The 144,179-nt window shown below is 33.4% G+C and overlaps 1 long non-coding RNA gene across 1 annotated transcript; it reads right to left on the reverse strand.

The window, feature by feature from the left end:
- Positions 1 to 23,061: 23,061 nt before the first annotated feature.
- Positions 23,062 to 104,445, reverse strand: LOC130835807 (uncharacterized). Its single transcript, XR_009049044.1, has 4 exons — positions 104,340 to 104,445; positions 51,069 to 51,100; positions 23,884 to 23,985; positions 23,062 to 23,199 (listed from the first exon to the last, which is right to left on the reverse strand). It is a non-coding gene; the product is annotated as an uncharacterized LOC130835807 (long non-coding RNA).
- Positions 104,446 to 144,179: the final 39,734 nt, after the last annotated feature.

Consider the following 144,179-nt stretch of genomic DNA (forward strand, 5'->3'; position numbering starts at 1 on the left):
TCCTACCAGTAGCTCTATCTGAAAGGTCCTTTCTGTTTATTACAAACTTATTCACCTTTTAGATTAATTTATATTAGATTTTCACTATAAATTTTTTTTTCCTGCAAAACTCCTGTTCTCCTGTCTTGGATAACAAGGAAAACATACGTGTGGTAGATCATTGAGAATTATCTTAAGATGAGCAGATGAAGTGAGAATTCTTTAAATTTTTGATCACTCTAATTGCCTCTGGTTATTTTGCTCAATGAATTAGCATTATTACAAAATATACTACTTGTATACAGGACTTTTCCTAATATAACCTACCAAAATACTGTGATTCTTTCTTCCAGATATATTGAACAGTTTTAAGATACATGTAAAGAATTTTATTTACTTCCAACATTGCAATCTTTGATACTTTTCATGGTTTATGCATTATTTATTCATACATGCTAAAACAATCAGAAATTAATAATAATTAATAACAATGAACATTTACTTATTGTTGAGGTGTGCCAAATATTGCATTAATTACTTTTAATTTATTTATCATTTTAACTTTCACAATTACCATATGGTGTAGGTACCATTATTATCCTCATTTCACAATTGAGTAAAGTGAAAAAATGATAGCTAAGTAACTTTCCAAAGTCAAAGAAATAGTAAGTTGTAGAGCTAAGATTCAAGTGTAGGAAATTTAGCTCTGAACATTCAGCTCCTAACAAATATCCATAATGCCTTTCTCATTGCAAATAGATTAATTTCAGGATAACCTAAGGTAATGAAATTTCATAGAGTATGTTATTGAATTACTAAATTCATAAATATTTTAACTTACAACTGAGGATATGGTAAGAGGTCAAATTATGTCTAAGAGAATAAATATAATTTTATTAAACTTTGGACAAGAGAATATCAGATAGTTTATGTTCACAGTATAATCCATAAAGATACCAATACTTTTAATGTAGTTGCTTCAAGCATTTATTGAATAAATACATCAATAAATTAATTAATAATTTATAAGGAAAGTTGGTTATAATCTAGAAGGCAGGTTCCAAATCACAGCATAAAATTTGTATTTTTTAACCTTTATTTTCAAGACCTCATCCAAGTTAGAGAACCCTTTTAGGATTGAAATATTTTACTAGTGATTCAATATTTGTTAATGGGAATCTTTCATATAGGAAAATATTTTAATTGACTTTTTAAAAAGACATGGTGCATGTTGAGTTTAGTTAGGTCCCATTTGTTTAATTTTGTTTTTATTTCCATTACTCTAGGAGATGTATCCAAAAAGATATCACTGTGATTTGTGTCAAAGAGTATTCTGTCTATGCTTTCTTCTAGGAATTTTATAGTATCGGTCTAATGTTTAGGTCTTTAATCCATTTTGAGTTTATTTTTTATATGGTGTTAGAGAATGTTCTAATTTCATTCTTTTACATGTAGCTGTCCAGTTTTCCTAGCACCAGTTATTGAACAGACTGTCTTTTCTCCATTGTATATCCTTGCCTCCTTTGTCATAGATTAATTGACCACAGGTGGGTGGGTTTATTTCTGGACTTTCTATCCTGTCCCATTGATCTATATGTCTGTTTCTTTGTCAGTACCATACTGTTTTGATTACTGTTGTTTGTAGTATAGTCTGAAGTCAGGCATCCTGATTCCTCCAGCTCTGTCTTTCTTTTTCAAGATGGCTATTCAGGGTCTTTTGTGTTTCCATACAAATTAAATTTTTTTTTCTTTAGTTCTGTGAAAAATGTTGTGGTAATTTTGTAGGGATTGCATTGAATCTGTAGATTGCCTTGGTCATTTTAGCAATATGGATTCTTCCAGTCCAAGAACACAGTACATCTTTCCATCCATTTGTATCATCTTCAGTTTCTTTCATCAGCATCTTATAATTTTCAGAGTGCAGGTCTTTTGCATCATTAGGTAGGTTTATTCCTAAGTATTTTATTCTTTTTTATGCAATGGTAAATGATATTGTTTCCTTAATTTCTCTTTCTGATATTTTGTTGTTAGTGTATAAAAATGCAACTGATTTCTGTGTATTATTTTTTTATCCTGCAACTAAATGCCAATAAAATGGACAATCTAGAGGAAATATATAAATTCTTAGAAAGGTACAATATCCTAAGACTGAACCAGGAAGAAATAGAATATGTGAACAGACCAATTACAAGTAATGAAATTGAAGCTATGATTTAAAAATTTCCAACAAGCAGATGGCTTCATGGGAGAATTATATCAAACATTTAGGGAAGTGTTAACACCTATCTTTCTGAAACTACTCCCAAAATTGCAGAGGAAGGAATACTTCTAAACTCATTCTATGAGACCACATTCACCCCGATACCAAAACCAGACAAAGATACCACAAAAAAAGAAAATTAGAGGCCAATGTCACTGATGAACATAGATGAAAAAATCTTCAGCAAAATACTATCAAACCAAATCCAGCAATATATTAAAAGGATCATACAACATGATCAAATGGGATTTCTCTCAGGGATGCAAGGATTTTTCAATATCTGCAAATGAATCAGTGTAATACACATTAACAAGTTGAAGAATAAAAACCATATAATCATCTCAATAGATGCAAAAAAAAAAAAGGTTTTGATAAAAGTCATTACCCAGGTGTGATAAGAACTCTCCAGAAAGTAGGCATAATGGGAGCATACCTCAACATAATAAAAGCCATACATGACAAACCCACAGCTAACATTATACTCAATGGTGAAAAGCTGAAAGCATTTCCTCTAAGAGCAGGAATGAGACAAGGATACTCACTCTTACCACTTTTTTTCAACATAATTTTGGAAGTCCTAGCCACAGCAATCAGAGAAGAAAAAGAAATAAAAGGAATCCAGATTGGAAAAGGAGAAGTAAAACTGTCACTCTCTGCAGATGACATGTACTATACATAGAAAACCCTAAAGGCACTACCAGAAAACTACTAGAGCTCATCGAGGTATATACTGAATTGAAAGGAAATTCATTTTTTCATAATATCTTAAAATATTTTTAAAAGATGTATATGATTATAACCTATTACAACCATATACTAGTAAACCTGAGAATACATACTAAGGAATATATTGAAAGGAAAATTGCTATAGAATTATCAGTTTAGCTCTTAGCAGCTAACAATGTTAAATGGAAAGTTTCTTATAGGTAATAAGTAAAACTAGCAATCAGAATGATATTTCTGAAAAACATAAGAATTTGGACCACCATTATGTTTTTTGGAAAAATGAATATATTAATATTTTATATGTTAGGAAATAATATTTAACTCATTTGAAAACTAAGCCAATAAATTCTATAAAGGAAGAAATATGCTTATATTTTCACCACATACTCTACTCAGAACAATGCAATTGGCACACAGCAGGTACTCAACAAATACTTATTGTAGGAATGAAAATTATAACAATATAGTGGGTAAGCATTTTTTTGCTCATGATGATCAAAAATAGAACTGAAATATCCACATTTTTCTAGAAAAAAATGCAAGAACATGAGAAATGGCTCAGTTTTATTGCTAAATGTGCTTATTTTGCAAGTTATTTAAAAGTGGTATGTAAATTATACCCCACAAGCCTTTTCAAAATAGGCAAATCTCTAGATACTACCATAAACACTATTGAGTTCTGAAAGACTACATCATATGTTTCTGTTGCTAAAAGGAGAAATCTAAGAATTTTTTTGTGTGTGTTCAGTAAAGCTCAGTCCCACCCCAATTCTTATTCCTGGCTGACTATTTAAAACAAACTATAAAGCTGTTCTAAATGAGATTTATGATAATGCACAGATTCTATCCTTCAGAATTGTTTTCTTTTAACAGCTACTAGTCTCATTATCTAAAGCCAAAGCAAATAGTTAAAGCAAAAGCACAACAAAACAAAACACACATTTATGTAAATGATTGTGGGTGGATCATAGAAATAAGGGAGTTAGAACATCAACTGAAAATTTGGAAAGACTAAGATCAAGAAAGCATTCAGAATTTCAGTTGTGGAAACAATACTGAAAAAAAATTTTTAAAGTGCTACGATAAATTTGATTTAGGAAAACTTATAAAAGACTAAATAAACAAAATAGAAAAGTATAAAATAATAATAACTAATAAAAATAATCTTTAGTAAATAATGTTCATTGGATGATGACAAAGCAGTAGCAAGGTGCCTGACTTCCAAACTCCACCACAGATTGTATGTGCTCCTTTCCTTTGCTCAGCATTTCAGCAGCACAGGATTCTTTGCCAAGTAAAATAATTTAAGCTTTCAATTCAAAGAGGACTATGTCTTTGATGTAAATTCTTGCATTGATATTTTGGTGGTCATCTTTCACTAACATATATATGAGGCATAAGTATGTAGGAAGTGTCCCAAGGAACTATTTAATTTCTATCCAAATAGCCTTTCTTTTGACACATCTGTCATCTTTCATTCAAGGATTCTTTTGAAATCTCTGATCATCTAGCCAGAAAATTATATGTGGGATACATTTGCTTAATGTAAAATAGATACATAAGTGCATGTTCTGCATGTAGAGAGACAGAGACATTATCTATTTATCATCTATCATCTATCTATCTATCTATCATCTATCTATCTATCTATCTATCTATCTATCTATCTATCTATCTATCTATCATCTATCTATCTATATTTACAGTTGGTCAAAGTTCTACCAACTGTGACATTTTTTCTTTTTCTTTTTCACCCCTGACCTCGAGTTCTACCAATAAGTGAGCTAATAAGCACCAGAGAGCCTTTGAGAGGTTGACTTTAAGTTGAAGTTATTATGTTACACAAAACCATCTATAAAACAGGGAAAATATTTCTTTAGTTTCCTGGTTTTCTTGGTTTTTAAAAGTTACAGGAAGCAGGTAGTAAATTCTACACAGTAACATAAGTGTGGGTTTAAGAGATCTAACTGGTAGCTATGATTGCAGTAGACAGAGTTTAGATGTGAGAACAATATATACATGTAATGTAATTTTCCTGTGGCTTTAGTGATCATTCAGCCCTCATACTGTGGACTAGAATTCTCTCAAGATGTATAAGTAACTATTTTAGGAATCATGAACTCTGGCAATGGAACAAGAAGTCTCTCTGAACTTGGCTACTGTTCATAAATTGAGTATTATCTGATGCAAGCACAGTAGCATTCCATCTTTAAATAGAAATGGTGTATACAAACTGGATCCAAACAGGCTTTAGAAGATGCAAATAAATTACATGAACAGGTGTTTCAGACTACCATAATACCTACCCCTGGTGTTCTGCTGCATCTCCCTCACAACACTGGTATGACCTCATGGCGAGTCCACTATAACTATTAACAGAAGAGAAAAAAAAAAATGTAGGTTGGTTTGCAGCTGAGTCTGCATCTTAAGCTGGTATCATCTCAAAGTTGATGGATGTTGAAAAACAGCCCTCTTCAGGGCTGGTTATGAAAAACAGAGTTAAAAAGAAAGTTCAGAACTTTGAGCAAAATATATGATTTCTACATTATTAGGAAGAAAAGGTGGCCAGAGACACAGATCTTAGGTAGTGACCCATGGGCAGTTGTAATGGGTTGACTGGCTAGTTAGGGTCTTAGGAACTCAAGATTAAAAGATTGATGACTAGGAGATCTGAAGAGGAGTCATTTGGATATACCTTTTAGAATAAATGCAAAATATGAATACCTTTTATTCCATAGAGATGCACATTAGAGGACATTCTCTGCAAAAATGTCTCTCAATAAACAAGTGAATAAGACACGCCTTTTTGTGAATGTCACTTTCATTTGGTTACCCAAGTTGTTCAACAGGCACAAACACAATGTGGTTACAGTGGCACAATTGGAAAGTGTGAATGAACTCAACAAAATGTAATAGCCATAGTCTTATTTGCAACCACAGCATAGCAGCAAACTCAAATTTATCTTGTTTATCAGAGTCATTCACCCCAGCTAGTAATAACTTCAATTTTAAATTTTTAATTCAATAGTTTAAGTAACCACTTTTTTTCCTGTGGCTGGGGAATTTGGTGAGAGCCATATCTGTAATTACTGGGGTAAGTATCACTTTCATGCATAATGACTTTCTTTGCAAAATTGTGATAATGAGAAGCAAAAATTCTCAAACTTCAAGGGTTTTTGCTAAGCAAGAAAAATCTCACTAGCTCTACTGTCGAGTCCAGCTTACCCACAGCAGAAGTTAATGTGGAACCCCCAGCCAGGTGGGGATAGGTTATATTGTATTCCTTTTTCATAGAAGAGGCTGCAATGTGTCCTCCAAGAGATATTTACATAACCTGGATAAACATGTGTCTGCTCAAAACATTTTTGCCAGCACCACAAACTTTAGAACTAGAGGTATCAATTGAATCAATATCTGCCCAATGATATGGTGCCTGATGATAATTTTTTATCTCCATGGTAATGGATAGATTTTCTTAAAGTAAAGAAAGTGAATGAATAGTTGCTGAACAGCAAGATTAGGGAATTGTTCTAATTCTTTTCTGTTAACCCTCTACATCAACCCTTTACTCTTTTTCCCCATGTATACTACATTAACTTGCCATTCTTGTTCTGTGGCTTCTTCTTGGGTTGGATCAAAGATAACAGAAAAGATCAAAATGGTAAGGAGAATGAAGCCATATGTTTGAATTTTTCTCCCGCTCTGCCCTTCTGCTACATTTCATGCTGTAATGGTGACCCTCTGACTAACCCTCACACTAGATACCCCCCAACTTGGCAGCCCAAGCTTATTATGTGGAAATGCCACATTCAGATATACCAGTTCTATGAACACCTGGCTTTATCAGTCATCCCAACCCAGGAACAAGGGGTGGAAATTTTCATATCAAACCCTCTATACCAGTATGGTCATTGCCTGAATATTACCAAGTGACTCAGTTGATATGAGGAACAAAATATTTGCCAACTAAGCTTTCCCCAAATTCATGACATATAAAATCAAATGTCAACAATAAATTGTAAACCATTAAGTTTGAGGTTAGTTTGTTATGTCACAATAAATAATTGGAATGGAATAGTGGTAGTGTAAAAACACTTAAAACATGTACCATTTTTTTGGCAGGAAGAGAGTGTGATGGAAATTGGAGGTCTCAATAAGGCTATTGAAGAGAGCTTGAAGAAGAATGAGGTGGATGCTTTTGCAGTTGGAGAAAACAGGAACATATTTATGCAGTAGTAGAAATTTGGCAATGCTGCTGCTGCTGTAGTAACATAAAAAGTAGAAAGAGGATCTCATGAACTCTTATCCCTAACATGCAAGATTTCAGGCTGAGTTTAGAAATTATCCACTGGCTTCTAGCTGCCAATGATAAAAATATGAGAAAGAATAACTGAATAGGTATTAGTTCAGTTTCTGAAAAAAAATTAGGGAAAATACAAAAGCAGGCGTTGCTGGTTTTAAAAATATAACTAGTTCAAATCTTCATTTCCTTGAAGAGAAGACTTTCAAACTAAGAAATGGCATCAAGGTGAAAATCAAGCCCGAGGTGCTGCCAGTAAACATAGCCTTACAGTGTCTTCAAACAAAGTCAGAAGTAGAAACAAATTCATGTGCTACCACAAGCCTCAGTCTCTCTTGAGCATGCAATCACACATTAAACTTGTAAACATTACCTGCATGTCTTACATCATGACCTCATTTTTGTTCTACATCATAAACCCTTTCAAGTGCATCCCCAGACTGTCTCCCAAGATCAAGATAACTAATTAATCTTCATTTTAATTATAATTTACTTCATTTTGATGTTCTTTATAATGTCATTAATGTAGGATAGATCACCATTGCCATGGAAACCAGGAAAGCTGTGGATGTGATGTAAGTCTTACTAATTAGGTGTTTGCTCTGGATTACTTCAATGTAATGAACAAGTAAATGTAAAATGTTCCATAATTCTGTCTGTTTTAAATCATTTTCTGGTGACCTCTCTAATTCTTCCAAATTAGAATTTCATAATTCCATCTCTACTTTTAAATCAGGGATATATACTTTTTTTTACCCTTCCAATAAAAGCTCTCTCTAAATTACCCCTCATATCAAAACATAGTTTATTTCATAGATTTTCTCCATGAATCAATGGATGAAATATATCTGAATTCAAGAAAAGTATTAATTCTTTACTCATACACAAAAAAATGTAACTTGTACATTAAAAATGTGCATCTTTTATTTCTAAAACAATGCTGGAGATAACTGCTCCTGATGAAATTTCTTGGAATATAAAAATTAAAAGTACACAATTCATGCAAAAGGAAATGGCCTCAAGGTGCAAGTTTAAAATTGTTTTTTTTATTTTATGATGGGATGACAGCTGAGCTTTGGAAAATAATTTATGCTTCAATTGATATGATGATACTTGCATCTTCTCATCCTTTACAATATGAAGTAGATCAGTGATAAGGAATAAAAATTGTCTTTGTGAAAAATATTGGTATATATATGTCATATTTTATAATAAAATATTAAAGTATTGAACTTTATTGTGATTATTTTACTTTAATAAATTAAAAGTAATTGGTTGTAAGATTTTTATCAAGTATAAAATAAAAATTACACACTTAAATATTACCAATTCTTATAATAAACTTTGTGATATCTTATTATTTATTTTAATCCAAATATATATTTAATTTATAGTTGCAATTAATATCTTGCAAAGTATTGAAATTTTTAAAAGGTCATAGTACAAGTCTAAGAAACTCTATGTTAGAAAATAATTCTGATTTTGATGATGTATGCAAAAATACAAGCAGATCACTGAGCAAAATTGATGAAGCTCTAAAATACATTCACATAGCTCTACATAAAATATTGAGGTTCTTCTATATGAAAATGAAATACAAGAACTGATTTTACAGTTTATTTTAAATGCTTGAGAAGAAAAAATTTTATAGCCCCATTCTTCTACAAGTATAAAACATTGGTTGAAAACTTATTGTGTACTATTACATGTACTTTATCAAATAAATCATAAAAGTACAAGACATCAAATGCACTGTGCTTCAGAGTGTTTTGAATGGTGGCGAGTAATGAAAATCGTCTCTGTGGAAGAAATTAATTTTGAACTAAACACTGACAGGTTAGGAAAGGGAGGATAATTAATTCAAACTGTTTCTGTATGTTGTGTTTGCTATGTTATATACGTGTGTGTGTGTGCATGTGAGTGCACATTCACATCATGATGTTCTAGAAACAGACTGCTTGGATTTGAACAACAGCCTCACCACTTTCTATCTGTGTGGTATACAGCAATTTACATCTCTTTTCCATTTTCTTCATCTGTAAACTCAGGATAGTAAAGGTATCTATTGTGTAGTTCATATTTCTCATTAAATGAGAAAACATACAACACAGAATAATGCAAGATGCTAGATAAGTATTATGTTAGTATTTAATTTTATAAATTAGACAGGATTAAAAATAAGGATTAATTTAAAAAGTAAAAATAAATTATTCATTACTGTGTTTAACTTGTGTTATTCAAAATCATTTTTCATTAACTCTTTCATCAGTCTAGTACTAACTTGACTCTGAATTTTAGTGCACATTTATCTCAGTCCTGTTTTGGAGTAAATGTTAACACTTGCCATATCTCTATTGCATATAGGTGAGTACAAATTGAAAATGAATGACAGGGCCCAAAATACCTATCAAATTGCATCCTGGTTGATGATAGTTTATTAGATTTCAGCACTCCTGAATCAGGTCCACTATTAAGTATTCAGAGACCTCTGAGCTCTAAATTAAAATTAATTAATCAAACTCACCATGAGAAACTGTGACATTCAGATGTGCACTCTGTTTGAGTCCAGGCTGGACAATCTGTTCACATCACATCGGTTTCTAAAATGTTATTTCTAAAACTCTGCCTCTCTGTATTTCAACCTTTCATCAATATTTACCACTTCTTTGAACTAGTTAAAACTATTAAGAAAAAAATGTCAGATTGTAGCTAAAATAAGCTACTGGACAGAGGAAACTGTTAGACAAAAAGGACAGTCTATACAATTTTCAATAATTTTTTCAATCTTTCAAATTAACTTTCCCCTAAAACAATATAGACATGCTAATCTTTAAAATATACATAGTATCACTAACAGTGCTAGAATTTGCTTGTTGGGTTAATATTTCAGATAACATTATATGCAGTTTGATTTATTCCCAAATTAAATCTGAAAGTCTCCTCTATTAGGGTCTAGTTCATAGTCATTATTTACAGGGTTTTTAATTTTATTTTGACTCTATATAAGTTTATGAAATTTTGACAGGCAACTGAGCTTCTATGGGGCTTGGGAGGGGGCAATGATATCCTAGTGATGAATCACTGCTCTAGAATTACATGGCAATTCAACATATTAGTGTTCTAAAGGTCAACCATGTAAATTCCAAAATAATTTCTATATTAATATGAATATAGGTTTTTGTTAGTGGCATTTCAATTTTATTAAATACATTTCTTGTTTGAAACTTAAAAATGTGTTTATGATATGTGATATTACCAAAAAAGTCTATGAAAAAATTTTGCTATTTAAATAGTTTTAAAGCTGTTCAAGAAACTATACAGAATATGGACTCAGATTTTATAGAAAATTTGAGTCAATTAAAAATAATATGTTTGCTGATTATGTATAAATCAAATGCAAATTCTTTTCTGAGAAACAACAGTTACAGATAGGGAGAACTAAGTGCAAAGAACATTGCATAAAAATGTTGTAAACATGAATTTCACATTCTCATTTGTCAATAACAACATTCTCTGAAACCATAAACAAGTATTTTAACGTTTTCATGGTTTAAATGAAGCCATTTCAAAATCCAAATTAACACCTGCAATATCCAATAATAAAATGTAAAATGGTGTAACTGTCTTTGTACATGCTATTTTGGAATAGCATGTACTTTAACTTAGAAAATAATGTAAATATTTATGCACCACTTATAACGTATATATGGACTTGCTAGTCAATAATCACTATTTAGGATGCTAGTTCTGTGGAAAACACATACTTGGATATCTTTTACATTATCATTTTCCTTCTCTTTTGAATAATTCCCATCAGTGTGTATGTATGCAAACACACAGACAGAAACTCTTCCTGACCTACATTCATCCCCAGCTACCATACCATTTCTATCTTATAGTCATTTGGCTTTATATCTATGTTAAATTACAGTCATATGGCTTTAATTATGTTATATAACAAAGTTTTTATCCATCAAACAACTTCTTCAGCTGATCTCCATACTCCTACCTAAAACTGTATTCTTGAAATCTTCTCTTAATTATCAAATGTGTCTCAAACTTATGTCCCAATCTATTTTATTTCTAATCCAAACCCACAAAGATTTGCTCCCTTAGGCTTTCTCTCTCATCACAGCATATTACTCAGTTCCTTTGTTCCAAAAGCTTGGCAGTCTTAACTCTTGTTTTCAATAAGCCACATGCAACCTATCTTCCTTTTGGCTCTAACTTTAAAATACAATCAGACCCTGTACATTTCCCATCATTTCCTCGGCTACCACTGTATTCCCAGCCACTATTATGTCTCACATGGACTAAAGTAACAGCTTACAAGTTGGTTACCATGCTCTGCTATTGACTTTCCCACTTTTTCCCTTGTCAGTGGCCACTGAGCAGTAGTTTTGCTGTTTTGTTCTGTTTTTTTTTTTGTTTTGTTTTGTTTTGTTCTCCCCATAATAGTGAGGGTATTGCTTTTAGCAGAGGCTGAATCGATTGTTAGCAAAGGACAAATTAAATCTCTGAAATTACCAGTCTCCAACATCATTGTTACCCATGTTCTGGACTTTGCCATCATTCCCCTAAACTATTATAATAATCTCTCATATTTTTCTTTGAATGTGTTATTTAAATGCAGCCTTGCTTTCCTACTAATTTTTCCATGCTTAAGTAGTAGTTCTGTTTCATAAGAATATTTTATGTCCTATACTCTATATTCTATTCTAATCCCGTGCTTAGTCTGAAAAGCTTGCAAGATAGATTTCAATATCGTCAATGTTACCTTCTAAGTCTATTGTGCTCTGGGCTTTGACTGTTTCTCCGAACTATACTCCTCACCACCTGATACCCATTTATCACTGCAAGTAATAGTGTAGCAATCTGAGATCCTTATGCTTCATCATACTAACCATGCTTTTCCATATTTCATCATCTTTGTACTTAAAATTTCCTTTTCCTTCCTCACAAATTGCTAACTTCACTCTGTAACCTTTGACCACTACCAATATATTTCAAAATTAAAGCTGTATGTGCCACTTTTAGAAGAACACCATGCTCCTTAAAGCTTTGCTGAGCTGGGGTAGCATTTGCAAAATTCTCTAATTCTAATGCATTAAGAATATCACATATAAAGTGGAAATATCTTAACAATATCTACATCCTGGGGTATATGTAATTCATGTGATGTGCTTCTACAATTGTCTGGCATATTTTTAATAGTGCTATATATGCTAATATTACTGTTTTATCATTAAAATTTGTGTTTAGGTATTAATGTATTATGTATTAATTTATAATAACTTGCAGCTGTATGAAAAAGCTTCTGTAGTGCTTGTAAGAGAAATTCTTAAAGGAAGGAATATTTATTTAGGAAAATACTTTGGTAAATCAATAGAAATAAAAGCATCATGGATATGAAGTAATACTCTGAGGAAATAGGCAATAGTGCATTAGAAGGAAAAAGGAATTTAGAAGTGACCATGAGAAGAAAAAAAAGCAGAGTAGTGGACTGGCTCAGAACCATGGCAAGCTGACTGTAGTACTTTTAAGAACTGAGATATCTAAAATCCAAAATTAAATAATTTGCTCTGTGGCTGTCTAAATCCCTTGTGTCTCACCCTAAATATAAACTTAAGGATATGTGACATATGCAGGGGATGGTAACTGATTTTGTCTTTGTTGGTGTCTTTATTTGGGGGAGATTTGTCTGTTACTTATGTAAAAGGGGCTGAGATACAAATTTTACTCTATGTCAGATCAGAAATAAAAAACAAATTTGTGGATTTGGAGGATATACATTCAGCTGGATGAGAAAGCAGGAGCCAGAGATGATCATGAGAACCTGAGAACTGGGGTATTTGGAGACACCTTCCACAGAGCATGAATAGGGTTAACTTAAATCACATCTAAATCTCCACTGTCATTGACCCCAGCTAAAATCTGTATAACATTTACACCTGCCACAGTGGACTATGAGAATAGGATGTGTGTCTGTCTCCTCTACTAAACCATCTGATTTTGAAGAAAGGATCTGAGCATCTTTTTGTATCTGTGCCATTAACAATTAAAGACTGACACAGGTGGTCATTCATAAACATGTATGGTGAATTTAATCCTACACATTGGCAATCTCAAGAAGAATGATGTGACCTCAGTCTCATAACTAGTTTTCATCCATTGCTATGATTCTCCTCATAAATCCACTGCCAGTTTTCTGACCCTGCTAAATCCTGTTTATCTAGAAATGATTGCTGATACATAGCAAGATTTGTTTTGGGTTTTATTCCCTATGCATTGATGGCATCATTTTTAAAACCTGAGATATAAAATAAAATCAGAACAAGGCACTTTATCTTTATATACAGAAAGATAGCCTACTAAGAAAGTATGCTGGGAATATGGTGCAGAAAAGCAAATTTCATAGAAACTGATATATGGATTTCTTTATAGTAAAATGGTGATATGAAATGGATTTTAAATTTTCTGCTACAGGCTTGTGAATATGTACCTTCACCTCCATATTAAAATATTTCAGAAAAAAATGATTATTTTAGGAATCCTCAACTGTGTGTGCTACAGAGTTAATCAAAATTATAACTATAAATAGAAAATAATCTAAATATGTGAAAGATTATATGGCTTAGGGTTCTATAATTTTTGTTATGCTTTTATAGTATTGTCACAGTACTAACTACTGTTTTGCATGAAGGTTGATGGCAATATATGAAAATAAATGTGGCTTATGTCATTTTTTTGGGAATGTTTCACTACAGAAAGTAGAATATAAATAATTCCTTCTCCCAATGCCCGATTCCATAACTCTTTACTTACAAAAAAGTGTTAATAGCATTAATTCATTAATACTGAAAATAGTGACATAATTCATTTTTGATCATAATGAGACTGTAAATTTTGATACTAATATTTTTTTATTTCCTAGTATTTAATTTTACAAAATTTAATTTGATGTTATTGGCAAATATGCAGTCACCAGGTCTTTGGATGTATCCATCTTTGAGTGATACTGTCTATTGCATGTAAATCTGTTACTTGGTGATTACCTTTTTCAATGCCTTCCTATCCTCTTCTTCAATCTGTCAAGGCTAATTTATGGGTTTGCTTCAAAAGTATCATTCTGGGACTTCCTTTCACTTCAATTCTTGGTTAGGATACATTTCTAAATAGTCTTTATTTTTCAGAAAAATTCTGTACCAATTTTTTTCCATTATGTGGCTCAAATGTATCCTAATATAAATTCATCCTAAGGGTAAATGGGGGTACAAAAACATAAGATAGGATGAATTATTGGTATATTCCTTTATAAGTTGAAAATAATGTCCTTTTAAAATTTTCTTCTAATTTCTAAGACAGTGTGATTGGTGGAAACTCTACTGTCAAGTTGGTGGCATCTGTGTGAGTCACATGTTTTACAAATAATTTTTTAAAATAAAATTTGTTCCTTATAATAGTTTCAGATTTACAAAAAATAAAAAGGTAGTACAGAGAGTTCCCAGATAGCACAGACTCAGTTTCCCATCTTATTAACATCTTACCTTATTATGGTACATTCATACAATTAATGGACCAATACTGAAACATGATTATTAGTTTTTTAGATGTACCTAGGGTCCTTTTTTCTATTCTAGGATCTAACACTGGATACCATATTACATTTTGTCATATTTCCTTAGGCTCTCTTGGCTGTGACAGTTTCTCAGACTTTCCTTGTTTTTGACAATGTTAACAGTTTCGAAGGATACTTGGCAGGTATTTGTAAAATGTCTCTCATTTGGGATTTGTCTGATAGCCTTCTTATGATTAGACTGGGGTTATGGTTTTTAGAGAAAGACCACAGAGATAAAATGCAATTCTTATCACACTATACAAAGGGTACATAATATCAACATGACATCACTACTGATTTTGAGCTTGATTACCTAAGGCTATGTTTGTGTCTGTCCACCGGAAAATTTTTCTTTGTTCCCCTTTTCTGTATTATACTACTTTTTAATTTTTCTATTTTCTACTTTGTTTTTAAAGCTCTTTATTGGAATATAATTGCTTTACACTATTTTGCCAGGTTTTTGGGTACATCAAAGTGAATTAGCTGTATTTATACATATATCCCAATATCCCCTCCCTCCCACCCTCCTTATCCTGGCCCTCTAAGTCATCACCTATCATCGAGTTTATCTCCCTATGTTATGCAGCTACTTCTATTTTCTACCTTAAGAATTTTTAGACAATTTTCTCTCTTCTCCTACACTTTTTATTACTAACTTACACTATTTTATACTCCCCTATTTTGATTTTAATATATTCTCAGGTTACAAAGAGAGTCTGCCATTTTGAAATGGAAGGTCTGAATTATTTGACAAATTATTAACTCAGGAAATTACAGTTCTTCCTTAAAGGAATTAACATCCATGCCATGAACTGAATGTAAGTAGTAAAATGTAAATAAATCAATCATAAAAGAACTTTCCCATTGTATTCAATGATAGATCCATGATGATTAAATTTATCAACAAATGAAATAATATAGAAAAATTGTAGGTGGAAAATATTCAATTAATTTTAATGCATATTTGTTGATAGTGCCATGCAAGTATGAACACATTAATGTGTTTTACTTTACTTATATATCATTATTTTTTCTGTCTGGAAAATATATAACAAATCTGCCCTGAAGTTAATTTATGCAATTATACACTTTAATATTTTCTTTTAAAAATCATAAAAGTTCTTATTGGTCATATCAAGAATATAAATGTTTTGAGAAATTATACTTTGTAAAATATGTTAGAATTTATTATGGTTTTAGTTGTTTTCATAGAATATTTTTACATAATTAAGCTTATTTATAAATAAATATCATCTTCAATAATTGAAATCATAAATTACTTGTAAAAAGTTATAATTACAATTTAGAAGGCAGTCCCTTACTAACACATCTGACAACATACTTCTGGGGTTAGATGTTTCTCCTGGTAATTCCATCACCATGAGCTTCTAGCCTGTGTTTAAAATGTCACAATTTAATGGACATAATAAATCATCTAAGTTAAAATATAACTGATTTTGTGAAGAAATATGCTTTCTAGATATAATAGTCAATCAAAATGGGAGAGAAGAGAGAGTTTCAACTTCCATGGATAATATATAAAAATATTAACATATGAAAGTGCTTCAAGTATCAGTGTAATTTTTTATTTGGCTTTAACAGAGTAGTAACTACAGAGGGATTGCTTATCAAAGAAAGCTTTAGGGAGCTTAATTACAGTTATATAAAATAACCTTTTCAGTTGTTAAATACAAATTGAATAAGAAAATCTATCATTACATTTTTAATAATGCACTCAAATTGAAATGTTTAGACATTTTCAGCATTTAGCAATTTTCTAACACTAAGTCCGCAGGTTAAAAATTAGCATATTTCTTCAATGTGAGCTAATTTAGTTATTAATTTACATAATTTACTTAACGCAAGCCACTTTCTAAAACATTCAATTTCTTAACCTTTAATGAAAATCTAATGTCTTACTAATAATATGGTACTCACTGAACATGACAATTTAGTGAAATTATCACATAATTTAGCTTTTACTTTCAGCAATCAATGAGTTTCTATCATTTTTATGAGTGTGTTTTGGGATAAAAAAAGCACCTCTAAAACTATGAAATGACTTCAGATTTTGTATTTGTTTATACAGCACTATTCCCTTCTCAGAGTGAATACATTTCAAAGAAAAAAAAGATCATGTAAATAGAAAAATGAATTATTTTTAAAACTATAACTCTATTCAGTGCTAGTTTATTTTTTAACTGGCCTATGAAATTTTTTGTACATTCTGATTATCTGTGGATATTCACTTTATATTTCTCCCATTGAATGTTTTAACTGTCTCATATCAGTTTTTTGTTAGAAAATGAATTCAGTAATTTACCTGGGGATTAAAATTAACCCTTAAACTTATAGCATCTCTTTATTTTGCTACCACAAATCATAGTTTTATATCTTACGTGCCCAATAACATTGTTATAGTCATGTTTTATTCATTTGTTTCTTAAATCATATAGGAAAAAAAGAGGAGTTAGAGCAAAATATAATCATATTGATAAAGGTAAGTATATAATATATAGGTAGACATAAAAGCCAATTTACCAAAGTAAATTGATAACTTGGAAGGTTAAAATATAATAATTATGTACATTTTGCCTAGTCTGAGTTCTGTGTGAATATGCATATTTTTCAAAAATCCAGCTTGACTGTGGGCAATCATAGAATTAGCATTTATTAATTTAGTATGTTAGACATCACAGTAGAAAGTATTTGGGCAATAGTTATTTGTTGTATAATGGAAAAAATTTTTTCTTTAATAATTCTGAAATTCCTACTCATTTTATGATTTTACAATGTCATAGTTCTAAAATCTCAGCATGCCTATTGCTACTTCTTGGACCAGACCTAGCCAACTCTGGCTTAGATATTTGAATTAATGCCTAAATTCCTTTTGTCAAATTAATCTTCCCAGAGTCCTTAATATCCACCTGTAAGGGAAGTTCTTACTGCCTGCTGGGCCAATAGATATGTTTGTTTGGCTGCAAACCTGTTATCTCCTTCAGGAAAAGAGAAAGATGACTTTGAGGCTGACTTGGAGGCCAGTAGGACTGCTACAGCCACAAAGGTCCCAGGAGATTGGACCCAGTAGGAGAGGTCAACACCTCCTTAGCTCCAGAGGTTGGAGTCACCTGCTTGGTTCTAAAAGGGCTCACTGTTGCTCCTGCAAGTCAAAGTTGGGGAGGGTGGGCTCATCACCATGGTAGTAATGGCATATGATAGACATATAAACCAATGGAATAAAATGGAGAGTCCAGAAATATACCAAAATATCTATGGTCAACTGCTTTTTGATAAGTGTGTAAAGACACTTTAATGCAGCAAAGAACAGTCCTTTCAACAACTGGTACTGGAACAACTGGGTATCCACAGGCAAAAGAATGAAGCTGGATCTCTCCCTAGTTCTTATGATACATAGATAGAAACAACTCAAAAGGGATTATCCACCTAAATATAAGGGCTAAAACATAAATTTCTTAGAAAAAACATAGGAACAAATCTTCATGAAATTGAATTTTTCAATGAGTTCTTAGATAATGACAATAAAACCATAAGCAACAGAAGAAAAAATAAATTAGACCTCATCAAAATTAAAAAAAACTTATGAGAATCAAAAGACGTTATCAAGAAAGTGCAAAATGACCTACAGAATAGGAGAAAATATTTGCAGTTTGTATATCTGATAAGGGTTTAATATCCAAAATCTATAGAGATCAATTACAATTCAGCAACAAAAAGACAAGTAATTCAGTTAAAAAATGAGCAAAGACTTAAATGATGTTTCTCCAAAGAAGATACACAAATACAAATAGAGAACAAGAGTATGAAAAAATGCTCAACATGATTAATCATTAGGGAAATGCAAATCACAACCACAGTGAGTTACAACTTCATACCCATTAGGATGGCATATTAAACAAAAACAACAACAAAATGAAAGATGTCAAGTGCTGGCAGAGACGTGGAGAAATCTGAAAACACATGTAATGTTTGGGAATGTTAAATGGCACAACTCTTGTGGAAAACAGTTTTGCACTTAAAAAATTAAACATAGAATGACCTATATTTCCACTCTTAGGTATACAGCAAAAACAAATGACATTAAGTACTCAAGTAAGTGCATGTGTACACCTGTTCATAGCAACAATATTCACAATAACCAGAAGGTGGAAATGGTGCAAATTTTCATCAGTGGATGAGTGAATAAACAAATTGTGGTGTATGTATACAATGGAATATTTTTTAGCCACAATAAGGAATAAAGTACAAGTACATGCTACATAGTGGAGGAATCATTATGTTAAGTGAAAAGATACAAACAAAAGATCTCAGGTTATGCAATTCCATTTTTATGATGTACCAAGAATAGATATCAATACATCCATCCGGATGAAAACAAATTGATAGCTGCAGGGGCTGGGTGGAGGGAGGAGTGGGCATGAGATCATCTTGTAAAGTGGTGAAAATGTTTAGGGCTTGATTTAGGTGATGGTTGTAGAACATCATATTGTACAAAGTGTCATAGAAAAGTACACTTTAAAATGGTTTATTTGTGTTCTGTGAATTTTACCTCAATAAAAAAAATTGTTTATTTGAAATTTAAATTTGACTGAATATCCTGCATTTTATCTGGCTACTCATACATTTCATACTATCTGCATCACTTATTAAGATGCTTTAAATATCAGGCATCTAATGAATTAATTTTTAAAATAGAAAATAGCTTATTTTCATCAGTCACTCTTTTGGTCATCTAAAAGGATAATTATTCCACTTGTATATAACAGCCATTTTCGTCTTTCAGAAGCATGTACACAGTTACATAAAATAGAGTTTAAAGATTTTTGGTTTTACATAGAAATGGTAAAAAAGAAATGTATAAAAGCCACTGCTGTCCTTTTGATTTTTATGTTATTTAGAAATCACTATTCTTATTCACCTTTCTGTACTTTCCTGGTTTATATCTTATTTTTATTACCAGTGCAGCATTAAATTAATAATATATATGAAATGATTTTTTGAACTTTGATTTTACTTCCACATTCCTAGTCACAGCACCCATGTTTCTTATATCCATTGCCTTTTGTTGTTTATAACACAATGCAAGAGACCACTCAAAGAGAAAGTGTAGAGGCAAGACAAATAGAAGATTGAAGTTTTTATTTTCTTCTGCTTTTAATTTAATAGAAGCAACCTTACTAACAGTTTCTTTTTCCAGTGGAATGAAAAAGAGAGTGGTGATTTCTGCAGTCTCTTTATAACAGAACAAAACAAAGCCCAGAAGAAATGCCTGTGCACATAAGCTAAGCTCGAAGTACTGAGATGTTTATTAGATGGAGGGCTGGGGTTACATGACAAGCATCTTAAAACATGTTTTGAAGTGAGGCTTAGTGCATTTTCTCTGTAAGATGATCCTACTAATAGGAGGGCAGCATGGATCAGGCGCTCTCTGCCCACTGTGGAAGCAGGGTAGCTGAAAGTAAGCACTGGCTTAGTAGAGACCATTCTATTCAAAGCGTGCCAATTGGGGACTTAAAATGAGAAAGAGGTGAGCTCAGCAAGCCAGAGGATTCAAATCTTTCTGGGTCCTTTAACTCAAGGAAGCTTTTTTTTTTTTGTTGTTAAAATATTTTGAAAATAATTCCTGAAAGCAATGGAGTCAAATTTAGAATTTTGTAGTCCCTTTAAAATAGACTTAATTTCAGTAAGATAACACATTTATTTTGTGTTTCCATTTCTCATAATCTCTGTGGGCTTGATTAAAATATTAGAAAAGTAGCCAAATGTCTGTCCTATATTTAAATACAGAAGACATGTGTCTTTAACACGTAAATCAGTGTTTTTCTTTATCTCATGTACAATATATTTTGCAGAAATCAGATGATTTTCCCCCCTCAAAAATGAGTTTAAATCAAGAATTGAATGTTAGATACAGTAATAATCAGAAGCAAAGTAATAAGATTAGCAATATTGGTCTATCCAAACCTTCTGAACTTTGTAATAAAATGCACCATATTTGGGAAATCAGGTTATGCTATGTCTTTTAATAATAGTAAAGGCTGCATGTATCTTAGTTAAATTCAAGCAGAGTGCATGCAATTCAAGGCATTGAGTTCTTAAACAGTATTGGTCATTAGCTGTTGTTCCCAGGAAGGGTGCATTGAAATATCATGGCAATGAAAACCAGGGAACATAATTCCAATATGTATTCTGATGAGAAAGTATCAACTTCTTTCAAAGGATGTCTAATGGTCCCCTCTCATTCCTGTAACAGCAGAAAGAATGCTTGATGCTACTTAGCAAACCCAGGCACCAAGGGAAAAAAAAAACATAAGCAAGTATTCTCACACTATAGAATCAGAAGGATACAGTGATGGCTCTTAGAGGTAAACCACACAAAAATCTCCATTTTGCACAATGCAAGGTAGATAATCAAAGTTTGAAAAGAACTCATTAGATTTGGCTCAGTAGTTAGAGTTAGCTGGTTTATTTACCATAAAACATACTGCTATCCAAAGCCTGCCTCTATGTTTAATGTTCAGGCCAAAATGATGAACTAGACAAGCTGATAAAGTTGCTCTTTAGAGATGTAAACTACATTAGACAGGTACAATAAAGAAAAATAACAACATGAAGAAGATAAGACTGTGGGCTTCAAAGGCCCTGGGATGGAGGTCTAGTCTATGTGAGACTGAATGGTTTAGGAATGAGAAAGACAGATTGACGAGTGCTTAAAGAGACAAGCTGATCTGTGTGGCTAAAGCATAGAGTGTATGGAAACAGAGGGGCAAGGGGAAGAGTGATGTTGAAAAGGAGAGACACCTTGACAGGTCTTATGCACTGTGTAAAATAAAATAAGAGAGTACCATGCAGTCATTGAAATTTGAATCAGGAAATTGACCCAAATGAACTTGTGCTACTGAATGAACTATTCTTCCTGTAATTTGGAGAAAATGGTAGAGTTGTGTATCAAAAACAACAACAACCAAACAATGACAAACCTGTGTAATGTCAGTGGAGATAGAAATAAGTGAAAATATTAGTATCATAGAATTTAGTGAATAATTGGATATTAGAGTAGGTAAATGGAGAGTCAAGAATGATGTCTAGGTGTCTGAATTGCTCAACCAACTGGATGGTGGTACAATTCACTGAAAAAGCACAAACAGGGGGGAAGTAGGGTTAGTTTGGAGCATGTTGAGTTTGTGATGCCTGCTGTTCATGCAAAATTGATTGACTCAAAAGCTCAGTGCTCTAAGTAAGGACTAAAATCTCAGTGGAGTAAAAAGACAAAGGTTTATAGCTCATTTGTATTACATACTCATTATGGATAAGCGTGTTCTCTAAGTTCCAGTTGCTTACTTATTCCAGTGGGATCCATTATGAATTCAAGTGTTTCATGAAAATAGAATCAGAGGCTCTAATTAGTTCTACATGAAGCGTGGTTTCAGGGACACCGTGATTATCATGTTGACTCATAGTGTTTCACAAAAACACTGGCCTGAGATCACCTGTAGAATTCTTCTAAGCTTCTTTTCTAGTCCCATTGTCTTATACTTTCCTGCATAATTTACATTCATTCTTAGGAGAGGGAGACTCTTCTCAAGTAATGTCAAGTCCAATCAAATATGCTTGCTGTTTAAAAAGGCAGCAGTAGACTCTATAATTTGCATTCACAATTTCAGCCATTCGTTTAAAAGTGAAAACTTCAAACTTTCATTGAATCATCTCATACTTTTGCAGAATTAGAGCTATACTTATTTGTTTATGCCCTAAAATTCACACTGAATTACCAGACAAGACTTCCTTATCCTTCAAGGTAAATTCTTCTTCTGAGTATTGTTCTATTTCAGTGTACCTGACTTGTGACAAGCTTGGTGCAGAGATGCTATTATTAATGTTGAACATCCAATGGAAGCATTGACATTTTATTTATCTTTGCTTCCAGGAGTCTTTAAGACCACTATACAGAACTACTTACCTCATCCTCAAAGGACAGCTGTGCATTCTGATGAATTGAGTACAATGCACCAGTCACTAACCTCAGGGAAACATAACACTGTGCACATTTACTAATCCCAAGGTGAACTCCAAATGCTTCTGTCCATTGCATCTTGGTATAGGAGTCACCAAGTTAAACACAACACTGTCAAGTACCAGATGGAACCATGCTCTGCTCACATAAAGAAGAGACATTGCAAGATCAGCTTCTATAGCAGGCATCAGTCTCCCATGGTCAGACGGTCTCTCCTGGCAGCTGGCACAGGGCCATTGCCTATTTGCCTGCATACATCCTTCCTGAGCCGCAGTAGAAGGAATCTGAAATATGAAAAGCCAGGGCATGCCTGAGGGCCATTAAACAGAACAAAGGAGCATACAGTAAGCTTGAAACAGAAAGATATCCCCACACAAAGCAATAAGCCTGACATAGGCTGTATGGGCTTCTTACTGCTTGATAAGGAAGCTCCAGACCCAAGGCTCATTTTTATGTTGAACAAGCTGGGCTCAAAAGACTGTCACATGAGACGGTATTCCCCAACACATTCCAAGCGAATACTAAGAAAGCTTTTGAAGACATATGGAAGACTGCAAGGAGGAAAAGATGGCCTGTGTGTGAATCAGGATCTGCCACTTCCTCAATGTCTGATCTGACAAGTTAACTAAATTGTATACCTCATTTTCTTCATTTCTAAAAAGAGGATAATATCAAACTCAAAGGATGCTGTGAAGACCAGATATTCTAATTCATGGTAAATGCTTAGAATTATGACTGGAACATAGTAAGTACTAAATAAAACTTATCACATAATAATAATAATTGTCATTATTATTATTATTAAAAGTGTAGTCACTTGTCTTTCATGTAAAACTAGAAAGGATTCTTCCTGGACTCAATAACATCTGCTAAAAGATGATTGATTATAAATACCAATGCGAGTCAGTAGCTGCCAGTTTTATATTATAGTATTATTAGTCATGAGTTTATTAGTATCCATTGCTTACTTCAAGTTTTAATTTATTTATTCACTACTACACCCCTGTGTTCATGGTAGAGCATCCATGCTGTTTGTCATCAGTCACAAATTCACTCCAAATCTTCATTCTCTAGAGCAAATAAAGACAGAAAAAAAATTTCAAATATCATCTCTAAAATTAGTTATTGGTAAATTGCTCTTCCTGTGAGATTTGTAAACACACTTTGGAAGTAAATTTGCTTATCCACATATTCTAAGTTTACTGTATGCTTCTGTCAAACCAAGAAAATAGTTTATAGGAAAAGCTGACGTTTAGTTATGATTTATACATTTACTTAGATTACTTAATTTTGAAATATTCAATGACAATACTTAAATGTGAGGAAAATCACAATAATTATGATGTATTATTGGATCTTCAAGAGTATAATTTAGTAAACATGCAATAATATTTCACTTAAAATTTGTACTCAGAAGACAAAAATATTGTTATATAAAAATGATGTTTAAAAAACAACTTAAAATGATTTTAAATAGCATTGTGAATTCAAAGTGCAAAATATTTTTAAAAATATATAAGTTCAAAAATAGTTGAGGCCAATAAAAATATAACATATTGTATTAGAGAGACAAAAATATGTATAAAGTGTGAAAACGTGTTTTTTCGTATGGGAAATATGGACATAATTATCAATAAAGTTAATGGATGAAAAAGATGAAAAGATGATTCAGAAAAAAAACAAAGTATGAACATATTTTATTGGAGAGTGAAACATGATTCTTTGAACAGTGAGTTGCAGTGCAGAAGACTGTAAAGATGAGGCAGCTCATCATCCTAGTGTGCACTGAAGCATTAATGAGTCCTCTAGTAATCTTCATGTACTTTTGGACAGATTAGTTCCCATCTGAGGCAACCCTGCACTGTCAGGAGAAATTCAGTGTAAGATTTTTTTTTTTCACCTTTCAAAAGCAGACACAGGTCTTTCAGGGTGGAGTGCTTATATGACCATCAAGTAGAGAGCAGGAGACTCCTCAAGGAATAATGGCTGGGAAACTAACTCCCTGATAATTTATAAAAGTTATCTAGAAGCGTGATGAAATTTAAACTCAAACAATAAATTACAGTTACAGAATGTTGAGCCATAAAAGAAGAAACGTTGGGTAGACATCATAAACTACCCAATCATTCACATTCCTAATGACATTGATGGTTGGCACCAAGGGAAGAAGCCAAGGTCATTTAACTTCAATCTGGGAAAAATCACTGGTCAATCAAAGCAGTACATAAATGTTCATCCATCATCCAAGGACAGTAAATCCAGCCATCAAGGGGGAAAATATTTCACATATAGTAACTATTTACTCAGAGATGAATATTTGTAGTGACAGGTAAAAGCTTTAATCTCAGGGACACTGAGATTTATTTTAACTAAAAAAACAAATTACCAGGTAATAATAGGTGTAAGTTTTGTTTCAACATGAGTGAAATATCTAGAAAAGTCAGATGTCTACTCTAATAAAGAATGGTTTGATAAATAATTAATGGTTCCTTAAAGTTTGGTTTTTTTTGCTTTATAAAACTATAGAAAATATGCAAAATCCTTTGTTCCAGGGAACTTAGCCTGCTTAAGGACTGTGAGAAGAAAAACAGTGTATGAAATTAGCATGAGGGTGTTGCAAAGTGAGATTTGAGAAAAGGTTTGCCATGAAAAGAGTTGAAATTTAATTTAAGATCGATGTCATATAACTATATAACATGACTTTCTCTCCCTAAAAGTTCAATCCATATGTGTGGAATGCTTGGAACAGAAGGAGAAAAATAGCGGGCTGGCTCAATGAGCAAGAAATTATGGTCTTAGAAAGGCAAAAATAGAGATGTAGAAAGGGAGCATAATTGACACCAGAAAAAAAATGCTTTCAACAAGTCAATACATCTCAGCTGAAAATGACAATTGAGGCTGCCTACTGTGTTAAACATGAAGTAATTCTTTAAAGAGAAAACCTAAACAATATTAAACACAATCCATGCATTTCTAATAGATAATCAAATACAACCTCCATTTAAATAGACTTCAGAAGATAAAATGAATCAATAAAGCAAACAATAAAACCTATGTGCAAACTAACAAGATGTGCATAAACATGTATTTATAATAAGAGGCCTTGGTGGTAAATAGAATGGGTGGGGTCCAGAAGCACCAATGAAAACTCTGAAAAAGCTAATCGTCACCTGTGCCCAGTTACTTCCTTATTAAAGAACCCTTGTGATTGCATTGGGTCTACCAAAATAATCTAGCGTGAGCACCTTGTTTTAAGGATTGGTCCTCTTAATGCCACCTGCACTCTTAATTCTCCCTTGTCATGTAACATAATATATTCACAAATTTGGGAAGTAGGACATGGACATCTTTTCAGGGTGGGCAGTAAGCGGTGGCATTATCCTGCCTATCACAATTATTTAGAACAGAAAAACAAGTATGTTTTTACTTGAGGAACAAAATGGTGGAAATGAAGAAACTGAATATTGAAAAAAATGAGCAGTTAGCTGAGTGAGATGAAACTAGGGACAGAAATGCTGGGTTTATTTTCACAAAGGATGGAATCTGTTCCTTAGAGATCTCATATATATTTAAACAACTAGCTCAATATCACCAATTATCACCAGATAAAATATTTAAATTTTCTACTCCAGTAATAAATAAGCATTAATTATTTATCACTTGGTTAAATAACTTTCAAAATGTATTTATTAATTCAACATCTGCTTCTTTAGTATTATGAGTAAAAAATAAGTGAGTCATAAAATGTTGCTTTAAGAAATCTGCAAGTTTATGGAAATATTATGACAGTTAAAATAAATGTCACATAAAAAAGGAATATTAATTCTACTGAAAATAAACAATAGCCACAATACTAAATTCCTACTCTCCCAGAGAAGGAAATATATAGCAGTTATATGCAATTTGGACTACTTCAGGGCACTCACTATGATTCCTTGCATACCGTATCTGAGGTAGAAAATAATGTATATATATTTTAGCAAAGACTTGTTGAGACTCATTGTCATACACTAAATGGTACAGACAAGGAAAGTGTGGTGGGCGCAATAGAGCTGTAGAGGGAAAGGTGGCCATGCCTTAATTCCTATGCCTGCGAATATCTACGTTACATGGAAAAAGGAGCTTTGCAGATTTAAAGTTTATAGACCTTTAAATACAGAGATAACCCTAATTATCCAGGTGGGCACAATATAATCATATGAGCTGGTAAAGGCAGAGAGCTTTCTCAGCCCAGAAGCTGGAGACATATGGCAGAAACAGTCTGAGAGATTCCACATGTGGAAAGGGTTTGATACATCATTGTTGAATCTGATATAAGGGCCTATGTGTAATGGAAGCCATATGCTAACAGCAAGGAAGCAGGAAGCTTATTTCTACAGCTTCAAAGAGTCAGATTCTGCTAACAACCTAAGTGATCTAGGAAGTGACTTTTCCCAGAGTCTCTCACCAAGAACCCAGCTAGCCAACACCTTGATTTTGCCTATGTCAATCTTTGACGAGAAAAACTAGTCAGGCCAAACTGAACTTCTGACCTATAGGGCTACAAAACAGTAAATTTGTATTGTTTAAAACCACTGAGATTTAAGGAATAATATCAGTCTTAAAATACAATCAAATAGAACAAGACACAGATGTAGAGAACATATGGACACCAAGTGGGGAAAGCGGAGAGGGTTGGGGGGAATGAATTGGGAAATTGGGATATCAAATTGTACACTCTAAATATATGCAGTTTATTGTATGTTAACTGTATCTCAATAAAAGTTCTTAAAAAAATCAAATAGAACAAAATAAAAACATAAATGCAAACATCCTTAGTGGAAGTATAACCACCAAATGAAATAATACTCAACAATGAAAAGGAACCATCTGCTGATGCAAATGACAAAAGAGATGAATCTCAACAATGTTATGCTGAGTGAAAAAAGACAGAAACAAGAATGCATACATATAGGTGATTCACTTCATTGTACAGCAGAGACTAACACAACATTGTAAAGCAATTATACTCTGGTAAAAAAAAGCCCACCCCCAGAAGAATGCATACTGTAAGATTCCATTTATAAGACATTCTAGAACATGCAGAATATATCTAGAGAGACAGCAGATCATAGATTGTGGGGGATGGGATGCAAGTGAGATTGATTGCAAAAGGGCACAAGAAAATACTTTGAGGTGAAAGCAATATTCCATGTCTTGACTGTGGATCTGGTTATATGGGTGGATGTGTATTTTCATCTCATCAAACTGTACCACTGAAACACGTAGCTATAGCTCATACATATTATACTTAGAAGGACCTTTATTTTTGTTATTCCACTCTCCAAACTCCTCTCTATGTGGCAAAAAAGCATTTTAAACAATAAATTAGACTCAATTTATGCTTTAAAATGTTCAGTGGTTTTTCTTACCACCTTCAAAAAAATATTATTTTTCATCTGTTCTCCCCATGCCTGCAACACTCAAGTAATAGACATGATTTCATTTATTTGAAATGGGTAACATCACCTCATCATTTAGGTCTCCTTTCTAGGAGGAAAATGCTTAATTTTTAAATAATCCCTTCTGTTTATTTTTGTCCCTTCAATGCATATGTCATGGATTTTATTTACATGTTTCTTTGATTAATCTTACACCTCAGTGTATTTCACAGTAAGCTAAGTAAATCAACACTGTTTCTGAATTTTTTTCCTATCAGTGCTTAACACATTACCTGCCATATACTTTTCAAAATACATTTGTTGCTTCAATCAATAAAAAGATGAAGTAAATATATCTAATTATCTCCAACTCTGCTTGGTTTTATTGGGGTTTTTCTGTTGCCGTTTTTGATGTTTTGCTATCAACTTATAATTTATCTGTGCAAAGTAATAAGCATCTTTAAGACAGAAGTTATGTCATAAGTCTTTTTCACTGTGTAACCAGGACCAGACACCCAGGAATTCAATGAATAGTAATCCATTGAATTAGTTAATGCAAATGAATGCAAACTCTAAGCTAAAATATAAATTTAAAAGTCATAATCATGTTTATTCTTCTTTAACTTCGCTTAATTTCTTTTTCAAATACCCGCTGTCCAATATGGAATTAATTAAAATACATGCAAAGCAAAATACATGGAAATCAATTGTACTCTTAAATAGCTTACATTTTAAGGTTAATAAAAATGGCTATAAAATATACACAATTTTTGTCATCAGTTGGTATCATATTCAAATTTTTATGCAGCATCAATTTAAAATAAAAAGTTAACAATCTGATGGTTTGTATTATGTGAAATCTTTTTGTTGTTCAATGAACCATCAATAGAAATTAATTATTAATCTCAAGTGATTTATAACTGAGAGAGTAACATGACTATCATTGTAATACCTTAAATACCAGGATAAGTAAAATGTTGTCTGCATTTCACAGGAATGTAACTTTTTATAAATATTTTCTAAATTTTTAGGAAGAAAACAAAAATATCACCCTAAATTTTTATCTGATAAGTTTTATTATGGTTATGAGGATTGCTTAATTAATTGTATTAAAGCAGTTTATAATTATATTTTCTATGTTACAATTATATCATGTGTTCATGACATCTTGTTTGTATAGACGCTGATTACATTAACATCCACCTTCAAGTTTAAGGTATCCATATGTTAGGTATCAGTGATATTCCCTGAAGAATCTGAGAGATTTGCAACAATGGTAATGGCTATAATGTTCTTTTGACAAGGAAATGTCATACCATAAATGTGTCATTTAGACTTCTACATTGAATAAGGTTATCACTGACAGAGAATTTTTGTTTCCCTTTTTAGAAAATGACCTCATAAATGTCTTCAAATGTCTATGTTCTGGTATAAATGGCACTTCTTACTAAAACATGAACTTTTAATAGGTCACTCATAAATAGTCTTCAAAGTAAGGGCTATGGACACCATGGTCACAAGATGCTAACAAATTCCCAGAAGAAAACAATCTTAATAGGGCAAAAATATTAATCAGGAAAGGCTTAAAGAGTGTGCATATATTATAGTACCAATTTATTGTTTTTTAAATATTTGTTGAGTCCTTATTATGATCCAGGCATGATTTTAAGTTCAGGAAAAAAATTCTAAAGTAAATAAATAAATAGTTTCTATTCGAATAAGTGACCCAAAGGAGAAGTGCAGTGTTCTCTGAGAGCTTATCTAGGGTAGCCTTAGGGGAAATGCAGCAGATTTGTAAGGAAAATACTCTATTGGAAAGTACTATGTAACCTGCCTTCTCCTTGATGAATATAACTTATGTAACTGGAGATGAGGGGTGGGATGGGTGCCATGTGTTTGAAAGTTGTGAAGCAGCACCTAAAAAAATTCACAGTATTGAAACTACCAGATCATCTAGATTTAAATTCAATAAATGAATTATTGCAGCCTTCCAACCTTAGGCATGTTCTATGTGCACTGTTATTAATGATCACGTAAGTCAATATGGCGCAAGTTTGAAATGGTGATACATGAACTCTGTTGTTCTGAGTTCCCAGTTCAAAAGCTTTAATACATACAATTATTAAACTCACATACTGTATGATTTTTAAAATATAACTCTGAAGGTATAATTTGCATATAATAAAATGTATCCATTTTAAGAGCAGTAATTTGTAATTTTTAACAAGTATACATGTTCAGGTAACCACTACCACATTCACAGCACACAAATATCCATCATCAGTGAGGCTTCCACCTATTCTGTGATTCCATTTAAGTAAGTCCATGGGTTACCCAACTGGACTCTGGTCACCTGACAACAGGTTGTGGTGAAAGAAAGGACAGTGTTTACTGCAAAGGAGAAAGACAGTGCCAAGCAAGGAGAATGGGGAGCTGGTGCTTGAAAGCCCAGAACTCTTCAGTGGCTTTCAGGAAATGGTTTTTAAAGGCAACATTAGTGGTGAGGGTTGTCAGGTGTGTGCTCAGCTCCTGGACATTCTTTTGACTGTTTGGTGGTGAGGTAACAGGGTGGTATTTTGAGATCTCAGTTATCAATTTTCTGGTTCCAACAGGTCTGGGGTCTACTGTACTGGTAGTCAGCATGCAGTCAACTTCCTCCTCCTCATGGGGGTTTTAGTATCTGCAAGACAACTCAAGGGTGTAGCACAGGATATTATTTACAGCCCTTGAGAAAGAACCAAAGGTCCTTGACTTTGTCTTATGGCTAGACTATTATTATTTTGGCTTACTTGACTACTTACTTTTGTCTCTGCATCTTCTCACTTCTCTGATTAAATTTGCTCATTGGAACACAGGGGAGGCCAAGTTGGCTAAAGCTTTTCTACAAACAAGAGGCAGAGGGACACAGGGGTGGCCTATTCTGGGAAAGGCCCTTCAGAGTCCTGCACAGTTTCACCTGGGAGAGAATTCTCATGGGGCACTTACATTTCTTCAAATCATGGAAGTGAGGCACTAACTCCCCTTTGCTCCAAATTATATTTTTAAAGATGTTTTTTACAGCAAATGGCCTTGAAAGAAAAAGAGAGTACAATACCTCCTTTCAGATTAAATGACAGGCATGTTTACTGTCCAATATAACAGGGGTGATGTGTCCCACCGGGGCAAGAACACACAAGTGCAGTGTCTGTTATAAAAGAGTCAAGTTCCCTAAGTTTAGGTTCCCTCTCTGTAATACAACCATCATCTGACCCACCTTTCATAGCCATGTGGGAATTTGGGCTCAGGAAATTTCAGGCTAAAATACTGATGCTCTGCCTAGTTATTTGACTGTGGTGACTAATAAACTGAACTTCATCTCTAGCCCTGGAGACCTCTCTCTCTTAGTGTCATTAACTTGCAAGTAGGTGAACTCTCTGACTCTTCACAGTCCTTGACAATTTTGGTGGCAATGATGGGGTGCTGAAAGAAACATGGCTTTCTGGAGAAGCAGGTTTGAGGACTTTACAGACTAATTACTGGGATTTGAAAGAAGGCCATAGAAATAGGCAGTGAACATTTTGATCAATTTGTATTGTTAAACCACACAATAAACTGTCCTTGAATTTACTGTCTTCTAATGAGGAAGAATTGGGGACATGGATGTGGCAAATTATGGGAAAGAAGGTTCAACACAGATGTTGCCAAAATGTAATTCTGAATGTGCTAACTCTCTTTGGGTTGGAGACTTTTATTGATAATCTTGTGATCAGTCTCAGGTCCACCACATTTTATTAAATAGGAAAAAGATTTATTATAGGTGGGAATAACTTCCTGACCCATTTTCAGTTCAAATTACTGACACACACCTACAGTGTATTCCAGAGGCAGAAAGTCCGTGACCGCTGTGGGCAGAAACTAGACCCATTATTAGAACTTTGGATGGTTTATTTGAGAAATGAGGGGACGCAGTATGTAATGTGTGTTAAAGAAAAATGCAACTGGCAAGTCTTACTACTTAATCTCCCTTACAGTCTGTCACATCTACATTATATCAACTGAAAGGCAAGAGTGAACATCTCCCAGGGGTTTGTTTTCTTTTTTCTCTTGGATGATTTTCTGTGTTTTTTTTTTTGTTGTTGTGTGTTTCTTTTCTTTCCCACTGGGACCTAGTTGCTACAAGGATACTGTTGTCTTCTCTGGGAGATTTCCCTGAGAGAAACCCCTGTGGGGAAATACAGATGAGACATTGAGTAGTATCTGTGTTCTTATTGCCCAAGATTGGGTTTACTATGCTGATTAAATTCACACACTGATTAATGAGAGACTGACAAAGAAATCTAGATAAAATCTTATAGTCAGTCCCCTACACCCTGAAACATATGCCAGTTATTATTTTGTCACCAGGCAAGGACTTAAGATACATTATTTTGGGAATAGGACTGCAAATGTCTTGGATTTAGCAGTTATTGAGATGGTTTCTGCAGTGTGAGCCAAATTAACAGAAATTACAATGCACAAATCTTGTCACTTCAGCCAGAAAGCAATGAAGCTATGGCTGCTGTTTCACAAGCTTCCCAAAGCTAAGATAGGTGGTGAAAGTCACGAGTATTTCATCATCTGATAAAGAGTAAAAACATTTGGAAGTTTGGTTATGTTATGGCCCCCCTCACACCACTTGAAAACAAAGTGTATTCAAAGCCTTGTTTAAGGGCATGGAGCTACTCTCTTCCTGTGCAGCTTCTGATTCCTCTTTCTCCCTCTATCCTGCTTGCAGCTACTTTAAGGATGAAGATAAGTAGAAGTGTGCCTGAGGTCTCTCTGCGTTCAAGGAAGACTGAAGATCATATAGACTTCTCTGAGTTTGTTGGGGAATTTCAAGAAGGGGCAGACTCAAATGCATGGCTCCTTTGGATATGAGCACAAAAATCAAGACAACTGAAAGAAGAGCTAACTGCATTAAGCTAATAGATATTTGTGCAGGGGTCACAAAGCGGAGGTAAAGTTAGGCAGAACTTAAGGGTGGGGCTCGTTAGGCCAATTTCATGTACTGATTTTGTTTCTTCTGCATCTTAATAAGTTGAAGTTGATGTATTATATGCATGAACTTCCCAGTCCCATAATTGCTAGAGGGGATTATTTTGATTGGGTAGAGCCCTATGCAGACAAATGATGGTGAAACACATGAATTGCTCCCTAACTTTCTTCCTGTCTCCTCCTAAGTGGTCAAACAAAATTAGTATAAAATCTTATAATGAGAGAAGAAAACCACATGCTTGACTAAAGACTTCAAATACACAGAGGTATAGAGATATCATATGTTAACATAACAGTCCCTTATGGCTAGTGAGAAAGGTTAATAAGAGCTGGAAGTTTACAGTGGATTATCCCTTAATGAATTCCTTTACTTCTATTATATTCATGGTGATTCCAGATGCTATGACTATAACTGAACCATTACAAACAATGAAGGTCCTTTTCTTTGAACATTGACAACATCTTCTTTGTCACATCATGGGCAACAGAAGATGAAGGTCGGTTTGCATTTGCTTGGCAAAATTTCCAACATAAAATACTGGATGGATGAGGATTTAGTGTAAGTGACTCTACACATCAATGTCCACATTTAACTGATAGGGTTCAGGGTTGGAGAAAAATGTTAATGTAACTTGTGGGTTGCTTCCTTTTGGCTAATTGAATGTAATTTTGTTGTTGCTTCTACACCTGATTGTGTTTCAGACACTTCACTGTTCATGACAACTCCCTTATTCATCTTTCTAAGTAGGAGGTAGATTAAAAAAGAGTCTGACTTGGGGGGTCAAATGTTTTTTTATTAACTTAATGCATTTATTACCACTCTATCCTTTTCAGCAAACCTTTAAATACTATCACAAAATAATGATTTTACCTCATTTCTCTCTATATATTAATAAGTAGGAAAACTTTGGAGGGGTATGAAATAAAGTCACACAAGTAGCTGGGGAGGGGTCATTGAGACTAATAACTTTGTGTTTTTCATATTTTGAGGTTTGTGGGTTTTAATCACATGCTGTGATAGGCAGAATGATGGCCTCCCAAAGATGCCCAATATGTTTATATGTTACATTACATGACAGAGGACAAGTAAGGTAGCAGATGGAATTAAAGTTGCTGTCAACTGAACTTAACATAGGTAGTATATCCTGGATTATTCTGGTGGGTCCAGTGAAATAAAAAGAGTCCTTAAATGTGGAAGAAAGTGGCAACGAATGAAAGATTTGACTGGCTGACCATTGCTGGCTTTAAAAATGGAGGGAAACATGAATGGGGACAGCCTGTAATAGCCAGGAAAGGCAAGAAAGTGGATTCACCCCTAGAGCCTTCAAATAGGAGTACCGTCCTGCCAACACTTTTATTAGAGCCCAGTAAGACCCATTTCAGATTTCTGACTTCCAGAACTGTATGATAATATATTTGTGCTGTTTTAAGACACCAAGTTTATGCTAATTTGTTGTAGAATCAACAGGGAATCAATATATTCTCCTCCATGCAGGTTATGACCATCAGGTCCAATGTATGGCTCAATATCTACAAAGTTATGGTCAAATGAAACTTGCATTTAAACATTTTGACTAAGGTGCTGTGTGGTGTGTGTGCACGTGCACGTGTGTGTGTGGTGTGTGTGTGGTGTGTGTGTATGGGGTGTGTGTGTGGTGTGTGTTTTCATGTGAATGCATTATGTAGATCATTTGGGTTAAATAAATAAGGTAGTTTATTTTGAGGCTATTTCAGCACCACAGCTAATGATTTTTGCTAGGGTGATAGCTGTGGAAATGAAGAGTTCATACAGTTGTTATATATTTAGAGACAGAGTTGGTCTATTTAAGTAAATTTTAGTTAATCTTTCCAAGTCCAGTTATCTAACAACAGTTGAAGGAAAAGTGTTGCAGGTGAGAGAAGTATCAAGGATAATTCCTGGGCAACTGGCTTGAACATTTGCATTGATGGAGACAGTATAGAGACAAAGGACTACCACTTTAAATGAAAATATGTTAAGAACTGGATAATCTGGACTAATAGTAATTCAACATCTTATTAAAAATTGGTATGTGTTAAATCCACAGAGGCTCATAAACCCATATTAAGTGATCTTTTGGTGGTACTCCACAATTCTTTGGCTTTCCTTGATGGAAAACAAAAACTTTACCTAAACTCACCTTAGGTGGAGATAACAAAGAATATGAAGTCTAGGAGGAATTTTAAAAGGAATTAGATTCCTGTTCAAATCATGAATATAATGAATCTCTCTCCTTATTAATTTGGGTAAATATATCTTAGGGAAAAATAGGCCAAAACATTCAAGGACAAACCTATTATGGCCTCAAATCTTTATAATCATCCTTGCATTCACACCTATTCATGAAAATATCCAAGGTGTAAGAAGGCAAGTTCTGGGCTAACTGGAAGTTTAGGAGTTATGCAGCTAAGTGAACATAAGAAGTGTTCTAAGTACTGATTTCCTAATCTGCAAATGCAAGTCTACTAGACTACCCGTAATGTCCTTTAAAGTCTGTCACACTTTTAAATAGTGGCTGTTTCATTTAGATCCATAAAAATAAACCATGTGCTGGAATTATGTGAATCACTTGTAAAATGTCTCATATTAATGCATATAAAAGGGAGAACTAATATGAAAGGACTTCTGAAAGTGATTTGCTATCATGTTGATTTTAATTAGTGAAAAGAGGTAAGTAAAACTTCACTTGCAAAATATATATTCCAGTTTTCACTTTTTTTCTGAAGTGTTTTTTAAAGTAGAAAATGACCATACAAATTAAGATTCATTTGCAAAGCATCCGTCTTCGCTTTGTATTGCCTTTCATCCAAGGATCTAAATGTATTTCACATCTTTTCATGATTTGCCAGAGGCTCACGGTGAGTCCAATCTCACTAGTTTCTGTGACATAGTCTGCCCTTTTGTGTGAACACCCGTAGCTTTACTACTGTGGGGCAAACTTCTTGACCTGTTGTTCTAAAAACAAAGCATTCATTTGCTCAGCAGTGACTACCCAACAGTTTTTACAGTCCCAGCTGGTTAGGAACATTTTGAAAGAAAAAAATTACCTTTGTAATGTGACTTCTAAAACCTATAATAATCAAATACACAATTAAATGGAACACTGTGATCATTTTTAATTATTTCTCTTAGAGATCTCATTCTTTCTGATAGTTGGTCCTTTTTCATAACCATTGTCACTTAAATTGACATTTTTGATACAATCTTGAAATATCCTTGAAGCTACTTTTACTGCTCTTTAGTCTGAGGTGTTTATTAAGACCATTGCATCCTTTCTACAAATAAAATTCATGCAATGGGACAGGAAAAAGAATGAGATTCGACTTTTCTCTCACTTCTCCAAACATACAGCTAAGAAAGCACAGAGATGTAGAATATAGTTGTTACCCTCTATCTGATTGCTCTATCTTCCTGTATTCATAATTAAACATGCTTTTTGGGCTTCCTAGGTGGCGCAGTGGTTAAGAATCCGCCTGCCAATGCAGGGGTCACAGGTTTGATCCCTGCTCCAGGAAGATCCCACATGCCACGGAGCAACTAAGCCCGTGTGCCAAAAAAAAAAAAATAAAAATAAACATGCTTTTTGATATCTAGATAGGAAACCATAGGAATTAGAATTACTGGCATACATTAAATACTTGGCTCAGAAATTGTTTATTGTTACTCATGATATACAGATAATATGTGATATGCTATGATACAATGTATTAGGAATATGTTTATGAAGAAGATATGCTCCCTATTCATAAGCAGTTGATACTATGAGGTAGGAAATGATGTGATCATGTTCTGACATGTAAAATCGTTGTCCCAGAAAATTGTTTGCATTTTACAAGAATGGGAAAGAATAGTAATAGTAATGGTAGTGAATATATAATCCAAGTTATTGTAAAAATAATTGCATGTGTTAGGAACCATGCCACTACTCATCATGAATTTGCTTATTAATTCTACCCATGATAAAGGAATTTAATTAGAAATTAGAATTGTAGATTCCTTTTATTCCTGTACTAAGAACTAGGGTAACCCAGTAAATCTGAGTCTTAATGTGGCCTAATTTGTAAAATGGATATCAATAATCCTTGCAAAATAAAAATTAAAAAGCACTAGTAGAGTTATTAACAATAATTTGTGGAACGCTCTGTTAGATGCAGATATGAACCAGGGAGCTACAAAAGGAGGGGGTAACTAAGAACAGATTATACGCTGAGGTTACATAATGGAAAATTCTCCACAAATGTTGACACGTGTCACTAGCCTTTGTTAAATTCTATGTGAAAGACATTATGAAAATGTTTCTGTCTGAAAAGTCAGGAAAGTCGTAGTGTAAAGTGTGTAGAAGAGAGAATGAGCTGAGAGAATCAGAAGCTGAAAGGAACAAGCTTTAGTGAGAAGTGAAGAGAAATCAAGGGCAGAGACTTAGTCATTTAAGTGGCTAGTTCCACATGTCCAACTGGGAGCTCCAGTCTCTGGGGATTGGGTAACAGATCTCAGGATGAGAGCTTGGAGCAAAGGTGGTTCAGTGGGAAGCAGTTTGGGGACAGCTTGTCCAGTCACTGTGTCCCAGACAATAGCCACAGACATAGTCGTCTACAAGTGTCTTAACAACTAGATCAATTCCATTTAAGGAGGTCTAGTAGACCATGTTATAAAGAACCATCTTTTAAAAAATAAAATAGCTAATATCTATAATAACTAATATAAATAGAGCATATATGTATGTGTAACCCTAGACATTTATTATGTCCCAGATAACATGTTTTATTCAGATTATCTCATTAAATACTAGGAACACACTAATAAGGTAATTGTTATTACTACTTTCACTTTAGAGATGGAGGGGTTAAACATTAAAATTTTGAGTGATATGGCCAAGTCCAGGAACTTAGTAAATGTTTAAAACCAGAATTTAAAACCAGGCAGCTTGATTCCAGAAACAGAGTTCTTGAAAAACATGACACCCACTTCTTTTAATAGAGTCCACATTTACTAACCTCTGAATACTGTTTATTTATATACTTACATTAGAACACTGGGCTGTTTATCCACTGCCTCACACAGTGAGATTACACACACACACACACACAGACACACACACACACACAGAGGCATGTGTTTACGTACAATGGCAATAAAATAAACCCCAAGTAGCTGCAACAACACTGTTTAATAGAGAGTGACAGGAATTATGTTATCTGAGTTAATAAGTTATATGGAGGGGACTAGAATTCAGGAGTCTTTTGCTTACATCTAATCAAAAGTTATCCTTTTCCACAAAATATTAGTATTGTAGAATTCTTGACACAATAGAAATCCTAGTGGCAAGTTGAATTAAACACAGATACATTTCTTTGATTTCAAACTTTCATTTAACCGTTAAGTAAACATAATGACAACAAAAAAGGCAATGACCCAAATTGTGAAACTTGAAAAATTTCTAATGAATTAACTCTGGATTCAGCGTAACTGGTATTTACACTTTGGTAAAATGAGAAACATTTCCCCATGGTACAAGGTGTGAATTGCAAGGGACATTTTGTTTACAGTGTCTGATGCAAGGAGAGTCAGATGTGAACTGTGCTAGGGCACACAACTTATCTTTAACAACATGTGAAATCTGTATCTCCAAATCTGTAAATTTGAGAATAAAATAAAAGAGTATATCTATTGTATAATGTGTAAATCTTTTTGTCTTTTATATATTCTTATCAACCCTCCATATTTCTATTGATTTTTTGAAATGATACTGTTTCCATTATTTCCCACCCCCACTCAGTTTTTCACTTTATCCTAGCACTCCCTGGCAGGACGTGGTCAAATGGGAACCCGGGATTTAAGTAAGCTGCCTTTCTTAAGTTCTTTACTCTATCTTTATCCCAATCTATTCCCAGAAAGAAAACTTAGAGCTACATATCTAAAAACATCTCATACTGTGGATTCATATTGTGGACAAATGCAATATTACAGTTGACATTAAAGCGCTTTTTATAAATGTGCTTATCCACGGCAGACATAAATAGGAGGTGGTTTACTAAACAAGCAAATTTCTCACTCAGCATGTAGAAAAGCAGAGAATTGTTAAAGGCATTGAATATACGTTTCATATAGAAGCACATAACTTCTTTTCCCCAAAGACAATAGGGCTGCATCTCTTAGAAACGAACTTTCCTCTCCTCCCACATTATGGTGTTGGCTTTACTAAATGTAACTGACCAAAAAGGGACCTGTCCTTCTGCAAAATATCATTCTTTATCATTCTTACTAAATAATGAGTGATTTAATTAAATTAAAATAAAGTCATAATGCTTTTTTTATATATGGTAAAAACTAATTATGAAGCATTTGAAACCCGGGGTGTGTACTTACACATTTTTACATATAACTATTTACATACAAATTTACAAATTTTAAATAGAACTTTAGAGCACTCATTTATGAAATGTATTACTAGAAAGAAGAGTTATTTCTATAACATTGAAAATGATTACAATTAAGATTGCTACCAAATGTTAAACTTCCTTTATTTAATTTGCCTCTAAAAATACTATAAATATTATGTATATATATATACATATTATTCACAGATATATATTATTTGCACATATTTATTACTCACACACACGTACTATTCATATGCACATATACCCATATATTACCTACGCATTATATATATATGTATAAAACAACTTAGACCTTCTCTCCCATTTACTAAACTCTCTTAGATTTGAGCACTGATTTATTTCTGATACGAGGATAATGAATGTTATCATCTTATTCTTTGACACACCATGAGAAAAACTAAATGCTTCCTAGGAATAAAAAAAAAAAAAGAAAATTTATTTTTATTTTAGTTCTATAATAGTAAATTTAGAAATATTTATCTAGTAGCTTTTCAGTTAGACCTAGATCTTGACCTGTCATTAAATTATCAAAAAATGTGTTAGCAATTAGATAAAGCCTGAGTCCTTGAGGAATGTTCTTTTAATTTCCCAGAAAAGGGCAAGGATTATGCCCGCAAAACAACTTCAAAAACAATGAGCTATTCCATAATTTCCTTTTATTTTTAAAATTGACTTGACCAGCTAATTACAAACTTGATTATGTAACCTAAAATAAAATTAGACTATTAAGTTAGAAAACTATCAATTTTATCTTCTCCAACATTGGGAGGTTCCCTGCCCCCCATTGTTCCCCTAGACTAAATGTCCATGGTCAGACATGCAATGGTACAAGAAAATATGACTTGGATGAGAAGAGAAGTCACAAATATTATCTTCAGTAAATTTATTAATTAATCATTTCTCAAAGAACACACAAGTCCTTAAAGAGACGAAAATGTTTTTTTGGACACACTTGCTTTATTCATTTTACACAGTTTATATGTAATTTATATAATTTACTATAAAGTCATTTAACTTGTTTAAGATGAATTTATTTGTATTTTGTTAAAGAAGATAAGACAGTAGTTAGAAAAAGAAGGACAATTATAAGCTTAAGATTTAAATTTTCTGCTCAAGGCCTGGCCAGAATAGCTGGCATCTTCAGTGCCTGCTGCAGGTGATCCTTTATCATGTAAAATCATTGTGTTTGCATAATCAATACTCTGATACTGCAAAGTCCAGTCTTAGTGAATTAGGCCAGTGTAGTCAAAACCTCACAAAATTGGTAAGTGGAATTTGGAACATTAATTGATGACGTTCAGAATCCCTAAAGTTGGAATGGAGACATTTATGAAAATTCAGGTGGTTTTGATTACCCAGTACACCTCTAACACTAATAATATTCACTTGGGAACTAATAGAATTCTTCCATTCACTCTTATGATGCTGTTTCTATCTTGTTTACAGAATCATTAGCTATCTCACCTGAGATGCTTAACTCCTTTACAATATCACCAACATCATTAGAAATAGATAGAAATTGAATTAGATCTCAGCCTAACACAGAGAACTAATCATCAAGCAAAGCTTCAAACTGAAAGCCTTATACTATAAAACTTCAATATTTTCATAATTTTCATTAACAAAACTTGATCAAGGAAATGAATTTAGATCATTCATAATTTACAAATGTGTACACTTATTCACACTCCATTTTCAAAAGCTGAATCAAAATTGCATCCAAATCTTTGCTACTGTGAAAGAAACACCAAATTCCTGGAGAAACTGTCAATATAAGCATCACTATTAAAAACATGAAAGATTCAGAAGTGGCAGTTCCTATCCTTTACCCAATTACTGTGCCCCACTTTGGCCTGTTTTGATATCAGATGGTCTTTAGATTCTGGCAATACATTATTATAATCTTAATCAAATGCTATATCCAATATAGCAGCTGCCATTCTAGTTATGTTCTTTTTGCTGGAGAAAATCAAAACAGTCCCCTGGACTCTGCTTTGCAGCTATGGAGTGAGTACCAAATGCTTTTTCAGCTAACAATAAAATAAGTTTAATTTTACCTAGCAGTGGAGGAATATACCTTAATTGTTTTGTCTCAGTGCCACAACAACTCTCCAAATATGTTTTGTAATTTATTCACAGGGACTAGGAGAAGTCATGCTGGTTCATTAAGTGATGAAATAATGTTTGTAGAACTGGCTAGGCAGGAAGTATAAGCTACACAGGATGTCTCTGTAAAACATCTTTGTACTAGAGGCTGATATATACACCCCATGAAATTTAGGATCTTACCAGCTCCATTACCCACCTCAATGGAGGGTCTAGCTGTCTAGAGTGTATGCCAAAAGGTAAGTCAACCAAATACACCTTGTGTCCCCAAGACTAAGAAAGTGCTTAATGGTCTCTGAGCTTTGTTGGCAACATAACAATGTTCAATTTTGTGACTTACTCTTCACTCTATGCCTTGTTGGTGAAGATGGTAATTTAGCTCATACAATACAGTTTAGATTGTGATTTTGAATAGATGAGATATAGGCATTGCCTAAAGATGGATTTGGTGACTGATACTACTTGAATTTTCATTCTTAAGGAGTTAATATACTTATTTCTTGAAGGAACAAAATGTTATACTATGTGGGAGCATATGGTTGATATGTCTGTAGTGGAAAACTATAAATAGGGAGCAGCATGACTATGAAGGTTTCAGAGGCAAATGTTTCATTTATTGCTGATTACTGAATATTGGCTCATTAGCATTCATTTCAACTAACTATATTCAATAAATGTCTTGTATCCTGAATTCACATGACCTAGGTTTTGCCAAGCAGAAATACAAGACAAAGATAAGAATGAGAGTAAGCAATATGAATTGGTGGCCACATGTGGGGTGGTAGTTTCTTGCAAAAGTAGTATTTGATGATCTTGGGTCACTTATGGTACATGAACTGCAATTCAGTCCTAGTATGACAGAAAGGAAAATCACTGTAGGGATGCCTTTCTACAACAGAGGACAATGGGCTAGTTAGGTGTTGTTGTTACCCAACAAATAATTCTGGAAAGAATTGGATATCCACAATGCAGACTACTAGCCACTGTCTGATCATGTCAAGCTACAAAGAACCTTGAATTGGGTATATCTAGAGAATAAGTGAATTTAAATGTGTCTCACACCTTATAAATAAAATAATTTCAAATGGATCACATGAATAAATGAAAACTTAAAACGTGCTTTTAATAGAAGAAAAATTTGGACCTAAAGTTAGGTAAAGTGCCCTTAGACTTGACATCAAAAGTTCCATTTATAAAAGGAAATTATGATAGGTCAGATTCTATAAAAAATAAAAATTTATGTTCTGTGAGAGAGCCTGTTATAAGAATGAAATGGAAAGCTACTGACTAGGGAAAATATTTACAAACCATATATCCAATAAAAGGCATCTATAATATATAAAATAGTCTTCACACTCATCAGTTAAAAAATAAACAAACAAACATAAGAGCAACTCCATCAGAAACTGGGGAAGTAATAAGCAGACATTTCACCAAAGAGGGCACTGAGCTGCCTGATGTCAGAGTGGTCCATTAAAGGAACAAGCCCTAAATAAAATTGTTAAGTTTTTCTCAACTCATACTGTGCTTGTATAGGCAAGAGGTTAAAACCAGAGAAGTCACTGACTCCCCTTGTTCCATTTTCCTTCATGGACCAGCAGACAGGTTGAGGGTTAGTTTGTCAGTGGACACACAGGTGTCTTCTCACTGTTGAGGGAGCCCAGTACCAAAGGCTCTAGCTTTTTCATGGACCCTGGGTTTACAAGGAGGGTGAGGTGGAGAGGGCTATGTGTGGGAAAGTACTGGGAATTGAATAGAGGTAGGGAAAGTTTCTTCCAAGCTTACCCCTCCTTTCCTTACAAGCAGATGTCAGTAGAGACTCCTGACAAGACTTCTGCCCAAGGTTTCAGATAAAGAGACCCAGGAAGGAAGGTGCCTGTGCTAGGAGGGCAAATACATGAAAGAGTGTGACTTGCCAGAGCATCCTGAGTCCTTGACCTTGGCTCCCTTCAAAGAGTTCAATGCATTGCTTGTGCACCGAGTCTGGTGTGGGGAGGCCAGCTTTGCCATGAAGGCTGTCAGGTAAAGCCTTTGTAAATTGCCAATAACCAAACCTTAATCATCATATACTTTTATTTTTACCCAGAAACTGAACTCCTCAAACCCAGTAATGAAAATGAAGGTTGTGTTGGAATAAGGCTGTTAAAGAGTTAGGGTGAGGTACTGAATTCCAGAGAGAGAAAATACACTGTGCAAGTTACTGAGTCAAAATAGAAATAATAATAATAATAATAATAATAATAATAATAGGAAGAGGAGAAGGAGGGGAAAAGGAGCATTAGAAGAAGGAGAAGGATAAGGAGAAAAGGGAGAAGGAAAACTAGAAGAAGAATTGAAATCAGATATAGAAGACAAGGAAAACAAAGATGGAGAGGAGGAGAATGAGGAGGAAGATGAAGAAGGAAGGAGACACAGAAAGGAAAAAATGATTTATTGAAGGAAATAGAAGAAGGCTAGTAATACTGGAGGCTACTGATCAAGTGGGAGGTAGGCAAGAGGAAATTGGAATGCCAGTAATCAGAGAGCAGATGCTGTTTACTTTAAGGATCAAAATGTTTGGGAAGTATTTGAAGGGCAATAGAAATCTATATGGCTTTTAAGCAGGAGAGTTAAGTTTGTCATTTTAAAAGTTACTCCACCTAAGAGATGGTGGAGTAGGAAGACATGCACTCACTCACTCTTGCAAGAGCACTGGAATTACAACTAACTGCTGAACAATCATCAACAGATAGACACTGGAACTCACCAAAAAAAGACACTCCACATCCATAGACAAAGGAGAAGCCCCAATGAGACGGTAGGAGGGGTGCAATCACCTTAAAATCAAATCCCATAAATGCTGGGTGGGTGACTCACAAACTGGAGAACAGTTATACTGCAGAAGTACACCCACTAAAGTGAGGGTTCTGAGCTCCATGTCAGGCTTCCCAACCTGGGAATCCAGCAACAGAAGGAAGATTCCCCAGAGAATTGGACTTTGAAAGCCAGTGGGATTTGATTGCAGGACCTCCACAGGACTGGGGGGAAACAGAGACTCCACTCTTGGAGGGCACACAAAAAAATGTGCTCACCAGGACCCAGGGGGAAGGAGCAGTGACCTCATAGGAGACTGAACCAGACCTACCTGCTGGTGTTGGACGGTTGCCTGCAGAGGTGGGGGGAAGCTGTGGCTCACTGAGGAGACAGGGGCACTGGCAGCAGGGGTTCTGGGAAGTGCTCATTGGTGTGAGCCCTCCCAGAGTCTGCCATGAGTCCCACCAAAGAGCCTGTGGTCTCCATTGCTAGGTAGCCTCAGGCCAAACAACCAACAAGGTGTGAACACAGCCCCACCCATTAGCAGACAAACAGATTAAAGTTTTACTGAGCTCCACCCATGCAGCCCTACCCACCATCAGTGCCTCCCATCAGGAAGCACACACTAGCCTCCTAGATAGCTTCCTCCACAAGAGGGCAGGCAGCAGTATCAAGCAGTATCAGCAGTATTTTGTCTTGTGGAACTGAAAACCAAAGCTACAGAAAGATAGAGGAAATGAAAAAGCAGAGGACTTTGTACCAGATGAAGGGACAAACTAAAACCCCAGAAAAACAACTAAATGAAGAGGAGAAAGGCACCCTTCCAGAAAAAGAATTCAGAATAATGATAGTGAAGACGATCCAGGACTTTGAAAATAAACTGGATACAAAGATTGAAAAGTTTACCAAAGACCTAGAAGAATTAAAGAGTAAACAAACAGAGATATGCAACACAATAAGTGAAATGAAAAATACACTAGAAGGAACCAATAACAGATTAACTGAGACAGAAGGGCGAATAAGTGAGCTGGAAGACAGAATGGTGATCATCACTGATGTGGAAAAGAATAAAGAAAAAAGAACTGAAGACAGCCTAAGAGACCTCTGGGACAATGTTAAATGCCCCAACATTCACATTATAGGGGTCCCAGCAGGAGATGAGAGAGAGAAAGGACCCAAGAAAATACTGGAAGAAATTAGAGTTGAAAATTTCCCTAACATGGGAAAGGAAATAGCTACCCAAATCCTGGAAGCACAGAGAGTCCCAGGCAGGATAAACACAAGGAGAAACATGACAAGACATATAGTAGTCAAACTGACAAAAATTAAAGACACAAAAAAGTTATTAAAAGCAACAAAGGAAACATGACAAATAACATACAAGGGAATTCCCATAAGGTTAACAGCTGATTTCTCAGCAGAAACTCTGCAAGCCAGAAGGGAGTGGCATGATATATTTCAAGTGATGAAAGGGAAGACCCTATAACCAAGAATACTCTACCCAGCAAGGATCTCATTCAGATTTGACAGAAAAATCAAAAGCTTTACAGACAAGCAACAGCTAAGAGAATTCAGCACCACCAAACCAGCCCTACAACAAATGCTAAAGGAACTTCTCTAAGCGGGAAACATAAGAGAAGAAAAGAACTTACAAAAACAACAACAAAACAATTAAGAACATGGTACTAGGAACATACATATCAATAATGACCTTAAATGGAAATGGACTAAATGCGCCAACCAAAAGACACAGACTGGCTGAATGGTTACAAAAACAAGACCCATATATATGCTGTCTCCAAGAGACCCACTTCAGACCTATGGACACATACAGACAGAAAGTGAGGGAATGGAAAAAGATATTCCATGCAAATGGAAATCAAAAGAAAGCTGGAGTAGCAATACTCATATCAGATAAAATAGACTTTAAAATAAAAAATGTTACAAGAGACAAGAAAGGACATTTCATAAAGATCAAGGGATCCCTACAAGAAGAGGAGATAACAATTATAAATATATATGCACCCAATATAGGCACACCTCAATACATAAGGCAAATGCTAACAACTATGAAAGAGGAAATGCAAGGCAGAAATAGACACAGGTGTAGAGAACAAATACATGGACAGCAAGTGGGTAAAGCAGGGAGGGTTGAGGGGGAATGAATTGGGAGATTGGGATACCAAATTGTACACTCTAAATATATGCTGTTTATTGTCTGTTAAAAAAAAAAAGTTACTCCACCTGCTTATGAAAATGCATTATAGTGACTGCAAGGCAGAACTGGAAGCAGGATGACCAGGAAAGTGTATTTTGCAGTATTTCAGGAGAGGTGTTAATTTTTTACATGTAGGTGGTGAAAGAAATGGGAAGGTGTTGGCTGAATCAAGAGATGTGTTTTGAGTTAGAATTGATATTCTTCATATGGTGGTTTTTGAGAGCCAAGGATAATACAAGAATGACTTCTGGTGTTATGGCTCTATCAAATGAGTATATGGAGTTTTTTTGTTTCATTTGGATTTTTACTGATCTTGGAACAATAGAGGAAAAACAAATGTGGAGGAAAATAAACACTTTATTTTGGACTTGTTAGAGGCTTGAGATAGAAATCAGAAAGGTAAGCAAAACAGGCAATAATGGAAAAATATCCCTTGTAGTAAACACTGAATTGCAAAGAAATGTTTAAACATACACAAAATATTTAATATTTTTGGCACATCTTCTTACACTTAGGACAAAAAAACTAACTAGTTTATTTTCATTTCTAAGTTAAGGAATTTTAGAGCATGGCTATAACAATGGATTGAAAATAAAAAGTGAGCACAGTGCTATCAACTATTAATTTCCTTATTCACTTGAGCTGGCCATTGAATATCTGTTAGATTTAAACCTCCTAGAATGAACATTTTGAGAGTTAGTGCCATACTGTAAATGCTTTTAGTTATGAGGCATGCACAAGGACAAAGTCAAGGTGTGATTTAGCAATTTTTATCCAAGTTTTCCTTGTAGCATAAGTCATGATACTTGGCCAAGAAAATATACTAAATCATTTATTGACTACCCTTTTTCATGTCTTATAAAAATATGTAGTTATAACAAGATGTTCATCTTTGAGATATGTGTCAAAACAGCTTTATGGGAAAAAGAAGTTTAGGTGAGAAATAAAGAAATTCAAGATTAGTTTCTTCTAAGCTTATGTGACTACTGATTTTCAATTTTATGGTTGCTGTTTTCACAGGTATTCCCTCTAATTGGGAAAGATTGAACAATAATTCAATGATGTGTATTTGAAAATTTAAAAATATATAATTGAATTTTCTTTACAGCCTTGAAAGTTATATGACAGTACATTTTAACTGATGAAGTTAAATCTTAAAGAATAGGCAACTTATTCAATATGACAGAAAAAACATTCATGACAGAAGAGGGATTCAGATCTAACTCTTAAACTTACTTAGAATTTTTCCACTATTCATTTATATTTCATATTTAAAATAATAATAGTAATGATAATAACTTAATTCCAAACTATTTTTGGGAAATGAGTAGAATTTTTAACTTTTTAATAGAAAATAGCCTATATTACTATTACTATTATCAGAATGTTATTACTAAATGTTTGGAAAAATAAAATATTTTAATGAATAGTGGTCTCCATGTATAACTTCTTCTGTTTTCTTGATCTCAACTTCTTTTCATATTAACATTTTCCTGCTTTTTTTTCATCAAATATTTTTGAAATGCCTTTTGTAATCCAGCCACTATGCCACATATTAGATTTTGGCAAGTTATTTTTATTAAATCACTTTGTTTAATGCATTTCAAAACTCACTTCTAATTAGTCACATATCAAGTAATGTTTATCTGATATATTGTAGTATTAGTAATTATGATACATCATATAACTTACCCATTTTTGAAGACATACACAAGCAGTAACAATATACAATTAAATAATTCCACAAGTTAACATGCTATTAATTATGATTAAAATATTTTGAGGATTAAAAAAACAATCCTGGAGAGCAGTTATCACTAAAATAATTCATTGGGGTTGTACTGAAATGCATGAAATTTCCACTTAAGTCAATAGAAAACTGGGTAACAGATTTTATTAAATTCCTTCCACTGGTTTATTAGAGTATTTCTTTTAATGCCAAACATTTCCAAAGCTGAAAATATACTATATTATAATACTTTCCTTGATACTGTAATTTATATTATTTTAATCTAACTACACAAGACTTCTATTAGGGATAGAAGAGGTGATATTGCCTCATAATAAGCATGAACAACAAAAAGATAATTTAGTTCTCCTAGTCCTTTTAATTAGTGATTTTAAAAATGCAACTAGATATAGGTCATCTTGAGTCAAACATATTTTGAGGAATTGATTATATTGATCAATACTACATAGATTCCAGGTGATTTGCATACAGAGCTCAGACCTTTGTGCTTTCCTATTATTTATTAGAGTTGGTAGTCAGGGATAGCTTCATAGGTGTGGGGTCAGGACTCTGTGCAGTGTCCCCATGGTGAGAATTTAATACCGTGGACACTGTTTGACAATTGTTAATAACTTATATCCTTGAATTTGGGTTTTGTAAGTAAAGTCTAATGGGATGATGTTAATATGGAGGGGTGGCCTTGCTAGCATACCAATCCGTTTCTAGCTCCTCTAGGTCTCTCTGGATGGGTTCAGGCTGCACTCCTCCCCCCAACTCCCTGAACCCCCGGGTCTTGCTGCCACAGGACCCTTGGAGTCTCTCCCATCCCTCCCTCCATCTGTCCCATCACCGCTCTTTTCTACACGCAAGTGAACCCTGAGTTGAAGGGGGAAGAGGCACAGGAGGAAGAAGGTAGTGGGTAGGCTCACTTCCTGCCATCCATGGGGCTTGTTTGTGGGCCCAGGAAGGGAAAGGGCCAGGGACACCTAGGGGTGGGGCGTACCAGCAGCCATCCTAACCTAGGCTGGCATTGCAAAAGGCTTTCAGCAGACAATTTGGTGGAGTAAGCCTCTCACCCACTTCAGATTCAGGTACTTACAGAGCGCAGTCCAGCGGGGAATTTGCAGTAAGGTCACCTGTCCACCAGTCATGAAAGTGACTAACGCGCCCCCTAGCGGGCACATGGGGAATTACAGGGTGAATCACCATGCACCTGTGAAAGGTCTACATTCACCCAATGAGTTTCTTCATACTCACAGGCATGTGGTTATTAAATAATAAGCTTTAAAAAATCAAAATTACAAGTTAAGAGAGAGACTGAGAAAGACAAAAATGTAACAGCACTTTTTCCTTCTTTTTAAATGAAGGTCCCCACGTTTTCATTTTGCACTGAGTCCTGAACATTATATAGCTGGTCCACTTTTCAAAAAAATATACCTATTAAACTATAAGAATCCTTGGGACTTCCCTGTGGCACTAATGGTTAAGAATCTGCCTGCCAATGTAGGGAACGTGGGTTCCATCCCTGCTCTGGGAAGATCCCACATGCCGCAGAGCAACTAAGCCCATGTGCCACAACTACTGAGCCTGCATTCTAGAGCCCACAAGCCACAACTACTGAGCCCTTGTGCCACAACTACTGAAGCCTGCACGCCCAGAGCCCATGCACTGCAACAAGTGAAACCACCACAATGAGAAGCCTATGCACTGCAAGAAAGAGTAGCCCCGCTCTTCGCAACTAGCAAAAGCCTGCAGCACAGCAACAACACCCAACACAGCCAATAAATAAATAAATAAATAAATAAATTTATTTAAAAAATGTAAGAATCCTTAACATTGTATGTGACCTTTTGTGGATTTTTCATATTTTTTATATTATCTAATTAACAGTTCATAATATTCCTGTAAGTTAGGTTGCTTAAATGTTACTGTTCTATGTACTGTAAACTTAGGGAGGCAGGGTGCATACCTATTTTGATTGACTGTATTTTTGTGAAAAAGTGGATATGTGTGTTGAAGGAGTGAATGAATGAATGAAAAAATATCTTCCTATATTAATTATCTAAAATAAATTAATATAAAATAAATACATTACCCAAAGTCTTTAGTGTTATAACACAAATAATTAAGACTAGGAATTATGATGACTGTAATACTCCTTTATAACTCTACACTTTGCTGCTTCATATTTAGCTTTTAAAAATTTGAAAAACAACAATGTTGCCTTTCTTCCCAACTCTAATCCCCCAATCTTTGAGGCTGACTGACATTCCAAAGATATGAATGATTTTAAATCCTGCATTGGAGATGCAGCATCCTTCCCATAAAAAGAGAAAATAACAGATTCATAGATGGAAATAAATCCAAAATGAAACCAAACCAGAGGGAGACAAAGACAGAGAGAATCTTCAATTTTTATAGCTATGTAGGTACAGTAAATCTTGTAAATCTTACCTTCAATTTGCCACTCATTTGTTCATTGTTCCCTGAAAATAAAAAACAAATACCTTAAAGCCATATGAATCCCTTATGCTATTTTCTAAAAGTTGGCTCATATACTGAGGGAGCATATCTGTATTCAAAATTAATAGATCGTGCTTATTCTTCCTTTACCCTATTTTCCTCCAACATGTACAAAACCCTACAAAAGCTTGTGTCAACTCTGATCTGCATTTGATTATTCTCCTCTTTATCTTTTCTCGAAGCAGGCACTGAGACGTCTTCCAAACTATTTACTTTATTGTGATTTATCCTTCTGATGTTCAAGGTTTTTACCCTGTGGTTTTTCTCTTTTCCAGGTTCTCCCTTCTCCTAAATTCTCTTTAAAGCTAACCCTACTCCTCTTTGAATTTATACTTTTTATTTTTTGTGGGTAAAATGGATGGTGGCATGAAATCATTACAAAATAAAAACATCAAGTTGTAGAGAATTATCCTATTAATGTTGGGGCATATTATCTACCTGGACCAGAGCTTCAAAAAATTAACTATTATGTATAGTATAGGTAGAATAAGATATTTTAGACAAAAAGAAATGCCAAATTGGAAGCACTCTCAGAAATGCTTTAATCAAAGCACACAAAGCTTAATGGGGCCTCATTCTTTATTTCATACTGCATAAAGACCAGAAAATCCATCTCACACTTAACTTTACTCTAAATCTAGAAAATATCTTTAAAGTGAATTTTGTGGGCTGCCAGTAAAAAAGATGAATGAGAATTAGCACTCACCTTTAAAGGGCTGAGTGACAAATAGATAATTAGCTCATTTCAACTTTCAGATTTATTTGTGTTATATAGAATAAGTAAGAAGTGATTCATGATTGAGTTTCTAATTTTGACACTAAAAGAATCAGTTTTCAATGGCTTTGCCATGTAGTACATTGGAAACACTTTAATTGAGGCCTGAGAGAAGAATAAAAATCACCTGATAAAATGGGAAATGATTGGTAAAATAGCTTCAACTTTGTAAGGATGGCCATGGTTGAACCAGTGGTTCATTATTATTATCCAGTATTCTACTAGGAGTGGAGAGCACTCATTAGGTTGGTACAGATTTCAACATTTGAATTCCAAGAATGTCATTTAAGTGATTCAGACAATGAGTAACATTGGAAGTCAAATGGCAGCATCTCAAGTTTAAATAATTGAGTTATAGCTATATTTTAGCCAATAATTGATGATAGTAGAAATATATGGGGTGGTTAATTATGTGTCTTTAGACAAAATTATTCATTCTTTCCTCATTTTGACACAACCACCTGATTTTCACTTGTTGGGTTACCTATTCCACATTGTGAACAGTCTTAGTGGAACTGTCATTAGAGCTGAAGTGCCTATTCTGTAGGATAACAGGGGCTGCATAATCTTTTCACAAATACTTCAAAACATATAGGTTTACAAGGAGAGGAAGAAAACCATTTATAACTTAGGCCAGCATCATAGGTAGGAGAAAGATAATACAGAAAAGATTATTTTGCTAGTAACTGGGAAAGTAAATACATGAAACCAGAAGAGCCAACTACTGAGCACATGCCTGGTCTGAGATCAGGCGGAGACTGTGCAGAAAAGCAGAAAAATAGCAAAGATTTAGACATTGCAATGAGAAGTCTACTGAATGGAGAAGTATTGGGAATAGATCTGAGGTCACTGGCTGCTAGAGGATTGAAAAGCACTGGTTTAAAAGAGGATGGGGGAAAAAAAGCAGGCAGAAGCTGGGGTGACTGACTTAAGGGGGAGAGGAACGTCGCTTGGAACAGAGATGCAGTCATTAGAGGTTTGATTATAAAGACAAAGAAGAAAGCACACATTCAAAATTAAGTTTTTCACAGGAATGGAAAGATATATCTAATGACATAGTAACTACACTCGAAAAATATGTTAATAACTATCCTGTCATATAAACATATTGAAATTAATAAGATTTTATTTTGTGTTGCTTGTGTGTAGATCATGTATTACTTTATGTTGGTAAACTGAAATTGTGGAGGCCTAAATACCCACTGGTTGACTAAAATGCTATTCTCTTTAAAGAGTCAATGTGGTGAAAACAAGTGATAGCTTTAATTTCTTGTCTTTGATTTGAGCTAAAAAAAAGTAAGAAAATTGAAAACAGAAATCCATGACACAGAAGAATTTGACTTACTGTCAAAAGTCCAGAAAAAGCAAAAATAAAGCCACCAGATTAGCAAAATGGTATTTAATAGGAATTTATTGTGCATATATGAACAGTTTGCAAACTTGGAGCTCTGAAATCAACAGTTGAATGAGGCTCAGCGGTATATTGTCATCAAACAGCTTATATAGTGAGAATGCAAAGACTGTTTATTCTTTACAGTGAGTGCTTACAGCATTAGAGTTTTGATAACGATAGGGGACTGGTTGAAAGCAGTTACCACATACTACTTTGGGGGAACAGATTGTTTCATTTATGATTTTCAGAAGCATTTGTAAGAAGCATCCCAAGTTAAACTTCCCTTATTTTGCAGAACAACTGAATTGTTTCACTTCCATGTCTTTAAATGATTTGTCTGGTCAGTGGATTTTCAAATTCGGTATCCCTTCTTTATTTTACTTTAAACACACAGAAAACTGAATCCCAATCAGTGTAATTAATTTATTACTGTATTCATTCAATTTTCTCTTTAGTAAATATCTCATCTCAAACTGAAGTCAGCACAAGAGGGTCAGTATGAAAGAGAAGGAAGATAACATGATTCTAATGAACTCTCACTATGCTAATTTGTCACCTTGCCCCCAGAATTAAAAATATATCGTCTTCAATAGCCATTTCTCCAAAGAAGAGATACAGATGGCCAAGAGGCACATGAAAAGATGCTCAACATCACTAATTATTAGAGAAATACAAATAAAAACTACAATGAGGTACCACCTCACTCCAGTCAGCATGGCCATCATTAAAAAGTCTACAAACAATAAATGCTAGAGACTCCTAATTTACAGTCTGTGATTAACATATACACACTACCGTACATAAAATAGATAAACAACAAGGGACCCACTGTATAGCACAGGGAACTATATTCAAAACTTGTCATAACCTATAGTGGAAAAGGACCTGAAAATAAATGCTAATTTTATAGACATAAAACTATACTTTCCAGCAGTAAAATACATCAGATAATTTCAGAAAAAAATAATATTTATATTATTTTAATAAAATATTTCTATATTTTAATTTTCTTACTGATGTTTCTGACATAATAGTGAAAAAAATTAATATCTACAGGTATGTTCTATTCCTGGGTGCATCTATTTTACTGAGAGCTCAACTTTCATGTAAAACCAAGAAATTAAAAGTGAAATTAAACTTTAATTTTTAAAAATGATCTCATATTGCTAAACAATTATTTGCCAAATTTGTATTATATCAATACATTATATATAATTAAAGTAACAGTTATCATTGATATTCAAGAATTTTCCCTCCATAAAGATAATCATAAATGAAATGATCATATTATTAGTAATATAGTTATTACTATTTAAGAGGAGTTCCACATGATAGACAATCATACTATAATAATCATACACATACACAACACACACACACAGGTCAAAATACAATTTATTATTTTGGAATAACGTTCTGAGCAGGACCCTGTTGTAAGTGATTAATGAATATGAATTATTCACTCTATATACCAACTATATCAGACATATATATGAAATATTCCTATTTTACAGATGAGAAACTTGAGGCACTGAGAGGCTAAATAACTTCTCCAAGCTAATAAAAGTAAGAAATTGGATTCTGGATTGAAATCCAGAAAACCAACCTCAAATAATTATCTTTTTACCAGTATCTAATGCCAATAATTGAAATTACATGTAAGCGTATCAATGTACAAAATGATACAGAGGCGTAGAAAGAGGGTTTAGTGTATTTTCTAGAATAAAAAGCAGTAAGTTCTGCACTGAAGCTTGACAGCAAATATTTTAAATTGCATTGTTTTAAAATAATCCTTGACAAATGAGATTACATTAATCTTATTTGTATTTTAGTGATCTTACAAAGCATATGAAATATTAATATTTGAAAGTGTAATAGCTTCAAAAACAAAAATACGTTTGTGTCACACCCATTATATTTAGGACATATGATATGTAAAATACTATGTTATATATTTATGTTTTGTGGCAAATTTTGATGCACCTATAAGTTAACCCTGCTTTACATAGTGCATAACTTTTCCCAAAGGCTTCAGGTATGTATTGAAATAAAGTAGTATCTCTTCTTGTTGAATTTCTTGTGTATGATATACCATCATTTTATTATGCACTGTTTTGCTTCATTGCGTTGATTATTGTGGTACATTCTCATGGTTTAAACTTTTTTTGATCCTTAGATACCACTAAGAAGCTATTATTCTTTAAAAAATACACGAACCCAATAATATATTTGTAGCACTTAATTACTTTCATAAATGATATTTTCACTATGTTACTCCTCTAGCAGCTTTACAACTAATAGAAGGAAATAAATATTGCATCTAATGATAATAGTAAAAAGCAACAACAATAACAAAGAGGATGCAAATTTTGTTTGCAATTGTTTTATAGGAACTCAAAAAAATCCAAGAAAGATGTATGATAAACATGTCAACATATGGATTTCAATATTTATACAGTACACCACATCATGCTTCAGGTCCCACGGGTTGACAAATGTTTTCTGTAAAGAGCCAGATAGTAAATATATCAGGCTTGTAGACCTAGAAGCAAAGTTGAGACTATCATACAAGTGCTTACACAGCCATTTAAAATGAGCCTTTTAAAAATGTTAAAATAAAACAAAACATTCCTAGATCACAAAACAAAGGGCATATTGATTTGGCCAACAGAGCATAGTTTGACTACTCCCAAACAGAAGATTAGGTCAAAAAGTTAATTAGCAGTCTCCTTCATTGACATACAGAAAGAAAAATCTCTCTTTGCATTGCCTCAAGGATAAATTCTTATTTTGGTTGGTACAATAATTTTAAAACTGCTCAAATTATTTTATACACTATAAAGACATAAATTTCTGTTTTCTTTTTGTATTTAAAAGTAAAACATTAAATCCTTGTTTCCAAAAACTGAAATCAATAATTTATGAAGAAAATATAATATGAAATTTTGTTGTACATAATTACATTCATTCTCTAACACCATGCACAAAAATGAACTCAAAATGGATTAAAGACCTAAATGTAAGATCAGATACTATAAAACTCCTGGAGGAAAACATACACAGAAAACTCTTTGACATAAATTTCAGCAATATCTTTTTGAATCTGTCTCCTAGAGTAATGGAAATAAAAACAAAAATAAACAAATGGAATCTAGTTAAACTTAAAAACTTCTGCACAACAAAGGAAATCATAAACAAAACAAAAAGACAACCTACAGAATAGGACAAAATATTTGCAAATGATGCAAATGACAAGGGATTAAACTTCAAAATATACAAACAGCTCATACAGCTCAATGTCAAAAAAACAACCCAACCAAAAAGTGGGCAGAAGATCTAAGAAGACGTTTCTCCAAAGAAGACATGCAGATAGCCAAAAGGCACATGAAAGAATGCTCAACATTACTAATCATTAGAGAAATGAAAATCAAAACCACAGTGAGGTATCACATCACACCAGCCAGAATGGCCATCATCAAAAAGTCTACAAATATTAAATGCTGGCGAGGGTGTGGAGAAACAGGAACCCTTTTACATTGTTGGTGGGAATGTCAATTAGTACAGCCACTGTGGAGTACAGTATGGAGGCTCCTTAAAAAACTAAAAATAGAGTTACCATGTGATCCAGCAATCCCACTTCTGGATATATTTTCAGAGACAAACATAATTTGAAAAGATACACGCACCCCAGTGTTCATTGCAGGGCTGTTTACAATAGCCAAGACAGAGAAGCAACCTAAGTGTCCACTGACAGATGAATGGATAAAGAAGTTGTGGCATATATACATGTGATTCAGTTATATATATATCAATAAAGTGATTCAGTTATGTATATATATATATACACACAATGGAATATTACTCAGTTATAAAGTTGAATGAAATAATGCCATTTGCAGCAACATGGATGGACCTAGAGATCATCATACTAAGTGAAGTAAGTCAGACAAAGCAAAATATCTTATGATATGGCTTATATGTGGAATCTGAAAAAAAAGGATACAGGTGAACTTATTTATGAATCAGAAATAGACTCAGAGACATAGAAAACAATCTTTTGATTACCAGAGGGGAGGAGGGGAGAGGGATAAATTGGGAGTTTGGAATTAAAACACACATACTACTATATATAAAATAGGTAACTAACAAGGATCTATTGTATAGCACAGGGAACTAGACTCAATATCTTGTAATATCCTGTAATGGAAGCGAATGAAAAAAAAGAATATATATATATATATATATATATATATATAACTGAATCACTTTATTGTGCACCTGAAATTAACACAATATTGTGAAACAACTATATTTCAATAAGTGTTTCAAAAAGTAAAAAAAGATATTCATAATATTATTAAAAATAATTCATTTTATGAATCTTCATATAGAAATTCATTTTTTTTACTTTGTAGGGAGAAATAATACACCAGGAACATTTTTTAACTAATTCATTCAAAGTACGGATATATCCTGTGGTGTCTGGAGGTAAATGTAACTTCTAAACTACATGCAACATTGTAGATTACTAATTTTCTTTTTTTAAAGTACTGCATATTATGTAAACCGATTATTATTCATAGCTTATTTTTAATAAAGAAGTTAATATTTTCCATAAAACATTAATAGGTGTGCTGTAAATATTTATTCTGTCTCTGATACTTAAAGAAAGCTTTTCAATAAATATATTCTTTTGCAAAGCTATCATACTCACTGAATTATTGATCAATTGCTAAAAATGCAATTGGAAAAACATAATCTATAGTAAATACCTACCATTCTGCCAAAAAGTTTCCACTTTTAAATGAGTCTGTCTTAGTAAAGATGAGAGACTTAAATCTGTACTGTGTTATGAGTGAGGTTGAGTTGTGTCTCAAAGTGATGACGTAATCATCACATTTTGTTTATTTCTTAAATGATGAATATGTATGTTATATGAATAGTTGATATTTTTTACTATCATATAAGATGATTTCACATTGTCAAATTGTGAAACAAATCAGTCTAATAATATGATTAAAATATTTTTAAAAATATTCAAATTTGTAGACAATTTCATAGAAAATTTATTCCATACAAATATGAAACTAAAAGGATAGTTTAGCTATAATTATTCAATAATGTAAAGTAGGCACTCAACACATAAAAAATTAAAGAAAATACTTAAATGCTCCTATTTCTAAGCCAGTTTAACAAATTTGAATAGCTAAATTTGATAAGACATACAATATTAATTGTGTAGACTGAAGTAAAGTAAAAAATTTGCTACAAATATTGAAAATAAAGAATGATCAAATGGATAAGTCCATTCAGCTTTCTATAGGGACAATAATAGTAAAAGCTGGAATTTATGTGTTTATGTTTATTACTTATTTTTATTCAGTAACTTTTCTCAAGCAGCTACCTGTACATTCATTTGGTTCTTAGAATAAAACTATCTTTTTATAAAGAAAAAAATCAGAATTTTGGAACTAAATGTTATTACCAAATAAAAATGTTTATAAAATCTATTTATTAACAGACTTTACTTATAAAAATGTTTCCAAAATTATTCTATAGAAATAAATTACTTAAAATAAGTCATATAATTGCAATTAAATAGCTCTTAAATGAATAAGCCAGGGAAAAGTATATTTCACAATGATTGAGTAATGTGCATTGATCTATTGAAGCTGGCATTTGCAAAACAACAATTAAAATACCATTTACCCCATCTCAGACTGTTCATTATTTTCCTGCACTTCCATAAGTCCCAGTCTGATTTCCCATGTCATATGTGCAATAGCTTTTCAGTCATCACATGAACTGTATATTTGATTGATTGGCAGAGGATGGGATTGAACCACTCAAATGATCTCCATTTAGGAAATAGAAAAAGGGATAATTTGAAAAACTGAAAAACTAAAATGCAAGACTTAAGCAAACCCAATATATAATATATTCAGCACTTCTTAGGAATTATTAAAAATGCAACTTAAGTATTCACCAATAATCTACTTTTTTTGCAATAACCTCATATATTTATAATGTGCTGATTATAAAATGACCTAATTATTCTCTTCCAGAATATATTTTATTTAAAAAGTGGAAGATCTATGTTAGGGGAGCAACTTTTTTCATCATGTTATCAACTTCAAGTTATGTCAATATATCAAGTATCCTCTGTGATTTTAATTCTGAGTTTATTGTCAATTGAATATTTATTTACTTGTAAAATCCCATGCAGTATAAAAGGAGGAAGAACAAAACTGTATATTTTGGATTAAGTATGCTTGCCATACATTTAGAGCCAGATTTTTTTACTTTATAAATGAAATTATAAATGTTTCATTTTATAGTGATCATATTCTACAACACTATAAAATGCCAGTCTCCATTTACCCAGGTTATCTTACAGAAAAGATGAAGCTTAAAGCATAAGAGGTCTCTTTTTGAATAATAAATGAGAACTTTCAGAAAGTCTCCCAAGTGTGAGACAGGATTCAGCTTTAGTAAATTCAGCAAAATATGTCAAAAGCAACAGAAAAGTGGACAATTGCAATAGTTGGTAAAACTTCATTACAAGGATGCAATTGAAAGATTTGGCATCTTCAACAAACACAACTATCTCTTAAAAAATGAAGGAAGTCATTAAAATAATGCAGAAATGTATGAAATTGAGAAATCATTGAATTTGGAAGATAGAACAGAAATGAAAATTGTCTTAATCAGCTCAGGCCTGCTATACAAAATACCATACACCAGATGGCTTAAACAACAAACATATTTCTCACAGTTCTGGTAGCTGGGAAGCCCAAGATCATGGAGAAAGCAGATTTGATTCCTGGTGAGAAGTGTTTTCTTGGCTTTCAGACAGCCACCTTCTCATTCTGCCCTCAAATGGCAGAGGGAGAAAGAGAGAGGGAAAAAAAGAGAGACAAAGGGAGAGAGAGAGCTCAAGTCTCTCTTTCTCTTCTTACAAGTACACTAATCCCATAGTAAAGTCTCCACTCTCATGACCTCACTATAATCCTACTTACTTCCAAAGGCCCTCCCTCCAAACACCATTACACTGGGAATTAGAGCTTCAACACATGAATCTGGGGGAGGCCAGAGCACAACCATTTAGTCCACGAAAAAACAGAACAATGTGTAACACACTTACCACAAATTTTTTGGGTGGATGTTCTGACAAGTAGAGTAAATCATTGTCCAGATTCAAAAACACACCTGGAGCATGAGAAAGACCCTACCCCTGTTGTGGGCTTTGAACCTGGAGAACAGAGGACATGAACCAAGAAATGCCCTGATCTGTAGAAGCTGAGCACAGTGCTCAGCCAACAGCCAGAAGGGAATGGGGATCTTGGTCCTATAACCACAAGGAAATAAAATCTGCCAACAACTTCAGTGAGTAAAGAAATGGATTCTTTCTTAAAAACTCTAGAAAGAAGATTGCAGGCACCTTGATTTTAGTGCAGGGAGACCCTGGTCTGAACATCTAGAAAAATTTAAAGAATGGTGGGATAATAAATTTGTGCTAATTTAAACCACTATGTGGTATTTTATATGATGGTCCTCAAAAAGAATACATATACTCATAGAGAAAATAAAATGTGGTAATCTATACAAAGTACTTAACAAAATACACTAGAATTCCTTAAGAAAGTTTTAGAAAATATTTCATTTGTAAAATAAATAGAAGCTTAAATGGAGAAAAACACATCAGGCAAGAAAAGTACTTAAATGAAAATTTTCATCAGTATTTTTTCATTTTATTCATCTTATCCTGAGATATTTTTAAGCATACTGTACATTAGCAAATAATACTGAAATGGTTATGAATCTACCATCCCACTTTGCTAAGGCTTGAATATTGTAATACAGTTGACCCTCAAACAACACGAGTTTGAACTGCATAGATCCACTTATGTGAGTATTTTTTTAGATAAATACGCACTGCAGTACTGCATAATTGGGAGATGGTTGAATCTGTAGATTCAGAACCTTGGGTCCAGAGGATCACTTGTCAGGTTATCACAGGATTTTCTACTACATGAAGGTCAGCACCCTAACCCCCAGGTTGTTCAAGGGTCAACTTTATTTCCTTATATTTTAAATAAGGTTTCCAGATATATTTAAAGTATTCAAATTAATTTCCCTCATTTCTTTTCCTACATGTATTGTATCCTGAGTATGATGTTTACTTTCCTCATGCATGTGTTAACATTTAACTAAATATATACTTATAAGTTGGAACTAATATCAATTTTCAGTAAAACTTTCTCTCTTCACCCATCACTATATAATTTGATAGCATACACATTAGTAGATATGCTTCCATTTATACTGCTTTGTGGTTAATAATATAGACATGCCTTTTTTTACCTCTAAATTTCAGACATTTAGAGGGTCTCAATTTTTTTTTTTTTTTTGATAATTGAAAACAATGCTGCAACAAACATTTGCTTAATGGGCTTTTCTCTCTGGACACATATGGAAGGTTGTCCTTCTATATCAACAAAGGAGTAGAATTGTAAATCAAGTGATATGTGTGCCTTCATATTTACTAGATGTTGGTTAATTGATTTTCCAAGAGTTTTTATTATTTATATCCCACCAACAAGTAGGACAATTCTTTTTCTTATATGTCATCATTTGATTTTGTCATTTACTTTAAAGTTTTGTGTGTTTGAAAATATATATTAGAGGGATTTTCATTTCTCTGAAATCAAGTGAGGTAGATTTTAATTTTTATTTTATTATTTTATTTGTCTACTTATACATTGTCAATTAATAACTTCTGTTCATTCTTTATACGGTGTTACCCCCACTTTATTGATAGATAGATGGTGATGAGAAAGAGAGAGATTCTGGATACCTATGCTTTGATGTTTATATGAGTTAAAATTATTATCTCTCAATACATTTTCTTGGGCTTTATCTGTGATGTAATTGTTGAATATATGTTTTTCATAAAGGCAGGTCGATGCATCTATTCCTTAAGTTTTGTTGTTGTTTGTTTTGTTTTGTGCAATTTATTTATGGAGGAGAAATGCAGGATGTTAAAATAAAAGTCAGACTAGAGAGGACAGTAGACTGTCTTGAGAAAGGCAGGTTCTTCTAGATCGCAACAGAACAAAGATATATGTTTCCTGTTGGCCATATGAGGAACTGAGTCAGAAAACTAGAGTTGATGCCTCTTAAAGAAGACTCATCCCATTTGTGAGTGTCATTGCCTACATCAAGGAAACTCTAAGTTAGAGGTCACACTGGTGGGGTTTTCTGAAGGACCTATAGAAAACACCCCACAAAAAGAAAGAAATTAGTATTTGAAATATGCCATAACTAGAAACTACCACAGTTCTGTCTATAATGTCCTGTACCTCACTCTGTCCTCTTTTCCCAAATGTGCTGAAGCCCAAAACAACTGCTAGAACAGAGGATGAGCTTAAGTAAGGAAAGGAGAAAAGACCAAACATATTTCTGCTCTCCTTGTAATTTTTCTGGCTCAGGATACACTTAAACTTCACTTAAGTTCAGAGTTTTCACATTTTCCTGGACTGTATTTTATGATTTGAAAAATAGACTATTGTCTTCTGTTGACTGGCAAAAACAGATATTTCATCTTGGGTGAGAAAAACAAGTTGAGAGAGTAAATGGCTGGATAATTTTACCAAAGAATAAAGCTGCTTAATGCTGGCCCCCTATGTAGTTCAATTCATTCAATAAACTGATCTATATTCATGGGCCAGGAAGGCCACATACAGTGCCATGGTCTTTCCGTTCCAAGCAGAAGGTTACCAGCATGTTTAATGAAGTTCTTTTAACTCTCTCAGATGGAACTCCCTTTAGGAATGAAGGGGTTATTTGAAGACACTGTTTCCTGCTACTTAAAACATTTGCTTTAAAAACAGACTTTAAAATCTTTCTATTCCTCAGAATGGAACTTAGCATGAAATACATGAGAATTGAGTTTTTCACCTGAGCCATACTATATTTGACATCTGGTTAGCTCTTATCTGGAAGTAATAAATAAAATAATTTGCTATTAATAGAATGTGTTCATATTGCTACTTTCCATTGAAAACATAGTAAGTGTACTAATTCCAGGCTCTGCAACACTGAATCATTTGAAAAGGGATCAATATGATAGGCAATGATTTCATCACCTTTTTTTCCTAAATATTCACAGTATCTTGGGTCCCTAAAAGAACTTAGGTGGTCCTCAAATGTCCTAATAATCACTTTCAGAACCTGCAAAATGTTTTCCTAAGGCAAACTGCAACATCCACTTATTTATGAAACCCTATTTGAGGCCCCATATGTCACCACATTAATTAGTGATTATTTCTGCCATTTCTGAAAAGAATTCACATATCTTTGAAGAAACCCCACATCTACAAGAGAAATGCTTGTTTTCCTAATATTATTATTATTTCAGATCTAGCTATTTTTAAGTTTCTTTGATATTCTATTCACTACTAACGTAACTCTAAATGTTTTCCCTCAGAAAGGTGATACAATGTCATTGATACATGGATAGTAGCAACATGTTGAGAATTTCATACTAATGAGTGCTGTGGTTATAGCCACTAAATAAAGAGCTGGCTGTGTTTTCCCCAGATAGCCTTTCTGTATGAGGTACAGTGTAGGTGTGAGACACAGGCCATCAGAATTAGATACAGAATCCACATCCTGCAAAACATTCCTTGAACTTTTCTACTGACTAATTTTTCAGGTCACAGAATTTCCCCAATGAATGAACATCAACATATCTCTTCTTTCTTTGTTTTCTCCTCTCTTCCCTTCTACTAGTTCCTTGGGTTCTATTATATATTAGACTTTGTCCTACCTCCATCCATGTGAGACATTAGAAAGCTTAGGACTAATGTTCAATTAGAAGAAATATGATATTACAAATATTCTACTGAGTTAAGTAAACACACACATGGACACACACCTCTGCTGATGTTCACTCTCCCACATCATAATTAATATGCATAAATGTCATGCCTTGACATATCTGTATCTTATGCTCTAAAGTCTCTACATTACACGAACAAAATCTCATAAAACCCAAACTTCAAGGAAACAATGATGTTAAAAAAATGTTATTGAAATGAAGATGGAAGAGATTTCTATGCTGTCATAGATGCATAGGAATGACTATATTAAATTAGTAATGCTGGTAGTAGAAGAAATTCTTTGGGAAGTATCATTCAATTGAATTATTTTAATTTTTACAATATCAAAATTGAAACCAAATTCTATACACAAACATATAATGCAATTAATTAAATATGATACAATGGAATTATTTCCAGCCCTTAAATTGTGTGTGTTAAATTTGCGTAGAGAAAAATGACCACAGTCATTTTTTTTAGAAAAAAGCAGGTTAATATAGTAGAATTTTTGTGGGGAATTTGCCTCTCTCTTGATTTTTTTCTGGTCTCTTATGAGAAAAATTGTAGCTGAGTCATCACTTTTCTCAAATATTTGGTAACTTACACTTTATCTTGTTCTATAGTTCCTCATTTTGATTAATCTAAAATAAAAATGTTTTTATTAAATAAAATAAATGAACAAGTAACTGAGTAGAGAAATGAAAGATAAGTTGACTCAACACTCTGAAAAACCAATTTTTCAAAGTGAATTATGTTTATCTTAGCAATTTTATGATTAATTACATATTCATATGCTTGCAATAGTGATCAAAAGTCCCCAAACTATTTTTAAAATATTGGAATATATCTAATTTGACCCAATTTAATATTGGTTTCTTCCAAGGAATAAATGCTACAAAGTATATTTAAAATTCTGGTGCAAATTCATATATATCTTATATATAATATATAATATAGTCCTCTATATAATATATATACATTTAATATATGAATTTTTAAAAGTCTGGTAAATAGTAACTTTAAAAAAAAGAATATTTATTGTTTCTTTAAAAAGAAATCTGGGACTTTTTTCTTTTGTTCTTTCTTTGGATGTTGACTGTATTTTTTTTCCATAACTTTATGGTCATAAGATGTTTTTCTATGCTTTAGGAGTCTCATTCATATTAAAGACAGGGAGAAGAAGGTGATTGCAGGAAGAGCATGTTTTCTGCTCTACTCTGTCACTTTCATTATGCAACAAAACCTTTTCAAATTCTTCCATGACATCATGAAGATCTAATGGCCTGTTTCAAAGCAAGATGCTGAAGGAAAGGGAAAGGAAAATGGATTGAGATAAAGGGAAGTGTGTGTGTGTGTGTGTGTGTGTGTGTGTGTGTGTGTGTCTGTATGTGCAATTAAGATAAAGAAAAAATGTATTTTGATTTCTGTGTCCATTTAAATAAGTCTACCTTAATGTTACATTAAAAAAGGAGGAATATTATAATTATTTTATATAAAATTATATGTATTTGAAATTTTATGTTTTATGAAATTTTATAAATTTTATAAATCACACTCTGATTTAGTTAATTTATAAAATGAAAGATGTGTTATAATCTTGCTCAGCATTCAAATTATGTTTTAAATTTCTACACTGTATTTCAATAGCTTTTTGTTATCACAAAGTAAGTAACATTAATTTAAAGATACCTTTATTCTTAATGTTATCATTTGTTCATTATTATAATGTAAGTTAAGGAAAGTAGGGTTGTTTCTGTTTAATGACCTGTTGAATCATCACCATTTACAATAGTACTTGTAACAAGTAAATACCTGTTGGGCAATTGAATGAATGAAGAAAAACATAGAAAATTATCTTATTGCCTGAACTTTTACTTTTGGAATTAATGCTGTTACCTGTTTCTTATGTAATAACAGTTCTATTGCAATAATTGTCTTTAATCTACAACTGTAAACCAAAGATATTTGGAGTATTTTTTTTGAGATGAAATCATAGGAAAATAAGAAAAAAACTAAAGAAAAAAGCCGTTACATAAAAAATTTTGATTAAATATCTGATTTTTCTAAATAAGTGTGTTTCAAATTTTTACTCTGAAGAAAGTACATTACTAAAAGGTCACAATGCTAAACATTATATGGAAGAGAAGACAGTTATTATATCTTGATAACTTACATAATCTTTCTATGATACACAGTGCATTGTAATAGCATTTTTTATTTCAGATCTTTATTGGAGTATATTTGTTTTACACTGTTGTGCCAGTTTGTGCTGTTCAACAAAGTGAATCAGCTGTATCTGTATAATAGCATTTTGAATTATTGGGTTGTTGCTAACAATCTTTGCAAACCTTTTGGAAGATAACAGTATATTGTTCTTATCATCAATGAAGGCTAATAAGAGATAATATTTCAAATATCTGTAAATGGGAACAGAGGGTAATAATTAAAAGGAGAGTTTAGAGCTATTTTTTTTAAAACTTTTGTGCTGAAAAAATTATAGTTTTCATTTTATCCATGTCCTAACCAGAGGCCTTTATAAAATAAAAAAAATATATATACACACACACACATATATATATATATACATGACAGCAAGGAAGAGCTAAATGTCTGCAAAGTATTATCCACTAGAACAGAATGCATCATTCTTTTTAAAATGTTGCTTTATTGTGCATTTATGCTATATATGATGAACATGTGTTATAGTGTATGTAGAGTGACAGATTAAAGAAAAATTCATAAACACTAGATTAGTAGAGATGTGGAAAAGAGATATGGGATATGTAATAGATGCATGTTATAATTTATATGGGAAAAAAGAAAACAGAAAATACAAGAAAACTTAGATAAAGGCCTAGGTTTTGCTTTTTGACATCGCCATACAGTGACCCAGGCAAAATTATTGAAAAAATACACAGCTCTAGAACCATTTGAATGGTATTTCTGAATTCCATGTGTAAGGAGGAATTCTTACAGGATGCATGTATAGTGGTACTTACAAAGACACACAAACATGTAGAATTATATCTTTAAGAAAAAAAAACCCTAAAATTGTCACAACATTTTTGTGTTTATTTCAAAATAATTACCAACATATAAAAATGTTGAAATGCTTGTACAAAAAAAACATTTTTTCTTGAGCAATTCTTTAAAAAGTCACTAAGTCCTAGCTGTTTATTGTGTAATTTTTACAAATAAGGGGTATTTTATGTAATTAAAATACATCAAGATGAGGAAAATAGATTTGATCATTCATTATACATTCTTATTTAGAGACCACATTCAAGTTTTTGTAATTGTGCAACTAATCTCAAGTTTTACATTTTGGAACTTTCTAGAATGTTTTTCCCAAATATTTTCAATTCATAGTTGATTGAATTCAAGGATGAAGAACCTGTGGATGCCTTGTGGGTGACAATGGCCTGTCAGCCAGGACCACTCCCATTTTCTGAAGCCCTTAATTCATCCCTCTACCATATGACACCCAGCAAACAGTGAAGTCTTCACTTTGGTTGAAAAACATCTGTCCCAAATTTGCAACTGCATCCTCTACCCTGGTATTTGAACTTTCAAGAGAGTTTTTCCAGTTTATATCTGAGGGTGTTCAATCAGGAACTGGTAAATGGGCTGATTTGGGGTGCCTGATACACAAACTCTTGTTTAGAGTGCTCCAGTGTCTGATTCCAGTTCTTCCTTTCAGTCCACTGGCATTCCTATAAGTTCAATGCTTCCTCCAGAAGCCCATTCATCACCAATGTCTCCCATCACTGACTGGCATCCCTATCCATTTGGACAAAGAAAACATCCTAAAATTATTCTTTGTGTTCCTTTTTTCTCACCACAACTCTATTCCTGTACAAAATTAAGTTTTAACCAAACCCCATTGACTTTATCTCCTCAACAGGTGATGAATTCATAAATCATCCTTTTTTCCATCATTCTCTATGCAATATCTAGTGTAGAGAGTATTAAAACTTAGATACTTAATACTCACAGAAAGTCTATAAGGGTAAATTCTGGAAAGAAAATGCAATAATGACTTTCAATTTTTCTTTTTAATTAGGTTAAATCAATTTCATTTTCTAAGATTTGAAAACAAAATCAGCCCAACAGAATACTAAAATCCTTTTATAAAAATCTTTATTAATACATATTTTTAAAATTTTGGCTGATAATGTCTTTGAAGTTAGAAATGTGTATTACTTTGCATATAGTGATAATCAGACTTTTCTAAGTAGAGTTGTTTGAGTTACTGATTGAATGTTTATGTGAATAAAGAGTAAACTGATCCACAGACATCCACAATACCTAAGAATAAAGTGGATGTAGGAATATGACAATCGACTTTCTTCATTTAATTTGTCATTCAAATCTTAATGGAAGATAAATGTTGAAGTAGTCTACTGAGTAATGTAATTTGAAGCCTAAGAAAATTTTGTTTTTAATAGTTTTGATGTCTTATTGATGTTTTTATGTTAGTACTCATAAAACTGTTTTGAAACTTAAACAACATAATCCATATTGAAATGTGCATAGGCATGATAAAGTGAATGAGCTTACTTGGTTTCTTGCTTTTAAAAAACTAAGAGTAATACATCTAAGTGGATTTTTCATCTAAAATGCTTAAGAATACCAGCCACATATTCAATCAACAAAACAAAGATACTCCTAAATGGCATCAAAGTATTGTATATATTTTTCAATATACGAGAAGAAATTCCTTGAATATGTTCTTAGTTTTCAATACAGCTAGTTAATTTTTAGATATGTAAAAGATTTAGTTGTATTAGAAAAAGTATTCTATAAGAAAGAATTTTTCACAAATGATACTAATTAAATGTGTATACAATCCCATCTATTAGGAATATGAATCAATGACTATAATTATTTACTAATTTGTAGTCTCCACCTTATTTTCTTTTAATTTTACAAGAAAATTATATGTACCACCTACAACCCATATATGACACATACACACACACACACACTCCCCCCCACTACCCATCTTTTCTTCTTAATTCAATGTCTACATAACTAGGCATGTTGACTGAGTTTGAGCCTAGGATTCCACCATGTAGGTAGAGTAACAACTAGACTTCCCTTTTTATAAGCCCTTGTGAATGATTTTGTGATATGTAGTCATACATACAGGATAGACCAATAGCCCCCAAAAGAAATAATTCACCAGGAGAATGAAAGAAAGGATGAGACTTTCACTCTAGGGAGATATTCAGAGAAGGAAAGGTGAAGAGCTTATTACTGTCACCTGGGGAGGATGAAGATGACTATTGAGGAAAGAAGTACTATTGTTTCAGGTGAATAGAATTTGTTTTTCTATGCTAGGAGACTAGAATAAAGTAACTGCTAGTAATTTTACATTGCCCACTATAATTGCCTATTTATATATTTAATATTTATTCCTATTAATGTACAGAAACATATCATTTTCTGACTAGAGAACATATTCTGCATTTTGGAACTTTTAACATTTTACAATAAAATTGTATTAATTAACTATTATGTGTAAAGACAGCCTATGTAATTAAAACAAGATAACTATTCACAAAAAAGAGACTTATAGTTTAATATGATAAATTATTTCCAAATTATTATTTGTAGTTGTAACTGAGTTTAATCCCTTAAGCAGAATTACTAGACAGTTAGAGCTGTCTTACTAAATATACTGCTTGGCAGTAGAAAGCACATATTTGGATACAGCACATACAGATGGTAGGAGAAAAACCAACATCCCATGTGAGTTTCATTTTCCTCCATCTCTGCACATGGCTCACTCTGGGCCTTATTCAATTCTGGGCTTCAAGATTCAGAGCTGTCTGGGGGAATTTTCCTGCATGGAGCTACTCCAAGGGGGTCCTTTTCTTCCCTCCATGAATAAATATGGGCCAACCAGTTATATTTACTTGCAAAACTGTTCAATCTAAGTGTCAGAGTGAGAAACAAACGTGATGAAATGGAAGCAGACATTTTAGTGGCAAAATTTCATTTTCTATCACATTTTAGTTTTATTTTTTAAAAATTAGTCATTTACTCTATATTAGCAGAAAGAGTCTCTAAAGAACAACTACTTTTCATGTATCGATCATGGCTGTTAATATAACAGCATGTGCTTCACCAGTGAACCAAATGACTCAAAGAGAATCCCATGCCACCTGCTGAAATGGCACCTTCTAATGAATAAACTTGATTTCTGAATTTGGAGCCTCAGAATCTTTCATGTAAACTAAAAGTATGATGTCTCCATACAGCCTTTTCAAAAACAGTTTGACGTTCTTAAATTTTATGGAATTATCACCAAGGGTTAGAAAAAAATTCAGTCAGGGTTTTGATTTGAGAAATTAGACTTTTTTTTTTTTTGCTTGAAAAGAGCTCAACTTGGAAAATATTGCCCCATTCATTAAAAAGACATGCCAGTTTTGAAATAGTTTGGAGATTATGCATTTTATGCAAACATAGAATATATTTCTATGGGTAACTGTAGATGTTGGATATAATGGTGAGGCACAATGATGAGATGAAGAATTATGAGGTTGATACATTTCAAGGATAAAATGTAAGTTTAAGGTACTGAATTTGGATCATATTTTTGATCCTGCTAATTAATTTAGCTCAATTGAGAGTAATTATCTTAAACATATCTGTTCCTCGATTTTATTACGTTAACATCTTAATAGGGTTAGGCATACTGTTATTAGTATGGTCTTTGAAAGCATCTAATTGAATACAAATTCCAGCTACTCTCACAAAAACACATGTTGTAACATTGATTAAAGCAAAAAACTACCGAAGTGTATTTTTCTCATCTGAAAAATGGGGATGACTGGAAACTACAGTGAGAATAAAAAACAGCAATGCACGTAAGCTTAACAAATCTTTGAAAATAAGAATTAGTTTAGAGAAAGTTTAAATAAAATAATCTTAGGTAAATATGCAGGTTTCATGAAACCATTTTTTATGAGTAGCTCTCATATGCTCTCAAAAGTAGAGTGCCAAAGGGCATGAAATATCATGAGGGAGTTTGGGATTGATATGTGCACTCCATACTCCTTACTCTTTGAAAGATTCTGAGTATGTTTTAATTTGGATAGATTATTATGGAGCTAGATTGTAAAGGCAAACAGTATAAGAAAAAATATTCAGAGAGAATGCTGATATTTTCATTATCTTTGCACTTAGAGTTTAAAGGATATATTGTGACATAAAGTTATAGGCTATTTGAGAGGAAATAGATACATACTATCATAAATCATATTTTTTTTTTTTTTGCTATTTTGGGGACAGAGATTTATATCTCAACTTCTAGGCCATTTTTAAAAATTGTACTTCGGAATCAAAAAGTTTAAATACCTCCTGACATATATCAGAAAAATTTTGCCCTTTATCTTCCTTTTACTTTTGTCTTTGTTATCTCCCCCACTTCCAAATATTATCACCAACAATATTAATTTTCCTTATTAATATTTATTATATTTACATTCTTCTAAAGTTAATTCTTCTGTGCTTTACCTTTAGGTAGCTTTTTAAAAATAATAAAGTCATTACATGATTCAGCTTAAGAAAATATTAACAACTACATGGTTTTACTCAATCCAAAAATAAAGTGAAATTATGAAACATAACTTTCATGAGAGAAAAAATGAGGAGAAAACCGAAGCATAAACAGCAAATGTTCTCTCTTATATGTCAACAAATTCTCAGAAGTATTCTGTGAGTTTGTTTCATATGTGAACCATTAATTTCTTAGGTAGTTCCTCTGAGTTTGTCCCAGCATCATCATCTTTCAACCTTCATAAAATACCACTTATAAATTCCAAACTTTTAGTACCACTATATGTGGAATTCTATGATATGTTCTGAATTGCTTTTCCAACATGGAGGTCATTTATCCTCAGATGATTATCACTGTCCTGTCTGTGTAAGTACACTCTCCTTGAAACTATGACTACCTATTATTTAAAGGTTCCATTTTTATTTTACAGAAGTAGTCTTAAAATGAGGTCTTTCCCAAAAAGAATATATTTGAAGCCAATGTGTGTGTGTGTGTGTGTGTGTGTGTGTGTGTGTTTTAATGTATGAATATATGCTTATTTTTCTTTCCTAAAAGTTTTGATATTCAGGGGGATGTAATTCCATGTTATAAATTGTTATACAGTGTTCTTTTTAATTGTAATAGAATTAAAAAATTTTGTGATTTGATCTTTTATAAAAATTCTGGTCAGCAGTTTTTAGGCACTATTTTTCTATTTTTCAAGTTTTTTGTATATGGTAATTTTTTATTTTATTATTTTTATCTCACATGCAGTTTTTGTTTAGTGCTTTTTATTTTTTTATTATTTTTTAAATTTTTTAATCAGTGTATGTGTAGGTTTATTAAGGGATATAAGAAACACTTTTAACAAAGAAATTGTGTCTCCCACAAGGAATTCACAATTAAGTTATGGATACAAGAAAAAATTGTGAACAGCAATGATACTTAATAGCATTATATAACTGATAGTCACAAGATTTCAGTTTCAATACTAATAGTAATACAGTATTTTAAAAATGTGCCCATGATTTATTATTGGAACACCTTCTTCAGGGCACTGCAAAATAATATGCATTTTTTTAAATTAAGCTCTTTATTGGAATATAATTGCTTTACACCCTTGTACCAGCTTTTGTGGTACACCAAAGTGAATCAGCTGTATTTATACATATATCCCCATATCCCCTCCCTCCTGCTACTCCCTCCCACCCTCCCTGTCCTGGCCCTCTAAGGCATCACCCATTATTGAGTTGATCTCCCTTTGTTATACAGCAACTTCCCACTAGCTAGCTATTTTACAGTTGGTAGTGTATATATGTCTATGCTACTCTCTCACTTCGTCCCAGCTTTCCCTTCACCCCCCCAACCCATGTCCTCCAGTCCATTCTCTGCATCCGCACCCTTATTCTTGCCCTGTCACTGGGTTCATCAGTACCATTTTTTTTTTAGATTCCATATATGTGAGTTAGCATATAGAATTTGTTTTTCTCTTTTTGGCTTACTTCACTCTGTATGACAGACTCTGGGTCTATCCACCTCATTACATATAGCTCCATTTCATTCCTTTTTATGACTGAGTAATATTCCACTGTATATTTGTGCCACATCTTCTTTATCCATTCATCTGTTGATGGGCATTTAGGTTGCGTCCATGTCCTGGCTATTGTAAACAGTGCTGCAGTGAACATTATGGTACATGTTTCTTTTTGGATTATGGTTTTCTCTGGGTACATGCCCAGGAGTGGGATTACTGGATCATATGGTAGTTCTCTTTTTAGTTTTCTAAGGAACCTAAAAATTCTTCCTCTCTCTAGAAGGTAAATATTAGCCTTCCAGCAGTGTTGCTATAGCCCTCAACACTTTTTTCTTAGGTTCCATTTTCATTATTATTGATAAGTTTGAATAGCTATGTTTAAGGAGTAGTCACTGGACCAGTATGGGGAGGAGGTCACTGAAGATGCTCTACAGCTCATTCTAACACATGCAAAAATTTGATAACTACTGTTTCAGAACACCTGAAGTTTCCTTCCAAGACTAACTTATATTGTATTCCTTATTTCAATAATAATAATTAATTTTCTTAGTCTATTTCTTATTTTCTGATTTCTGTTTTTCACGAGAGACTCAATGCATGTGAGTAATGAAGATAACCTCAGTTCTTTAAAATGCTTTATCCACAGGATACTCTTTTTTTTTTTTTTTTTTTACTCTGTAATCAGTTTTTGATGTAACTATTTTAGTCCCTTTATATTTGCTGACAATGATGTCTGGTTTTCAACTGGTATATGTGATGTTTTGTGTTTCCTTGGCACTACTACCCTCCCTGCTAAATTGAAGGGTGGATACCCATTTGTATACACCTGTATTTTGATAAATAATTCTCTAGTTTTCATTTACAGTAACTTAAATGCTTATATATTCTCATACAATTTTCTTTGGAAATGGAGACAAATGTTCTCACAATGCTAGCTTTAAAAAAATATAATAAAAATAACTATTTTGAATTTGTACTTATCTTGAAATTAGACATATGTGCAACAATTTATTTTTTCAATCTAGAACTTTATGTAAATGGTTAAATAAGATTTTTGTTTGTTTGTTTTACATTATGAGACAAAGCCATGCTTGTCAAAAAATGGCAAGAGTTTGTTTCTTGGTAGTATTCTACTATTATTTTTTAGGATTGTCTTTTAATGAGCTTTCTAGTTGACACATATTTTCAAGTATTACTCAGATAATTTAAGTTAAAACTGCAAACTCCTGTAAAACAGTTTAAAATACCACTTCAAATATTTAAACAGTAAAATTTAGGGATGAAGGAAATAAGGAGAGTTTGGCAAAAAAGGTAAAAACTTTCAGTGAAAAGATGAATAAGATAAAAAAAAAAAAACCCAGTAAAATTAAATGTACACATCACCATGAATGCATGACAAGATGAACCTTGCTTTCAATATTCACTCTGGGGACTTCCCTGGTGGTACAGTGGTTAAGAATCTGCCTGCCAGTGCAGGGGACATGGGTTCAAGCCCTGGGCTGGGAAGGTCCCACACACCATGGAGCAACTAAGCCCGTGTGCCACAATTACTGAGCCTGTTCTCTAGAGCCCATGACCCACAACTACTGAGCCCACATGCCGCAACTACTGAAGCCCATGTACCTATAGCCTATGCTCCACAACAAGAGAAGCCACCGCACTGAGAAGCCTGCACACTGCAAGGAAGAGTAATCTCCGCTCTCCAGAAATAGAGAAAGCCCATGTGCAGCAATGAACACTCAATTAATTAATTAGTTAATTATTTAAAAATATTCACTCTGAGATTTATGTATTTTACACATTTTTGTACATTAATATATTTCTAAAGATTTGTCTTCATTGAGGTATGGGGCTGAAGAACTTCTAAAGGGAGATGCCATGAAGTTCTGTCTCTCACTGCCCATCCCCATCTCCACAAAGAGCATACCAATCTGCTCCTATGTCTCAATGGAAGTTGTAAATTCTGAAGAAATGGTTCAATCTGCAGAAAGGGTGGTAATAAAGCCTTTCAAAAGGTGGTTGATATCTCAGAGTAGACAGAGCATGAGAAGAAATGTTAAATTATCATATAGCAAAGTATCATTGCAGTTAATTTTCAAGTAGAAAAGTATAGTTTAATGATGCTTTAAGCACTTACAAATTATTTCATATATTGTATTTAGTGTTGCCCACACCCAAGATTCTCTTCTTCTCTCACTACACTGACTTCTGGCCATTCAAAGACCTTTTTATATGTGAAAAATATTCATAAAATCTCATCAGCTGCTCCCATACCTCAAGACCTGATATTAGGTCTTTATATACAGTGATAAATTCAGTCAACATTCAAGACATCACAGTTCAGTTGTATAAAGTATCTTTCTGTATTAGTTTTCTGGGGCTGCCACAAAAGACTGGGTGGCTTAAGCAGCAGAAATTTATTTTCTCACAGTTCTGGAGGCTAGAGGTCTGAGACCAAAGTGTTAGCAGGTGTGGTTTCTTCTGAGGCCTCTTTCCTCGACATGTAAATGGCAGTCTTCTCCTTATCTTCTCATATATTCGTCCCTCTGTACATATCTGTGTCCAAATTTCCTCTTAGTACAAGAACACCAGTCATATTAGATTAGGGCCCACCCTAAAGACTTCACTTTAACTTAATATCCCTTTTTAAGATTCTATATTCAAATACAGTCACATTCTTAGACTCTGAGGCTTAGGACTTCAATATATGAATTTTGAAGACACAATTCAGTTCAAAACAATTATCTATATAAAGCACTACATTTCTCAAATCTACCTTAATCCATATGGTCAAGTTGTAATCTTCTGTAAGCAACACATTTGTGTGGTGGTTCTGAGAGATTTCTTCAGATGAAAGATGTATCCTTTTCATGTCTTTCAAATTTCCTTCTGGTTGGAATATATGCGTGAATGCCAGAATTACAGAAACCATCTTATACCAGTAGATAGCATGGTAAAGATGGTAGAGAGATGAGATAGATCATCATAGGTAATCACAGCCATCACATTGTGGGGCTGTACTTGAGAGAAAAACATCATATATGTGTACATATATATATGTACACACACACATATATACACATTCCATTTTTATATGGATATAAAGATTTTTTCTTTAAATTTGTTTATTATTTTACCTGTCCTAATCCTAACTGATTAAATCAGGTGGGGCCTTTTGGGGTAATTTGGCATTGATGTTGCCATTAGAGCAAGACAGGAATTTTTTATTTCCCTTTTGTATCTTTTGTGTCAGCACTTATTGGTGAAAGAATTATAGAAGTTGAGAAAATTAGAATGCACAATGTGTTAGTCATTGAGAGGCTGACAAGTGATATTACTTCTTTTGATTGTCTTGCTAAATTATTGCTTTCATGAGGATATGTTAATCTTTAGTTCTATAAAATATGAATATACAACAAGCACTAGGTTAGTAATTACACTCTATTTAAGCAGCTGCCCATTATGGACTGAATTGTGTACCACGAAAATTCTCGAGTTGAAGTCCTAACTTGTAGTTCCTCAGAATGTGATTGTACGTGGAGATTTGGCCTTTAAAGAGGTAATTAAGGTAAAATGAGGTCATATGGGTGGATCTTAATTAAATATAGCTGATATCCTTATGTAAGAGACTAAGATACATGTGCATGAATAGAGGAAAGACTACAAGGATGTAGGAAAAAGGTGGTCATTTGCAAGACCAGGAGAGAGTTCTCAGGAGAAAACAAACATGCTGATGGTTTGCTTGGACATGCAGCCTCCAGAACTGTGAAAGATATTTCCACTGACTCAGCTTCACTCTCTGTGTTATGGAAATCTTAGCAAACTAAAACACTGACATTGTCCCAAATTGTTGACATTCATGAACATTTATATTTCAGAAATAGAGGTTAAAATAGCAGTTTCATTTTCATAACCTAACAATGCTAGAGAAGAATATTTTTTCTGAAAGCATGTGAAATGCATTCATTATTTTGTTCATTTGTTTGTTGACACAGTAATTAAGTAGTATTTTCTCCAATGAGCTATTATATTCTCTGGCAAAATATATTTCTTTTCTTACTCTGAGAGCAAAAGAGGCTATATAAAAGAAAAAAAAAAGAGAAAGAAAAAATTTTAATCAGGGCATGTTATGTTCAAAGCACAGGAGAAATATATGAGGGATATGATAAGAAAGATTAAGATAAAGAAATTTCAAGCAAGGAGTAGCAGTTAGAAAAACACAGGAAAAAGGAACATCTTTCATATGTTTATAACACTAAGTTTAGTTGTAAATATATAAGCTTTTAAAAAATAATAGCAAAGAGAACTCAGTGAAGACCAGATGTGATCAATTGGTAGGACTGGGAAATAGCATAAAATGCCATTACAAGCAGGGAGAAATATCTAAAAGGAGTTCCCATTTGTATAATTTTGCTGCTTAGTAGTTCTTATTTGTAATTCTTGTCCACATAGACCTTGTAGAGCCCTCTTTTGAAATCATACACTCCAAGTCTTAAAGATCTAGCTAAAAACAGATATACAAACAAAAATCTGAAATACAATTGATGTTAAAATAACTAATTATAGAAGAAGAATTGCAAAGAAAAATTTTACGACAATCTGCTAAATCAACTCTTTCCTCAAAGGAACTGAGAATCCATAATTAATGTTACAGTGAACTTGTCTATTCATTGTTTATAGAGAATTATTGTATATTTATTTTTGTCTATTACAAATCAAGGTTGATTGTGACAATCTTCGAAGAGCAACTCCTGGGCCAGATGACTGCTGGACTCAGGAGTGCAGGGTGTGCATGGCCAATGTTTTCCAGAATGAGGACATTGACATGAACTAGGCTGGGACCCCTCAGCTGTGGGAGAAGTCCTTTTCAGCAAGGGTCCCAGTGCTAGGAACCTTAAGTTCCTATGAGGTCCCAAATAATTGTCTAGTCAGATTAGTACTATAAGACTAAACCAGTCCTTCATTTCCTTGTTAAATGATTTTGGCTGATATTTTGTAATAATCACTGGATATTGAGAAGTTTTTAAATTTCTTCTTGAAATATGTATTTTTAAATCCTGGTCAAGAAAAAAACCCTATACAAACATATTTAAATATGTAAAAGACAAACATGTTGAAGCTGTGACTTGTGATGTGTCAGTCTGTATTTTGAATTGTTTTATTTGCTAATGAGTATTAAAAAAGATAAAAGAATATAGTGCTGGGAATTCCCTGGCAGTCCAGTGGTTAGGACTTTGTGCTCTTATTGCCAAGGGCCCAGGTTGGAACTAAAATCCCACAAGCTGTGTGGTGCAGCCAAGAAAACAGGAAGAAAGGAAGAAAAAAAGAATATAGTGCTTATGTTTGGAAACATATAGGTTCAGCAGAATTAAGTTGGAATGTCTTAATTGCATTAAGACAAACTGATCACAATTAAATGCATCTGCTACTGTTGCCAGGATCAGATATTTTACCATTTAGGAAGACAGAACTCTTCTTTGGAGTGATAATTTGCAATTGAAAGTCACCAATAGAGAAATATTTTTCTTTTGGGATGTGCTTAATTTAAGCAAAACAACATCTGTCACACTGAAGTTAATTTTAATTTTATTGTTATTTGTTATGTTTATGTGAGATTTTTTGTAAACAAACTATATTTTATTGGCATTAAAACTATGAGCTTAAGAAATTTATTTCCAGTTATGTCTGTAATTGTAAATTATGATAGAATTACAAGTCATCATAAAAACACACAAAATTTAATCTCTCTTTAATAAGCACCTCTCCACCATTCTATATGAAACTATCCACTGACATAGGCAATACTTAATCCTCTATGATGACCTTCTCATTTTAGAGTTTTTACTTACCTGTGTTATAAACTTTTAATATTTTTCATATACATGAACAAATCTTAAATATAAAGCTCAATAAAACATCAAAATTAATCACAGCCATGTACCTTCAAAATGCCCAATGAACAGAATTATGCTACCACTCAGAAGCCCCTCATGTGTTTTCTGATTCACTGCCCCTGCCCTTTTACCAGAGTTAACCATGATGCTGAATTTAACAAAAATATTAGTTTTTCCTAATTAAATGTGAATAGAGTTATTTAGGGTGAATTCTGTTCTGTCTGGGCTTTTATAAGAAGTATGTTGTTTATGAGTATAATTCAGGGTTGTCTCATGTGACTGAAGTACATTCAATGTCATTGTTCTTTCCTACTCAAGTGTGTAAATATATCACAATTATATGTACATTTTATACTTAATGGGCATTTGGATTTCTGTTCCAGTTACTATCTATTATGATTGAAATGCTAAGAACATTCTTTGATAAATTTCTAGGTGCTCCAGTTCATACATCGATTTCTGAAATATATACCCCAAAGTGAAATTGTGTACACCTTGCATACTTTCAAATTATTAGATAATTTTACAATTTTTGCAATGATTTTGGACCAAAAACTCATTCTAGCAGTGTATAAGAGTTTCCATTATTCTATGTAATTGCCTACTCCCACCATTTTCTTCTTTCTGTTTTTAATTTAGGTACCCTTATAGGTGTGTAATGGCATATTTTTCTCCATATATCTGCTTTATTTTATGTTACTCTGTGAGAGAGAGAGAGAGAGAGAGAGAGAGAGAGAGAGAGAGTGTGTGTGTGTGTGTGTGTGTGTGTGTGTGTGTGTGTGTGTTGCCAGGAAACAAATTTCATTAATATCGTTGTTTCTGTACATTCAGGATTTCCTAAGCATAGACTGCTGGTAACTTAAGGTAAAGGATGTTTAAGTGGAAAACAAGCTTTGGAAGTTAAATACAGACCTCATGCATGAGATTTTTGCAAATATATGTCCCATGGATCCACTGTTTTAAATTCCAAATGGCAATGGGCCTACAGGCCTTCCCCTCCTGGCCAGGAGGTGTAGATGCCTAATGCATTTTAATTATAGACTTACAATTATTAATCAACATTGGATTTCTGAAATTACCTTTATTTATGTTTAATTCTCTTAAGCCAGTATTGGATTCTATTTGTTATAGTTCATTCATTCTTACCATACTGAAACATTTGTCACAAAGCTTTAGTGATATATAATTCACATACCATACCATTCCAGGCTTTTTAGTGTATACAGATTTGTGCAGTTATCACAATCAATTTTAGAACATTTATCATCTCAGTAAGAAACTCCATACCTATTAGCAGTCAAGTCACATTTTCCAACAACACTCACAGGACTAGGAAACCACTAACCTACTTTCTGTCTCTATAGATTTGTCTCTTATGGAAATTTCATATAAATAGAATGATACACTATATGCTTTATTGTGAACGGCTTCTTTCACTTACATAGTGTTTTCAAGGTTTGTTTATGTTATAGTACTTAATATTTTTTTCCTTTTTATTCCCTCAAACAAGACCCCATTGCATGGATATAATACATTTATACATTCATCACTTGACAAACATTTGTGTCATTTCTACTTTTCAATGTATGAACAGTGCGGTCATAAACATTATGCTATGATGTTTATGTGGATGTCTATTTTCATTTTGTTGGGTATATAACAAGAAGTGGAATGCTGGGTTAATGGTAATGCTATGCTTAAACATTTTGAAGAAATTCCAGAATGGTCTCAAGGCTGGCATATCATTTTATATTCTCACAATCTGTGTATAAGAGTTCTAGTTTCTCCACATCTTTGCCATTACTTTTAATTATCTATGTTTAATTACAGTTATCCTAGGGGGTGTGATACCTTGTGATTTTGATATGCATTTCTCTAACAGTCAAATGTTGAATATCTTTTCATATGCTTACTGACTATATATCTTCTTTGTAGAAATATCAATTGAGATATTTTGCCCATTATTAAATATTGATTGTCTTTTTATTATTGAGTTCTAAGTGTTCTTCATACAGTCAACATAAAAGTTGATTAATACATACTTAAAACTATTTTCTCTCATTGTGAGTTGTGTTTTTACTTCCTTGATAATATCATTTAAAGCAAAATCTTCAAAATATTTTAATGAAGTCCAAGTTATCTTTTTTTTTTCATTTGTACCATGTTCTTTGGAGTCAAAATTAGAAAGGCTGTGCCAAATCAGGTTTACAAAGATTTCCTCCTAAATTTTCTGCTAATAATTTTGTAGTTTTAGCAGTTACATTTAGGTCTACAAACCACTTTGAGTTAATATTTTAAATTTTAGTACCACTTCAAGCCCCTTTTAATTTTTCTATAATTTTGTATTTTTATTATTTTAGGATTACCTTATATCTTCTTAATATAAGCCCTTTGCTATTAACAGTTATTCACATATGTTGACAATATCTCAGCCACATTATAGGTTGCATTGTCACAACCTTGATGGCATCTGTTAATGAACAGGCATTATCTTTTATAGTTACTATTTATATAACCAATTTAGGCAATGTCGCCAAATAAACCAAGGAAGATGTTTTCCTATATTAACTACCAGGGTTTTTAATGTTTTACCTTAAACATTCAATTTACAATTTACTGGGAATTAATTTTGTTTATGGATGACAGTAGTCATGTTGCCCTTTTTCCTGATGTTGACAACCCAATTGACCCAACACAATTTATTTGATTAGTTTTTTATTTCCTCACTGTTTTCCAGGGCTAACTTGAAGAGTTATTTTATTCTTGCAACATTTCCACTGGTTAAATTGTCAATCTTTTTACAATATCACAAAGTCTTAATTTCTGTATCATCATAACTAAGCTTTTTTTTTCCCTGAAAATATATGTTGGTATAAAAACATTCCAAATTATTCTTCAACTTGGTAACATTTATGGCTATCAATGTTCCTTTGCATTTTCACATAAATATTAGACTGGCCCTTCCAACTTCCACAAACATTTCTTAGAATTGCATTGGGTTAACAGATATTCTAAAAATCTGTCTGGGGTACATTGGCATCTTCAGAGTTTAGAGTTATTAATACTATTTCTCCTACGAATATTTTGCACTTATTTTTCTTGCAAAAATGCATGTTCATATTTGTTGTAAATGAAGTTATATGGCAAGTAATGTTTTCTGTATGATTTTTTAGTAGAATATATGGAGACAACATCTTTTTTTATATGATGTTGCTGCTTGTTCATATTCGTTGCTCTATAGCTTTCCATTGAATGATTAGATCACATTTTTTAAAACTATCCATCTGATGGGGAAAAACCGGAGCTTGATTCAAACCATCAAGAACAGCAGGGATGGGCTTCCCTGGTGGCGCAGTGGTTAAGAATCTGCCTGCCAATGCAGGGGACATGGGTTTGATCCCTGGGGCAGGAAGATTCCACATGCTGCAGAGCAACTAAGCCCATGTGCCACAACTACTGAGCCTGTGCTCTAGAGCCCGTGAGCCACAACTACTGAGCCCACATGCTGTAACTACTGAAGCTGGCCGACTAGAGCCGGTGCTTGTGACAAGAGAAGACACCACAATGAGAAACTGGTGCATTTCAAAGAAGAGTAGCCCTATCTTGCCACAACTAGAGAAAGCCCAGGCAGCAATGAAGACCCAATGCAGCCAAAAATAAAAATAAATAAATAAGTAAATAATAAATCTTTAAAAGAAAAGATTTAAAAAAGAAGAGCAGGGATTGTATGTTCAAATAATTGCTGCTACTTAACTTATCCATATTTAGGTTTTTGAGTGACTTATCTGGGCTCCCACCTGTAAAACTCTTCTGAGACATTATTATTCTCTCAAATCTTGTTTTATTGTATGTAAATATTGTCTGATATTAAACTGTGTTTTATGAATTACATCATTTTAGCCTGATATTCTTGTTTAAATGGTAATATTCTTGGATTGATTGGTTAATTAATTTATAATTTGCATTTTGATATTATAATCAAGTTTAAGTTAGAGAGCTGGTAGAAGTGTACACTCTCTCTACCATCTTGATCTAGTACTCTGAACATTTCTCAGTCTTTGCTTTATTTACTGTTTACACATTAATATCTGGCAATAATTATAACCTGTGTTTCCAAATACTCACTATAAGTCTTTCTCCTCCATTTTTTCCCTACTTTTGGTATCACTATGGTGCATGTAGTGGAAAGAAAAAGAAAAACCAAAAATTTGTATCCTTTCTGAGAATTCACTGAAAATTACTTACCATATTAACCTATTATCAAAGAAATCTCATATTTGGCTGCACTGAAGCATATTATAGAAATCACACTAGCTTGTTTATTTAATAGCATAACCTGGTGTGGGTATTTAGAGTATTTAGGATATTAAATTCAACAAGAAGGTAAAATGAAAATAAACTTAAAAGAGCTTATTCCAAAAGTTTTTATACATTTCATACTATGCTGTTTTAGTGAAGTTAAGCCTACTTCACCACTTTGAATATTTTATTGAATAGTTACTTTTAATCGTACAATGCATATACCATTTTGGTAATGAAACCATACTGATAAGATATTTCAAATTCTTCAAGTGAAACACAAACTCAGTCTCTTATAGTATTTAAACATTTATTTTGTTTCATAGTCTAAATCTGTACCAACATTACTTAGATACCAGAATCTACATTATCGTGAGAACAAATGATTTAAATCTAATATGTAATTATTTCTCTTTTTCCTAGTGTCATTTCATTGTGATTAATCTCTTCCTTTACTACATTTAAATTTGGAAATGATGAAAATAAAATGAAAAATCAACATACATACAATGGAATACCACTAAGCCATAAAAAAAGAATGAAACAATGCCATTTGCAGCAGCATGCTTGGACCTAGAGATTATCACACTTAGTGAAGTAAATCAGAAAGAGAAAGACAAATACCATATGATATCCCTTATGTGTGGAATCTAAAATATGACACAAATGAACTTATCTATAAAACAAACAGACTCACAGACATAGAGAACAGACTTATGTTTGCCAAAGGGGAGGGGGGTGGGAGAGGGATGGATTGGGAGTTTGAGATTAGCAGAAGCAAACTCTTATACATAAAATAGATAAGTAACAAAGTCCTACTGTATATCACAGGGAAGTATATTCAATATCCTTGACAAATCATATTGGAAAAGAATATGAAAAAAGAATATATATATACACATATATACATATACATGTATAACTAAATCACTTTGCTTATAGCAGAAATTAGCACAACACTGTAAATCAACTATAATTAATAAATTAAAAAAAAGGGAAAGAAAAATCAAATAATGTCTAACATTTCAACATATCCTCAAGAAAAACAAAACAAAATGTGGGAATAGGAGTGGAAATTTACTGGATGCTACAATGTCTATACTCTAAAATATTTACAGATATAATTTTTGGTCTTATGTGGTGATTTCTTAGATAGTAGTTGATACTACTTCAGCTCTTAAATCCTAGACAAGTGCAAATTGTATTCTCTTTGTGACAATCTGTTGCTTGAAACAAGTGTTTTTGAGCATTCAATTTTTTTTTAACAGCTTTCAGTATGATCTAGCTATTGTAATGGAGTGGGTATTCAGCAATGAACAATTTTCCAAAACATAGTATTTTCTTACGTCTCTTCAAAGATATTACTTTGTAGTAACTTTTCTTTCAACATTTTAATCTTACAAATAAGAATGCCATAGTTTTTGAAAACAAAGTTGAAATTCATACATGCATTTTATTTAGATAAAATCTTTCTAAATACTTAAAGCTAAATGCCTAAATTACTACACTGAATTAATAAGAAATTACCATGTATTCTCTTCTTTGTCCATTTTTTTAGAAAACATAAAATTCTTCTAATTCTGTAATTGTTTCAATTATACTGAATATCAGGAATATTCATAACAATTGTTAATTTGATATAACTATTTAATGTCTTATAACACCTGGAAGAATATTTAAAATTAACATAATTTGTTTATGGCAGCTTTGAGGACTCCATTTCATCAAATGTATTACATAAATATGAAGAAAATTGTGAGAATAAATTTTATTTTGAAAGCTTACTGATAACAATTTACTTTTTTGAATGGTCTTATTACTTAGAAAATATGAAGCTATTTGATTAATTCTTTTACTTTCCAGTCTTCTTAGTGCTATTTTATCCTTTGTAATTAGGGTTAATCTTAATTGTATTAACTTTTTCCTCACAAAATAAAGGAAAGAAACATCACTAGTGGAATGTGAGACATGCATCTGGTATATCAATGAGTGATACCATGGTTTTTATTTTATACCTTGATGTGTATTTTAAACTTTGGGATAGAATCAAATACTTATGAACTTTGTCACTTCAGTATGGTTTTTGTTCTGTGGCCCCTTTCAGTTGGCTGAAAGGGGAATGGCATTAAAACCTAAAATCTGGGTACCACATGTGCTCCTTGCTATTGGCTCAGTTCCTTTTCCCCACCCCCTTCAGTGAGGCTATTTCTTAAATTTGTAATATAAGTTATCTTCTAGTTTTCACTCATTCCTGAGATCACCCAACCTCCTAAATTTCATACCAGCATCCATTCTGTGCTGTAAAGTTCAATGATTTTGATAAATGCACAGTGTCATTTAGCCACCATTAACAGTATCTTGCAGAATAGATCTACTGGCAGAATTAAAACATCTGCTGTGCCTCACCTATTCAACCCCTGCTGTGCCTCACCTATTCAACCCTCACACACTCCCCCTGTAACCCTGCAACCACTCTTCTTTTTAACATCACTATAGTTTTGCCTTTTCCAGAATGTCATATAATTGGAATCATACTATACTCTTGAATTCTTTTCAGACTTGTTTCTTTCAATTAGCAATGTGTGGTTAAGAACACTTTATGTCTTTTTATGGTTTGAGAGCTTATTCTTATTGTTGAATAATATTTATAGTATGGATATACTACAATGTGTTTATCCATTCACCTATTGTAGGGTGTCTTGGTTGCTTCCAAATTCTGTCACTTATGACTAAAGTGGACTTAAACATCCCTGGATAGGCTTTTATGAAGACATAACACAACAGTTGGATGATATGGTAAAACTATAGGTAGCTACATGATAAACTATAAAACTGACTTCCAATGTGGCTGTACCATTATTTTCTTCCCCACCATGAGATGTTAGATGGTAATGAATTCTCTGGGCTTGAGTTTGACTGAAAAAATCTTAGTTTCTCCTTCACTTTTGAACAATTTCGTTGGATATAATGTACCACACATATATTTCACTCCCCTCTCTTCTTGTTTGCATTGTTTCCCATGAGAAGTTCACTGTAATTCTTATGCTTATTTTTATATAGACAAGGTTTTTCTTCATCTCAGGCTTCATTCAAAATTTCCTCTTGATCTCTGTTTTTCTGCATTTTAAATATAATATGCCTAGATTTAGGTTTCTTAACATTTATTCTTGTGGTATTATTGGCTTTTTAATCTAAAGTTTTATGACTGCCATTAATTAAGGGATTCTCAGCAATTATTCCTTCAAATATTTCTTTGTTCTAGTCTTCCCATTACATGTATGTTGGACATTTCAAAAATTTTCCACAGTTCTTAGTTATTTTTTTCATTCTTTTCCTTTTGCATTTCAACTTGAGAAGTTTCTACAGACTAATCTCCAAACTCACCTTTTTTTTTCCCTTGCCAGATCTAATTACGTATGTCTATCTATAAAGACATTCTTCATTTCTCTCAGTCATTTTGCATTTCCTTTCTAGCATTTCCTTTTGATTCTTTCTTATAGATTTCTATCTCTTTGCTTTACATTATCCACTTATTGTATATTTTTCCACTAGGGTCTTTAACATATTAATCATGCTTATTTTAAATTTTCTGTCTCATAATTCCATCCACTGCGTCATATCAGAGTGTGGTTCTGATGCATACTTTGTCTCTTCAAGCTATTATTTTGTCCTCCCTTTTACAATACCTTAAATTTTTGTTGAAAGCTAGAATAACACATTAGATCAGAGAAGCTGAGGTAAATAGACTTTTAGTAGAATATTTTATGTTCATTTGGCTCAGAGTTGAACTGCATTTAATATTTGCTGTAGATATAAATGCCCAAGGCCTCAAACTCCTCCACTCTTTTTCTCACTTCTGTTAACTTAGTGTTTCCTTAAGTATTCCTGCCTATTCTTCTTGCAGCTTTTTCATTGCTGTAATTCACTGTTATACTTGAGTCCTATTGATGAGGCAATAAGGTGGGAGGAAGAAAAGCACTCTATATTTTTAGGATGAAATCTCCATTATTCACTGAGCTCTACCAATATTTACAGCCTTTGAGCTGTCACCTTCAGTGTTTCTCAACATTTGATTTTCTTTTTAGGTGGTACACAAAAGCTAGTGGGAGCTAGTGTGACAGAATATTCTACCTACAAGTCAGATAATATTCTGTTAAAGTCTGTTCTGCTGGAGAGTCCATCATTTTATGGGGGAATGTTCTGGTTTTATTTCACAGTGATTACTCTCTTCTCAATCCCCCATAGAGCCATGGTGAAATTTGTATGCGTTCTTTGCTGTATGAATCTGGTGGAGAACAGGAGGTAAAACCCACAAAAGTCTGGGGCCCTCTTAAGATTGCAGCCTTCAGGAGTTTCTGATTCTCAACTTATCTCAAAATTACCCTCCAGCATTTTGTCCAAATCACCATTTAAATGTTTCTGCCAGTCTATGGTTCCAAAGGATTCTTCTCCAGGTAAACAGGCCTAAGCTGGGACTTTCTAGATGTGCCTATTTTCCTGATCTGGGGTTGTGAGTTTACCCTGTTACCTCAATTCTCTCATGGGTCTAAGAAAGTCATTGATTTTCAGCTTGTTCAGGCTTTTCTTGTTAGAAGAATGAATGTAAAGACTTTGAGCTTTTTATATATAGGACTTGAAACTGGGGTTCAGAGAATCCAAAAATTTGTTAAAAGGTTTATTATTTTTTTAATACCCACTGCACTAAACTCTAAGGAATTTATAATTTCCTTTATTATATAGATGAGAAAAATTAACCCTAGTAATTATTGATTTACTTCTCCACAATGAAATAGTTCATATAAAGTAGAGCTTGATAAAACCACTGATTGGACTCCAGAACCCAATCTCCCAAGCATGACAATTACACTGCCTTTGAACTCCTCACTCTCAAGCACCTCAAGAGTCATTTTCACTTATAAGCACTTAAAAGAACAGAATAAATTTCTTTAAGGTTGCCTGCAACTGCTGCACTTGATAATTAAAAAGTTTATTACCCTTCTAAATTGAGTATCCCATGCCATAGACCAGCACTTTATTCATTTAGCACTGTTGAGGTAGTTTGTTTTCTTATGATTAAGGTACTAATATACTATGCTGACAAGGTGGTACACTGTGATTTACAGAATAAATGATGACTTTTGCACTTCATCATTTGGCATTTTAAAATTGAGTCTCATTTCTACACATATGGAGAACACAAGTCACAAAGTCTGTGTCTTTGACACAGAGTTCAGCATAGCAAGGAAAAAAAAATTGCTGTAGCAAGTACATCTAGAATCTTTCCCAGAATTAAATGGAAGAATACCATTTTTGTAACATATTGGAGAAATTACATCTGTTCATATAGTCAATATATTAATTTTGATTCTTACATTTTTGAGTTAGGATAATCTGATTATTATCAGTCACTTAATCTAAAGGATGCTTTAAAATATGACATCAGAGACTTTCACCCAAACTTTCTGCTAAAACTTTCCAAAATTAATATTTTCAGTATTATTGGAATTCAAGTACTTTGTTCCAGTTTTTAACTATGTATTTTCACTTTGGTAAAAGTAAATGTCTCTATAAACTGGTAAATCATCTGCTCTTTCAAATTTAATCCTTCTAACCTAGAGCATTCCAGTCTCTGTCCAAAGCACTGGCATAATGTACATTTGGATCTGGTCTTTCTTAGAGGTTTAAGTAACTTACCATTTTGTGCCCTTAATTCCTTTAAATATTTAAAATAAAAACTAATTATACCCTTCATGTATCCATTTTCTACACAATAGTTTTACCATTATTTACACCTATGAGTAATGTGACTATTCAATTTTTCCAACACCATTTATTGAACAGACTGTCCTTTCTCCATTGTGTAGTGTTGGTTCCTTTGTCATAAATTATTTGACCATATATACATGAGTTTATTACTGGGCTCTCTATTCTGTTCCATTATCTATGTTTTTATTTTGTGCTAATACCATACTGTTTTGATTACTACACCTTTGTAATATAGCTTGAAATCAGGAACCATGATGGCTCCAGCTTTGTTCCTCTTTCTCAAGGTTGGTTTTGTTATTCAGGATCTTTTATGGTTCCAAAAAAATTGTAAGTTTATTTGTTATATTTTTATGAAGAATTTCATTAGGATTTCAATAGGGATTGCATTAAATCTGTAGATTACTTTGAGTGTATGGACATTTTAACAATATAATTCCAATTAATGAGCATGGAATATCTTTCCAGGTTAATATTTCATTAAGCAACACAAGACAGAAGTGACTGTACTAAAATCAACAATTATAGTCAAAGATTTAAAAATCCCTCTCTCAATATCCAAGAGAAAGTCAGTAAGACTATAAGAGTTGTGAACCATGCTATCAACCAAATTGCTCTAATTGATATTAATATGTCTCCAATAAAGAACAGAAGAATAAACATTCTTTTTAAGGCTATAGAAAATATTTACTCAGATATACTATATTCTGGACATTAATCAAATATCAATAATTAAAAAAATGTTTCAAATCATAACAGTATAACTTCTAACTATATTGAGATTAAATTAGAAATGAATAACAGAAAGGTACCTGGGAAATCCTCATATATTTAAAACCAATATAACATACTTCTAAATAATCCATGGGTCAAAAAAGAAATAAAGGAATTTATAATAAGTGAAAAATAGAACAAAGTCTTTAACTGTATAAAAAATAGAAACACAAGAATATTTCTGTGATGCAGCTAAAACAGTGCTTAGAGGAAACTTATAGTGCAAAATTTCTATATTAGAAAAGAAAAACCATCTAAAGCCAATAACATAAGCTCCCACCTTAAGAAACATGAAAAGAAGAGCAAAATAAATCCATAGAAAACAGAGTAAAGAAATAATTAAAATAAGAACATAAATAAATGGAATAGAATATTTTAAAAAACTAATAGAGAAAAAGCAGTGAATCCAAAAGCTGGTACTTAGAGAAGTTTCATAAATTTTATGTATTCTAGCCAGACTCATGAAGAAAAAAAGACATTTTACCAATATCAGGATTGAATAAGGGAAAACCACTATTAATCCTCCAGACTTTAAAGTACTGTAAAAGTAATATTAATAAATGTGTACAAATAAATTCAACAACTTAGGTGGAATGGACAAGTTTCTTGAAAAAAATAAAACAGGCTACCCAAATTCTCCCCAAAAGTCATAGGCAATCTAAATAGACTTACATTTTTTAAGAAATTGAATTTTAGTTAAATCTTTCCAATTAACTCCGAGCCCCCCGTGGCTTTACAGTTGAAATCCAGCAAACATTTAAAGTGGAAGTAATGCCAAATATACCCACCTTCACAAACTGACACACATAACTGCACATTGATTTACACAACTATTCATGTGTAACTAAAATTCACATACGTTTTTAGAGACATGAGGAGAGGATAACAGCCCACCAAATATGGGGTTTCTCGTTCTCATTCTCTCACTTTTTTCCCCCAACTCTCTCTCCTTGTACTTCTTCCTCCCTCTTCAAAGAAATTCAGTGTGTCTTCTTGTTAGTTGTTGTTCTTTGCTACCAGTGTATACTCATTAGGAGGATTTACTAATAATTCTTGCTGGCTTGATCATACATTTAAAATCTTTACTCTCTTTTCCAATCCAGTTATCAGGATATTCCTCCAAATAAATGCACTAGTTTCTGTAAGTATTAATATCTCAACTTCAACTAGAAATCTTACTAAAACTATCAAAACAACAGAGAGTGGGAGGGAAGGATGAAAGGAAATGAGGTGACAAAGAGAGAGATTAAGCAAGGCTGAGATTCAGTGTTTTATCCCTATAGCTTTGCAAGCCATATGTATCTGGTATGAATTTATATTTTCCACTGCCTAGCAAAAAGACAACAAGAAAATATACCATCATTTTTTAAAACTTACAAATTTTACATGAAATATATTACTACTATTGTATATTATTATAATATATATTTCAATTTAGCTATACTTGTCTGTTTTAGATTTTAATGTGTTCTTATTCTTTGTTATTCTTTCCAGGTAGCAATTAAAAAATTAACATATTCTCAGTTGTTGTTTATGGATTAAAGAATGCTCTGTGGATACTGGGTCAAATCAAACTCTCATGTCTATTTATTCAAAACATCCTTCTTTTCTTAATTTTACAGGTCATGGCTGTTGTATTTCTTCTAAGGTTCTGCTTTGCCTGAATAAATAAATATTTGTATTCTGTAAAAAATGTTAAAACTAAAATAAAATATGACAAGACTTCCCAAACTATTGAGGCTTGTAAAATTACATCTGGGAATTTTTGTTTTGTTAACTCACAACAATTCCAGATGACTAATGTGTCAAGTAATGGTGATGCTTAGATCCCTGGAGTCATATATTTAACAAACAAAAATATGTAATCAACTCTAATGTACTGATTTATGTTGTTTGTTTTATCTGATTGCTGTAGTGGTTTAGCATTATTGGACAGCAGAGCTTATCTATTTTTGAATAGAGAGTAAAAATTAAAATAAAATTCCAATTATATAAATGGGAAAAATGAAACATAACAAAAACAATGAATATTTCAAATGTGATATCTTTAAGATCTACAAACAATAAAACATGGTGTTGTCAGAAAGTATAGAGCTTTATAGAACAGATGAATGTGCAAGTGGCCTGAATGTTTTTCTATATAAAATTCAATCTCTTTCCTTTTAAAAGTCAACTGGCTATTGCTTCTTTTTTTGCAAAATTAAATTTTTCTTAAATTAGAATTAAAGTTCTCATCATAAGCTGTTAGACTGTGAGCTAGGGTCTGTTCTCTTATCTTTGTAAAATAAAGCTGATGATAATTTGTCTCTTCATGGTCTTGTATGGAAAGGCCACTCAAGAAGGTTGTTCTCTTGCTGTCTGTACTTCCCCTGTCCCACCAGCATCTGCTTAACGTATGCCCTGCTCAGATAACTGAACTTCCTACAGACTTGCCCCATGCTCCAGCTAGTGATAGCTTATCAAAGGGGTTCAAAGAGATGGTGAGGGAAGTGACTCTCCTCTGGTTTGCCTGGTAACTAATGAGCCAACCTGATGTAATACCCCTGATTACTGGCAATCTCTCCTTCCTCTCTGGGGTGAAGACTGCAGCCATGTCCTGCCCACTGTGCACTGCACATGGTGTGGTGTCATTCCACGAGCTTGCTTCAGATGTGTAAGCTCCTCAATCCATTAAACTATTGATGTCTCTGTTGCTAACTCCAGGCCCTTTCTTCAGTCCTGAATCTGGGCAAATATAGGGCTTGAAGGCCTGTAGGGTGCAGCCCAACAGGTCTCAATTACATTATATCATTTTGTATACGTATTTATTTTCTGTAGAAGCATTGTCTGATATTCTTATTTCTTTATGTCCATGAAATATTTATTTTCTGTATTTTGTTTAAATTTAAATAATTTACCATTTGCTCAATGAAACTACTTTATATTAAACTTAATATATTGAAGATTTCATAGATATAACTACTCTGCTTGATTATTCTGATATTGAGATCCATTGAGGTAGTTACATTTAAGGAAATGTGTAAATATTTTCTATTCTTGTTTGCTGAATTTTTTCATCAAGTGTTAATTGTTTTTTAATATCATTCCTATATATATATTTACATGATCATTTATTTCATCTGTAATTTGTTAATCTCTGTTAATCTATTAATCTTCAACTCTTATTTCAATACCTAGAATATAATCAACACTAAGTGTACATGTTAAATGAAGATTTTAAAGTGTTGAATAATGCTCACAGAAAATTTAAGTCAAAATATATATGTGTATTTGGAATTAATTTTTCATAATGAATTTTAACTTAATATAATACCAGATTTGCTTGTTTTGAGACATGTTTAGGATTTTTACAAAAATATCTATAGTGTAATTGTCTCATTTTTTATTCTTCTTTTACATATACTGTCCTAGTTTGTTTTTACAGTTAAGTTTATGCAAACTTTCAAAAGTTAAGAGCATTTCTTTAAAAGGAAATGTTAACTTCATTAGGCCTTTCCTCCACTTTCAAAGATATATTTTACTATTCTTTTACTGTTTCCTGAAGTTACAGATACACACACACACACACACACACACACACTGGGCAGGGGCAGGTGTAGATAACTTTATTGGGGGATAATGATAATTGTTATAATGGTGGTTTGAGAACTTAAGTCCCAAAGACTGTTTCAGTGTTCTCTCACAATTCAAAGGCAAGTTTGTAATAGGCTGCCTTAACAACAACTTTTGGGAACACTGCAGATATGGGATAGGAATGGGATGACAAAAAACAGGCTTTTAAAAATGGGCAGCAACACAAAGATCCCTGAGGAATTCTTAGACACAACCAATTTTCACAGTTTGGTTTAAAGAAAAAATCCTAAATTTTATTTTATCACTTTTACCCTTAAATCTGTTTTTCATATCCTTGCTATGTAAACTTCCTCCTACCTCCAGCAAAAAACTATAATAAAAACAAACAGAGGCACCATCTTGATTTATCTCAATTCAATAGTTGTGGGAGGGAAGTCTGCCTCAGGCCCAAGGCTATTTTTTTAATAATAAATTCTCTTTTCATAATGAGAAACTATAGATGTGACTAATATTCTTTTTGCATTTCATCGATTTGTGTGATAGTGCAGGGGCCCTGACCTTTTTGGCACCAGGGACCATTTGGTGGAAGACAATTTTTCCACTGAAGGGGTAGGGGGTAGATGGTTCAGGCAGTAATGCAAACAATGGGGACTGGCAGAGGGATGAAGCTTTGCTGGCTGGCCCACTGTTCACCTCCTGCTGTGCACCTTGGTACCAGTCAAAGGCCTGGGGGTTGGGGACCCCTGTTATAATCGATGGTTCTAGGTTAGGAGTTCCCAAGCCATAGTATACTTCGAACACTTGGATTTAAGCAGAAAACTAGCCCTCTGCTTGGAAAAAAGGGAGTACCTAATTCAAATCCAAGTAAAGTTTGTAGGGATAAGACTGCTCAGTTCAGGGGAAAGAGAACTAAAAAGGACAACCCTCATCTTCACACAGTGATCAGATGCTCTTTCTATCAGCTACACAAACAGAAAAAAATAAATGAAGCTTCATAGACAGTCTTTTGTGGAAAGCTAGGGAGATAATGTGTCCCATAGTTGTACAGATCTGAAAGGGAACACGATCCATTTCCTTCTAAGCTGACAATGCCTTTTATCTCCATTAGCATCAGTAACTCATTGCCTATTTTGGCCGGATCTTTCCCAATTCTGTCTTCAGGAATAGTCAGTTACTAAAATATATGTGTCCATCCATTTTTGTCAGGTTATGGAAAGAAGTGGGAACATGGTTTTTACAATAACAAAATCTATTGTAGTGCTTCCATGTGTTCACAAGATACCCCCTTTCCAGAATAGCTACTTAGCAGTGTGGGAATTGCTTTGACATCCAGCTTTGACAAAGACATATTACCTGAAGGGATAAGGGTACAAAATGGTGTTTCTAGAACATCTGCAGATTTTTCCTGGTCTATTATTAGAATATTTCATTTGGGATATGTTTCATAATTTTTGGAAGGCATATTTTTATGCCATGCTTCATAATTTTCACTGTAGATTTTTATCTCCATTTCTAACACATGCAATAAATTTATGGTAGATACAATGTCATGTTTATTTTTTGCATCACTCCAATACTATAAATTTGATTTTACCCATAGAGTGTACTCAATATTCAAGGATGCAGTTACATATTAGATGTAATTTATTTTTACATTGATCTGCATTTTGTAAATTATACTTCACAAAGCTTGATTTGAACAAAGATATGTTTTGAGACACATATACTTTTTCTAGTTCTTTCCAAATGTCATGTTTATGTCAAGTAAAAATTGTAGGGACCAGATAACTAGGAAAATATGACCATATTCAAATTCATTGCAATGGGGTAAAACTATTGCAACAGGAATGAGAGCCTGAACTGAACTCCTCTGAAACAAAAGGACGACTGAAAGACTTGAAGAACAGAGGTGAACAGTGAAAAAGTAAAGAAGGACATGAGGTGGGGAGGGGTTTGTCAATATGATTAGACTTTCTGTCTTTGCTAATTGGCTCACCAGTTTAGGCTCCTGTTTTCTCACAGAGACTGGGAAATAGGAGCCTTGTCTTTCTTCAAAGAGAGGGCTCCAAGATTCTTGAGAAAGATATTCCTGGGGTGTAAAATTGGCAAGAAGCTGAGAGAAGATTTAAACCCAAAGGGAAAATAGTAAGTTACAAGTTTTCTGAAGTAAATGCTCTAAGAAAAGGGACATCAGGAACTTAGAGTCAGGAAGAAACCTGTCAAGTTTAGTTAAGCTGAAGGGAGCATTAAGGCTGTCTTGTTAATTATACACCTTGTATAGACTTAATTTCAAGCAAGCAGTTATTACAGGCTAAATGTCTATTTTTTAATATAAATATCAGCTCACAGATTTTTAAGAGGACTAGTATCCCATGGTGGACAATTTGGGAAATGCTGACATGATTTATATGGTTATTGATAAAATATTACAGATCCTATGCAAAGGGGATAGTTAATATTTTTCTTCCAGAAATAGTTTTAAAATATAAAGCCTAGTAATGCTAAAATAAAAATACTCTGAATGAATTTTTATTTTTTGTATAACATTAAAACCTACTTATTGTGAAAAAAATTATTAATTCTTCTCAATTACACTTTTTATGACTTCTATGTTAGTTCTCATTATCCTCATTATTACCTGTATAACTATCCATTTGCATTAAAAACAAAAACATAAATATAGATGGAACTAAAAATTGAGAGATAAAGTAGAAAATGAGCACATTTGGGAAGAGAACATTAGCACACAGCTTATGTGGAAATGAATAAAACAAACACATTTATTTCTTAATTCTTACACAGTTTCCTAGTTTCCAACAACAATTCAAAAGAAAAATTTCAATCTTGAGTAGTGGCAAATTCATACATGTATTCATACAGAAAAGTCCTTGTTACATGTAGTAGACAGGATCTGTCCTCTCTCATGTGTTAAAAATAAATTTACTTGCTAAACACGTTTAATAAAGAAAGTTAAAAATGTAATTTTATTGAAGTTGGAAATATTTTCATTAAGAACCTTACATGTCAATTAACACATATAAAAGGAGAATATCTTTAAAAATATAACTGGTAGGGCTAAAAAAGAAATATAGTGTATTTTAAGACCCTTTGCTGTCTCCTAAAAATATCTCTCATACTCAGAACAAATATCTGGTGTTGTAATTGTTAGGATAGAATTTGGATTAATAACAAATTTTATACTTATTTTATTCTTCTGTTTAACATATTTACTATAAAATAAACAATGCACAAAATGAATTTTGATTAATTACAAATTTTAAGGACATGTGCAGTTCAGTGTAGTACAGAACAGATACCTATTCAGCTCTAATATTTCTCCATTGGGCTTATATATTCCCTTTTTCAAGTAGGAAATATATTCTAAAATATAGTTATTGACTGAAGAAAAACACACAACCAAAATGTTGTGAATTATATTTCATTTGAAGACCTTACTGAGGACTATAACCTGGGAGACACCCTCGTAGATAGCTCTAAGGAACAATTCCAAAGGGGTAAAGGAGAAGCCAGGATATATAGGAGTTTTTGCTAGGCAAAAAAAAAAAAAAAAAGAAAGAAAGCATGAAGTGGAACATCAAAAAAATTCTGCTAATCACAAAAAAACAGACATTTTAAGTTAATGATTTTAGTGGTTTTCTCTGTCTGGGAAGATACAAGAATCCGGGCTCCCTGAAATTATTCCTTAAGTATGCATCTTTAACTATCCTGTTTTGCTCCACCCTGAATTCCCTTTAGGACACACCTGTTGGAGGCAGCTCTAGTGGCTGATGGCTTGATTGTGGGCAACATCTGTTCTTTAGGGAAATGGCAGGCAACATTCTTTGTCCACAGTGTCATGAATGTATGGTCTAAAAGGTTTTATTAAAATATATTTTCTGAATGGGATTTCAAAATTTTAAGAGCATTAGATTCAATCTCAATTGTTTAGTGAGAATATAAGCATGGATAGGAAAAGAATTACCAAAACTTATAAGAATGAACTAAAGAAAATTACATGGCAATTTATTAAATAAAATTGTTGAGGTGATGACTTTCAGGGGAAAAAAGTTAGGAATAAAGAAATGAGTATAAGAATAAATATAGAAAAAAGGAAATTTTAAAAAATTAGCAGAAATGTGTCAATATCAGATGATTCAGTAATTCCATAAAATTAAGGTTCAGATAATCACAGAAAATAGATGACAAATAACTTTGCATTACACATTTTAAGAAAATAATTTTCCAGTACTGAAATTATTACCTAGAAAAAAATAGCACAAAAATATTTTATCCTAACATTAGCTACACACAAATCTAATGCATTAAAAGCTTTGTGTTCTATAAAGCAGAAGGTAAATTTCTGAATATAAAGTTCAATGTCACAATACCTATTAATTACTCAATCAGTATATTATTCAGTAAGTATATTGAAAAAAATGCATGTGAAAAAATTACTTTATACAACTATTTAAATTCACAATGAATAAGAATATGGAGTAATATGTGCAGATTAATATAAAATATCCATTTTTTCAATAAAAATATAATGGAAATCTTCAATTACCACCCCTAGAAAAACTGTAATCCATTATTCAAAATGTATAACTAAGAACAATGTGAAAAACTAAAATAGTAATTGAGTGAATAAATTTAATAATAAAGTCTGAACCCATTGAGAGAGATCATATGTTCCTGAACAGGAAATTCAAAACAAATGTAAATAAATATGTGATTAATATTCACCCCTATACACACACACACACACACACACACATGACTTTAACTGTAATAATTCTATTTCTAAACTTACATTTGATGGTGATGGGGAGGTGTTTCAGTTAGTAATACTTTTCCTGATAACTGGTTGGAATTACTAAATCTATATTATCAGATCATTGATTCAATATATATCTAAAACATTGTAATAATCAAATCATTGTGTAGCTGCACTGATACTCATTGTACATAATTAATTGTGTATAGTGATAGATGCATGATTCTACAGATGAGAAAAAAGTAAAAAAATAATAGACACAAGTAAATATACTCACTTTGTATTTTTATTTGGGGCATAATTAATTGATTCTTTAATAATCTATGTAATTAGCTATTTATTTAGAAAATGTTTGATAATATTAGAATTGAATTATAACTATAAGGACAAAAAGAAAGCAGTGTTACTATAAAAGTTTTGATTCTTAGAGGTTGTGAATGAGATATTTGAAAAGTTTTCTTAGAACTAAAACAGTACAATTTACTAACAATCTCATTTTGGGGATTAGCCCTAAAGAATGAAGCTTCTAAGTATATGTATGTGTGGCATTTTATATATGTTTGTCTAGGTTTCTGTGTATATAGGTATATATTTAAAGTATTGATACATAAGACCAAATCAGTGACTTTCTGTTGGCTATGCATTTTCCTTGATAGTGGAGAGGTCTAGCAGGAATTTAGAAGGTAGTGCAATAAAAGCAGGTCCCTCTCAGCAAGGTCACATGAGATGTTTGTGTCACTTGGGTGACTTACAGCTCTTTTCAAGTTCTCCAAATAAATTCCCCGGGTTCTTCATAAAATTTCACTCCCCTTGCCATTTCAGGGCCTAGAGGTCATAACAGCTCTCAAGCTACTAACCTCTGGGGTTACAGTCCTGTCTCTGAAATACCTATACCCACACTTTTGGAGACTACTTGTTTTAAATAAACTCTGCTCAACTTTCCTTTATTCAAATATAAAATCTATTTTTTGTTGGGACTCTAAGCAATGCAGTTACTAATACTAGAAATGGCCTGGAAATAGAACACCTGAATAGCATTCTAGGCTTGGCACAGAGTCCCTTACTAGTTTCTCCTGCTGATTCTCCACCTCTGACTTAATCAAAATCTTTGACCTCAAGGGCAGGGCCCTACAAATATGGAAAGTAGGAGGAAAATTCATGATCCTGGCTCCTAGATGGATCAAACAAGTATGCTAGTTAGAAGTCTTTAGTGGATAGCCACTGAACTAACACTCATCTCAGTTGTGTTCTGGAAATGAGCCTTAAGGAGAAATTGTCCAGCTAGCAGATATTTGACTATCTTATCTGGTTCTCTACTTTGTGTGATAGGGGAAATCATCTGAGTTTAGGATCTACCTGGGATTATGGGGACTGGTTGGTGGGTTAGGTCAATTGTCAGAGACCTGAAAAGAACTAAGCTTCAATATTTTTCACAAGAAGTTTTGGGGAAGAGGCTATCAGAGTGGACACAAAACATGAGGATACTCAATGTAAAGTAAATGCACAAAATTTGTCATCCATGTCAGCATAGGTCCTAAATACTTATTAAGTAGGCAAAATTACCTCCCCTGTGGATATATAAAACTTCTTCCCTAGCTACCCCATTCTTGATCACAGGGCCCATATAAAAATGGCCATAGAGAAAAGCATGAATTCATAAACCTTCTCTTTCTCTCAACAAAGCAAATTGGGCTTTTGCCATAGCTGCATGTTCACCCTGTCAACCACAGAGACAAATCCTGTGCTGTTGATATGAGTCCATACCCCAGGAGGATCATTTACCTGGTTAGTGGCAGGTTGACTGTCTTGAATTGCCTTCTTTGTTCATAGTGTTTCTTTTAGCACTTCCAGTCGTTGGCTGACAAAATTCCTTATTTATTGCCAAAGTAATAATCCATGGAAAGTATTTTTACCTTTCATAGCCAATATTATAGGCCCAATAAATTTGGGTATTTTAGGACAAATGTGTCCAGGAAGACACATCATTTGCATTTCTGGTGAACTAAAAGTCAGGACTACTTCATGAATATCCTGGGTTTAGTGTGCAGCTGAGATATCAAGCAGCTAAGGGGGTGGCTGTTGTAGATGGAATTATTAATCCCTTTTACTGATGCTGTTTTGCTGAAATACAATTAGAATGGGGAGGACTATATTTGGAATTGGAAAATTTTCTCAGGTTTTTTTTTCTTTAAGTACTAAAATACTTCAGGGAAATGAAAACTAGGAAGATGTGATAAAGTCATTAGTAAGCCCTCAGATCCTGAAGCAATAAGTGACTGGATTTTTCCACTTATAACTGACATGCTGATCATGGGCAGGAGAATATAAAATAGATGGTAGAAGTCAGGGAAAATTACCAACACAGAGTTGTGACAGGCTTTAAGAGGGGTATATGACATTTATGTTTTACACCACTGCTAATGATCTGCATTTCCTTATTTATTTGTTTGTTTGTTTTTGCAAACAGAGAATAAACACAGTGATGGCTAGTATGTTAGGTTTTAGATTGGAGTAAGACTTGTTTGTTATCCACATATCAATGAGAAGATTTACAATGATCTTCTCATAAGATCTCATAAGATCCATGTGAATTCTTCTCATTGAAAGCACATTATATTTACCTGAACTAAAAACAGAATTGATGATAAAGGAAAAAGAGTGTTTTCACCAAATATTTTCCATCTGACTTTCTGTACCCGCTGTTGTCTCCTCATTCCTGCTCTCTTGCTGGGAAGAATGATTTCTATGACATACTGATGTGTTCCCATTCCTTTTGACTTCACTTTGGTGTCAACCAATGGAAAGTCACTGGGGAACATTAGAAAAGGTGAAGAGAGAGAGACTAGTGTATTGATTTCCCTGGCTTTCTTCCAAAATAAGCATTAAATATTTACTTTATGTACTGACTAATGAAGCAAATAAAAATGTAGGCATATTATAAAATGTTCTTAAATCATTGATTTTTCTCTACAAGTCTTTTGGTTATAAACATAAATATATAGTTAAGGAAAGCAAATTATTTATAAATAATCAATAGTTTATAATTTATTTTCATACTTATAATGTTAAAATCTGTCAACCCATCAAAATGTTTACACTATAAAGTAAGGAACATTGGTTTAATCATTGATATGCTTTTGGGAGGAGATGGCAACAGTCAGAAAACTACTTCTAATAAAATGAATTACTTTCAAATCCCTCTCATTATGCTTGTCATCTGATGCATGGTAATCTAGGCAATATTTTAAGAATACATTAACCCCTTGCTCTAACAGAGGATACTATTAATAATTATTTAGTTTTCCTTTTTTGTTCTTTTCCTGACAAATTGTTCTACCTTTCTTGTAAGAAAAATAGAGATAACTTAGTAAGAAAATGAAAGAGGTGCAAGAAATGCATCCTAAGATAGCTTAGACAAAGAGTAAAATAAATGGTAAAGTTTATTTAGTTATGAGTTTGTAATGTGTGCCTGGGCTTCTGAAATACTTGTCACAAGCAATTGAATGTTGCAAGCAGTCTACCTTTCAATTCCACTTTTCTTTCTGTGTTGGTTTTTTTTTTTTTTTTGAGACAAGCTATTTCAATGTGGTTTGAACATAGACTTGAGTAGTTCATAGGAGGGGATGGCTTTATTGTTTACTCCCAGGATGATCAACTATAGACAGAAATCCTTAGTAACATAAAGTAAAGCTACTGTTAGAAACTGCTGGTTGGAGTGGGATGTGGGTTGGGAAAGAGGGTCATTGTCCTTAAGAGAAGAGATGGAAAATTGGTAGGCAGAGTCAGCAGAGACATTCAGCAAAGGATAAAAGTTGGGGAAATATGCTCAGCATATTTCTTTTTCCAAAATAAAGTGTTTTAAATATAGGAGAACCGCTCTCCAAATACAAGTTCAAACACATTGGTGTTTTGCACATGCACACATTTAGAGCAGTGCTTTCAATTATAATCTATAAGTGACTGCACAGTATCAATGGTTTTAGGTTTGATGTGGAGAGAGTGGTAAAGAGTGAAAGTGAATGCAATGAATTTCTGGTACTACAAGGGTAGGTGCAATTCATAAATACACCAGAAAGAGTGATTGTTGTATCAAAAAATAAATAGATAGGAAATAAAACATCTTATTTTACAGAAGTATGTTTTCCTTTGCTTTACCAGCATTGTCACAATACATTCAGAGAGAAAGGATTTTGTTTTGAAACCTTCCTCTGACACATTTTGTAAGTCCTGCTGATGATAGAAACAGGTTTTGCCTTTTCTCTTTGAAGAATTGAGACTTGATGACAAAACTACTCCACTTATCTATAATTTTACTTTATAATAACTTTCAAGATTTCAGGGGCTAAAGACAGAATCATTTCTATGATGCAATCATGAGTGGGGTTGAAGGACCCAGTTGCATTATAGTTCTGATTCATTTCATTTTGTAGACTGCTCAGTTTGCAACAGAATGCTCAGTCAAGAGATGATCTATGTCTTTTCACTAAAATCCCTATCCTCAAAAAACTATGATTTTAGGCACTCACTGTTCCTTAACTTTCCTTCTAGGTTGCTGGTAACAGCTTTCATGTGAAATAAACTGTGACACCAAAAATATGCCATGGTGTTGGCTCTATCTTTTTTTTTTTTAGATCACCAGAAAATTATGGTATCTTTATGATCACTGAGTCCCCATGGTTTGTGGTTTTGTACGAAGTCAAGTATTAATCTCATATATAAAATATTATTGAAAGAATTACCAAAAAAATCAGCTTCCAAATAGCCTACTTTAAAAACTGATTACATTTTACATATAAATGTGGTTTCACAGAAATACCCAATATGTACAGAAAAAAATTCATCCAAACAGAAACCCAGAGGGGCTAAAAATATGAAAAACAAAATCAAACAGAAGAAAGGTAATACAACTGAACACACCTTTATATTTACCATAAAATTTTTTGCTTAAGAAAAATAATTTACAATAGAAGATAATGATTAGATCAATATAAATATACATATATTGGAAGGAACTACCATGATATGTAAAAATTTTACAGAGATTTTAGCTCTTTTACATGACTTTAAATTATTATAACTTTTTATCATATATATTCATATCATTTTTGACAACTGTAGTGGTTTGAGCTGAGCTGCAGTTACCAACCAAAGAATACCAAAGATTGCTGGCAACCACCAGAAGCCTGGAAAAGGCAAGAAAGGATCCTCCCCTAGAACCTCCAGAGGGCGCATGACCATACTGACAACTTGATTTCTGAATTCTAGCCCCCAGAAATGTAAGACAATACGTTTCTGTTGTTTTAAGCCACAATATTCAATATACTTTTTTAAAGCAACCCTAGCAAACTCATATAATTGTTACTATGAGGTTTGAAAATATAGATAAAATAATTACTTTTTGGAAAACATACCACATGTTATTCCAGCAGTGATTAATCTTACTCTGAAAAGTAAATTACAGAGGATATTGTGAAGATGTTATCATTAAAAGGAAAATATAGAATGGGACAGATCAAGATGGCAGAGTAGGAGGATGTGTGCTCACTCCTTCTTTCAAGAGCACCGGAATTACAACTAACTTCTGAACAATCATTGACAGAAGGACACTGGAACCCACCAAAAAAGACACCCCACATCCAGAGACAAAAGAGAAGCCACAATGAGACGGTAGGAGGGGGTGCAATCGCATTAAAATCAAATCCCATAAATGCCGGGTGGGTGACTCACAAACTGGAGAACAGTCATACCACAGAAGTCCACCCACTAAAGTGAGGGTTCTGAGCCTCACGTCAGGCTTCCCAACCTGGGAGTCCAGCAACAGAAGGAGGAATCCCCAGAGAATCAGACTTTGAAAGCCAGCGGTATTTGATTGCAGGACCTCCACAGGACTGGGGGAAACAGAGACTCCAAACTTGGGGGGGCGCACAAGAAATGTGCTAATCAGGACCCAGGTGGAAGGAGCAGTGACCTCATAGGAGACTGAATCAGACCTACCTGCTGGTGTTAGAGGGTTGCCGGCAGAGGTGGGGGGTGGCTGTGGCTCACTGAGGAGACAGGGGCACTGGAGGCAGGGGTTCTGGGAAGCGCTCACTGGCCTGAGCCCTCGCAGAGTCTGCCATTGGCCTCATTAAAGAGCCTGTAAGCTCCACTGCTAGGTAGCCTCAGGCCAAATATCAAACAAGGTGGAAACACAGCCCCACCCATTGGCAGACAAGCAGATTAAAGTGTCACTGAGCTCTGCCAACCAAATCAGATTAAAGTCTTACTGAGCTCCGCACACCCAGCCCTACTCACCATCAGTCCCTCCCATCAGGAAGCACACAGGAACCTCCTAGATAGCTTTCTCCACAAGAGGCCAGACAGCAGTATCAAGCAGTATCAGCAGTATTTCTTTCTGTGGAACTGAAAACCAAAGCCACAGAAAGATACAGAAAATGAAAAAGCAGAGGACTTTGTACCAGATGAAGGGAAAGGATAAAACCCCAGAAAAACAACTAAATGAAGAGGAGATAGGCACCCTTCCAGGGAAAGAATTCAGAATAATGATAGGGAAGATGATCCAGGACTTTGAAAAAAGACTGGATGCAAAGATTGAAAAGTTTACAAAAGAACAAGAAGAATTAAAGAGCAAACAAACAGAGATATGCAACACAATAACTGAAATGAACAATACTCTAGAAGGAACCAATAATAGCAGGTTAACTGAGGCATAAGGGCGAATAAGTGACCTGGAAGACAGAATGGTGATCATCACCGATGCAGAAAAGAATAAAGAATGAAAAGAAATGAAGACAGCCTAAGAGACCTCTGGACAAAGTTAAATACAACAACATTCGCATTATAGGGGTCCCAGAAGGAGAAGAGAGAGAGAAAGGACCTGAGAAGATATTGGAAGAGATTATTGTGGAAAACTTTGCTAACATGAGAAAGGAATTAGTTACCCAAGTCCAGGAAGTGCAGAGTCCCAGGCAGGATAAACTCAAGGAGAAACATGCCAAGACATATAGTAGTCATATTGACAAAAATTAAAGACAGGGAAAAGTTATTAAAAGCAACAAGGGAAAAAAGACAAATAACATACAAGGGAACTTCCTTAAGGTTAACAGTTGATTTCTCAGCAGAAACTCTGCAAGCCAGAAGGGAGTGGCATGATATATTTCAAGTGATGAAAGAGAAGAAGCTACAACCAAGAATACTCTACCCAGCCAGGATCTCATTCAGATTCGATGGAGAAATCAAAAGCTTTACAGACAAGCAACAGCTAAGAGAATCAGCACCACCAAACCAGCCCTACAACAAATGCTAAAGGAACTTCTCTAAGTGGGAAACCTAAGAGAAGAAAAGGCCCTACAAAAACAAAAACAAAACAACTAAGAAAATGGTAATAGGAACATACATATCAATAATTACCTTGAATGGAAATGGACTAAATGCACCAACCAAAAGACACAGACTGGCTGAGTTGGTACAAAAACAAGACCCATATATATGCTGTCTACAAAAGACCCACTTCAGACCTAGGAACACATACAGACTGAAAGTGAGGGGAGGGAAAAAGATATTCCATGCAAATGGAAATCAAAAGAAAGCTGGAGTAGTGATACTTATATCAGATAAAATAGACTTTAAAATAAAAAATGTTACAATAGACAAAAAAGGACACTACATAAAGATAGAGGGGTCAATCCAAGAAGAAGAGATAACAATTATAAATATATATGCACCTAATATAGGAGCACCTCAATATGTAAGGCAAATGCTAACAACTATGAAAGAGGCAATTGACAGGAACACAATAATAGTGGGGGACTTTAACACCCCACTTACACCAGTGGACAGATCATCCACACAGAAAATTAATAAGGAAACACAAGCATTAAATGACACAATAAATCAGCTTGATTTAATAAATATCTACAGGACATTACATCCAAAAACAGCAGATTACACATTTTTCTCCCATGTACATGGAACATTCTCCAGGATAGATCGTATTTTGGGTCATAAATCAAGTCTTGGTAAATTCAAGAAAATTGAAATCATATCAAGTATCTTTTCTACCACAACAGTATGAGATTAGAAATCAATTACAGTAAAAAAAAAAAACAAAAAAACAAAAAACTGTAGAAAACACAAACACATGGAGGCTAAACAATATGCTACTAAATAACCAAGAGATCACTGAAGAAATCAAAGAGGAAATCCAAAAATACCTAGAGACAAATGACAATGAAGACACAACAATCCAAAACCTATGGGATGCAGCAAAGGCAGTTCTAAGAGGGAAGTTTATAGCAATACAATCCTAGATCAAGAAACAAGAAAAATCCCAAATGAACAGTCTAACCTTACACCTAAAGAAACTAGAGAAAGAAGAACAAACAAAACCCAAAGTTAGTAGATGGAGAGAAATCATAAAGATCAGAGCAGAAATAAATGAAATAGAAACAAAGAAAACAATAGCAAACATCAATAAAGCTAAAAGCTGGTTCTTTAAGAAGATAAATAAAATCAATAAATCTCTTGCAAGACTCATCAAGAAAAACAGGGAGAGGACTTAATAAAATTATAAAGGAAATAGGAGAAGTTACAACACACACCACAAAAACAAAAAGAACCATAAAAGACTACTACAAGCAGCTATATGCCAATAAAATGGACAACCTGGATGATACAGACAGATTCTTAGAAAGGTATAACCTTCCAAGACTGAATCAGGAAGAAATAGAAAATATGAAAAAACCAATCATAAGTAATGAAATTGAAACTGTGATTAAAAATCTCCCAACAAACAAAAGTCCAGGACCAGATGGATTCACAGGTGAATTTTATCAAACATTTAGAGAAGAGCTAACAGCCATTCTTCTCAAGCTCTTCCAAAACATTGCAGAGGAAGGAACACTCCCAAACTCATTTTATGAGGCCACCATCACACTGATACCAAAACCACATAAAGGTACGACAAAAAAAGAAAATTTTATGATTTGTATGGAAATTCAAAAGACCCCAAATAGCCAAAACAATCTTGAGAAGGAAAGAGGGAGTTAGTGGAATCAGGCTTCCTGACTTCAGGCTATACTACAAGGCTACAGTGATCAAGACAGTATGGTACTGGCACAAAAAGAGAAATATAGATCAATGGAACAGGATAGAAAGCCCAGAGATAAACTATGGTCAACTAATCTATGACAAAGGAGCCAAGGATATACAATGGAGAAAAGGCAGCATCTTCAATAAGTGGTGCTGGGAAAACTGGACAGCTACATGGAAAAGAATGAGATTAGAACACTCCCTAACAACATACACAAAAGTAAACTCCAAATGGATTAAAGACCTAAATGTAAGCCCAGTCAGTATAAAACTCCTAGAGGAAAACATAGGAAGAACACTCTTTGACATAAATAACAGCAAGATCTTTTCTGATCCACCCCCTCGAGTAATGGAAATAAAAACAAAAATAAAAAAGTGGGACCTAATGAAACTTCAAAGCTTCTGCACAGCAAAGGAAAGTATAAGCAAGACGAAAAGACAACCCTCAGAATGGAAGAAAATATTTGCAAATGAATCAACAGACAAAGGACTAATCTCCAAAATATATAAACAGTGCATCCAGCTCAATATCAAAAAAAAACAAGCAACCCAATCAAAAAATGGGCAGAAGATCTAAATAGGCATTTCTCCAAAGAAGACATACAGATGGCCAAGAGGCACATGAAAAGCTGCTCAACATCACTAATTACTAGAGAAATGCAAATCAAAATGACAATGAGGTATCACCTCACACCGGTCAGAATGGGCATCATCAGAAAATCTACAAACAGTAAATGCTGGAGAGGGTGTGGAGAAAAGGGAATGCTCTTGCACTGTTGGTGCAAATGTAAATTGATAAAGCCACTATGGAGAAGACTAAGGAGGTTCCTTGCAAAACTAAAAATAGAGCTACCATATGATCCAGCAATCCCACTGCTGGGCATATACCCAGAGAACACCATAATTCAGAACAACACATGCACTCCAATGTTCATTGCAGCCCTATTTACAATAGCCAGGTCATGGAAGCAACCTATATGTCCATCAACAGATGAATGGATAAAGAAGATGTGGTACATATATACAATGGAATATTACTCAGCTGTAAAAAGCAAGGAAACTGGGACATTTGTAGAGACATGGATGGACCTAGAGACTGTCATACAGAGTGAAGTGAGTCAGAAAGAGAAAAACAAATACCGTATATTAATACATATATGTGGACTATAGAAAAATGGTACAAATCAACAGGTTTGCAAGGCGGAAACGGAGACACAGATGTAGAGAACAAACATATGGACACCAATTGGGGAAAGTGGGGAGGGTTGGAGGGAAATGAATTGGGAGATTGGGATACCAAATTGTACACTCTAAATATATGCAGTTTATTGTATGTTAACTTTATCTCAATAAAGTTCAAAAAAAAAAAGGAAAATATATAATATATGCTTTGTCAATGTGTGCCCATATATTATGAAAGAGACATGGTAAGTTGGAGGAGGCCATCAAGAGGATGTGACTGTGGGTCTGTGAGATGCACCCAGGCAATCATAAGCTCCTCCCCACTCCCCTGTCCTTGGAAATTACACTCTGCCTACTCTTTCCACAGTGGGAGTTCCAAGGACATAGCCTGGAAAGAGTGATGTGTTATCAAGTTCATCTGGATTGTGTACATGACTGAACCCAGTTAAGGCCTCTTTATAAACTTTTAGGATTCTGGCAAGTGGGCATGGAGATCTACTCCTCTTGTGGCCTCCCAAGACAAGTCTTGTATATAAGTTCCATTGCTTATTAAAACCACCAGCTACCAGTGTGGAGTGGTCTGCCTCTTTCTTTAGTCTCTCTTAGCCTTCTGTGTACAAAGGACAATTTTCAAACTAAAGTTAAGTGAAATAATTCAAGCTCTCAGGTAATCTGTGATAACTTGTCTTTGACTTGCAAAAATGAAAGGAAGGAACATATACTGGTTCATATGGGAAAATATAATTGTTCACTTGCTATTTAAATACATAGATTTTGCAGGCCAGTTTTTGATATTTTAAGTTCTGATTTTCAGTGCATATTGGGACAATAACTTATGCCTTAATACATATCTGTGGATTTATATTTGTAGTAGTTATTAAAATAAGTAAATTGTATTCAAATGAAATGATATAATAAAGGCAGCTATAGAATATCCCTCTTGCACAAATTAAAAAAAAAAAAAAACAAAAAAAGCAAAACTGCAGACTTCATTAAAATTCAAGTAAAGCCAAGTTTATCACACTATCTCTTAATGACCCCAATCAATGACTATAATTTCTTCTTCCTCTAACTTCCAGTAGCATAATTACACTTATTCAAATGGGAATTATTCTTACCCATTGTTGTTTGCGTATAACATATTCAACTACTTAATTATCTCTGCCTCTGAACTTTAACATTCTAAAACCAGTTCATGTCTTCATTCATATTAAATTCACAAAGCAGATCATATAATCTGTGTTCATTGTACATTGTTGATTGGCTGAATACAGATTCCTCAATTTACGGTGGGGTTACATCTCAATAAACTCATTGTTAGTTGAAAATATCATAGATCAAAAATACATTTAATACACCCACCCTACGGAACATCATAACTTAGCCTAACCCACTTAAAAGTACTCAGAACAATTACAGTAGCCTATAGTGGGGCAAAATCGTCTAACCCAAAGCCTGTTTTATAATAAAATGTTGACCATCTCATGGAATTTATTGATGACTGTACTTAAGGTGAAGAACAGAATGGTTTTAAGAGTATGGGTTTTCTGCCCTCCTGAACCCACAGTTGATTGGGAGCTGAGACTTCCTGTGGTTGCCCAGTATCACAAGAGAGTATCGTACTGCATATCACTAGCCCTGGAAAAGGTGAGAATTCAAAACTGAAAGTATGTTTCCTACTGAATGCATATTGCTTTTGCACTATCTTAAAGTTGAAAATTTTTAAGTCAGGGACTGTGTGTAATAACTTCTACAACTGTCCTCTAGAATCAATACACATTCCAAATATTTCTTTTGGCCCATGCCTTATACACTCTATAACTTAACAAAGTGAAAGTGATTAATAATGTGTAATAAGCATTATTAGCATTATTTTAATAATGAATTATTTCTAACTTTAGTTAAAAGAAGCATGTGAATGTCTACATCATAAAATTCACTTAGGATTTCCTACTTTGTCACTGATTCGGATTGTTATGTATGAAAAGTTACATATTTTTTCAATCCTTGTTTTCTTTCTCAAATGAATAATTATAAAGACTACTTCAATTAAAGTTTGCAACATGCAGAGTGTTGTATAAAATATAACCTGCTATTTACAAAAATAGCCCTTGTATAACTGTTACTTGCTATTTGCTACTTCATAAACTAGCTGGCTTTTTCTAGTCTCATGCATTTTGTTTTTGGAGGTCAATTTAGTTTTAGTCCTATAAATATCCAAAGCACATGTTTGACATAAATGCTGCTCAGCAACATGACTACATTTTTTTTTTAAACTGCAGTGACAGGAACACAGTGCGTTTAAAGAGTAAAAATAAAAAAGAATGCTGATTTCACTTTTTTATAGTTTTCAAACTAATGCCTAGAACTGGTGAGAAATAACATTTATTTTTCTGCATCCTGAACCTACAGAAGTCAAATATAAGTATACTTAATATTCAAAATAATAGTATTTGAATCTACCTCTTCTTGCCTTTTCCTTATGTGCATGTCAACATTAATGGGTGTTATGTAGAATTAGATGTTGTAGGAAGATGTCTTAAGAGTCTATAAAAGTTTTTATTTTGCTGTCTAATTTGGACCAGCAGATTTCCTAACTCCAAAAGCAGTGTGAAAGTAGTGTGGCTAATCAGAGTTATCACTTGCAAGGAAAGTTCAATGTTTGCACATTTTATCTTGGAAAACTATGAGCAAAAACGAGGAAGGGAAAGGCTTGTGGGGATTATCCTGGTACCAGTAACATGTAATATGTTTATCGTAAGCATTAAATAAGAAAAAATATACATCTAATAGATATTAAGGAAATTCTGTGTTAACAATAAGCATTACACACATCAAGACATTAGACTTCATAGTAATGTAGAAATTTGATGGAAATTAACAGTAAGACTATTTCTTCTAATACAGCAATCCATACATTAATTCATAACATTTTAATACCTTTGCCATTATTAAATGTCATGGGTATACAAAGCTTTAGAATGAAGTATTTGTTTGAATGTAAAATGATACATCAGGCTTTCTTCTATATTTTAACCTAGGATATACTTTTTTAATCAAAATTGCTACTGTTGTATGGATCATTTTTATGTGCATGTAACAGTGTCAACAGAAAAATTCAATTGTCAAGGAGTTTTTCAAGTCAGTATGAACAAACATATTGAAACAGATTTTGCATATATGATTGTCAAACTACTACCCAAGGAATTATTAATGCATCTTTAGCAGCTGCTACTTTTTTTATTTGAGGAAAGTGAGAATAAGATTTGACATGTTGCAAGCCACATGATTCAAACCAATAAAGTTCATTAAGGCATGCAAGTGAGGCACTAATACCCAAATTAGTAGATTATTAAAAGAGATATGAATATGCATGTTGAAATGCTAAATATATTCTCAAGATTTCAAAGACTTAAAATATCCTGAAAGCTGTCAATAAAAAAAGACCTTTCACAATAGTAAAAATCCACTCAATAAGATATTTTATAATGTTGACTATTTTATTTCCACTAAGCTTTTCACTGTGATTTCAAAAATACTGTATTACATTAAAACCATTACCATATACATACATGTATATATGTGTGTATATATATGTTTGTGTGTGTATACATATGTGTGTACATGTATCTGTATATATACATGTGTATGTATATGTATATATATAAGATTGTGTCTTTAATAATAGTGAAACTATAACCATAATCTATGCCATAAACATATCCTTCACTCAATAGTTTTCTTCAGCCCTCTTTGTTATGTTGTTTGTGTGCATGTGACAATAACACAAAATTTACCTCTTAGCAAATTTTTAAGTATATAATACGGTATTTTTAACTATAAGTACTATGCTGGAAGTTGATTTTTAGGACCAATTCACCTTGAGCCAAAACTTTGTATCCTTTGACTAATACCTGACCCATTCCTCTCTTTCTCCAGTTCTTAGCCACCACAATTCCACATTTTGCTTTTATGAGTTTTTGACTATTTTAGATTTCTTATATAAGTGCTACCATGTTTAGTATTTTTCCTTCTGTGTCTGGATTATTTCTTATGCATTAGCATATGCCTTCCAGGTTCATCCATATCATTGTAAATGGCAAGATTTCCTTCTTTTTTTAAGACAGTAATATTCCATTTTATATATATACTCTATCCATAATTCAATGGTAGACATTTAGGTTGCTTCCATGCCTTGGCTATTGTATACAATGTAGCAATGAACATGGGAGTACAGATATTTCTTCAAGGTAGCGATTTTGTTTTCTTCAGATATATATTTTGAAGTGGGATTGCTGGATAATATAATAGTTCTCTTTCTTAATTTTTGAGGAAATGTCATATTTTTTTCTGTCATAGCTATACCAATTTACATCTCCATGAACAATGTACAATGATTTCTTCATATTCTTGCCATTGTATGTTATTTTTTGATTTTTTGATAATACTCATTCTAACAAGCATGAAGTGATATCTCATTGTGGTTTTAATTTACTTTTCCCTGATAACTAGTAACGTTGAGCACCTTTTCATATACCTGTTGACCATTTGTATGTCTTCTTTTGGAGAAATGCTTATTAAGTTGCTAAGGCCATTTTTTTTCTATTGAGTTCTTTACATATTTTGGATAGTAACCTCGTATAAGATATATGGATTTCAAATTTATTTCCATTCTTTAGGTTGCCTTTTAAATTTGGCGATTGCTTCTTTTTGCTGTTCAGAAATCTTTTTGGTTTGTGTAGTCTTACTTGCCTATTTTTATCTTTCTTGCTTGTGTTTTTGGTATCATAGCCAAGAAATCATAGCCTAAGCCATGTCAAGAAGCTTTTCCTCTATACTGTCTTCAAGTATTTTTATGGTTTGTAGTCTTATATTTAAGTCTTTAATACATTTTAAGTTAATTTTTGTGTATTGTGTATGATAAGGGTATAATTTCATTCTTTTGCATATGGGTATCCTTTCCCTATTATGTACTCTTGGCATCCTTGTCAAGGATCAGTTGATAAGTGTGGCTTTCTTTCCTACTTCACTATGTTTTTCCAATGGTCAACATGTCTGTTTTTATGCTAGTGCCATACTATTTTTTAAATTACTGTAACTTTGCAATATATTTTGACATAAAAACTGTGATGATTCCAGCTTTGTTCTTCCTGCTCAAAATTGCTTTTCAATATTCTGTTTTTTGTTCCATATGAATTTTATTATTTTTTTCTATTTCTGTAAAAAAATATCATTGGGATTTTGCTAGAGATTGCATTGAATCTATAGATAGATTTGCATAGTATGGACACTGCAACAATATTAATTATGTCAGTATATGAACATGGGATATAATTGTTTATAATAGTTTTTTTTAACAATTTTTAAATTTCCAATTACATTAGTTATAATGTCTCTTCTTCCATTTCTGATTTTATTATTTTTTTAGTCTTTGCTTTTCTTAGTCTAGCTAATGCTTTATCAATTTTACCTATCTTTTCAAATAACCAATTTGATTATAATGTATCTTGATGTAGACTTCACTTGATTTATCATATTTTATATACTTTGGTTTTCATGAATCTGGTTGTCCGTTTCCCTCCCTCGATTTGTAAACTTTTCCACCATTTTTCTTTAAATAAGCTTTCTGCTCCTTTCTCCTTCCCTTCTGGGACTACCATAATGAATACGTTGGTCCATTCAATGGTTACCCATAGTTCTGTAGATGTCCTTCACTCTTTTTCATTCTTTTATATTTTTGTTCCTCTGACTGGATAATTTCAGAGGACCTGTATTTGAGTTCATTATTCTGTCTTATAAAGTCTGCTGTTAAAGCTGCTATCAAAAATTTTTAGTTCAGTCATTATATTCTTCAGATCCAGAATTTCTCTTTGGTAATCTTATCTTATCTAGGGTTGTTTTCCCAATAATGTTTACATGTCCACATGTGCTCTCTTCTACCTCACTGAGGTTGATTATTTTAAACCTTTGCCAGGCAGTTATTAGATCTCCATTTCTTTAGGATTGGTTACTAGAGCTTTATTTTATTTCTTCAGTAGTTTCATGTTTCCCTGATTCTTTATAATCTTTGTAGTCTTGCATTGGTGTCTGTGTGTTTCATGAAGAATTCATATTTCTAGTTTTTACAGACTGATTTCAACAGGGAAAATCTTTCACCAGTAGGCCTAGCTAGGGATTCTGGACAGGCCTGTTTCCTAGGTCTGCTGCAGGTGACCTGGTACTGGGGTTTGCAAGTAGGAGGACTTGGTGTTGGGTAACTTGGCTGGCTACTGAAGGTATTATTGAATTTTAATTATGGTTCTTGCCTAGAAAAATGGGTTACATAAAATTTTCCTTTGAAAATTTATTAAAATTTCTACTTTAAACACAGCCTACTAAAGAGTTCTTTGCAAAGATTCCTGGAATTTTATTTATTTATTTATTTATTTATTTAAAAGCTTTTATTGAGATACAATTGACATACAATAAACTGCATATATTTCAAGTGTACAGTTTGATATTTTTTTCTTATTAGTAATGTATATATGGCAATCTCAGTCTCCCAATTCATCACCCCCCCCCCCAATCCCCCCTGCTTTCCCCACTTGGTGTCCATATGTTTGTGGAACTTTAATTGTACAGAATTTTTGTGTAGCATAAATCATTATAACTTTTCTGTGAGTCTTTAAAACTTTCAAGTTTAGTTGTAAAATATATCTCTTAAAAGAAAAACCTTGTATATTAACATTACTCCTACTGAAAAATATATTCCAAAGAATCTAAGATGTAAAGAAATAAATTTTCTCTAAGTAGAAGTTCATGTACAGAAAATTCTATCTCATTGTATGGGTCTGCATGCTTCTATATTATATCTGAACAAAATGCAATAATGTTGCATTGCTTTGATAATTTCATTAGAATCATATAATTAATTATAATAAAATATATATTTTCAAATTCAGACAACTTCTAAGTAGTTCTTTAAGAACAAAATGAAAAAGGTTTTCAGGCAAAGTGATTTATTTGCACATGATAAATTATTACATTTCAGATATTCAGAGGTGATAATTATTATTTCTTATAGTTTAGTGTGCTAGAGCATATTTGATTTGTGATGTTTGATTTCATGAGTTTTAATGTGTTAATTATTTGCTTTAATATTCAATTGGAAATACTAAGTAATATTAAAGTTACCCCATATAAAATGTAGTTATTTTATAGAAGAAAGAAAATTTAAGAATTATAATGTGATTAAGAACTGAGACAGGAACCAAAAATTGCAGCAGTTAGTGCTAAAAAGACATTTGTTCTCTTAACAGTGGAGAGGTCATTCATAGAGAGCAAATAAACAGGCAGAGCAGGAGATACCTACAAAGACATAATATCTGGAAATCAGATTGATGTAAGCTACTCTTGATCACCCGCAGGCACCCCAATTATCTAGAATTACTATCCCAATTAAACACCTGTCTTTACAGTTGTTTGTTATTAGGCTTGATTTGATAAGATGGGAAAGTCCCAATTAAGAGGACTCCCTAATTAAGCATACTTTATGTAGAACAGCCTGATTACTCCAAAAACATCTTTTTTTCCTGTCTTAATACTATAGCATTTATATCTATTACTTATCATATTTTTCCACTTAAGTAGTTATGTAACACTTTTATTATAAATATTTTATCACAGTAAAGAAAAAAAAAAAGAAAAACACTTGGTAGAAATGGTCCAAGTATGGCAAATTTTTTTTCTCTTACCACTAAGCTGAAAACAGTATACATAAGATTTTATTCTCTAATAATATTTGTTGTATTTATTTTGTATTTTCTATACAATACTTGAATTTGCATTTACATTTTAAACCTCTTAAAAATCATAGGTACCCATCTTATTTTGTGTAACTTCTGTGAAGCTAATGCAATATTGTTCATGTAATACATGTTTTATTCCTGTTATATTTTACAACTCATTAAAGCTGGTTAGATAAATTGGTTAAAACTGAGATTTTCAAACTAAAATCCACAGAGTTCTAATTATTCAGAAGTTCTAATTATTCATGCAATGCTAACTGGAATGAAATTCAGAGGAACAAAATTGTACAAAGGCTTGTCCCCAAGCCTCTCACACCAACTGTATCAATAGAAACATAACTATTATTTGACTTTTTACAATTTAATCAGTTTTAGAAGTTCAGAAGAAGTGAATGTAAGTATATTATGTATTTAGTGTTACAAAACAAATCTCAAAATGAGTTGCCTTAAAACACCAAGAATCATATATTGTCCTATATAGTTTCTCTGGGTATGGAATTTTAGTGTTAGTTGCTTAAGGGATTCTGGCTAGGGGTCTCCTCCCCTTGCAGTAGGTGTCAATTGGACTGCAGCCTTCTTACATCACACATACATCTGTAGAACTAATTTCCACAGAAGTCATACAAGAGTGACTTCATCTACATGGGATGTTGGTGCTGGTGGTTGGCTAAAAGCCTTACTTTTATATATGGACCTCTTTATGGGGTTATTTAAGTGCCATCTCCGCATGGAAACTAGCAAACATCAGAGCAAGAGTTTCAAGCAACTAAACTGGAGGTTACAAATCTTTAATGACCTAGCCTCACATTCCACTAGTCATGCAGGGACAGCCAGCCTTGGTGAAGTGTAGGCGAAAACTACACAATAGCATCACTAGGAGACAATCATTGTGGCTATCATGGCGGTAGATAGCTTAGTGTTAGATAGCCCAAATTCTTTGGCCATATTTTTAAGGTTCAACTTTCAATTCTACTGTTAACTATGTGGCCTTAGGTAACACACTTAACCTTTATCTTCCAATTTTGCTATATTTAAAGTAGAAATTACTGTATTATTTACTTCATAATATTTATGAAAATTTAATAAGCTAATATTTGAAAAGTATTCTTAAAAGAGACTAAGAAAAGAGTGAGTTTGCAATACATGCTTGCTACTTCTATTTTTATTTTTACATTGCTATCAGAAGAAAGTAATTTTATGTGCTTTTTAGAGGCTAAAGCATAAAACTTGCCTAGAATCTCACATTTGTATACTGTTGGCCATCAATATAATTGTTTACTGAGTGTAAATGAGGGAGCAAATATATTTTCTATGATGAATAAAAGAAAAAAGCAAAATAAAATAATTGATCTAATGAAGGGGCAGCTTTCTATGGAGGGATAATCAAAGCACAATGAAAATTAAAACTCACAATATTATCCCTACTTTACCAATCTTGCATATTTGGCAAGAAATAACAAAGATTGTATTTAGGACAATAACTATGTTATACAATCAATATGATTTTTTCATCACCAACTTATTCATCACCATCCTTGGAGTTCAATATATACAGCATATCAAAAAATATAAAATCAAAAATTAAAAATAAAATAAACCAAAATCAAAGCATAACACTATGGTTAAGTTTAACACTCAGTTTTGAATTTGAGGTGAGGAGAGAGGGAATGGCAGAATTTGAAATAATTTCTTGCTCATGCCTGAGATCATTTCCTGACAAAATGAAAATAGCTATAAACTAAAAATATCCCCTATGGTTTATGCTAAATGTAGATGCCTGCCAAGAATAACAATGTTAAATGAAATACTCCTTGAAATAGAACCCAATATCATCACTCTCCTTTGCTATTAATCTTAATTCACTGATGAATTGGCTTAGCAAGAACCATGTATTCTCATAAATTTGATTAGCAACAGGACAAATCTAGAAAAAAGTTTAACAAGCCAATATAAAAATATAACTCATAAAAATGTATGGGAGTATTTAAAAGAAAAATACTGAATGAGAGTAAAATTTGCATTCATTTGCAATTGAAAAGTTAGTAGTACCAATGACTCCAGTAAAATTGAATTTCTGGTTCCAACCATAATCAGCTACCTTTTTATATCAACAAATTTTGTATCTTAACATCCATCACAGAATGAAGACAACCATTTTTCTGAATTATACTCACCCTCTGTAAATTATATCATTTACAGATAAAATGATTGCAAGTGTATTGAGTACTTTGTTCAAATAATTAAAAGCAACCCAGAAGAACAACAGTGACAGAAATAACAACAACACATGTGCACACATTCATGCATATACACAATCCACTTACATCTGCTTCCTCCTTGTTTATAGAGGGGTCTATGCTTAAGACTTAGCTGAGAAATATAAAAAATGGTTTAAGTAAGTACCATGTTCTTCCAAAGACACATTATAGACACACTCACATTAATTTGCTTTTTCCTTTTTTCTCCAACTTCCCCAACACCCCTGAGTATTTTTCAACATGCATCTAGCTTTTCAGTAATTTAAGTTTTGTGTTTTCTTATATGTAACAATGGGTCTTCATTCATAGCATTTAGTCAACAAATATAGAATGAATAGATGTTGGACTTGATAAAACAATGACTCCATTAACATTGCCACCTGAAATTAAGAAGTATAGTGCATGATCTGCACCAATGAAGCAATTAATGAATGTGAAGTTTAATATACCTTTTCAATAGTGCTTCCTCTTCTAAAAACATATTTATTTTAATGGACAAACTGCCATGTCCTATCAGCTATAAAAATGCATTTTTCTCTGTCAGTCATCCAATTGGTTTTAATTTAATTAGATTATAAAATATTATAAAAAGTACTATAATATAAAATAAAAATAAAATGGAAATAATTATTCAATGAAGAATGCTTCTTTTTTCAAAAGTATTCACAAAAGTATTACATTGACAAGATGCAACAATTAATGTTATATTACATATGCTTAATGATAACTGACATAAAGTGTTAGAACATATAGCTGTATTCTGGATTATAACAAAGTCTCATAGAGCAGTATGCACTGCTTTAACTGCTAGATTTTTGGGAATCAAGGTGCTATGTCAAATCTAATCAAGTCATTTGAAAATATATCATAGCTCTACCGACCACCAGTCCCTGCTATCAGGAAGCTTCCAGAAGCCTCTTAGATAGCCTTATCCACAGAGGGCAGACAGCAGAAGCAAGAAGAACTTCAATCCTGCAGCCCTCTGAATGAAAACCACAATCACAGAAAGATAGACAAAAAGAAAAGGCAGAGGACTATGTACTAGATGAAGGAACAGTATAAAACCATAGAAAAACAAATGAAGCAGAGATTGGCAAGCTTCCAGAAAAAGAATTCAGAATAATGATAGTGAAGATTATCCAGGACCTTAGAAAAAGAGTGGAGGAAAAGATTGAGAAAATGCAAGAAATGTTAAGACCGAGAAGAATTAAAGAACAAGCAAACACAGATGAATAATACAATAACTGAAATGAAAAATACACTAGAATGAATCAATAGCAGAATAACTGAAGCAGAAAAATGGATAAATTATCTGGAAGACAAAATGGTGGAAATCACAGATGCAGAACAGAATAAAGAAAAAAGAATTAAAAGAAATGAAGACAGCCTAAGAGATCTCTGGGACAACATTAAATACATCAACATTTGCATTATCGAGGTCCCAGAAGGTGAAGAGAGAGAGAAGAAAGGACCTGAGAAAATATTTGAAGAGATTATAGTTGAAAACTTCCCTAACATGGGAAAGGAAATAGCTACCCAAGTCCAGGAAGCACAGAGAGTCCCAGGCAGAATAAACCCAAGGAGAAACATGCTGAGACACATAGTAATCAAATTGATAAAAACTAAAGACAAAGAAAAGTTATTAAAAGCCACAAGGGAAAAATGACAAATAACATACAAGGGAACTCCCATAAGATTAACAGTTGATTTCTCAGCAGAATCTCTACAAGCCAGAAGGGAGTGGCATGATACATTCAGAGTGATGAAAGGGAAGAACCTACAAGCAAGAATATTCTAACCAGCAAGGATCTCATTCAAATTCAATAGAGAAATCAAAATCTTTACAGACAAGCAACAGCTAAAAGAATTCAGCACCACCAAAGCAGCTCTACAACAAAGAGTAAAGTTTCTTCTCTAAGTGAGAAACACAAGAGAAGAAAAGGACCTACAAAAACAAACCCAAAGCAATTAAGAAAATGGTAATAGGAACATACATATTGATAATTACCTTAAATGTGAATGGATTAAATGCTCCAACCTAAAGACACAGACTGGCTGAATGGATACAAAAATAAGATCCATATATATACTGTCTACAAGAGATCACTTCAGACCTAGGGATGCATATAGACTGAAAGTGAGGGGATGGAAAAAGATATGCCATGCAAATAGAAATCAAAAGAAAACTGGAGTAGCAAAACTCACATCAGATAGAAAGGACTTTAAAATAAAGAATGTTACAAGAGACAAAGAAGGAAACTACATAATGATCAAGAGATGAATCCAGGAAGGAGATATAACAATTATAAATATAAATGCATCTAACATAGGCACACCTCAATACATACAGCAAATGCTAACAGCTATAAAAGAGCAAATCGACAGTAACACAATAATTGAGGAGGGAGGGGAACTTTAACACCTCACTTATACAAATGGACAGATCATCCAGACTGAAAATTAATAAGGAAAAACAAGCTTTAAATGATACAATAGACCAGATAGATTTAATTGATATTTATATGACATTCCATCTGAAAACAGCAGATTATACTTTCTTCTGAAATGCACACAGAACATTCTCCAGGATGGATAATATCTTGGGTCACAAATCAAGTCTTAGTAAATTTAAGAAAATTGAAATCATATCAAGCATCTTTTCTGACCACAACACTATGAGATAAGAAATAAGTTACAGGAAAAAAATAACATAAAAAAAACCAAAACACACACAGGCTAAACAATATGCTACTAAATAACCAAGAGATCACTGAAGAAATCAAAGAGGAAATTAAAAAAAAAAAACCTACAGACAAATGACAATGAAAGCACAACATTCCAAAACATATGGGATGCAACAAAATCAATGCTAAGAGAAAAGTTTATAGCAATACAATCCTACCTCAAGAAACAAGCAAAATCTCAAGTAAAAAATCTAACGTTACACCTAAAGGATCTGGAGAAAGAAGAACAAACAAAACCCAAAGTTGCTAGAAGGAAAGGAAACATAAAGAGCAGAGTAGAAATAAATGAAATAGAAACAAACAAAACAATAGCAAACCTCAAGAAAACTAGAAAGCTGATTCTTTGAGAAGGCAAAAAAAAAAAAAAAAAAAAAAACTGACAAACTTTTAGCCACACTCATCAAGAAAAAGAAGGAGAAGACTCAAATCAAAAAAATTAGAAGTGAAAAACGAGAAGTTACAATGGACACTGCAGAAAAACAAAGCATCATAAGAAACTACTACAAGAAACTATATGCCAATAAAATGGACAACCTGAAAGAAATGGACAAATTCTTGGAAAGGTATAACCTTCCAAGACTGAATCAGGAAGAAATAGAAAATACGAAGGGGCCAAACACAAGTGATTAAAATTGAAACTCATTAAAAATCTTCCAACAACAAAAGTCAAGGATCAGACGGCTTCACAGCTGAATTCTATCAGATGTTTAGAAAAGAGCTAACATTCATCCTTCTCAAACTCTTTCAAAAAATTGCATAGAAAGGAACACTCCCAAACTCATTCTATGACATCACTATCATCCTGATACCAAAACCACACAAAGAAACTACAAAAAGAGAAAATTACAGACCAGTATCAATGATGAATATAGATGCAAAAATCTGCATCAAAATACTAGGAAACAGAATCCAACAATACATTAAAAGGATTATACAACATGATCAAGTGGGATTTATCCCAGGATGCAAGGATTCTTCAATATATGCAAATTAATCAATGTGATACACTTCACTAACAAATTGAAGAATAAAAACCATACAATCATATCAATAGATGCAGAAAAAGCTTTTGACAAAACTCAACACCCATTTATGATAAAAACTCTCCAGAAGGTGGGCATAGAGGGAACCTACCTCAACATAATAAAGGCCATATATGACAAACCCACAGCAAACATCATTCTCAATGGTGAAAATCTGAAAGCATTCCCTCTAAGATTAGGAAGAAGACAAGGATGTCCACTCTTGCCACTATTATTCAACATGGTTTTGGAAGTCCTAGGTATGGCAATCAGAGAAGAAACAGAAATAAAAGGAATACAAATTGGAAAAGAAGAAGTAAAACTGTCACTGTCTGCAGATGACATGATATTGTACATAGATAATCCTAAAGATGCCACCAGAAAAATACTAGAGCTAATTGATGCATTTGGTAAAGTTGCAGGATATGAAATTAATGCACAGAAATCTCTTGCATTCCTATACACTAGCAATGAAAAATTAGAAAGAGAAATTAAGGAATCAATCCCATTCAGCTTTGCAACAAAAATGATAAAATACCTAGGAATAAACCTACCTAAGTAGATAAAATACCTGTACTCAGAAAACTATAAGACACTGATGAAAGAAATTAAAGATGACACAAACTGATGGAGAAATATACCATGTTCTTGGATTGGAAGAATCAATATTGTGAAAATGACTATATGACTCAAAGCAATCTGCAGATTCAGTGCAATCCCTATCAAGTTACCAATGGCATTTTTTACAGAACTAGAACAAAAAAAATCTTAAAATTTGTATGGAGACACAAAAGACCCTGAATAGCCAAAGCAATCTTGAGAAAAATAAAAAATGGAGCTGGAGGAATCAGACTCCCTGAAATTCAGACTATACTATAAAGCTATAGTAATCATGACAATATGGTACTGGCATAAAAACAGAAATATAGATCAATGGAACAGAATAGAAAGCCCAGAGATAAACCCAGACAGCTATGGTCAACTAATTTATGGCAAAGGAGGCAAGGATATACAATGGAGATAAGACAGTCTCTTCAATAAATGGTGCTGGGAAAACTAGAAAGCTACATGTAAAGGAATAAAATTAGAACACTCTCTAACACCACACACAAAAATAAACTCAAAATGCATTAAAGACTGAAATGTAAACCCGACATTATAAAACTTTTAGAGGAAAATATAGGAAGAAAACTCTTTGACATAAATCACAGCAAGATCTTTTTTAAACCACCTCCTAGAATAATGAAAATAAAAACAAAAATAAACAAATTGGACCTAATAAAACTTAAACGTTTTCACACAGCAAAGAAAACTATAAAGATGAAAAGACAACCCTCAGAATGGGAGAAAATTCTTGCAAATGAATCAACAAAGGATTAATCTCCAAAATATATAAACAGCTCATGCAGCTCAATATCAAACAAAAAACCCAATCAAAAAATGGGCAGTAGACCTATATAGACATTTCTCCAAAGAAGACATACAGATGGCCAAGAGGCACATGGAAATGTGTTCAACATCACTAATTATTAGAGAAATGCAAATCAAAACTACGAGGTATCACTTTATACTGGTGAGAATGGCCATCAGAAAATCTAGAAACAATAAATGCTGGAGAGGGTGTGGAGAAAAGGGAACCCTCTTGCACTGTTGGTAGGAATGTAAATTGATACAACCACTATGGAGAACAGTATGGAGATTCCTTAAAAAACTAAAAATAGAATTACCATATGACCCCACTACTGGGCATATACCCAGAGAAAACCATAAGTCAAAAAGACACATGCACTCCAATGTTCATTGCAGCACTATTTACAATAGCCACATCATGGAAGCAACCTAAATGTCCACCAACAGATGAATGGATAAAGAAGAAGTGGTGTGTATATACAATGGAATATTACTCTGCCATAAAAAGGAATGAAATTCATTCATTTCTAGAGATGTGGATTAACCTAGACACTGTCATACAGAGTGAAGTGAGTCAGAAAGAGAAAAACAAATACCATAAATTATTGCATATATGCGGAATCTAGAAAAATGGTACAGATGAACCAGTTCCCAAGGCAGAAATAGAGACATGGATGTAAAGAACAAATTTATGGACACCAAGGGTTGAAGCAGGGGGTATGAGAAAGAATTGGGAGATTGGGATTGACATATATACACTAATATGTATAAAACAGGTAACTAATAAAAAAAGAAACAATATATGTATTCTTATTTTGGCTCACAATCAACATTTTATTACACATCATGAAGCAAATCAGTAGAATATATCTCACAAAACAATCTTATGCTCTGCTGAATACTCCTGCTTACATATATATGTTACATATACATAATATATATGTGCATATGCATGTATATGATATTTACACACAAATGTATATACATATATATAAAATAAAATAGTTTAAATGGCATATGTTACATATCTCACATACCTGGTACTGATAAAATATAAGTGAATTAAACATGCATAAAATGCATCAGAAGCAATGATGCTGGTCATGAAATATTACATAGAAAAATTGGAAAAAAATAGAAAATAGGAATACATTTGAAGGTTTTCAAAGTCAGCAGGGTACTTAGTAGTTATTTAGCTAAGGCAATCCCTTGGTTAGATTTATGCATCAAATGAGAATATTTTTAAAATTTATTGAATGTTGAATTCTGATCAATATTCAATAATGTTGAATTTCTGATCAAGATTTCCAATGTATATGTCAATGTGATATAAATATTTGATTTTATTTTCATACACAATAGCTTAAAAGGAGTTCCAGTTGAAATTTTATAAAGGTAGTAAAGAAAATATGAAGAAACAAAGTAATAATGATGTAAAGCATCAAATGAAAGAAGAAACTCTTACCATGCCAAAAATGCCAAGAAGTGTGTGATTCCAAAAACTAAAATAAAGGAGTCCCTGATGAAAGGAGTGGAAAAGAAATAGTTTAAACATAAGCATAAAATGAAATATGATGTAAAGACATACACCTAGGTATGAGTTGATTACTTTTCTGAACACCAATTATAAACCCATGAAAATCAAAAAGTATCCTAGATTTTAAGAATAGGTCACTACTAACAGAAATATAAGCAAGGATTTTCCTGGTGGTCCAGTGGTTATGTTTTAATTTATTTATTTTTAATAATAATTACAAAGTAGTTTATTACAAGGTTTAATTGATACAGCATATGTTAAATTGCTAAATATGCCTAGCACTTAGTGTATATGTAGACTTTTAAAGGTAGACATTAATTTAATAAATATAATAGATGCACAAAGCAAATAACTGCCATTAAAATAAACCAGTCAATCATCCCAGTTAGGACAAATAAATTGAATGCCAATCATTTTTCTAAGCATTTTACATGTATTAAATCACTAGAGATCTACAATTAACTCATAAGTTAATTCTATTGTTATACCTGCCTTGCAAATGGGTCAACTGGGGCCAATAAATGTTACGTAGTCTGCCCATCCTGAAAGAAAAAGAATCATACATTGATCTGCTTCTTTAATGAGCATTCCTAACACCTCTCAATTAGTATACAAATATTTTAGCAATATATTGTTTTAAACAACTGCATTCAAATAAGTAACATCATGATCTCATATAGTGAAAAGTTTATTGCATATACAAATAAAATCACTAACTTTAAAAGTTATTCATATTTGAATTAAACTAAAATTAAAAACATTCAGTTATTACAGGATACCATTTCCCATCTTATAAAATAACATTTAAAAAGTGGAGAAGCTGTGTTCTCAGTAGAATTTCAAAGCCAAGAATACTCACTCCAGGGTTAAGCTTAAGAAAGGGGAATTGAAGTCAAATGTGCAAAAGGAAGGAAGGAAGTGCATGGCAAGTGGGAACTTATTCTAAATGGAGAGAGTGACAGATAGCTTTAACTTTCTGTGCATTCCAGGAAGGCTATTTGTAAGGGAAATAATACATGGTAGCTAAATACAAGATGTCCCCTGCACCCCCAATGCAGCTCAAAAAGATAACTTCTTAGAACTGGCACAAAGATGGGAATAAGCAAGGTGGCTATTATCTGTCTATGATATATGTCTCTATCTCAACATAGTTCCTTTAAATATAACTAACACAATTTGAAAATTTTCCTTAATCGAAATTAACTTTAGTGGTATGAAAATTCCAAAAACCTCAAGGATGTTCAGTTCATGGGGAAAAAAATTCTTTGCATAAGCCCAAACACCTTCTGCAGAGAAAAAGCAGCAGCACAAGACAGATGAGAAATTTATGGATTCACCACTGTCATAGTTCAAAGCTCTTCCTTAGCTCCAGGAATATCTCTGTACTTTATTCTGGGCCAACCAACCAACCAACAAAACAGAGTTCATCTTGACAAGTGAATATTCTTCATTTGTTGCAAATAATGATGCAAAAGAGATAGCTGCTTCAGCTTAGGATATAGAAAGTCTCAATGGAGATTACTTAATGGGTCCTGGATATTCTTCTGTAGTAATAAAAAAGATTTGAAACCAGAGACATGGCTATTTTATAACACTGTGAATTTGCTGCATGCCTGTGAATTGTCCACTTTAAGATGGTTCATTGTATGTTATGTGAATTTCAACTCAGTTAAAAAGTCCAATGTGGAAAAAAAAAAGAGTAAGTGATTATCATTTCATTCCTCTTAAAATTTCAATGATAGAAGGCAGACCAAGATGACAGAGCAGGAGAATGTGCAAACATGCCTTCTTGCAAGAGCACCAGAATTAAAACTAACTGCTGAACAATCATCGACAGAAGGACACTGGAACTCACCAGAAAAGAGACCCCACAGCCAGAGACAAAGAAGAAGCTGCAATGAGACGGTAGGAGGAGTGCAATCACATTAAAATCAAATCCCATAAATGCTGGGTGGGTGACTTACAAGCTGGAGAACAGTTATACCACAGAAGTCCACCCACTAAAGTGAGGGTTCTGAGCCCCACATCAGGCTTCCCAACGTGGGAGTCCAGCAACGGGAGGAGGAATCCCCAGAAAATAGACTTTGAAAGACAGCAGGATTTGATTGCAGGGCCTCCACAAGACTGGGGGAAGCAGAGACTCCACTCTTGGAGGGCACAAAAAAGGGTGCTCACCAGGACCCAGAGGGAAGGAGCAGGGACCCATAGGAGACTGTACAAGGCCTACCTGCTGGTGTTGGAGGGTTGCCTGTAGAGGTGGGGGGCAGCTGTGACTCACTGAGGACAGGGATACTGGCTGCAGGGGTTCTGGGAAGTGCTCATTGACTTAAGCCCTTCCAGAGTTTGCCATTAGCCCCACCAAAGAGGCTGTAAACTCCAGGGCTGGGTAGCCTCAGGCCAAATGACCACAAGGGTGGGAACACAGCCCCACCCATTAACAGACAAGCAGATTAAAGTGTCACTGAGCTCCACCAACCAAATCAGATTAAAGTTTTACTGAGCTCTGCACACCCAGCCCAACCCACCATCAGTCCCTCCCATCAGGAAGCACACACTAGCCTCCTAGATAGCTTCCTCCACAAGAGGGCAGACAGAAGTATCAAGCAGTATCAGCAGTATTTTTTTCTGTGGAACTGAAAACCACAGCCACAGAAAGATAAAGAAAATGAAAAGGGAAAATACCTTGTACCAGATGAAGGAACAAGCTAAAACCCCAGAAAAACAACTAAATGAAGAGGAGATAGGAACCCTTCCAGAAAAAGAATTCAGAATAATGATAGTGAAGATGATTCAGGACTTTGCAAAAAGACAATGCAAAGATCGAAAAGTTGCAAGAAAAGTGTACCAAAGACCTAGAAGAATTAAAGAGCAAACAAACAGAGATATGCAACACAATAACTGAAATGAAAAATACACTAGAAGGAACCAATAGCAGATTAACTGAGGCAGAAGGGCGAATAAGTGATCTGGAAGACAGAATGGTGATATCCACTGATGCAGAAAAGAATAAAGAAAAAAGAATGAAAAGAAATGAAGACAGCCTAAGAAACTTCTGGGATAAAGTTAAATGCACCAACATTCACATTATAGGGGTCCCAGAAGGAGAAGACAGAGAGAAAGGACCCGAGAAAATATTGGAAGAGATTATAGCTGAAAACTTCCCTAACATGGGAAAGGAAATAGCTACCCAAGTCTGGGAAGCACAGAGAGTCCCAGGCAAGATAAACCCAAGGAGAAACATGCCAAGACATATAGTAGTCAAATTGACAAAAATTAAAGACAGAGAAAACTTATTAAAAGCAACAAGGGAAAAAAGACAAATAACATACAAGGGAACTCCCATAAGGTTAACAGCTGATTTCTCAGCAGAAACTCTGCAAGCCAGAAGGGAGTGGCATGATATATTTAAAGTGATGTAAAGGAAGAGCCTACAACCAAGAATACTCTACCCAGCCAGGATCTCATTCAGATTCGATGGAGAAATCAAAAGCTTTACAGACAAGCAGCAGCTAAGAGAATCAGTACTACCAAACCAGCCCTACAACAAATGCTAAAGGACCTTCTCTAAGCAGGAAACATAAGAGAAAACAGGACCTACAAAAACAAAAACAATACAATTAAGAAAATGGTACTAGGAACATACATATCAATAATTACCTTGAATGGAAATAGACTAAATGCACCAACCAAAAGACACACACTGGTTGAATGGATACAAAAAGAAGACCCGCATATATGCTGTCTAGAAGAAACCCCCTTCAGACCTAGGGACACATACAGACTGAAAGTGAGGGAAGGGAAAAAGATATTCCATGCAAATGGAAATCAAAAGAAAGCTGGAGTAGTGATACTCATATCAGATAAAATAAACTTTAAAATAAAAAAAAATGTTACAAGAGACAAGAAAGGACACTACATAAAGACTGAGGGATCAATCCAAGAAGAGGAGATAAAAATTATAAATATATGCACCCAATATAGGAGCACCTCAATACCTAAGGCAAATGCTAACAAGTATAAAAGAGGAAATCAACAGTAACACAGTAATAGTGGGGGACTTTAACACCCCACTTACACCAGTGGACAGATCATCCACACAGTAAATTAATAAGAAAACATAAGCTTTAAATGACACAATAAATCAGCTTGATATAATAGATATCTATAGGACATTCCATCCAAAAACAGCAGATTACACGTTCTTCTCAAGTGCACATGGAACATTTCCCAGGATAGATCACATCTTGGGTCAAAAATCAAGTCTTGATAAATTCAGGAAAATTGAAATCATATCAAGCATCTTTTCTGACCCCAATGCTATAAGATTAAAAATCAATTACAGGCAAAAAAACTGTAAAAAACAAAAACACATGGAGGCAAAACAATATGATCCTAAATTACCAAGAGATCACTGAAAAAATCAAAGAGGAGATCATAAAAGCTAGAGACAAATGACAATGAAAACACAACGATCAAAAACTTATGGCATTCAGCTAAGGCAGTTCTAAGAGGGAAGTTTACAGCAATACAATCCTACCTCAAGAAACAAGAAAAATCCCAAATAAACAATCTCACCCTACACCTAAAGAAACTAGAGAAAGAAGAGTAATTAAAACCCAAAGTTAGTAGACAGAGAGAAATCATAAAGATCAGAGAAGAAATAAATGACATAGAAACAAAGAAAACAATAGCAAAAATCAATAAAAATCAAAGTTGGTCCTTTGAGAAGATAAATAAAATTGATAAAGCTCTAAAAAGACTCATTAAAAAAAGAGGGAGAGGACTCAAATCAATAAAATTAGAAATGAAACAGGAGATGTTACAATGTAGACTGCAGAAATAAAAAGCACCATAAGAGATTACTACAAGAAACTATATACCAATAAAATGGATAATGGGGAAGAAATGGACAGATTCTTAGAAAGATATAACCTTCCAAGACTGAATCAGGAAGACACAGAAAATATGAAGAGACCAATCATAAGTAATGAAATTGAAACTGTGATTAAAAATCTCCCAACAAACAAAAGTCCAGGACCAGATGGAGTCACAGGTCACTTTTATCAAACATTTAGAGAAGAGCTAACAGCCATTCTTCTCAAGCTCTTCCAAAACATTGCAGAGGAAGGAACACTCCCAAACTCATTTTATGAGGCCACCATCACCCTGATATCAAAACCAAGCAAAGATACTACAAAAAAAGAAAATTACAGACCAATATCACTGATGAATTTAGATGCAAAAATCTTCAACAAAATACCAGCTAACAGAATCCAACAACATATTAAAAGGATCATGCACCATGATCAAGTGGGGTTTATTCCTGGAATGCAAGGATTCTTCAATATACACAAATCAATCAATGTGATACACCAAATCAAAAATTAAAGATAAAAACCACATGATCATCTCAATAGATGCAGAAAAAGCTTTTGACCAAATTCAACACCCATTTATGATAAAAACTCTCCAGAAGGTGGGCATAGAGGGAACCTACCTCAACATAATAAAGACCATATATGACAAACCCACAGTAAACATCATTCTCAATGGTGAAAAACTGAAAGCATTCCCTCTATGATTAGTAACATGACAAGGATGTCCATTCTCACCACTACTATTCAACATAGTTTTGGAAGTCCTTGCCACAGCAATCAGAAAAGAAATAGAAATAAAAGGAATCCAAATTAGAAAAGAAGTAAAACTGTCACTGTTTGCAGATGACATAATACTATACATAGAAAATCCTGAAGATGCCACAAGAAAACTACTTGAGTTAATCAATGAATTTGGTAAAGTTGCAGGATACAAAGTTAACACACAGAAATCTGTTGCATTCCTATACACTAACAATGAAAGATCAGAAAGAGAAATTAAGGAAAGAATCTCATTCACCATTGCAACAAAAAGAATAAAATACCTAGGAATAAACCTAACCAAGGAGGCAAAAGATCTGTATTCAGAAAAGCATAAGACACTAGAGAAAGAAATCAAAGATGATACAAACAGATGGAGGGACATACCCTGTTCTTGGATTGGAAGAATCAACATTGTGAAAAGCAATTTACAGATTCAATGCAATCCAATCAAATTACCAATGGCATTTTTCACAGAACTAGAACAAGAAATTTTATGATTTGTATGGAAACACAAAAGACCCCAAATAGCCTAAGCAATCTTGAGAAACAAAGACGGAGTTGGTGGAATCAGTCTTCCTGACTTCAGGCTATACTACAAGGCTACAGTGATCAAGACAGTATGGTACTGGCACAAAAAGAGAAATATAGATCAATGGAACAGGATAGAAAGCCCAGAGATAACCTATGGTCAACTAATCTATGACAAAGGGGCCAAGGATATAGAATGGAGAAAAGGCAGCCTCTTCAAAAAATGATGCTGGGAAAACTGGACAGCTACATGGAAAAGATTGAGATTAGAACACTCCCTAACAACATACACAAAAGTAAACTCCAAATGGATTAAAGACCTAAATGTAAGCCCAGTCACTATAAAACTCCTAGAGGAAAACATAGGAAGTACACTCTTTGACATAAATAACAGCAAGATCTTTTCTGATCCACCCCCTCGAGTAATGGAAATAAAAACAAAAATAAAAAAGTGGGACCTAATGAAACTTCAAAGCTTCTGCACAGCAAAGGAAAGTATAAGCAAGACGAAAAGACAACCCTCAGAATGGGAGAAAATATTTGCAAATGAATCAACAGACAAAGGACTAATCTCCAAAATATATAAACAGTGCATCCAGCTCAATATCAAAAAAAAAAAACAAGCAACCCAATCAAAAAATGGGCAGAAGATCTAAATAGGCATTTCTCCAAAGAAGACATACAGATGGCCAAGAGGCACATGAAAAGCTGCTCAACATCACTAATTATTAGAGAAATGCAAATCAAAATGACAATGAGGTATCACCTCACACCGGTCAGAATGGGCATCATCAGTAAATCTACAAACAGTAAATGCTGGAGAGGGTGTGGAGAAAAGGGAACGCTCTTGCACTGTTGATGGGAATATAAATTGTTAGAGCCACTATGGAGAACAGTATGGAGGTTCCTTGCAAAACTAAAAATAGAGTTACCATATGATCCAGCAATCCCACTGCTGGGCATATACCCAGAGAACACCATAATTCAGAACAACACATGCACTCCAATGTTCATTGCAGCACTATTTACAATAGCCAGGACATGGAAGCAACCTAAATGTCCATCAATAGATGAATGGATAAAGAAGATGTGGTACATATATACAATGGAATATTACTCAGCTGTAAAAAGCAATGAAACTGGGACATTTGTAGAGACATGGATGAACTTAGAGACTGTCATACAGAGTGAAATGAGTCAGAAAGAGAAAAACAAATACCGTTTATTAACACATATATGTGGACTATAGAAAAATGGTACAAATCAACAGGTTTGCAAGGTAGAAATAGAGATACAGATGTAGAGAACAAACATGGACCCCAAGTGGGGAAAGCAGGGAGGTTTCGGGGGAAATGAATTGGGAGATTGGGATACCAAATTGTACACTCTAAATATATGCAGTTTATTGTATGTTAACTGTATCTCAATAAAATTTTCTTAAAAAAAAAAAGAATATGAGTCCCATGATGTTAGGGACATTGTCTGTCACACCCATTACGACAGTACTGTACCTAACCAAAATAAGTCCTCAATAAATGTTTGTTGAATGAATAAAGAAATTCAATGATAAATTAACAGTAAAATATGAATATGTGTGGTTTTGTTTAAATGAATATGCTTTATAAAATATGTAATCTTTATCAGAGAAATACAGAATTCCTTATTATCCTAGTTCTAGAAGTCAACACAGTCATTTTGCCCTGCCCAGTATCTTGAATAAGAGGTATTATTCTTTCAAAAATCTAATCTATGAGGTCAAAAGCAGAAAAGAAAATACCCTCTAATGAAAATTGCATTTCTATTTCTGCTTCTGAGGCACTTTAATCATTCAGTGTGTATTGTTGCTGGACTTAACAATCATCTTTTGTGGGCGAAATAGCTCTAATTAGCTGCATGTTAAGCGCTGAGCTGGCTGGCAAATATTCTCAAAAGTGTTCCAAATGAGCACTAATTTAAATCACTTCTACTATCAAAGGCTTTCTTTAGCAGCTATGGAAAGTTTATATAAGCTTTCCTACTGGAATATTTAAATGAAAATCTTTCATCTGGATAGTGTATGGTAAGGCTACTAACAGATAGGGGTAAATAGCAAATCGAGGGTTTTGCAAAAGCATATTTGTATATGAATTTTAATATATATATTATACTTACTTGGGGAGATAATAATCTAAAGCGCTTGAATTAACCTGAAGATTCCAAATATGGTTAAAAAACTAGGTAAATCAATTTGTGAATTCCAGTATGTTCTCAGAGGAAGTGGGGATTTGTTCAATAGTTCTCTGATTATAATGCAAGAATATTAAACATCTTATGAACTCACTCATATAGAGACAATTAAGTATTTAATTACCAGAGACTTTAAACAAATTTTAAGTTAATGACATTCATAACTTTAAAATATTTTCTATGGAGAATCTGAATAACTATTATGTATATAGACATCTTTGATATTCATACACATAGACATCCATTTTTCAACAATGAACTCACATTAGATAATGCAAAGGATTAAAATATAATTAAAATAACACTTAAAAAGACAACAGGAAAATGCATTTGGACATGTAATCTGTGGAATTTTGATAACATATATACTAATATTAAAGAAATTGGTGTCATTTATGTCATTCTAGCTTCTTATTACAGCGGTATAAGCACATATAGCACACATAATTTATCTCTCAGAATTACTTATGGTTAGATTGATAATGATTTCTGTAAGAATTTAAGGAAACAAAAATATAACAGTTATTTAGATGGCATTCCTTTTGAATATTTTTGTTAAATGTATAATAATTGATGTAGAAGTTAAGAAAAGTAGGTGGTAAATATCTGAAAATATCTAAGTAACATTCATCACCTCATACTACCACCCTGCAGCAACACAATGTCATTTTTATCCTGTAATTTTGCAATAATCCTTTTAGTCTGTCTCTTCTTCTAGGTTGCTCCCCTTCATTTCTTCTTAATGCAGTCTTCCCATCTCATTTCAAGCTGTAGTTATTATAGTGACCTACAAACTACACACTGAATTTGGTTCTGTGTTATTTATTTCAAAGGCTTCATCTATTTAATTCCCCCTTATTCACTTTACTCCTATCAAAGTGTAGTCAAATTTGAAAGAGAGATTTTTGCCTGAACAATTGGAAGCATTTACTTGTCAACAATTTAGAATGGGAGAATACCGCTATGCCATTTTCATGAACTATAAGGAGCTCAGTTTTTCATATGCTAATTTTTTTTGTAGACCTCCAAATGTAAATACTGAGTTTTCATTTGGGTATATGATTTTGGAATTCAATGAAATTAGTGCTCACCACTAATCTGTGTTTTATGGGAGAGCCAAGAAGATATTCTCATCATTAAGATGATATGAAATGTACAGTAAAGTGTGGTATAATACAACATTTTTGAGGAACTAAACACTGATTATTTACTATAAGTTTCAAATAACCCTAAGAGCTGCTATATGGAACTGGTATCCCTAATGCTAATGAGAGCGATGGGATTCTGGAATCTTGAAATCCAGAGAGCAGCACAGAACTATTGAAGGTATATGAATATTTCCATAATGGCTATCAAGACAGGAATGGCAATCACCATGCTTTGTTCTGAAGGCATATAATAGAAAACAGTATTCTAAGGGGTAAGATGGAAGGTTGAGAGGCTGATCCAAAAGGCTGCCACCACGATGGTAAATAATACTCCTTCCCAAGGTTTCCCAATCTAAGTCATTTTCCATTGATTGAAGTGGGGAAAAGTCTTATTGTGGAAGGATCTGCCAGTGCCACTATGCCTCTGATTCTCCAGATGGGGCTTGTGTAATTTGCCAATGCAACTGGGCACCAGAGAAAGAAAAAATTCTAGAATTTTAAAAATCATTTTCAGATAGAATGTCTGAGCTGACACTGAAACAAAGTTACACAAAATGCTAAAGTAATCTTCTGGATTGACTAACATATGAACACCAAGTAATAAATTTGGATTACTCTTATCACATAGAATATCTGATGTGTTGTTGGATACTCCGTTTATTTTACAGTCCTCAAGTATCTATTCAGGATAGATATACTTAGCATAAAGAAGCCTCACATTGGTTCCCACATTGGACCTTTGTGCCAGAAGGCCCTAAAGGAAGCCACAGAAACTACCAATTCTCTGATTAAGATACTATATGCAGCAAAACAACATTCTAGAAAGTTTAAAGAGGAAACATCAATATCAGGGATGCAGAGAGACTTGTATCCATCACAGTTCCTTTTAACTCACTATCTGAACCTCTATGGAAAGCAGAAAAGTACCACATTAATCATTGTATAGACCAAAATGTCAGGTGTTACATTTTATCTTGAACAGATCAATACAGCCTCTGACATTTTGTATGTAGATTTTTGTTTGGTGAATGCTTTTTTCTCTTAATATCCCTAGTAAGAAGAATTAAAAAATTCACCTTTACAAGGTAAATTCAGTTATGCACCTTCATTATCCTGCTGTGGGGCTCTGTTGGCTCTTTTGCTTTTGGATGTAATATATTCTGTAGCATCCTTGATAATATTGATATTCTGTGTTAATGATATTGTGCTATTTTTGATCTGATGAGTAGGAAGTGGCAAGAACCCTAAATTCTCTAGTAAATAACATGCTTGCCAAACTGTCAAGATGATCTTGAAGAAGTTTAAAAGGATTGAAAATCAGTGAAGTTTTTATGAGTACAGAATTTTGGATACTCTCAGACAACCTCTCTAATATAAATCTCCCTGAGAAATAGATACTTGATGTACCTTTTTGGATTTTGTAGGCAATATATCTCACTCATGGGGCTATTATCCTGACCTATTTAATTAGAGACTAGGATATCTCCTATATCAGAATATGATTCAGAGCAAAAGAAATATCTGCAGTGAGAACAGGCTACAGAACATGCTGTTTTGCTTTAGGACCATGGACCCCGCAGAACCAAAGCAATACAGGTATATGTTGTTGGCATGCAAGCTGCGTGGGTTTTGTGTTATAGTTCATTGGGAGAGTCAATTCTCAGGTTCCTAGGGGGCTGCTGCAAAACCATGCCCTCTGTAGCAGAAAATAAATAAATGCCCTCTTTAGAAATAGCTCCTAGAGTGTCACTGGGACTTAGTAGATTATGTATTTGATCATAGGGGACCTATTGACCATGTAACCGTAGCTTCCCATTTAGGTACTGAATGTTATGGAATCCAGTGATTTATAATTTTAGGCAAGCATAGTGAAAATCCACTATAGCATATGGAAGTGTTATATTTACACTAGCTTTAAGCAGATGCAGAAAAAATGAGACTCAGACTCCTAGGTTACTTATTCCTTTTGTACCAAGACCTGTCTTTTAACTCTCCTCCCTTGTTTTATGGCATATTCCCTATGACCCACTGAGGACGGGAGGAAAAGACTTGGGCCTAATTCACATAGAAATCATCAGATATTATGGTGGTAGCCCTAAATGGATAGTAGTTGCATTTCATTCCATTCACGGAAAGCCCTGAAGAATTGTGGTTAAAAAAAAAAAAAAGAAAAAAGAAAAAAAAAACATTTCTCAATGGGCAGAGCTGTGAGAAATACACTTCATTGTCTCATGGAAATTAGAGGGAGAAGTGGCTTGATACACAGTTTACTATTGATATCTCCCCAGTGGGGAAAATAATGGCTTATCCTGGATAGCATGAGACTTGAATTGTATGATGCTGGAACATTGGGGGAAATAAACTTGGGGAGAGATGTGAATGGAACAATGAGATGGAAAAGGGTTTGTTATCTTAGTGGCTCACATTAACTGCAACCAACATGTAGGGAATTTTATTAGATGGACAGTATGACTGACCTAGTGAGATGAGCCAGCCTCTATCCTCCGTATCCCAAATATTTGCACAACAGACAAATGAAGAGGTTGTTCATATTGGCAGGAGTGATGGCAGTGTATTGTCTTAACACAGGCTCCTTTCTACCCACCCTTATTTAAGGGTGTCACTACTAAGTGCTGATTCTATCAGCAGTGGTATTCCTGAACCCTAAGCATGGCACTATTTTCCCAAGTGCATAATTCAGAAAACCTTCCCAAGGAACACAATCTGAGAGTTTACAGAATGCCTTATTCAGATGAAGAGACTCATTTTATCATAAAAGATGAGGAATAGTTGGATCACAGTTATGTGGGTCACTGATCTTACTGTATATCACACTACCAAAAAGCAGCAGGTTTGTTAAACCTAGGTCGGTATAATGGCCCATTAAAGAAAAAAATACCTTGAAAGATTCAGATGCTGTCCTACAAATTACTGTGTATGTACTGAACAATCAGTCAATGTATTGTGTTGAGTCTCAAAAGCCACCATAAATGGGGCCCAGGAATCAAGAGATGGAAGAAAATTTTGTTCCTTTCACCATTATGTCCAAGGACCCATTTGCGAATATTTTGCTTCCCATTCTAGAATTCTACCTAGGACCTTGGCAATTTACATTTCTTGATCTCTTAAGGAGTGCAGGGCATTTCTGTCCATGGAAAAAGTTAAGACTTTACTGGTGTGGACATGAAGCTGTGACTCTAAACTGGCAACTTCAGATTCCTCATGCCAGTGGATCTGTCAGTGTGTCTGCAGGGACGTTGACTCTGATTTCCATGAAAAGCTAGGGTAGCTACTAAATAATGAACAGGGTTAGCTTATATATGAAGCTGAGGGAATTTAGTGGGTTGTGTCTTTGCACTTTGTTAAGTTCTAATTCTTAACAATGAATTACAGCATTCTTTGTCTCAGAATAGTATAGCTGCAAAGGCTCAGTGCCCACAGGCAAGCAAACAAAATCATCTGAAATGCTATGTCATTGTAAGAGAGCTCTAAATATATGATTGAGTAGAGAAATGATAAATATCAATTACAGGTTTTAGGATTACTTTCAGCAGTTGGCCATAGCTTGAGTTGCTATCTCACTTTAACTATTAAAATATTGCAATTGGCCACCTCCTTAAAGGCTCGGATTTTCATTTATCCTATCATGGAATATGTGTGTGCATGTTATTATCATATTCTTAATAGAGAGCCAAAATCGATTAGAGGATGTTAATTGATCTGAGTGTTGCCAGGGATACTTTGTATCCCAGTCATGATTCCCCCTTGATTAATTTGGCTCCTCTAGTTTCTTCATGTTGCTCAATAAAAATCATCCCCTGCTGCCATCATGATTTAATTTCTGATCCTCATTAGTTCTCTTAGAATACTCTGGGTGAGGGAAGACCCCTCTGTTCTACTTAGCAGAACTTAGTCAAAGCTTCAGCAGTCATGGTATCCCAGTCCAGCTAGACCCAAGGACTTAATAGTTTTAGCATCAGAAAACATGTCACATCTCAGGTGGGCAATGCAGTTACCCAAATGAATGCTCAAAAAGCCCAGAGAACCTAAATCAGAAGTAGAGAGAAGTTATCACATATTAGGAAACAATGACCAAATAAATAGTTGTTGTTTTAAAAACAAAAAATGTCAAAATGAGCCAGCGAATAGATTTCTTTCTCTTGCTTCCTCACTCTTGCCATCAGATTATTTAGAGGCATGGTGGTTCTATATGGACAGAAGATTTAATAAATGCCTAAGCAAATGGCTTTGTTTTTTGTTTTTTGTTTGTTTTTTTTCTGAGAAGCTGTAGCCAGCATAGTGACACACCATCTTATTTTACATTTTTCCTAATTCTTTCTGTGATGGGATCATTATGTCCAATAAAGTATCTACAAATAAGCTTTACTGCAAGTTGTGTTCTAGAGATTCTGGGCTAAAATGGCCTAATTGATTATGAAGTCTCTAGGTCTAAAAATCAGACCTGAAGCTTAACATTATTAAGATTATCTTACAGAGTACTTTAGCAGGTAACATATGCTCCTCTGTACACTTAACTCTCATAATAACTATGATTGAGATAATAATATCCTTATTTTACAGAACAGGAAATTGTAGGACAGAGATTAAATGGTGTCAAATATCAACTTGATCTTTATAATCAGAAAATCCTCTTGTTCTGGCAATAGTTGAACCTCACTAATTTACTACAATGCAATCAGCTATTATTGGACAGTGGCTTTAAGGTAATCTTGAATTTTGGAGGCAATGGTTATATCCAAATAGTTTGTACATTTTCTCAATCGTACAAAATAGCTACCATAATCCAGTGTTTCCTGGAGCAAGATAGGGCTCTTACTTTTAATTGGTGGCAGAATAAGATGCATATGAATCACTTAAGTTAATACACCTAAAGTATTTGCGGCAAGTTGGAATAATACAAGGTAAATTTAGCTTTCCTTTGGCAGAAGATCATAGAAGAAGATTCTTGATTATTGATGTAAACCTTAACTTTATTCAGCAAATAACTGTTCTTTTGAGAAATAGTGACTTAAATGGGACTCAGACCCTATAAATATTAAATGACACAATGTGAGATACAAGTTGACCATGAAACATGAGTATGCCATTATGAACTTGGTGATAACTGACCTGTAAGACAGAAAGATAATACACCAAGTTCTTGCCTAGCCATTGCAAATAGAAAAATAATAACACCATAATATACCATCAAAGATCTCAAAATATAATGGGGTAAAATTCAGTTTGGCTTTTACTGTAGTCAATACCTAGAAGTAAAATAAACTATGCTTTTCTTAATACAGATGATATTACTTTAAATTACCTTAAGTGACTGTAATATATTATTTCCCTTAAAAGAAAATGATACATAAATATATCAAAGGCAAAATCTCAGTCTCGTGTTCTTTCAAAATAAAGTTACAACCTATTTTGGCAAGAATGTTAGAGTTTCCAAGGAGAAATGTTAATATATCCAAATATATTCAGTCATTTCCTAATAGTAGCATATTTATATATATTTTAATACACAGATTATTTCAAATTATAGAACTCCTTATTTTAGCTAATTGGTTTGATTCAATTTGCCACCATGTAAATCAATCTTACTTTAATTTTACATTCTATTTTTAATGTAACACAGTCCAAAATTTGCATCACACAGAATATGGACTGAACTTGGAGTTTTATGCCCTAAACTTGATATATTTAATATGTTTGCAAAATAGTCCATGTACAAAATAAGAGGAGGATATAAACATTTTCATCAGACAGTTTTGTTTGACTTCTTTTTTATGTGCTGCCAGGATTTCTTACGATTTGTCATATTTTATTAGCCTCAGACATGCATTTATACTTTCTCTCCTTTATCATCATCATCATTTATAACTTTACTTGCCTCTGTGTAAATCTTGACAGCTTGCTATATTTGTGAGCATTCAGAGTACCTTATTTCTGTTCTTCAAGAAAGTCTTTACTTTTAAATTGAAAGAGCATACAAATTTAACAGATAATTAATGCTAATTTTTGGTATCCAGAATGCTTTTAAGTTTTTACTCTAAATCCAATAGAGAAAAATCCCCAGCATGTATTGATTGACCCTGCCTGTAATTTGGAGCTCAATACAAAATCATGATTTTCCATATAAACTGATGAAGTTAGTAATGCTATGATTTTTTTTTTTGAGTTATCAATCACCTGATTATTTCCAGCTGGCCACAAACAGTTTTTAAACTAATTTGCTATCCTTAACTTCTGTATTTTACATATTTTAAAAGTTCAATACCATCTCATTATGTATTAATTCAAGATAAAATATATTATATTTAATTTCTTTTATGATATGCTAAACAGAGTTTAAAAATAGAAATTTGGAATATGGAAAATTTGAAGATTTGGAGTAGTTAAAATTATTTCTAGTAGCTTCCAGTAGAAGTAAATTTTCATTCATTCAGAAAAAGTTTTATCTGATCACCTGCAAGTAACTTGTGTACTCTTCTGGCTCTAATGTTGTTTTAAGATTATTTTGGCATTGGTTTTTACTATCAGTTATCTAGGATATTTGAAATGTACCCATACTAGTTTAGTTTTTTCCTATTAAATCAAATTAAGTAAATTTCCAAAGAATTTAGGAAAAGAATAAGATATAACTTTCCATATAAGCATGTGTAGTGATTCTCGTCACACTAGTGCAAATTTGATTAGAAAAAAAATTAATCCCCAATATTCAGTCCAACATTTAGAAGTCAATATTTTACAGATTGGAAAAAACACATGCAGTCTTCTGGTGAAGGTGGATAGATAGATAGATAGAGAGACAGGTAGATAAGTAGATAGATAATGTCCAAATATAATGTGTGGAATCTGCAAGCATACTAGTAATGGTGAGAAAATTCAGTTTATGACACTTTTCTATTTATTTAGGTGGAATTGTATACTTTAATCAAGTACACATATTTGTCTGTAGTAACAAGTTATCAAAGCTTTTATGGAATAGAATAAGCTATTCCATAAAATAATTTTTCCAGAGATAGCATATTTTGATTCATTACCATCATTTTCTTCCACTCAAATTACCAAACTATTTGCCAGAAATCATCAATGTTTTTTTGCTCCTGCAACCACTGAATGGATTTTGAAGAATAAAATAACACTTTGTACATTTTCAAATTATCATAGTTTTTATATGTAAGGTTAAAAATTTGAAAATAATATGATTTTCAGCACATTGTATATTTGGAATACTATATAAAATGGTTACACAGTTAATTTAAATGTATACAATGAATCCCAAATAATACCCATCATCACATACAAGTTTTTTAACATTTGCAATTTAATTTTGTTCTCTTTCTTGTTTCAATGAAGTAAGATTTTATTTCCACTTTTTCACAAAATTTTTATACTATTGTATTATATATTTTATTTATCAAAGCATTTTATTCATATCTTTTATAGACATTTGGAAGAAAACTATTAAACATTATCAAAGGTTAAGGGCAAATTAAAGTGAAATAAAATTATTTTTTGTATATCTGTATCATCTCCATATGGATATCTATGTGAAGCTATGTGGTTATTACTCAAAGCAAGCATCTTCTATTTCTACCCTGATTAATCTTTGGTTTCCCTGCTCAGATCTTCCTTCAGAAAAGAACTTGCATTCAGCTGTGAAGATAGCGTGTAGCTGACAGTCTACAATGGTATTACCTTTAATTTCTGTCCCAGCATTTGCACTGAGACCACACATTTTCTGCCCAGTCCCCAGACAATGAGTGAACACAGCAAGGCTGGTCATTGTTGTCTAATGCACTACTCCTTTATTGGGCAATAGCTATTTCAGAACCTCTCATCATGGTGGCAAACAATTGTCAGATCTGCACACCAATCTCAGACTCTACCTGCCCATCCTGTCCCCTCCCATCTTTCATTTAATGGGTTTCAGAGCCTCATTGCATTCTGAAGTTTTCCCCTGTGCAATCCAGCTTCCTTTCCCTCTTTTTTCTTTCAGACATTAAGTACAATAACATTTCTGAATACCTAAGTTTATCTCAGGATCTTCTACGTGAGGTATTGAACTGATGCAAACTCCCATATGTCAGAGTTTAATTCTAGTAATAATTTATTACCCTCCTTTGTAATATAAAAGTCTTACAGTTGTTTGTTTTGAATTTTGATGTGTATGACAATATGAGTATAAACTCATTTTGTGTATTTTTACTTTATTATTTTGAATAATTTTAGATTTAGATTATAGAGTTGCAAAGATAATAGAGATAGCTTCCTGTATAGCTCTCACCAAGCTCCTCCTAATGTTAACACTTCATGTAACCATGGCACGTGTATCAAAATTGACATGAACAATGTTGCAATACTAGTAAAGTACAGTACAGACATTAAAATTTCAAATGCTTGTTAAAAGATTGCATTTAGTCATCAGGTCTCCTGTCAAATTTGTGACAGGTTTTACATCTTTCCTTTTTTTTTAACTGACCTTCACTTTTTTGAAGAGTATTTGTTAAGAATTTTGTAGAATCAAAACTAGTTTTTTTCTGATGTTTTCTCATAATTATATTGCAATTGTGGATTTGAGGGAAGAATATCACAGAGAAAAGTGCTCTTCAATTGCATCATCCCAATGGATACCTGACATCAACATGGCATCAAGGACCTGTTCCTTTCAACCTTGATCCTTGGATTGAGGTGGTAGCTCCTTAAATCTCCCAACTTTATCAACTGTAAAGTTTGGTTTGTAGTTTTCTTATAATACCTTATAAAGCTTTTGTCTGGTTTTGGTTTTAGGGTAATGCTGGTCTCATAAGTGAACTGGGTAACATTCCCTCCTCTTGTATTTTCTAGAGGAGATTTTGTACAATAGATGTTATTTCTTCTGTAAATGTTTGATAAATGAAGACTTTTGTTCTATAGGAGAAATAGGAGAAGTAGGGTTGAGGGGAGTTTCTATAGTGTCTGCTCTTCTTCCTCAGACAGCAACACAGCAAAGATTTCTGAGGTTCTCTCAGATGTTCCCTGTGAGTTCATCATGGAGATCTTGGATGAAAACCCTGTAAGAAGGTGCAACCCTCCTCCCAAGTATGAAATCTGAAGGGGATTCTCTTTTATTCTATCCTACACTAGGCCTTGAATTTTTTTTTTTTTTAATTAACTGAATCTTCCTTCTTGTTTAGGTGGCATTTGGCAGCTTTTGTCCTGGGTAAGATAATACAGGAGCCTGTTTCTCAACACAAGTGTCTATCTCTATACAT

Source organism: Hippopotamus amphibius, chromosome 14, assembly GCF_030028045.1.
Source record: "Hippopotamus amphibius kiboko isolate mHipAmp2 chromosome 14, mHipAmp2.hap2, whole genome shotgun sequence".
NCBI lineage: Eukaryota > Metazoa > Chordata > Mammalia > Artiodactyla > Hippopotamidae > Hippopotamus > Hippopotamus amphibius.